General features: G+C 40.0%; 2 protein-coding genes and 1 pseudogene across 5 annotated transcripts; 2 read left to right on the top strand and 1 right to left on the bottom strand.

Moving 5' to 3' along the window:
- The first annotated feature begins 17,183 nt into the window (after positions 1–17,183).
- HENMT1 (HEN methyltransferase 1) lies at positions 17,184–26,954 on the top strand. Its single transcript, XM_015075042.3, has 8 exons — positions 17,184–17,560; positions 18,478–18,579; positions 19,835–19,945; positions 22,521–22,636; positions 23,233–23,367; positions 24,381–24,560; positions 25,218–25,416; positions 26,308–26,954. Exons 2-8 carry the CDS (start codon positions 18,556–18,558, stop codon positions 26,731–26,733), a joined length of 1,191 nt encoding a protein of 396 aa, XP_014930528.1. The 5' UTR covers positions 17,184–17,560; positions 18,478–18,555; the 3' UTR covers positions 26,734–26,954.
- Positions 26,955–34,634: 7,680 nt separating this feature from the next.
- Positions 34,635–128,832, bottom strand: EEIG2 (EEIG family member 2). Of its 4 annotated transcripts, XM_053214558.1 has the most exons (14): positions 128,301–128,832; positions 79,656–79,776; positions 68,981–69,010; positions 63,335–63,451; positions 59,115–59,161; positions 50,067–50,170; positions 47,078–47,173; positions 46,748–46,937; positions 46,521–46,648; positions 45,285–45,354; positions 38,596–38,861; positions 38,442–38,510; positions 37,123–37,209; positions 34,635–35,400 (listed from the first exon to the last, which is right to left on the bottom strand). In XM_053214558.1, exons 1-11 carry the CDS (start codon positions 128,435–128,437, stop codon positions 38,819–38,821), a joined length of 1,083 nt encoding a protein of 360 aa, XP_053070533.1. In that variant the 5' UTR covers positions 128,438–128,832; the 3' UTR covers positions 34,635–35,400; positions 37,123–37,209; positions 38,442–38,510; positions 38,596–38,818. The 4 variants fall into 4 exon arrangements, with proteins under 4 accessions (XP_053070533.1, XP_053070531.1, XP_053070532.1 ...); XM_053214556.1 differs by having other exon boundaries at positions 38,442–38,861; XM_053214557.1 differs by having other exon boundaries at positions 37,123–38,510.
- LOC113599216 (glyceraldehyde-3-phosphate dehydrogenase-like) lies at positions 69,620–71,398 on the top strand (annotated as a pseudogene).
- Positions 128,833–144,179: the final 15,347 nt, after the last annotated feature.

Below are 144,179 nucleotides of genomic sequence, written 5' to 3'. Positions count from 1 at the left end.
ATAAAAGTTATCTATAATGAAGTACTAATTGTTGCTTTACTCTTATGGACTTATTTTCTGGAATCTAGCTCTTTTTGATGCTTCTTGTGGCTTTTATGGCCTGAGACATAAAAGTGTGCCTTTTTGAGGTAGAAATTTATCATTTGTAGCTTTGAACGCTTTTTATTTTTATTATATATTTATTTTTTAAAAATATTTTTTTAATGTTTATTTATTTATTTTTGAGAGAGAGAGAGCCCAAGCGGTAAGGGACAGAGAGAGAGAGCGATGGAGACACAGAATCCAAAGCAGGCTCCAGGCTCTGAGCTGCCAGCACAGAGCCTGATGTGGGGCTCAAACTCATGAACCGTGAGATCATGACCTGAGTGGAAGTTGGACGCTCAACTGACTGAGCCACTCAGGCGCCCCTGAATGCTCTTTTTAAATTTGGTAATTTCCCACATAATGATATTCGTCTCAAGATAGAATCCTCACCCATACTGTAAGGGTTAAATTGTAGTGTAGGGCTAACCTGTAGCCTTAAGAAATAACAGCTTTGTTTTAAAACTATAGGTTAAGAGATAACAGCCTTATCCTATCAATCAAGGGATGGATTAGTGTTTGATTGGATTGGGGCAAGGGCATGGCTGAACTGTTTCCACCCCCATCTGGGAACTATTCCTTTGTTCTGTTCCCAGGTGATGATAAGACGATGTGGTCGGCTATAAAAACTCTGTACCCCAGCTGTTCGAGACCACACTCTGGTCCAGAGTGTCGGTCGGTCCAGAGTGTCGGTCCCGATCAGTTGGCCGTGCCTCTTATTGCAATAAACTTTGTTGTGACTGTCCCTGGTGCCCGTAGCATTCTGTTTCAGGAGTCGTGTGGATGCAACAATACCTCCCCAAAAGCTTGCATACCAATACACTGACTGCCGGATACAAACTCTACTCAACTTATCAGATATACCCATACAATTAGTTTCAAAAGTGAGCAATGGAAGAAGGTGGCCCCATGTCTAGGGATTAATCTTCTGACAAGTATGGTAGTAGAGGTGGCAGAGGTTCTGACATCCAGTGTGGAGCCTCAGATGGGCCAACTGGTGTTTTTGGTGGTGGTGTTTTTGGTAAAAAATCCCCTTGGTGGTTGGGTCTTATTCTAGGATGTATACAGTAGTTGCTTTCTCTACTTTTCTGAGAGATTAGGTGAGAATTCAGTATCCTATCATAAATTTCTTGCCACTACGAGCTCTGATTTAATACATTTCTAAGTAAATAAATATCAGAAAACTTTATCTTCATTCCACCCATCCCATCTTTTATCGGATCACCAGTTTGGTGTTAAAAGTCATTTTGGGGGGAGCCTGGGTGGCTTAGTCAGTTAAGCGTCCGACTCTTGGTTTTGGCTCAGGTCACGATGTCACATTTTGTGGGTTTCAGCCCCGCATCAGGCTCCATGCTGACAGCGTGGAGCCTGCTTGGGATTCTCTCTCTCCCTCTTTGCCCCTCTCCCACTTGGTCTGTCTCTCTCAAAAATAAATAAACTTTAAAAAAAGTCATTTTTGTTTTAAAAATATCTTAGGGGTGCCTGTGTGGCTCAGTCAGTTGAGCATCTGACTTCAGCTCAGGTCATGATCTCATGATCATGGTGGGTTGGTGGGTTCTAGCTCTGAGTCGGACTTTGCAGTGACAGTGTGAGGCTGCTTTGGATTCTGTCTCCCTCGCTCTCTGCCCCTCCCCCACTCACTCTTGCTTTCTCTCAAAAAGAAATAAACATTAAAAAAATGAATAAAATACCTTAAATTTATACCATTCTTTAGATATTTTAATTCTTCGTTTCTCTCACTTTGATAGATCTTTTTAATTCTCATTCTTCAGATAAGGAACTTGAGGGCCACCAAGTTATCTGTCCTACTTCCTCTCCAACCATGCTTCCCTATAAGAAGTCCTGATCTTCCAAGCCCACAGAGGGAGCCCTATGTCCCCAGTGAGCTTGAACAACCACTCAGCCCTTACATGTGATTGACCCAGGAGTGGAGATTTGACCAAAGTGGACCAAACAGATCTCTCCTGTTGAGAGTGAGGACCACCATGTGCCTGAGGTCTTGCCACACTATATTGAGAGTGGGATCAGAGTAATTGTGATGTACAAGCAACTCCTCTAGACCTGATCCTGGCAGGGCAGATCCAGGTTTTGTGGGTTTATACAATGTGGGGGAAAATATTTTTATTTAACTAATTAATTTATTTACTTTTAAAGTTTATTTATTTTGAGAGAGAGAGAGAGAGAGCCAGCACATGTGTGCACGTGTGAATGGAGGAGGGACAGTGGGAGAGGGAAAGCAAGAATCCCAAGCAGGCTCTGTGCTGTAAGCATGAATCCCATGTGAGGCTTGATCTCATGGACCGTGAAATCATGACCTGAGTGGAAATCAAGAGCAGGATGCTTAACAAACTGAACCACCCAGGCATCCTACATGGTATTTTTAGTATCATACAGAGTATAAGCTGGCTCACAGACATCTGCCTTTCTTGAATATTGTAACTTTCTCTGAGTTACTATCTATGAATGAGAAGCCCCAGATAGTTTATAGCCCTGAAGTTAGAGGTTAACTTGTGGAACATTGATAAGGGGGGATAATCTTTTATTTCCTGCTTGATAACAAGGATACTCCAAAGGTGTTTTGTTTTTTTTTTTTAAGTATGGAGGTTCCTCAGAAGGCTAAAAATAGAACTACCCTATGATCCAGCATTTTGATATTTACCCAAGGGATACAAAAATACAGATTTGAAGGGATACATGCACTGTGCTGTTTATAACAGCATTATCAACAATATCCAAAAAGAGGTCAAATTTTCAATGATGAATGGATAAAGAAGATGTGGTACACACACACACACACACACACACACACTGGAATATCACTTGGCAATCAAAAAGAATGAAATCTTGCCATTTGCAACGACGTGGATAGTGCCAGAGTGTATTATGCTAAGCGAAATAAACCAGTCAGAGAAAGTCAAATACCATATGATTTCTCTCATATGTGGAATTTAAGAAACAAAACAGATGAATATATGGGAAGGGGGAAAAAAGAGGGAAACAAACTACAAGAGACTCTTAATGATAGAAAACAAACTGAGGGTTGATGAAGGGTAGTGGGTGGGGGATGGGCTAGATGGGTCATGGGCATTAAGGAAGGCACTTGGGATGAGCACTGAGTGTTGTATGTAAGTGATGAATCACTGAATTCTACTCTTGAAACCAATATTGCATTGTAGGTTAATAAACTAGAATTTAAATAAAAATGTGAAAAGAAAAAAACCCAAACAAATGTTACATTTTTATGGTTTGGTAGGGTATTACTCACTTTTACATATAGCTTAAAAATCTTATTTTATTTTTTCTTTCCCTATGAACACTATACACCTCTAGTTAGTCAAATCCTTTTTAAGCAGCTCTGTCATTCCATTGGTTCCCTCACTGATGAGTTAAATAAAACTTTGTCCCATGGCCACTATTTATTTGTATGAGAATTATGCTCTTAATAACATGAGAATTATATTTTACACTATGCATGGAAGTGACTGAGGAACAACACATTACATGTATTCCCAAATCAACTTCTTAGTGACCGATCCCCCCAATGCCACACGACCCAAGTGGAATTATGACAAATGGGTGTTAGAGGAAAAAGAGAGCAGTCTTTATCAAATACAATTAAATGCAAAATTTATTTTAAAAAATGACCATGTAACAAGTGGTAGTCCCTCTCAGGACCTTAGAGGGTCTGATTAAGTGAGGGATAAATTGAATGAGATTGTTTCTCCTCTAACTTACTTAACTTCAGCTATTACATATTAAATCACTTTTTCTTCATAATGGCTCCATATTAATTATGTGGTTTAAAAAACTGTATTCCAGGGGTGGCCTGGGTGGCTCAGTTGGTTGAGCGTCTGACTGCAGCTGAGGTTGTGATGTCATGGTTCCTGGGTTCGAGTCCCACATTGGCTCACTGCTGTCAGTGCAGAGCCTGCTTCGGACCCTCTCTCCTTCTCTCTGCCCTTCCTCAGCTCATGCTCTCTTTCTTTCAAAAATAAATAAACATTAGAAAAATTATCTTCCTACTATAACAATCTTCAAACATTCGGTGCAATGCGCTTTGGGAGAATCCTTTTATTAAAAGGCATTCTCTTGAAACTGGACCACTTGCTTACACCAACAAAAATAAATGCAAAATGGATTTAATGTCTAAATGTGAGACAAGAAACCATCAAAATTTAATGTCTAAACGTCTAAATGTGAGACAAGAAACCATCAAAATCCTAGAGGACAACCCAGGCAGAAACGTCTTTTACCTCAGCCAGAGCAACTTCTTACTAGACACGTTGTCAAAGGCAAGGAAAACAAAAGCAAACACTAACTGGGGCGCCTGGGTGGCTCAGTCGGTTGAGCATCCGACTTCGGCTCAGGTCATGATCTCACAGTCTGTGAGTTCGAGCCCCGCATCGGGCTCTGGGCTGATGGCTCATAGCCTGGAGCCTGCTTCCGATTCTGTGTCTCCCTCTCTCTCTGCCCCTTCCCTGCTCATGCTCTGTCTCTCTCTGTCTCAAAACAAACAAACAAACAAACAAACAAACAAAAACATTAAGAAAAAAAAAGCAAACACTAACTAGTAGGACCTCATCAAGATTAAAACTTCTGCACAAGGAAGGAAACAATCAACAAAGCTAAAAGGCAACCAATGGAAAGGGAGAAGATATTTGTGAAAGACATATCTGATAAAGGGTTAGTATCCAAAATCTAGAAAGAATTTATCAAACTGAACACCCAAAAAACAAATAACCCAGTTAAGAAATGGACAGAGACATGAATAGACACTTTTCCAAAGAAGATATACAGATGGCCTACAGACACCTGAAAAGATGCTCAATATCACTCATCATCAGGGAAATACAAATCAAAACCATGATGAGATACCACCTCACACCTGTCAGAATGGCTAAAATTAACAATACAAGAAACAGTAGGTGTTGGGGCCCCTGAGTGGCTCAGTCGGTTAAGCGTTCAACTCTTGGTTTTGGCTCAGGTCATGATTTCACATTTTGTGGGTTTGAGCCCTGAATTGGTCCCCACACTACTGGTGTGGAGCTTGCTTTGGATTCTCTCTCTCTCTCTGCCCCTCCCCATGTCCTGTGTACACTCTCTTTCAAAATAAATAAATAAACTTAAAAAAATTTTTTTTCTTAAAAAAAAAATTAGGTGTTGGTGAGGATGCAGAAAAAGGAGAACCTTCTTCCACTGTTGGTGGAAATGCAAACTGGTGCAGCCACTCTTGAGAATAGCATGGAGATTCCTCAAGAAACGAAAAATAGAACTACCCTATGATCCAGCAATTCCACTATTAGGTATTTACCCAAAGGATATCAAAATACAGATTTGAAGGGATACATGCACCTCAATGTTTATAGCAGTGTTATCAACAATTGCCAAACTATGCAGAGAGCCCAACTGACCATCGATTGATGAATGGATAAAGATATGGTTGTATATATATACAATAGAATATTACTCAGCCATTAAAAAGAGTGAAATCTTGTCATTTGCAACAATGTGGATGGAGCTAGAATGTAATATGCTAAGCGAAACATGTCAATCAGAGAAAGACAAATACCATATGATTTCATTCATATGTGGAATTTAAGAAACAATACAGATGAACATATGGAAAGGTAGGGGGAAGAGAAGAGAGGGAAACAAACCACAAGAGACTCTTTTTTTTTTATTAATTAAATGTTTTTATTTATTTTTGAGAGACAGAGAGAGGGACAGAGACAGAGACAGAGATGGAGTATAAGCAGCGGAGGGTCAGAGAAAGAGGGAGACAGAATCCGAAACAGGCTTCAGGCTCCTGGCTCCAGGCTCCAAGCTATCAGCACAGGGCCTCATGTGGGGCTCAAACTCATGAACCACGAGGTCATGACCTGAGCTGAAGTCAGATGCTTAACCAACTGGGCCACCCAGGTGCCCCAAGAGACTCTTTTTTTAAATTAAAATAAATATTTCATGTTTAGTTTTGAGAGAGAGAAAGATGGAGTGGGAGTGGGGGAGGGACAGAGAGAGAGAGAGAGAGACACAGAAGCTGAAGCAGGCTCCAGGCTACGAGCTGTCAGCACAGAGCCCTATGAGAGGCTTGAAGTCACATACCATAAGACCATGACTTGAGTGGAATTCGGAAGCTTAACAGACTGAGCCACCCAGGTACCCCAAGAGACTTAATGATAAAGAACAAACTGAGGATTGGTAGAGGGAGGTGGATGGGTGATGGGTCTTAAGAAGGGCATTGGTGGGAATGCTAGCTGGTGCAGCCACTCTGGAAAACAGTATGGAGGTTCCCCAAAAAACTAAAAATAGAACTACCCTACGACCCAGCAATTGCACTACTAGGCATTTACCCAAGGGACACAGGTGTGCTGTTTCGAAGGGACACATACACCCCCATGTTTATAGCAGCACTATCAACAATAGCCAAAGTATGGAAAAAGCCCAAATGTCCATCGATGGATGAATGGATAAAGAAGATGTGTGTATACACACACACATACACACACACACACACACACACACACACACACACACACACACACTGGAGTATTACTCACCAATCAAAAAGAATGAAATCTTGCCATTTGCAACTACGTGGATGGAACTGGAGGGTATTATGCTAAGTGAAATTAGAGAAAGACAAAAGTCATATGACTTCACTCATATGAGGACTTTAAGAGACAAAACAGATGAACATAAGGGAAGGGAAACAAAAATAATATAAAAACAGGGAGGGGGACAAAACAGAAGAGATTCATAAATATGGAGAACAAACTGAGGGTTGTTGGAGGGGTTTTGGGAGGGGGGGATGGGCTAAATGGATAAGGGGCAGAAGGAGTCTACTCCTGAAATCACTGTTGCACTATATGCTAACTAATTTGGATGTAAATTAAAAAAAAAAAAGAAGGGCACTGGTTGTGATGAGCGCTAATTGTTGTATATAATTGATGAATCGCTGAATTCTCCCAAAACCAATATTGCACTGCATGTTAACTAAAATTTAAATTAAAAAAAAGGCATTCTTACTCATTTCTTTGTGACTTATTTACTTTCCTTGGAACTCCCTTTTCGCCATTTCACCTTATACAGCCCAGCTGAGAAGCCACTTCTCTGTAGATTTCTCTGACCCACTCCTATCAAAGGCAGAATGAATTGTCCACTCATTTATGATCCCACTAGTTTTTACCTATCTCTCTCATAGTACTTATTTCACCCACTATAATTCATATTTTTGTCTCCAGCCAGGGTCAATGGAAACACTAGGGAGAACTTGTTTAATAATACCAAGAGATATCAGGGAATGCTTCATAGAGAAAGTATCCTCTGCAAATGCATAGCTCCTGAATACTTTCATTCTATAAATATTTTTAAAGTATTTATCATGTACTCCAGGAATATGTGGTTGAAGTAAGATATTATTCCCACCCTTAAAGCACTAGGTAGTGCTTTAGGTAACATCGCTAATCAACACACATTTGTTGAAAAGCCGTATTCAAAACATGAAAAAAGATGAATGGCAATGCGTACCTTATTTTCTTAAGTGGTGAGTAGACTGCTGAATAATTTTAGCTTGTTCCCCCCCCCCAATTTTTAAAAGTAATTCTACACCCAATGACCCTGATTCAAGAGTCATATGCTCTATGGAGTGAGCCAGCTAGGCGCTCTAGCTTGCCCCTGCAACACAGCTTGTATTGGCTAGGTAGATTAGATGACTGTCCTGGCACAATTCTTTCTCATGCAATGTTTTCCTTACCTTGGACAATGTAGATAGCTAAAGATTAATGGTTTCTGACAGTACTGCTTTTGCAGCACCTTACACTTCTTTTAAATCCATTAACTTTTTTTTTTTTAATATCATGGTAAAATGTGTGACAAGGTGTGATTTAATCAGGAGCCATCTAATGTCTGATATGAAGAGGGGCTGACAAATAAACAAAGATCTAATGAAGACACATTTAACTCCTCTGCTATTTTTCCATAACTTTTCCTTTTTGGTGGCTTTTATTTTTATATTTTTTAAAGGTTTATTTATTTTTGAGAAAGAGAGCGCATGCATGCGAGCGGGGCAGGGGCAGAGAGATGGGGGACAGAAGATCTGAAGCATGCCCTGTGCTGACAGCTGTGAGCCTGATGTAGGACTTGAAACCAAGAACTGTGAGATCATGACCTCAGCCGAAGTCGGACACTCAACCAACTGAGCCCTTTCTGGTGGCTTGTAAATGGCTTTTGTACTCAATTGGAACAGGGGAAAAAAACAGACTTTTGGTAACTTAAGGATCTAACCAACAATCATTTTTTTTTTTCCAACAATAATTTCTTGAAGGCCAGCGAAGTGGCCAACACTGTTAAGTGGGGTAACATTTATCAGAGTGGGTCATTAGTAAACATTTACTGAACACAATTTTTCTATTTTTTAATTAAGTTTTTTGTTTTTGTTTTTTTGTTTTTTGAGAGAGAGAGAGGCGGGGGGAGGGAAAGAGAGTGGGAGAGAGAGAATCCCAGGCAGGCTCAGTGCTGTAAGTGCAGAGCCCAACATGGGGTTCGAACTCATGTACTATAAGATCATGACCTGAGCTGAAGTTGGACGATTAACCAATTGAGCCACCCAGGTGCCCCTCTCTCTTCCTTTAAAGAGTTAAAAACTTTAAGGGGTGCCTGGGTGACTCAGTTAGTTAAATGTCCTACTCTTGATTTTGGATCAGCTCATGATCTCATGGTTCATGGTTTGTGAGATCGAGTCCAACATTAGGCTATGTGCAGACAGCATGGAGCCTGCTTGGGATTCTCTCTCTCCCTTTCTGTTTGCCCCTCCTCGGCTCCTGTGTGCATGTCCTCTTTCTCTCAAAATACATAAATAAATATTTAAAACAAATCTTGCAACATGAGCAGGGGAGGGGCAGAGAGAGGGGGACAGAGAATCCCAAGCAGTCTCTGACAGTAGTGAGCATGACCTGGGGCTGGAACTCACCCCAACTGTGAGATCATGACCTGAGTTGAAGTCGGATACTCATCCAACTAAGCCACTCAGATGCCCCAATGCTTGATTTTCAATGCTCTTTTCTCCATAGGTTTTTACATCTACTAAAGTTACCTCCATATTTTTCAATTGATCACACCAGAAACTTGGTAAATATTTTGGGGGGAGGGGTGCGCCACAACTTGTTTATGACAAATATTCCACATCCATGACCTTCCCCAGTCAGAAGTTCTCTGAGATAATGCTGTCTTGGCCAGATCCAGAATGGAATCATCTGACTGGCCTCTCCTAAGAATGGCCCTACAGATAGTATAGATTTTAAAGGGCCCATTGACCTGCCTTTCACCATTTCAGCCTCAGTCATGTTCATCTGGTTGGACACAATGATGTAGTTGCTAGCAGAGTGTTTCTGCAGCTTGTGCAGGCCCAGGAACTTGCCTGCGTCCTTCTGCACATCCAGGTCGCACCTGGGGCTACCACAGCGAGCAGAGGTGCACAAGGCTGGGAAACATCCTTGAGTTTTTCACCCCTTACAATCCACCATATCATTATGAAATTGTTAGTTTCACTGTCAAGGTAGGTTCGGACTCTGTCCACACCATTAGACTTTCCCTGCTGTTACAAAGTCCAGGCCTTTCTTGTACCTCTTCTGACTTACTGAAATGGCCTTCTAAATGGTCAGGATGTTTCCACTCCTAGGGGCCTCCAATTCATTCTCCACAAAACAGCCAGAGGGGTTGCCTCTGGTCCAGTTCCCAGAGCCAGATCCTGAGACGGGAAGATTTATATGCAATTAATCTTCCCCGGGGAGAAGCTGTGAGGGAAATGGGGGAGTAGGACTGGGAGGAAAACAGGCAATATGCAATTTTGGGTCAAGTACTGTGGATAATAGCCTGATACCTCAGGGGAACTCTGGGGTATAAATTATACCCTATAGTTCTAACTTGAGGAAAGGAGCTGATTGATTATTTATTTATTTATTTATTTATTTATTACAGATTGACTCTTTTTCTTAGTTTTTTTTTTTTTTTTTTTTATTAATCTCTATATACTAACACGGGCATCAAACTTATAACCCCACGATTAAGAGTCGTATGCTCTTCTGGCTGAGCTAGCCAGGCACCCTGAGGAAGTCAACTTTTATATATCCACACTGCTTAGTTGTTGGCAAATGCTACCTAGGGGAATGTAAATTCTCAAGATACTTCCAGCTCTGTGTGTGTGGGCAAAGTTGCTCTCAGTCCTCAGGCAGTTAGCTAACATGGCTCATCTGGGTCTGGAGGATTCTCCTCTAAGATAGTTCACCCACATGGCCAGCAAGACAGGTTGATGCTGTCAGCCAAAGGGGCAGGGAGGGGGCAAGTTTTGGCTTCTCTCCCTGTGGGCCTCTCCATGGGGCTGCTTGTTCTTCCTCATAGCATGGCACCTGGATTCCAAGAGACAAGAGGCTGTGAAAGGGCGGGACTACACCGGCCGACTCCATCTTGTTCTGTGTCCTTCACCTTGACCACACCTACTCCCCTTGAGTAACCCCCCCCACCTGCCTGACAGGACTCGGACCCTTCCCCAGCCAATCGGCTGAGGCCATAGCCATTACCTCACCAACTGCCCCTAGGCCCCAATAAAACCTTTGTCCTTTTGAAGCTCTCTCTCCCTGGTATCTCACCTGCGGTGGTGCAGGTAGGGGATTGAGCTCGAGCTAGCTTGAATAAAGTCTCTTTTGCTTTTGCATCGGACTTGGCTCCCTAGTGGTCTTTGGGGATCACGAATTCTGGGCATAACAGTTGAAGCTACCAGTTTCTTAAAAAAAAAAATTGTTTTTTATATTAGAGAGAGAGAGAGAGAGAGAGAGAGGGAGGGTGAGTCGGGGAGGGGAGCAGAGGGAGAGAGACAAAAGAATCTTAATTAAGCAGGCTCCAGACTCAGCATGGAGCCTGATGCGGGGCTCCATCCCATGACCCTGGGAACACGACCTGAGCCAAAATCAAGAGTCAGAAGGTCAACTGACTGAGCCACCCATGCTCTCCAAAGCTTCTAGTCTCTTAATACCTGGGCCCCAAACTGGCATTCTGGTATTATATTCATTGGTAAAAATCATAAAACTTATTCAGACTCAAAAGGAGAAGAACTAGACTCCACTTATCGATAGGAGTGTCAAGGAATTTGGGTATCTTTTTTTTTTTCTTTAAAAAATTTGTGAGGTGCGCCTGGGTGGCTCAGTAGGTTAAGCATCTGACTTTGGCTCAGGTTGTGATCTCACGATTCATGAGTTCAAGACCCTCATTGGGCTCTCTGCCTTCGGCCTGGAGCCTGCTACAGGGGCTTCTGTCCCCCTCTCTCCCTCTGCCCTTCCCCTTCTCCTCTCTCTCTTAATAAGTAAACTTTAAAAAAAATAACAAATTTGAATTTGTGCATCTTAATTCCCCACCCCCATGCAAAAAAGGTGGTTTTATTAAAACACTGGGACAGGACCTGTGGGCAGGGAGAGCTGCCCTTCCATCTTAATCTGTCATAATCTTCCTTCTGGCCACAAGCTGTTTACATTCCTTTTATGTGCAAAATGCGATAATCTTCTCTTCAGACCTCTAAATATTTCAGCCTATTTTGAGTATCAGTTTCAATCTGGCATCCAGGATAACTTTTGGTCACTTATTGCAAGGCGGACTCATAAAAGAGGACTTCAACTACCTCCATTTTGACCTGTGAGTACATTCTAACTAAATTCTTCTCTCCAGCTTATCTCTTAACCCAGGCAAAAGACCCTGTAGGCAAAGCATCCCTTGGTGGGAACCAAAACTACCCCTCAAGGAATAAAGACTGCTGGGAGCCAGCAAGACCCTGAGTGATTGACCCTAACAGAGTGCTTGACCTGACCTTTATTGCCCACCTACTTGTACCACCGACCTTTGTCCCACATTTTCCTTGCAGTAACCTAGAAGTATTTTCAGCACTTTGGAGATGAGAAGTTAGTTAGTCCTCTGTTTTCCCAGTGTTGGCCTCATTGACATGAATTCCTTTCTCGTTTCACCAATGCTTGTCTCTCTGCCTTTGGATTTTGTCAGCAGTGAGTGGCCAAGCCTGGTCTGATTGGAACCCTTGTAGCCCGGTGCTCTTGCACACCCAGTTACACACCAGCAGTTCCTGGACTTTTGTCTTCTTCACTCAAACCAGTACTTGGTCCATAATAGGTACACTCCACACAGTTATTGAATGCGTAATCTTATTTTTCACTTATCAACTGAAAAAATTTCCAAAGGTTAGAGAGTAATATTAAAAAAACGGTTCATGGGTTCGAGCCCACACGGGGCTATCTGCTGTTGGCACAGAGCCTGCTTCAGATCCTCCGTCCCCCTCTCTTTCTGCCCCTCCCTGACTTGCACTCTCTCTCAAATATAAACACTTAAAAAAGATAAAAGCACACACACACTTATGTAGAATTTATTATTGAAACCCTTGTTATAGATGTGAATGCATTCACCCAGAGACCTCCTCATAGTTGGCCAAAGTCCAAGACTTTATTTTATAATAATAATAAATAGCAACAGACAAAAGGCATCAAATCTAATCATTCTTTAACTTATCCAAACACTGTTTACTGAGGGCCTGCTATGTGCCAGGTAGACAGTGCTCTAGCCACTGCAGATACAACAGCTAACAAAACCAAGTCCCTAGTAGCTAACATTCCAGGGGGAGGAAACAGACAATAAGCAAGTGAACAAATACTAGGCTATCAAATGGCAATTAAGTGCTGAGGCAAAAAACAATGCTGGGTAAAGAGAAAGGGAAGAGGGGTGGTGGAGAGAGATCTATTTGGCCTATTTGACTTAAACTCATTCTGAAAGCGTAGAGCATGGTCTGTATCTCAGTGGGACTTAGAATCTGGGGGCAGAAGTTAAGATGAGGTACAGTGAAAAAAGAAGATGACAAAGAGTAAGCCAAGGTATTGGCCACGGGAAGGAACAGATGCAACTGACAGCTTGAAGAAGTCAAGATTTGGTGATTGTCCAAATGTGGGAGGGGTGGAAATGGACAGAGCCAAGGAGGATTTTCAGACTGAGAGTAGGAGACCAGGAAAATGATGAAATAGGCAAATTTGGAGAGGGAGCTGGACATGAGAATTCAAGTTCATAAATGAGCTGGCTAGCAGGTTAAGGCAAAAACTCTAGATCCAGGAATCCTGTACAGGCCATTAACTTAAGTTCTTTAAATATTTTAAAATTGTGGTAAAATATAACACTGAAAATTTTTTTCCCAGTTTATATTGATTCAACAAGTCTGTTATGCTGAAACTTACCATCTTATTTAAAAAATTTTAAACATTTATTTACTTTTGAGAGAGAGAGAGAGGGAGAGACAGAAAGAGAGGGGACACACAAATGGCGGGGCGGGGGGGGGGGGCAGAGAGAAGGAGAGACAGAATCAGAAGCCGGCTCCTCCCTGTGAGTGCTGAGCCCAATGTGATCCTCGAACTCATGAACCATGAGATCATGACTTGAGTGGAAATCAAGTCAGCCACCCAACTGAATGAGCCACCCAGGTGCCCTAAAACTTACCATTTTAAATATATGGTTCAGTGGCATTAAGTATATTGATATTGTTGTGCAACCATCACTTCACCACCCATCTACAGAACTTTCCACCATCCCAAACTGAACTCTGTATCCATTAACCAACAACACTCCATTCCTTCTTCCCCCCAGCCCCTGGCAACCACCATTCTACTTTTCTGTCTTTATGAGTTTGACTACCTTAAGTGTCTTATATAAATGGGCTCATCTTGAAGGGGAGGAAAAATAATGTTCCCTCTATCCTTCTGAGTTTTTGGCTGAGACCCCTGTAATAAAAAACATATTAAGGGGCCCCTGGCTGGCTCAGTTAGTGAAGCATGTAACTCTTGATCTTGGGGTTATGAGTTCGAGCCCCACATAGGGTATAGAGATTACTTAAAAGATAGATTAAGAAGAGAAAAACAGACAAGTTTATTAACATGCATACCTCGTGTATACATGGGAGATACCTGGGAAGAATGAGTAACTCCCAGAGAAAGCCCAAACCAGGCCTTTAAATCCCATCTTCAATAAAGATAAAAGAAAGATGTTGGGGTAGGGGTATTGGGGGAGGCCAGTTATGGGAGGAAAAGCACAGTAAACAAGGGTGATTATTTTTTTTTTTTTTGCATTTTTTTAATGTTTATTTTTTAGACAGAGAGAGAGAGGCAGAGAGAGAGGGAGACACAGAATCCGAAGCAGTCCCTAGGCTCTGAGCTGTCAGCACAGCGCCTGATGCAGGGCTCAAACTCAAGGATCTGAGCCACCCAGGTCCTCCTTAAATGTTTATTTTTGAGAGAGGGAACGGCACAGAGAAAGGAGGACAGAGGATCCCTTTTAAGGGCTTTGCGTTGACAGTAGTGAGTCTGATGTGGGGCTCAAACTCAAGAACCATGAGATCATAACCTGAGCTAAAGTTGAATGCTCAGCCGACTGAGCCACCCAGGCACCCCTTATTGATTGAGCCACTCTCTTAACCCTGAGAATAAGTCAGTTAAGTTAAAGAGTTGTGCCTCATTTCATGAAGTGGTGTTGCAGGTGAGATCCCAAAGTTAGGCCATATGGAACAAGCAATCAGGATTTAATAAGAGGCATTTATTAAAAAAAATTTTTTTTAATTTTTAAAAAACATTTATTTTTGAGAGAGAGAGAGAGACAGAAACAGCACATGATCGGGGGAGGAGCAGATAACGAGGGAGACAGGCTCCAGGCTCTGAGCTGTTAGCACAGATCTCGACGTGGGGCTCTAACTCATGAACTGTGGGATCACGACCTGAGCGGAAGTCAGAGTGCTTAACTGACTGAGCCACCCAGGTCCCCCAGTAAAAGAAAAACAGAAGTTATGGGATAGACTACAAAGTGAGTTTTTGGGTGCAAAGGGGCAGTTAATTGAGAAGATTTCCAGATGCTGGACTTGAAGCATCTTCAGTCAGACTGAGGAGAGGCAGTGGTGACCATAGATTTTCCTGGGATGCAGTGTGAATGTCTCTGGTGATGTCACCAGGTGTTCTAGTGAACTTTCTGGTTTGGCCCATATAACAAGGCACAAAGGTTGTCCATACATGAAGTGTTGTGGTGACTTCCATGGAATTCATATCAAATTAACCAGCTTTGGCTTTCAGGGCTTTTGGAAAAGGACACTTTATGTTATTACTGATTCCAAGTCAGAAGGATGGGAGAAAACTGATAATGTTAGAGAGTCAGATATTGGAGCAAACTAGAAAAATTCAAGATCCAGTCATTTGCAGGTAGATAACAAAACCTCAAAGACAATGAACAGGACTAAAATCTGATATCCATTAAAGTGTGCTACTGAAAATTATTTTTCCTTGTTCCCTTTTGTCCTTTTGTGACTGGCTTATTTCACTTAGCATAATGTCTTAAAGGTTCAACCATATTGTAGTAAGTTAGAATTTCCTTCCTTTTAAGGGCTGAACAATATCTCATTCCATATATATGCGACTTTTGTTTATTGATGGGCATTAGGGTTGTTTCTACCTTTTGCTACTCTAAATACTGCTGTGAATATTGGTGTACAAATATCTGTTCAAGTCTCTGTTTTCAATTCTTTTGTATATACACGTTAATAGGTAAACTGAAGCATATTGACATTTTTAGGAATTTGAAAAGATTAATTCAGATCAGGTAGGTCGTAACCACCGTCAGGAACTAGAGGAAAGACCTGTATAAGGAAGATGCCAAAGCAAAGCAGGGAAATTATTTGACTGGTTACAGCTTAACCAATTACCTTATTTGGGAAAGCCTAGAGATCTGTTTGCCCTTGGACATTCTTAGGTTTCCATGTTTTAACCTTGAGACACTTAAGAGGTTTAGGTTTGCTTATGTAGGGCTGCCAAGGCACTAGAGTCATCTCAGTCTAACGGCCTCCTTGTTTAATTAATTTAAAAATACCCAGAAGTGGAATTCAGTCATTAACTTGTAAGGTTCTGTTTAAAAAATTTTTTTTTAATGTTTATTTATTTTTGAGAGAGAGACAGAGACAGAGTGTGAACAGGGGAGGGGCAGAGACAGAAGGAGACACAGAATCGAAGCAGACTCCAGGCTCCAAGCCATCCAGAGCCCTGCGGCGGGGCGGGGGGGGGGGGGGGGGGGGGGGTGCGGCAGGCAGGCTCGAACTCATGAGCTGTGAGATCATGACCTGTGCAGGAGTCGGCCGCCCAACCGACTGAGCCACCAGGAGCCCCTGTATGGTTCTGTTTAAATTATACATTCTGTAATAAGGAATATGCTCTTCTAATGAAGACAGTCTGTTCACATTGCAGTTTTAACCCCAGGACAATAGGAACCTCTCAAACAGTGAAGCTTGAGTTATATGCTTTTTACTATGAGACTAGACCCCTCAAAACACCAAAAACAAAGATTGTGTAATCTAACCTTGTGATATTCCAAAACCGTTAGCACTGTCCTTTGCATATTGTATGTGTTGTTTGAAAGTACAGTTCTAATATATAATTTATGATATATCAGGGGATTATTAATTCATTGGTAAACACCAGCTTTTGAGTCTTTTAAAATGGAGAAAAAAATTTTTTTTCCCAAAGGCGGCGGCTTCTCATCTCTCCCCTCCGCCTCCTTAAACCCTTCCATCACATACAATAAAGAAATAACCGATTATAAAGTGTCAGGTTAAATGTCTGGCAGGAGAAGGACAGGATACAGTAACTTTTCTAGGAGATCATACAGTTGCATCCCCAGCATGCGTAAATTACCAATTGGAGGTTTGGGGGCTGAAAGAACGTTCTTCTAGGCTTAGATGTTATTGGACCAACTTTACTCAGCCCAGAGGCCTCTCCAGGCCCCTTGGGGATTGTTGTGAGGCTCTGAGAGGCGGCTGAATCGGACACAAGCCGCTGGCTGGCTCGCGCTCCGCCTGGCCGCTCACCTTGCTGCCTTCCGCTGCCGGGGACCGTTTTCTGTTCTTTGCTGCGAACGGGGAGAGCCAGGAACCCAACAGCCGCCGGAGCCCGCCGCCCCGCTCGCGGCCCGCAGACGCGCCTGGGGCGCCGCCGCCTCGACTCAACAGTCTCGGCTCCTGGAGGGCCGGGGCTGGTCGAGGTGCGGGGCGTGGCGGTAACAGTGGTCTCTACAGAGGTTCCGAGGGAAGGCTAGAAAATGGCCTCGGGACATGCGCTACAGCGGCCGTTTAGAGACGCAAAACCAACGCTTTGGAACCTGGAGCCCGGAGAGGAACAGGGCAGGGCGCGGGGCCCGCGAGCGCCACCTACCCTGCAGATTAGGGAGTACCGCGGCAGAGCCGGTGGCGCAGGTGTGGGCGGTGCAGGTGTGGCCCCGGCGGGCAACGCCCCGCGGCGAGGCGGCGCTAGCGGAGGCTCGGGGGCGGGGCCCGAAGTTAAATAAATACAGTGGCGGCGCGGTGGACCCACTCAGTGTTTTCTGCGCTTTGCTTTTCTGCGGTCGAACTCCTTACGTGGAGGTAGGACGTAGTGGGTATCGTGCCCTATGCAGACTTTGGCATTGGGTCGCGTGGGGTTGGGGGTGGCTTGAGATAGGACTTAGTGAATAACTGAAAAGTGAGGTGATTGACATGCTTACGTTTTAGGATGAGAACCAAAATTTAGTTTCAAGTCCATCTAAATTGGATAGATGTTGAAGCGTTTAGTTTATAAATTACTTGGGACATCCCCCCCCGCCCCGCCCCAGTTTTGATTTTGGTCATGTGTGAGCAAGTGCTTGAAAGAAATTCAGGGGAGACGGGTGCCTGGCTGGCTCAGTTGGTGGAGCATGGGACTCTTGATCTTAGGGTCCGGAGTTCAAGCCCCATGTTGGTTGTGGAACCTACCTAAAAATTTTGAAGTTGAGGGCTTTAATGAAATAGTCACAACTGATAGGATTGTTCAGTTTGTATCAACTTTAACAGGAACTGGGAAGAATGGGTGTTACTGCATTTAGCCAGATTTGTCCTAGTGAAAAGTCACTTGGGCTTTCTGTGCTTGTTTCTTACCCGAAACCATACTCAGTAAATTCTGTGGATTAAATGGTAATATGTAAAGAGAAGGGAGGAAGCCTGCTTTCTCCCTTTCCTTGCCTTTTTTTTTTTAAACTTAGATTATTTTTTTAAAAAATATTTATTTTTGAGAGACAGGATGTGAATGGGGGAATGGCAGAGAGAGAGGGAGACACAGAATCTGAAGCAGGCTCCAGGCTCTGAACTGTCAGCACAGAGCCCAATGCCGGTCTTGAACTCAAAAACCACAAGATCATGATCTGAGCTGAAGTCAGACACTTAACTGACTGAGCCACCCAGGCACCCCACGCCCTGTCCTTGTCGATTAATACAGTTCTTTCTTGTCCAGGCTCCTCTTTATGAGAACTAATATTTTGTGTTTATAGAAGAGTCATTGCTGATTCATAGAACTTGAAGGAGAAATCTGCTTTTTGTCTCAACGAAGCTTCAAACTTGGAAACAAAATGGAAAAAAACAGCATGGAAGAGGTAATGCTGCTTTTCTCAACCTACTTGTATGAGTTATCTCCCTGAGAGGTATTGTGAGGTAGTTAGAAGTAAAATCCATCAGATTTAGTCCCTAACATTTCCCAGGGTGTTGGTTGGGATTGAATAAGAATCTACATAGATGAAATTTCACATTGGTGTATCTGAAGTGGAATAATTTCTGGTTGTTAAGTTAAAATCTACATTAGACACATCTTTAAAAAATGTATATTTTTGAGAGCTACTGGGAGAGAGGCAGAGAGAGGGAGACAGAATCCAGAGCAGGTTCCTGTCAGCGCAGAGCCCGATGAATTGAGGCATTTTTTTGTCTGAAGAAATTTGATTTTGGCCACGTGTAAGCAAGTGATTGAAAGCAATTTGGGGGTGCCTGGCTGGCTTAGTCGGTAGAACATGCCACCCTTGATCTCAGGACTGTGAGTTCAAACCGCACATTGGGCTCTGCTGGGTGTGAAGCCTACTTCAAAAATGTTTGCATTTATTCTGGATTAATCCAGATATTATGATTAATCATTCCTCATGTTAAAGAAATTCTGGCACTTGTAGAAGTGATTAATACAACTCAATGAAAAAGGAAGGCTTTTCAAGGACTGAAATAAACATGACAGTAGGTAGGGGAGGTGGATTTGGGTTTAACTCCTATATTCAACAGTTGGTGATTTATAGCCTATGGGATTTATAGTCTATGAAGACCACAAGGGTGTCAGGGTCTTGCTAAGATTTAACAGGAATCGGGATTAAGGCAGCCCAGGGGGATCAGATTACAAAAGTGGTGGTGAGGAATTTGATCTGATAAGAGTTTAATAAGCTATTTAGGGTAGGGAATTTTTGTCTCAATTGACTTAGTAAAAACTGGGCTAATAAGCAAAGACTAGTCAAGGCCTAGTTAGAAGAGGTTTTAAGGAGCCTGACTTCAGTTGGGTCAAGAAGTCTTTGTCAGTCTCCTGTCTCCAGTCTTGGCAGTTCACTCCGCTATAGGTCCCTTGTGGCTAGGAGACTTTATTGTTATTAAATGAATTCATTAGGAATTTTGCTTTCGGCAGACTTAATTCTAGGAAAGCACAAAGCCAGATTCTCAAAAAATAGGAGAAGGCTTAGATGAACTGGAGAGGAAATGCAGTATCACATAGTGGTTGAAAGGCCAAGCTATTACAAAGTGACTGGGGAAATTAAGCTGTTTTTTCCTCGTGGAGTTCCTGAAGTTGGGCATGATTGAGAACACTTTTTTTTTTGTTTAAAGTTTCAGCGCAGCACTGTTCCACGCAAGAACGTGATCGAGTTCAGACCTCCGTTATACAAACAAAGATACTTCTTTGTTAAAGATATAGTCAATCAATATAAACCAAAGAAGGTAGGTATTTTTCCTTTATTTTAAAATAAAAGTTTATCTATTTTGGGATGCCTGAGTGGCTTAGTCATTTGGGTATCTGACTCTTGATTTCAGCTTGGGTCATGATCTCATGGTTTGTGAGTTCAAGCCCCACATCAGGTTCTGTGCTGACTTGTGGAGCCTGCTTGGAATTCTTTCTCTCCCTCTCTTTGCTCCTCCCCTGCTCGCCTTCTATCTCTCTCTCAAAATAAACATTAAAAAATCTATTTTGAAAAGAGTGTGAGTGGGGGAAGGGCAGAGAATCCCAAGCACACTTTGTGCTGGAAGATCATGACTTGAGCCACCTAGGCACCCTAGTATTTCTCTTTTCAAACACTGAAGAGGGTCTTTATGAAATGTGTAGTCAAAAAAATAGGAAAAAACTTAAGGATTTAGCAAGTGTGTTTAGAATATTCAAAGATTTGTTACAAGGGAAGGTAAGGGATTAGGGCAATAGGGAGAACCCTTGACTGTAAAATTAACCGGTATCCCAGTAGTTGGGAAAAAAGGTTTTTGTATAAAAACTGGGTGTGGGGAAGCGGGATAAGAGGGTGGGTACAATTTAATTCCCCTGAGGCTATCCTGTTTTCTAGGAGGGAATCCTTGAGTAGAGGCTGCCTTCAAGTTAAGGCGTGTGTGGGAAGAAAAGCTTTAGCTAGTTGGGCTAACAAGAAATTGGGTATACTATAGAAGCACAGTTTAAAGCTGCTAAGACTGTAATTTGCTCTCTCGGATTAGGTTTTTTTTTTTTAATTTTTTTTTTTTTTAACGTTTATTTTTGAGACAGAGACAGAGCATGAACGGGGGAGGGGCAGAGAGAGAGGGAGACACAGAATCAGAAGCAGGCTCCAGGCTCTGAGCCATCAGCCCAGAGCCCAACGCGGGGCTCGAACTCACGGACTGCGAGATCGTGACCCGGGCTGAAGTCAGACGCTTAACCGACTGAGCCACCCAGGTGCCCCTGGGATTAGGTTTTTTAAGTGCTTGCTATGTAACCCTTCTCCCCCATAGGTGTGCCTGCTTCAGAAAAGAAAATTACTGATTGTGGCCAGGGCACAACATTGTGGTTTACCTAAAACATTGAAGGAAATGATTTTGCAGTCAAACACATTTGAGGACTGAGTATAGGTTGAATATGCCTTATTTTTTAAAGTTTATATTGAGAGAGGTGCCTGGAGGCTCCATAGGATAAGCATCTGACTCTTGATTTCAGCTCAGGTCATGATCTCACAAGGTTCCTGAGTTTGAGCCCCACACCAGGCTCTGTGCTGACGGCATAGAGCCTGCTTGGGATGCTCTCTCCCTCTTTATGCAGATCCCCTGCTCACATGCTCTCTCACCCTCAAGCGTTAGAAAAAAAGTATTTTGAGAGTGAGAAGGGGGAGGGGCAGGAGAGGGAGAGAGAGCCTGAGTGGGGTAGAGGCTGAGAGAGGGAGAGAATCCCAAGCAGTCTCTCCATTGTCAGCACAGAGCCTGCCACCCAGGCTCCCCTAAATGTGCCTTTATTACTGAAGTATAGTTGTATTCCCCCCTTTCCAGAGGAGAATTAGTGGCTTTTTGTTTGTTTTTTTAAAATATTTTTAACTTAATTTTTGAGAGAGTCCTGGAGAGCGGGAGAGGCCCAGGAGACAGGATCCAAAGCAGGCTCTATGCAGTGAGCACAGAGCCTGATGCTGGGCTCAAGAATTCAACTGTGACTGAGCCACCCAGGCACCCCCTTAGTGGTTTTTTTGAAAGCATCCTGGTAACTGCTATAATGGAGAGTTTATGTAATCTTCGTTTTCTAATGGGATGAATTTTGAGGTAAACTTCAGTCTGTTTTTTAAACCCTTTGGAAACCTTTTTGTGCATTTTAAGATATATGGAATCTTTCCTGTCTGAGTATCCAGAAATAGTTCAAATCCCCAGATATCCCGTTTAGACTGGATTAGAGCCAATTAGCTACACTAGAAGCTGATTTGGGGTATCTTTGGTATTGGGTACCTTTAAATGTCATTAAATTTTTATCTTAATTTCCTTTTCCTAAAGTGGCAATCAGAAATTTAGGTGATACAGCTGTGGTAAATGAAGACTTTAGGGCATGATTAAAAAATCCATTTAAGAGTACATAACATTCACAATAAGGGGAATAGGTTAACAAGACTGTGGATAAATTATAAAGCACTGGTAAAGATCAGGCTCTGTCCTGATGTTTGGTAGGCACCCTTTTTTTGTGTTAATTATGAAGCTCAGAGGTATAAAGTTTGTATAGGGTACCTGCTTGCCATGTGTGGGGTGCCTGCTTGCCATGTGTGGTGTCCCTGTGCCAGGCCCCTAGGATGCTCTTGGTACTCAACCTGAATTAGAATTTACTTGTAACAATCCACAAATCTGCCTCACCGCCAACCCATCTAATATCTCAGATTAATTTCCTTTTTGTGTACCTTTTTTCTACCAAAAAAGATCTTGGCGTAGTGGTTTATTATATTGTAATTTATTTCTAATACCCAGTTTCCTAAAGAGGCTTTGGTCATATTTGACTTCTGGCTATGTCTTCAATGTTCTATTTCATCTGTAGGTTGCAGACTTGGGGTGTGGTAACGCCACACTCTTATGCATGCTGAAATTCCATAGTTGTGTTCAAGAACTTGTTGGAGTAGATCTCCTCATGGATCGTCTATTAGATTGGAACAGGTAATTCAAGTGGCAAAATCTTAAATTTCTTTCTTTTTTTAAAAAGTTTATTTTATTTTGAGAGAGTGGGAGTTGGGGAGGGGGAGAGGGGGAGAGGGTCCCCGGCAGGCTCTGAACTGTGTGGAGTCCCACATGGAGCTTGGACTCACAAACTGAGATCATGACCTGAGCCGAAACCAAGGGTGGGACGCTTTACCCAGCCTCCCATGTGCCCCTAAATCTAATTTCTTTAATGCTGGACCCCAAGGCAACTCATTACAGAGGATTTAAGTTGCCCCAGGTCTTTTAATTTAATTCAAGGCAGAGCAGCTCTCTGGTCTCTCTCTTGTACACATTTTTTCAGGAATGTTTTTCCTCTACAGAACAAAAATTTGAAATCACTGATCCAAAGGGAGTGGGAAGACCAAAAATATTGAGCAACAGCAATATTCAAAATCTTGTTCTCATTGGCCAATTTTGAGAGGAAGTTACCCCTATGCTTAATACATCAAGTCATGGAAAACTGATATAGGGAGATAATCATCAAAAGATCAGATTTATAGCTGGTGAGATATTCTAAATTAGAGTGTTCAAATGTTCCTTCTATATTTTTGCAGTGATAAGTTGTCTCCGTCAATAGGGGATCATTTAGGTCCTAGGGACCTAGATTTGAGTATTGTCTTGTATCGTGGCTCTGCTGTAGAGAAAGACTCCCGCTTGCTTGGATTTGACTTGATAACATGTATTGAATTGTAAGTATTCTTACTGTGTTGAAGTTATTAGAAAAATGTGAATTAATCTCCGTAAATTAGTGTCCTAACTAGATTTAAGTCCTCTTAATTCAGATTTGTAAAGTATATGCTTGACAGTTTGGACTGGCTTTTTACTAGCATGTTTTAGGGCTTTAATTCAGAAATTTCAAATTTACAGGTAAGCTGCAAGCAGTGCCAGGATCACCCTTTATGCAGATTCACCTATCAATTTTCTCCCCTACCCTTTTCTGAATTATTTAAGGGTAGGTTTTACCCATCATAGCCTTTTGCCCCAAATTCAGAATGTATTTAAAAGCAGGGGTGTTAAATAATGAGTCCCCCTCACCTCACTTTTAATAAGAATACTCATGTTTTGGCTCTTGGTGATTATGCCTTCCTGGAATACTGTAGAACGGTATTTGGGTCCTTCTCCGGGCTTCCATTCACAGAGGCCCAACGTCCATTTGTCTCTCCCCAGTGATGCTAATTTTGATAACTCCCCCAGTCAAGGTATATGTTCCTACTGGCTGCCTGTATTGGCAGTTGATCTTGTCCTTGGGTGTGGGTAGACAACTCTACTGGGATCTGCTGCTGAAGCCCACAACTTATTTAAGACATTCTGGTTATGGCCCTGCAGGGCTCCTGGGGAGCTTGCCAGTCTCCCCTTGCATGCTTGAATCCATTATTCATTGTTGGTGCTGCAGACTTCACATGTAGTCTCTGGCACTTGGCTATTCATCCCGGTGTCTGGGTTTGCCTGTTTTCTCATTACACGTTCACTGTCCTGGTTGGTCTACCACAGAAGTGGTTGTATTTGCATCCTGCCAGGGAGCGGGCAACATGGCTGATGGGCAGAGTGAGAATATATGAATAGTTGATTTTTAGGTCATGTAAGTACTATTATATATTCAGAGAGGGGATAAATCAGTGTAGAGATAGAAAGTGTTTGCTAAATCAACTAGGAAAATAATTGCAAGAGAACTTCATTCTGTCCTTCCCGTTAACCATTTCAGAATAGAACATTTGGATTCAGAAGATCTGGCCAAGTTTCCCGAAGTCGTATTTGGGTACTTTTCTCCAGGCATGGTTGTCATCAGCACACCAAACTCAGATTTCAATCCCCTGTTTCCAGCATCGACCTTTAGAAATTCAGATCACAAGTTTGAGTGGAACCAAACGCAGTTTCAACACTGGTGATTTCATAAAGTGCTTCTTTGTTTTTTTGGGGGGCGGGGGACCCCACAGGAGTTTAAAGTACTATGAAGTCAATCTTGACCCCTATACATTACTGAAATTATTTTATCATAATAAAATTCCCAGGATGCAGCTTAGCAATTAATAAGACCCTAAAGGACCAGCATATTTCGGCAAAATAAATGGGGGAGTTTATTTTTTATGTCCCACAGGCAAGCGTGGAAAAATGGGGTGCACCAGGTGCTTTTTTATATGAGAACATTAGGAGTATCTGTGTGGAGGAAACAGAACAGGGTGTGGGGAGGTGAAGATGTGCTTCATGCCCTCATGTGCAGGGGTGTTTCCTCCCAGGAGCTTGAAGGGTGGTCATGTTTCCGGCATAACTGCAAACCCTAACAGGTGTTGGGACTGTAGTCATCATGGTCTTATTTACTCCTAAATTCTCCGTAACTTTCCCTTTCTGTCATTGTGATCACTTGGAAAGTGACACTCATTATCCTAAAGCCCCTCAGAAGTAAGCAAAACCTGTGATTTGGCACTATCTGGTGCTGTAAGAAATTGCAACAAAAGTATTTTAGTTGTATTTACGCTCTATTCTAGTGGAGATTCTTTAACAGAACCTCTAAGTTTCAGAAGATGGTTTCTTGTGATTTCAGGGCTTCAAATGTGGCAAAACTCTATAGTTACACTGTAGAGTTTACTGGTGTGGGTGCTCCACCACCATGGGCTAAGCATGTTGGATACTGTACCCAGATAGGGATCTTCAAGAAAAAGCAACCGGATCCTGGCAGCTGGATCCTGGCAAAACCAACTGGATCCCGCATTTCAGAGCCAGAGGAACATGTTTATCAAGTTGTGAGTATTCTTTGTGAGGTAGCTACCGGGGCAAAAAGCACATAGATTAGGATGGTTAATTATAGTGGGTACAGAGTCCCCACTGTAGAGATAAGTGTAAATGACCTTATTTTGAGATTGACCCTAGGAAGATCCTTCATGCTCACAAATGGTGTCAGTTGGTCTACTGCAGTCCCGGAGACCACCTGGCCTTTTGCCATATCTCAATGCGCACCACAGAGAAAGATCTGGAATCCTAGAAAGCTTCCAAGCGGTTGGGCCAGCTACACCCCCCCCCCCCCCCCCATTGTAATCTGTCAGGATCAGCAGCAGGAAAGAGGAATGCCAGCAGACTTCCTCCACAGCGTGGCTCAGGAAATGACTGTTGGCAGATGAGCCTCTAAGCTTAAGCTTCTTAGACCCTTTTGGTTGGGTTCAGGAGGAATGGTGAAGAATAAACAACACATTTCCCTTTTTTTTAATTTTTAAAAATTTTTTTTAACGTTTATTTATTTTTGAGACAGAGAGAGACAGAGCATGAACAGGGGAGGGTCAGAGAGAGGGAGACACAGAATCCGAAACAGGCTCCAGGCTCCGAGCTGTCAGCACAGAGCCCGACGCGGGGCTCGAACTCACAGATTGTGAGATCATGACCTGAGCCGAAGTCAGCCGCTCAACCGACTGAGCCACCCAGGCGCCCCAACACATTTCCCTTTTAACAATTTTTCTTTGCCTTTTTCCCTCTAATATCAAGTACAGGAACATTGGGTTAGTGTGAATTTGTGAATAGTGTGACTTGGTGGTGGCTTTTGTGACTTTGATCTTGATAATTAGAATTTTTAAAAGCAGATCAGATAATGTCTGTCAGTAGTTTGATTCCCATTATACTGTGGCATTTTGATTTGCCTTCAGGTTTTTACAGCCTCATTCCCGAGTTTACAGCAAAAACACTTCCTCCTGTTTGTATTGTGTACGGAGGTGTTAAAAGAAGTCGAAGCCATAAGACAGAAGTATGTCTGGATTATGAAGAGAAAGGAATCCAGTGAACCTGAGTCAGAAGAAGACACTGACAGTGGCTTGGTCAGACGGCCCGGATTATTCCTCACCGATGCCCAAGTAGCCCAAATAGAGAAGTCCCCCAAACCCTACTCTGTGGGAAAGAGGTTTTATGTACCCCTGAAAAGACTTATTGGTTATCCGAAGGTGAACCGCTTGGTTGCTGATGTGTCCACGCTGAGAACACTCCTTGCTGAAGGAATTCCAATGCGACTGAACAGAGCTCATACTTCAGTGCAGATCGACTTGGACCCTTACGATTACCCTCACGATTACCGTTAGTGAGCGGGAGCTATCTTTATGTCCTAAAATTCATGATTTTAAGGATAGTTAGGCTCATTTAGAAAATTATAGTCATACATAGGTAGCTTAATTTTGATATTAACCTCGTTACGTGTTTTTTTAAATGCTTTTTTGGGTGGATGGTGTAAGTTCACAGTGTGAGTGTTCAGGTTTTTTTGTTAGACCCATGTTGATGTGACATTAAAATTTTTAAAAATAAATTGAGTTATCAATGTTTAAAGCTTTTCCCAGGGAATAAGAATAACTTTAAAATCTTCTTAGGATTCCCTACCTCCTTTGGCCTAAATTCTGACCTGTAATACTTAGATAAAACACAAGACGGGGTGGGGAGGGGAGTGGGTGTTTGAAGGGAAGAGAAGCCTCAGAAGCCCTGTCCAGTTTTAGAGCATCATCCTCTTCGGGTAGTTTTCTGGTTAGAATTGGGGTAGTGGTCTCCATTGGGAGAGAAATAGAGTTTCACACAATGGGGAGAACTGGTCTAAATGAGACACTACTTTCTGAAGTATAGGGAGGGGTGTAGGGTGTAAGTTGCCCACACAGGGCAGCTCTACCACCAAAGGGACTTAATTCATCCACCTTCCTGTTCTGATGCCCCTTGGGGATGTTTTAGCTTCCACTTGCATATTCCAAGTGGGGAGAAAAAGGAAAAGGGGCAAAGAGCATGTGCCAGCTTTTGGGTAAAGTTCTACACTGTTAGGCTCTTGTTGAGCGGATTGAAGTCCTCCTTACCACCTGGGAAAGCTGGGAGGTGTAGTCTGATATTCTGGGAGGGCGTATGCCCACGTGACACTCCTGTGAAGGGACAAGGACAGAAAGGACATTGTGGCAACTCTGCCACAACGGGCATATCTTCAACTAACCTGGGAGAGACTGGCTGTGCAGTGTTGGTGCTGGGAATGGCATGCTGGGGCAGATTTTTCAAGGCTTTTTGAAGGGTTAATAAGTAGATGGAAAGTAGATTTGGTGAAGGCAGGGAGGGAAAGAAGGGATTCTGGAAGAGAATCCGATCACTGTAACCACTCCTATTTTTTTAAAATTAAAACACTTAAAAAAAAAATTATTCGGAGAGAGAATCCCAAGGAGGCTCCATACCACGGGTCTTGAACTCACAGTACTGTGAAATGGTGACCCAAGCCGAAATTGGGTCAGATGCCCAACTGAGCCCCCTCCCCAGGCATCTGGTGATCACCGTAACCACTGTTAACCAGTTGTTCTTAAATATAGACTGCTCCATCAGTCCCCTTTTTTTCTTACTGATTTTTCCCTCTTGAATGCATAGTACCAATAGATTTACCTTTGCTGCCCTCCCCTACCCACACAAAGGCCCTGTCTGTCCTCCCCTTTCTAGGCCTCTGCCTGACTTTCACCCTAGGGTTTCCTTCTCATCTGTGTTAGAGCCAACATCTTAACCCCAAGGCCAATGCTTTATCCTGTTGTCCTCCAGGCTAATTGATCACTGTTCAAGCTTCATCACCTGAAAACTCAGGGCTGCTATGGGTGATGGAGCTACAGTCTTCCCAGGGCTCCCCCATGTCTTGGTAACAGCAGCACCTACATTCTTCATGAAATTGGTCTTTACCTTCTATTTTGATAGAGGCCTTTCTCTGCACATGGAAAGCTTCTGTTAATGCTCTAAGCCAGGGGTCAGCAGATGTTCTTGCAGGGACAGCAAATCTTTGCAACTACTGAGCTCTCCGGGAGTTGAAGTGCAATAGCAGCCAGACATAACATGCAAACAAGTGCATGTGGTGTTCCACTGAAATACTTACTAAAAAGGCAGCTGCTTGATGTTGCCAATAGTTTGCAGTTTTTTGTTTTTGTTTTTTAAAACAAAGCTATCTACTCCAACCTTCTGCAGCACAGAAATGAGATCTTTCTAAAGGGACAAAACCAAGTAGAGACCTGCTTTCGTACTGCTGTAAAAGCAGCCAAAGTCAGGTTTGCTAAGGGAATTTTTGGCCCACTTGTGTGTATGCCGGGAGCAACGAACTACTTCACAGAGTTCTTGTAAGCACTAAGAAGACTGCGCCTGGCCCAGAGAAATGTTCCTTTATAAGGCAGCTGTGTTAATCTTAGGGATGTTAGGTAACTTCAGTATCTGTTCAGTAATAAGGCTCATTCTTGTATCTGGCTAGTCAGTTCTCACATCAATGCATGTTGCATGTCTAGAAGGTGAACAGTCCTTCTTTAAGGTTCTTTCTGAGACAACCATCAAATACCTGACTAAAAAACAGTGGTGGGGCACCTGGGTGGCTCAGGTCAGTTGAGCATCTGACTTCGGCTCAGGCCATGAGCTCATGTCCATCCGTGGTTTGAGCCCCACGTCAGGCTCTCTGCTGTCAGTGCAGAGCCAGCTTTGGATTCTCTGTCCCCTTCTCCCTGCACCTTCCCCATTCTAGCTCACTCTCAACCATTTTTAAAAAGTGGCAACCCTATTAACTTCTATGTAGAGAATTTGCTCCGTATACAGCATGAGTTGTATATACTTCAGGCCAGATTTGAGAGGACTCACAGGTAATTGAATGTGGGGAGCTGCTCAGATGAGAAGCCTAGTCCTCTCCAACCACTACCTCTGTTACACCTGCTCTCCCTTTACTACCCCATCCTAGGGCATTCCCTCGTTCTTGTAAAACCCACCACCCCGGGGGGCAGGGGCAGTGCTGGATGGCCACCTCCCTTCATCCCTATTCTGTATTTCTGAAAATGGTTTTCTAGGAGCTTCCCAAGAAAAGGGAACATGAAGGCAATTTTAAAATTTTTGTCTAAAAATGTCTCTTTACATAAGAATCATGTCTTGCTATGAATGGCTTTTTTCTCATTTGGTGAGCTGTGTATTAGCTGCCACCCCCCTCCCCTTTTTTAAGTTTATTGTGGGGGAGGGGCAGAGAGAGAGAGAGAAAGAGAGAGAATCCCAAGTAGGGTGTGCACCATCAGCCTGGAGCCCAACTTGGGGCTCTGATCTCATGAACCATGAGATCTTGTCAGACTCATAACTAACTGAGCCACCCAGGTGCCCCCCCCTTATGTAAATGGTAATAACTATTTTTTTGATGCAGCTTCCTTTATCATTAGCAATGTATTTTATAAATTCATTAAAAAGCATGAATACACATAGATGGTACAAAACATGAACAGTAATGCAAGTTCATGCTAAAAAAATCTAGACTATTAGGACAAAAAAAATGTCAATAGTTTGCATACCCATTTCACTCCCTAGGGACAACTATCAAAAGTTCTTAGGTTTCTTCAATTAACTGAGAATACACACAGATTCCAGTGTTGCAAGAACCAGTGACTTTTTTTGTGGGAATGGTTGTTCCTTTTTCTAGGAAAACCCTTTGAATGGACCCCAGGGTTTTGTAAATATAGAGGCCTCGAACATTTCAGATGACTTTCCTCCAAGGAATTTCACTGCACTGAATGACAATAAAAAATGTGGTTCTGCTGGAGACCATTTTATCTGCAGATCTTTTTCTTAAGAGGGAGAGTTGTCAAGACCACAGTTCACCTCCCAGAGTAGGTGTGAAATGGGTTACAAAGTATTAGAACACCCTGGCCCTTGATCTGAGTGAAAGTTTGTCTCCAATTTTTCTTTTCATGGTTTAAAAGTGTAAGTTCTCGCGGCACTCTGTCTTCAAGTTCGGTTTCCATGCAGTTGTCTTCAAGTTCGGTTTCCATGCAGTTGAGATATAAAAGTGCGCTGACAGCTCCTTGAGGCTCAGCTCACATGCTGCCCCCCGCTGCTCCCCACCCTCCTCTGTTCTCTCACTTCCAGTCTCAGGTACATCATATCCTGCACTTGAGCTCTCTTTGAAGTACTTCTGTCAGCCCCTTGGGCTCTCAGTTCTGTTGCTGATTGTCAAGGAATAAATTCCTAGAGTTGTTTTTGTTGTTGTTATGTTTTTTTTTTTTTTGAGAGAGAGAGAGAGGGAGGGAGGGAGAGAAAGAAGTGGGCTCACCCGATGCTGGACCTGAGCTTACCCAATTTGAGACTTGAACTCATGAACTGTGAGATCATGACCTGAGCAAAGTCAGATGCCTAACCTACTGAGCCACCCAGGTACCCCTATCAAGGAATAATTCCAAATGTAATTTCCTCAGCTAGATGACAACAAAAGCACCTTGTTACATGGGTCCTGTGCATTTAGCTGCTGACAGATCAGGGAGGAGCATGGTGCAAGGTACGATGTTCAAGGATGCCAGATGTTAACTATGACTGACATCCTTTATTAACTATAGGACACATATCTTTGGGGATATCCCAAAAGAGGGAACACTTATGGGTATTGTTGATCTAGCAAAACAAGCTGGTAGGAGTCAGAAGTCTAAGTCTGTATGGTAAATGTTAGTTTCACCTCTTGTGCAACTAGTTTTTGAAGACTGTATGAAGCATGCAATATACTTTTTTAAATTTTTAAAAATTTATATTTTAATTTACATCCAAGTTAGTTAGCATGTAGTGCAACAATGATTTCAGGAGTAGATTCCTTAATGCCCCTCACCCATTTAGCCCATCCCCCCTCCCACAACCCCTCCAGCAACCCTCAGTTTGTTCTCCATTTTTATGAGTCTCTTTTGTTTTGTCCCCCTCCCTGTTTTTATATTATTTTTGTTTCCCTTCCCTCATGTTCATCTGTTTTGTCTCTTAAAGTTCTCATAAGAGTGAAGTCATATGATTTTTGTCTTTCTCTGACTAATTTCACTTAGCATAATACCCTCCAGTTCCATCCACGTAGTTGCAGATGGCAAGATTTCATTCTTTTTGATTGCTGAATAATACTCCATTGTATATATATCCACGTCTTCTTTATCCATTCATCCTCTGATGGACATTGGGGCTCTTTCCATACTTTGGCTATTGTTGATAGTGCTGCTATAAACACTGGGGTGCATGTGTCCCTTCGAAACAGCACACCTGTATCCCGTGGATAAATGCCTAGTACTGCAACTGCTGGGTCGTAGGGTAGTTCCATTTTTAGTTTTTTGAGGAACCTCCATACTGTTTTCCAAAGTGACTGCTCCAGCTTGCATTCCCAAGTTAACACACCTTTTATACATATTTTGAAAGTTACTTGTCAGTGCTCTATGCCCATTTGTTGGGTTCCCCTGTGCCTGTGAAACTGTGCATACTCCTGCATCACTGCAGTTCTCTCTGGACCCTAGCTGGAAGCAGTCAGATTAGGGTCTGATCCTTTTATTGGCTTTTCCAGAAACACTGCATTCCTACTTCCACACCTTGGCTTCGATCCAATCAGAAATTTTGCTTTTGTTGGATAGGCTGTTATTCCACTATCTTTGTCTGGCCTCATCCCTCTGGAAGCCATTTATCATGCTATGCTGACCATCCACTCCTTTTTGGTAGGAATCCTCATGAACTGAGCTGACAGAATCTTTTAATTCCAAACTGAAGGAAAGTAATTTTACCTAATTTAAGCAAAGTCTGTAATGCTTATTTTTTTGCAAGTATATCACATTATGTAAAATTCGTACTGAAAAGTGGCAGCTGCCTGGCTCAGTTGTTTGATCTCAGGGGTTGTAAGTTTAAGCCCCACGTTGAATGGAGAGAATACTTAAAAATTAGTAGTGGGGGCGCCTGGTGGCTCAGTTGGTTAAACATTCGACTTCAGCTTGGGTCATGATCACTTGGTTCATGAATTCAAGCCCCATGTTGGGCTCTGTGCTGACAGACAGCCTGGAGCCTGCTTCGGATTCTGTGTTTCCCTCTTTCTCTCCCCTTCCCCTGCTTGCGCTCTTTCTCAAAAAATAAACATTAAAAAAAAGTTAGTAGTGGGGCGCCTGGGTGGCTTGGTCGGTTAAGCGTCCGACTTCGGCTCAGGTCATGATCTCACAGTTTGTGGGTTCGAGCCCCACGTTGGGCTCTGTGCTGACAGCTCGGAGCCTGGAGCCTGCTTCAGATTCTGTGTCTCCCTCTCTCTCTGCCCCTCCCCTGTTCATGCTCTGTCTCTCTCTGTATCAAAAATAAATAAACGTTAAAAAAATTTTTAAAAAGTTAGTACTGAAAAAATTTAGTGTAGTTTTTCTTTGTCTTAATTCCATGTTGTATTGGGAAAGAAGGGCAGACACAGGGTCACTTTGGGAGAGTTGAACTGAATCACTGAATTTAAATACCACAAGGTGGCACACTTTTCCCATTTAAAAGTAACTGCACTCAGGAACTCCCCAATATAAATAAGCTATAAAATAACTTGAAGTTTTTTGCAATGCTACTTGGAAATCACTGCTAAATGGTTTAAAGATGTAGTGGTGAAGTCAGTTTAAGAAATGGTTAAAGAGAGGGGTGCCTGGGTGGCTCCATTCTGTGCTGACAGCTCAGAGTCTAAAGCCTGCTTTGGATTCTTTGTCTCCCTCTCTCTCTGGCCCTCCCCTGCTCATGCTCTGTCTCTCTCTCTCTCTCTCTCTCAAAAATAAACAAATATTTTAAAAAATTTAAAAAAATGGTTAAGGAGAACTAGGAGTTAAAAGTACATAGGAATGGGGTCTAAAGTAATTCATGCAGGAAGGTCTCTAACATTTCCTTGTCTGGTGGGCCCATATGGAGATGTCATTGATTTGAGGAATGTCCATAGTTAAATCTTTTATTTTTCCTGAATTTTTGTTACATTTTGTGTAATGTGGGATGGATTAACTCCACTAATGATTTCCTATCATGCAAATGTAAAATATTTCATTTCCTTACATGTGTCCACACCAGGTATGTGAGATGTAGGTACAGGAAGGAAGGAGTAAAATGTAATGAGGCGGAATGAGGGAGATAAAAACACTGGTGTTGAGGAAAGGTGGGATAAGTCATAAGCAGGCTGGGCCTGGGAACTCCATGCTTCAGGTGTGGGCAAAGTAGTATGAGGGCAGAGCAGAGGGCCCTGCCAGGTTCTGCTGTGATCTGGCACAAAGTTATCCCCATCCCACTTAGGCCAGCCAGCAGGATCTTTCTCCTTAATGCACATTACCTCCCATAACCTGCACTGTCCAGGAAAGCCATGGCAATCTGCAGAGAGAGAGACAGACAGACAGAGAGAGAGAGAGAGAGAGAGAGAGACAGAGAGAGAGAGAGAGAGAGAGAGAGAGAGAGAGAGAGAGAACGCACACATGCACACAGGGGAGGGGCAAAGTGAGAGGGAGGGAATCCCAAGCAGGCTCCACTCTGTCAAAGCAGAGCCCCAGGTGGGGCTCAGTCTCATGAACTGAACCGTGAGATCATGACCTGAACAGAAACCAAGAGTTGGATGCTTAACCCACTGAGCCACCCAGGCGTTCCTGAACCATTGCTCTTTATTTAAATTGCTATTGTAATTTGAATGACAGCAAAGGGAATGTCATGGCATTGTTTTTCATCTGTGAGGACCTAGTCAAAGGGAGGAACAGTCTGTACAGTGGTGACACTGAGTATCATTTAAGTGAGGGTCTTAACCTAATAGTGGCACATTTATTGACCATCTATGTGTCTCACACTAGAATTAAGCTCTGTACGTAGGGGCTGCACAAAGGCAAATTTTGGCTTGATAATAGTGCTTATTGTGACATGTTCTTCACACTTCATGGGCTCTTGCTCACAACACAGAAGAGTTAGTGGTAGTATTATCTCCATCCTAGATTAGAAAACAGGTTCAGAAGGGGGCTTGGATTCAGTCTCAGGTCGGTCTTACTCTAGAGCCCATGTTCACACCACTGCAGGGTGAACCTCAGAGTTCAAAGGAGGGTCTTTCACCAGAAGATTCAAGTCTGTGCTATACCATCTGCTAATAAATGAGGGGAACCTCTCAGGAAAAAGTTACACTGTTTTACTTCTGTTTCTTTACCTTGGCAAGGATCTGATGGATTTCTGGCAGAATCTTAACTGACATTTTAAAGTATAAACACTGTAAAGTTTAAGATGATTTTTATTGAAGATTCACCTTAACATTATTACAAATACAATAAAAGGGTTTTTTTTTTTTGGTAAAAAAATTTCCTGGAATTATAGTTGTACAGTAAAACAAAGAAATACATAAATATGAAGGTCATTTTCCAAGTATTAGAACAATACTAATGGAATCACTTCCATAACAATTTTTTTTCAGTAAATATTTACATGATCACCCACAAGTATACCAACTTCCAGAATAAGACATATTTCCAAAAAACAATCAAACAATATATCCGAAGTCTTTCTCTGCATGGGATTTGGTCAATGAATATCAGCAAGAGAATTTTGTTTTATATATATATATATATATATATATATATATATATATATATATGTGATGAACATAAACATTTGTAAATGCAGACTATACTGTCTGTGTAAATAAAAAATTTTGCCAGCTTTGTCATATAGGGAGTAGCTAGAGACCACTCACATGATTAAAATATACTGTGTATATATTATCTTAACGAAAAATCACATATAAGGTAATAATAAGGCCTTTGCTTCCAGAGTAGTCTTAAAATAAGGTTAACAGGCTTAATTTCATCCTTTATATTTTTAGAGTTCATATTCTTAAAAATCTTGGCTATTAAAATTATGCATAGTACCTAAGCCAACACAGAAAGTGGCATAACAATTTCAGTTACAGTACTTGACTATATTCACATGACGTGCCATCTAAGAATTGACCAAGTATAATTTCTGAACTGTCCCAGTTTGACCTGTTAAAACAAAATGCAACCCCATCATATGAGCCCAGTTTCTTTCAAGCATATTATAAAAGTCTTAGGAAGCCTAACAGTTCAGAGTACTTAAATGAAGTATTTTTTTAATTTTTAATTTTTTTAAATGAAGTATTTAATACTGTCAGCTTGAGCTTGCATAGTGGTCTAGTTGGCATGGAAATCTCAGTCTAAAATTACTTCTGGATGTTTTATGTTTTGGTTGGTGGTTCATTGAGGATTTGTTTTCTTTCTAGAAACAAATGGGCTAAGGTGGTGGATCTTGATGGCTCACAGTTTTCATGAAAAGCAAAACAAAACAGAAGAATCTAGTTTGGATAACATTACTCTCATGGTATTTCCTGGAATGGGATGATGGACTTCAGGATTTTTGGTCAAGACTTTCTCAGATTTTAAGTACTAATCCATATCGGTTGCTTGTATATGAAAGCCTTCAACACCACAAAGGGGAGTCAACCATCAGAATGCAAACTGATGGCCCAGGGCTGCTCTGCCTGCCCCCTTCACATCCGCTCTGGTTTCAGTTACCAGCTCAAGTCATGGGAAGTGGGCTCCTGACCAGCTTCTGTACTTCCCCCAAACAAGGTATTTAAGATTTCTGTATCTAACCACAAATATATAGCTTTAATATGCCATTATGTTTCTCTAGGATAGGATTAGAAAGACAAGGTTATATATCTGCAAATTCTCTAAGACTGGGTGATTTGAAATTTGATTTTAATATTAAAAATTAATTTATTAAAATCTATTTTTTCAAATCCAATTTTCTAAACTCCAAATGGAACCAAAAGTGCACTTGGTATTTAAAAGGCAATTTTTTTTTCAGTAGTTTCTAAGAAAAACCAGAAAAGTAAGGCAGACACTTAAGTGAACTTTAACAAATATTTTCAGAGGACTGTAATGAAATGTGATTGCAAAGTATCCCAATGCAACACAAACTAATATGAATCCAGACTTGCGCTGATTTTTCCCTAATCAATTTTTCTATTTATTAAAATGATTTCTGGGGTGCCTGGGTGGCTCATTCAGTTAAGTGTCGGACTCTTGATTTCGGCTCAGGTCATCGTCTCACAGTTTGTGAGTTAGAGCCCCTATGAGTTTGAGCCCCTGCATCTGGCTGTGTGCTGACAGTGCAGAGCCTGCTTGGGATTCTCTTTCTCTCCCTTTCTTTCTGCCCCTCCCCTACTTGCGCAGTACATGTGTGTGCGCGAGTGCACACACTCTCTCTCAAAAATAAACGTTAAAAAATAAAATGATTTTCTACTACATAAATCAAGATGTATCTGGTGGCTGCTAAAATTATAAAGCCATGATATTTATACATTTCAAGATTTCCACATTTTGTTTTTAAAAAATAATTCTGTATCATTTTAAATACTGGGAGTCAGTCTTGTATAAAGGTATCAGGCTGAGCGCAGGCAAGATGGACAATGCCTGGATTACAGCATGTTTTACATATCTGAAGAATGTCTTCCCTGAACCTTGCTTACAATCTATAGTTCTTATTTTCAAAACTGCAAAATTATTTGCATTAGTGCCAATGAAAAATATAGTCTAGAAATAATATTTTGAAAATAGAAAAATATGTTTTTAATACATCATAAATATCTCCAACACTACCTTCTTATCTCTGTTAAATACTTTGACACCCCCCCCACCCCCACAACACCCCCATAATATATAATGGACGGATCAACTCACTTGTTAATCACAGAGAGCAAGCAAGTCTTTACCACTTCAGCTAACATTTTCCTTGGTTAGACTAAAATGTTCAGGTCACCTTTTTTCCTTTCAAAACAAAACAAAAGTATTAGTAACGACTCAGAAAACCTTATCTTTCAACATTCAAAATATTCTAAAATGGAATTTAATCTTTTAAAAAATATCTAGGTGCAACAGTAGTACTGGATTAATTTGGAATACCTAATCCTTGAATTGTTAAAAAACCGAAAACTGTAACATGAACTACTCAAATTTTTCTAAACCTTTAAATTTGGGTATTGAAATATTTTAATATATTTTCCCTTTACTTTGCCAAAACAAAAATACCTAGAGCAAAATTATTCAAACATACCACATTTTTTTGGACATGGTTTTGAAAGTAAGGACTGGGAATTACTGGTTCTAAAGAATCTACATTTTTCTTCAGTGACTGAATGATTCCAAGAAAATTAAAACTTGTCATGTAAGACCAGAAAAACTCTTCCCACCTGATAAAAAGATGATCTATCTTTCGAACTTGTTAAACTGGATCCAGATCAGATAATACTTGAAAAGCTGCATTGGATTATGTTATATCTTATTGTCTCAAAACAACAACTGTTATAGTAAAGGAAAAAACATACTATCCCATCGTGGGGAGTTAAAATAGAAAATCACGAATCTATGTCAGTAATGTCAAGCAGCTGTCCCCTGTCTTATCTGCCACCTCCTTGGAACAATTTTCAGTTTCAGATAAGTCTGAACTTACACAGAAAAGGCTGCTTGGCTTTTGATGCTAAGGTTTTTCTCCTGTTCTGAATTTTGACTCCTGAAACCAGCAGATACTATTCAGTGAATAATAGAACAGCTCTTAAGGTGCCTCATGGGAGCCTACCATATTGAATATTAAGCTTAGCTTGAATCTCATATATAGTGCTAGCGGGAGTTGTGCAGCTCATCTAACATTAATAAGTAACAATGCATGCTGCATAATAATGGCGTTACACTCATTCACACATCTCAGACTTAAACACGCTTATTCCACTTGTGACGGATACGTTTAGAATTAAGCATTCTCCACGCTTTGACTGTAGTATAGCATTTCCCCGAAGGATGAACACCCAAACTTTCTATCAATTATTTAACCAAGAAGAGTTAATAAACCTAGTACAATACCATAGGTAGTATATAATATTATGGAAGATATCCTTAAGAGATTGTAACTATCTTGACAGAATTTATAGGGTTCAAGACATTCACTTACTATCTCCCAAACATTAAAATTAAATAATTAGAGCCCAAACCTGTTGAGCACCTACCTCTACTACAGGTTTTACGCTTCAGGACTGAGCTATACTCAGACGTATAATGTTGTTTTCCCCACCTGGCTGTTTCAAAAGAAAGAGCAGGCTTTCATTATCATGTGCAGTGACCACAGAAGCTGTGTGCCTCTAAACACACGTGGCACAGCACCTGGATACTACTGTTCTGATGTTCCCTTTTGGTGGGTGGGACAGGATGGTGGCACACACTTTCACAGAAGGAATCAGTGTTGGCTTTCCTCTTGATAGAGGAACGTGCTTCATGTTTCAAATATGTTCATTTTCTCATAAATGCTTGAATGAAGTGCCTTGACAGCTTGATTGCCCATGTCTCAAACCCCCAGGGAAGAAGCTTCAGTTCACCAGCTTGACTTCTAGCGTTTGATCACAACTTGTTCATAAGCTCCAGACCCCACCCTACGACCAGAGGAAGAAAAAAAAACCCTTCAAAATCTTGAACTGTAATGTTTGAAATTGTTCTAATTAACCTTGCACTCAAAGAGTTAGGTGCATTAGGCATTTTCTACTAGATTTGATTTCCACAAGGTTTAAAGATATCACGGATAGAAAACACTTGAAATATTAAATGTTTAGGATTAGTACACTGGATTAGTCTAGACACACTTATTCCTACAATAATCTAGTACTGTTCCTAAATCTTGACCTGTGGCAAGAAAACTTTTCTTTAAACATGTTTATACATAAATCCTAAAATCAGTCTTATCCTAGGGCATATACTGACTGGCAATTTACCCAGGCCCTGCAGAGTTATGGGTGATAGTTTTTAGTTGCAATTATAGTGTGATGTCTTTTTTGTTTGTTTTATTTATTTATTTTGTGAGAGACAACACAAGTTTGGGAGGGGCAGAGAGAGAGAGAGAGAGGGAGAGGGAGAGAAAGAATCCCAAGCAGGCTCTACACTGTCAGTGCAGAGCCCCATGTGGGGCTTGAACCCATGAACTGTGAGATCATGACCTGAGCTGACGCTTGGACGCGCAACTGAGCCACTCAGGCACCCCTACAGTGTGAGGTCTTAATGCATCTTCCTGGATGTGAGAATTTTTTTAGTCAACATGCCAATGTTTTTATATGTAGTCAGTAATGTAAATTATACCCGTGTAATACAGATTTGAAGTGAAGTGATCTTGAAGAGAGGTTTATTTCTTCACTAGCTTGGTTTGGCAGGCTGCTGGTTGTCCCTCTGAATCTATCATCTCCTTCTTCGCAGTTTCAGCTGGCAACAGGCTGTCCAGGCTGCTCAGCTAGAGGCCACATTTCCTAAATGCCTTGTTGATAGGTGTTGCCATGTGACTGTTTCAAGCCATGGAACATGAATGGGGATGTGTCAACTTTGTCTCACTTGCTTAAAGAGCAATTGCTTGCCTTGGACTGGTAGCAATCCAAGTTTGACAACAGGTAGGGAGGATGGTGAAGGGCAAAATGGAGGGCACTTGCATCCATGAATCACCTTTTACGGCAAAACTCTCTGTCCTAACAGCCTGGCCACTGTATTTTCGTTATACGTATTTGTGATAGCAGCTTTGCCGCAAAGCTGCTCTGCCTTGATATTCCAGGTGCTAACTGACCTCTATCAATAAAGTATGGAGAATACTAAAAATTTAAAATTAGCAAACTCTGTGAATAAAACAGGTGTTTAAATGAAGTAATGGCCTCATCAACAGAAGGTTTGTTACTGCTGATGTACCCAGAACCTTGGCCCTATGTTATAATGGAACACACATGTTCCCTCTATTGTTTCTTCATCTGGGAGGATACAGGTTTTCTACAAGTCTGTAAAAGCACAGTGTCTTTTTGATGGTAGCTGGATTTATTTTTAGATGAGGATTTTCGACCCCTCGAGCAATCAGGCGGGGAGCTGAGTGGTGGTGTCGCATGGAGGGGAGAGTATTACTGCTTTCAGTTTTCACCAGTACCTATCTCCTCATGTGTCAGGATGCCAGGGGCCACACGACCTGACATTTCACTCTGAGAATTCCAGAGACCAGTAAGACCAAAAGCAAACAACATGGTTGGTCTCTTCCCATAATGAAATTTTAAGAGGAAATCCTAAAAAAGTGGGAGTAATGCAGTGGTTACCAGGCCACTGTGTACTGACTTGGAATTCTCAGTTGACTGCTTAGAGGCTCCTGTTCTTACAGATTCATTCTGCAGAAGAAACAGGAACATCCTTAACGGAACACCAGTGAACACCCATTCACAATTACAGATATTGGAATTTGAAGGAGTCTTGGTGAGCCCCACTGCACCCTGGCTGTTAGATGCCCTAAAACTGTTCTACTCTGGCAATAATGTAGTAATAGGAACCAGACTTTCCCTCCTGTTGTAAATAGCTATAATATTTTATAGAACATATAAAACAACAGTTCATATACTGGACAACAAGCAGCACAGGACTGGTCCTGAGAGAAGGGAAATCAATGAAGAAAAGTCTAAGACAGTTTCCTTCAGGGTCCTCCCGGCCTTCACTGCAGGAAGACAGAACCCAAACATAGCCAGGTGGTATGTATGTATGTATGTATTTATTTATTTATTACTTTCTAAGCAGGCTCCATGCTCAGTGTAGAGCCCAATGTGGAGCTTGAACTCACAACCCTGAGGTCAAGATCTGAGCTGAGATAGAGAGTCGGATGCTTAACCAACTAAGCCATCCAGGTGCCCCAGCCAGGTGGTCTTTCTGAGTGTGGGAGTCACAGGTCAGAGCACAGGGGGGCTGTGGGCTGGAATTTGTGGGTTAGGATAACAGAAGGAGGGGTAGGGGAAAATAACGGCTGGAGAATTTCCAAATTTGATGACAACTGTAAACCCACAGACCCAAGAAGCTCAATGAACCCCAAACGGAATAAACACAAAGAAAAACCAAGGCACATCATAACCAAATTGCTAAGAACCAGTGATAAAATCTTAAAAAAGTAGCCAGAGATGAAAAAAAAATCACATAGAAGAATAAAAACCAAAATGAAAGCAGACTTTTTTGTCAGAAACTATTGTCTCAAAGGCAAGCAAGGAGCAGCCTGTGCAAGCACTCCCAGGCCGGTTGGGCTGTGTCCACTAGACTTTAAGTGTATGACTGGGGATACTGCTCCCCCAAGTCTCTACTACTCTGCTCTGTTCTCTTCATTTTCATGGGTTCACTTTCTTAACCACATATGGTTCTTGTGCCTCTTCAGTGCCTGAGTAAATGACTCTAGTTTCATCTTGTGCTGCCAGTTTCTCTCTCAGAATAGATCTAATGCTAACACATTAGTTTCTCTGAGACACACCAGCTAGTTATGGAGAGTCTACGTGCACAGGTATTGTGCTGGACACTGCAAATAGCTCGATCTCAATAATCCTGTGAGAGAGACCTTTAATTAGTGTATATGGAGTACTGCATGCCAGATTATGTTTTAGTCACTTACATGTCTTACCTCACTTAATTTAGGCCTTGTAACTCTTATGAGGTGGGTTCTGTTATTGTCACTATTTCGTAGGTGAGGAGACAGGCAGAGAGAAGTGAAGTAACTTATCAAAGATGCACGGCTGATACGCAGGAGGGCTTGGGACTGAACCCATGAAGCCCAACTCCAGAGCCTGTGTTGTTAACCCCAGTGATAATGGTTGTCTTTTTGGTGGTAAGTAAGAGATGTAACTTGTCAGGATCATAGCTAAACTAAGCTAAGCTGGGTCATGATGGTTAAGCCAGGAATGAAATCCATGTCAGACTGCATGGCCCATTCTCTTCACCACGATACACTGTCTCTAACATTCCTCAGGTTTTCAGTGGCATGTAACATTAATCATCTACTTCAACCCCTAATTATCATTTTAGGCTTTCATGCATGAGGTGATGGTTATTCTTTTTTTTTTAAATGTAGATTAAAAAATTTTTTTTAAAAATTTACATCCAAATTAGTTAGCATATAGGGCAACAGTGATTTCAGGAGTAGATTCCTTAATGCCCCTTACCCACTTAGCCCATCCCCCCTCCCACAACCTCTCCAGTAACCTTCTGTTTCTTCTCCGTGTTTCAGAGTCTCTTATGTTTTGTTCCCCTCCCTGTTTTTATATTTTTTTTGTTTCCCTTCCTTTATGTTAGGTGATGATTATTCTAACATTCATTTGGAAAAGGAGTGGGAGCCAGAATTCTAAATGCCTTCAGAGCCTAGGTTCTAGATTATTTCTCAAATAGAAAATTAACCTTCTTTCCTCTTAATAACTACAATATAAACAGCTAGCATATACTGAGAGCCTTCTGTGTATTAAGCACTACGCTAAGTATTTTACATAAATTATCTAATTTAATCAGTAAAATCCTATCAACTAGGCATTATTGGTCACTCCCATTTTTCAGGTGAGGAGAGTAAGGCTGACAGAGGTTAATAGTATCAGTGAAGTCAATAGGGGAGGGACTCTGACTTGGACCCTGAGCAGTCTGAAATGAGAGTACAGATAGCTGTTGCTTTTGAACATTCACTATTTTGGTTCCTTTTGGTTGGAACTTCTATTGTTTGCTGTTCCTGTACCTAAATTAATAAACACTAGAGCTTACTGAGTATATTAGGTCATTTGCTCTTTACAACAATCCCATGATTATCTCTGCTTTTCAATGGAGGTAACTAAAGTTCCATTGAAGTTAAATGATTTACTGAGGCCCCAAGTGGTCTGGCTCAGATAGGAACTCAAGTCTCTTTAACTCAAAACACATGGTCTCTCTACCATATAATATGTATTACTGTCTTCATAAATGTCATTTTCTACCTGTTCCTTGCTACTAGTCTCTCCTTGTTCCAACCTCCCCACCCCCATCAAATTATGGCCACTTAGTTTTCTAACATGCCAGTATCATAGATCATTTTCCTGCCAAAGAATGACCAAACTGTGCACATGACAGAAAATGATACATTCTTTGTTATGGCAACAGAGGCTGTTTATAACCTGGCTTTGAGATTCCTACCAACTTCATGTCCCACAGGCAGCCTTCACATGCCCCCTCCTCAGAGTGCCTGTTCACTGGCAACTCCCAAAGTGGGTTATATTATTCATAAGCCAGTAAGGTATGGCAGTTAGGTACAACGAATGTGCTCTGGGCTCAAAGAAACAGGAGTCTGATTCTTGGTTTTATCAGTTATTAGTTTTAAGGCCTTGGGCAAATTATTTAACCTCTTTGTTTTGTCTTTTTAAAGACTAATAATAGTACATCATGAGTACTGAAAGAGATAATGTAAGAACTGAATGAAGCATATATATGTGCCTAGCACATATGAGTAAATGCTCAGTGTTATTAATAATTATTATATATTTACTATTATATAATTAGATATTATAACCGTTATGCCTATACATTCATTCTCTTTGAATCTACTACCAGGAATATCTGTCTTCCTCACATCCACCTGTTAACCCCCCACACTTACTTTTAATTCTTCCCAACTCTCTCTTCAGGTGTCAAATTTCTAGTAAGTTTTCTCTGAGTGAGGTCCCATCTCTGTTCTCTCAGAGTCTCCTCTACTTCTCTATATTATAGTGCTTATTACACTACTATAAATTTTAGTTTGTCTATCTCACCTGCTAGAAAGAGTCAGATAATAAATATTTTAGGCTTGGTGAGCCATTATGGTCTCTATTATACTATTCAATTCTGCTGCTGTAGCATCAAGGCAGCCATAGATAATACATAAACAAGAGTTGCTATATTCTAAAAAAAATATTTTTTACAAAAACAGGTAGTGGGCCAATTTGGCTCACAGGCTGTAATTTCCCAACCCCATATGCTAGACACATAGGCTAGCTGAGGGTGAACTTGGTCTTTCTATCTTGCATCCTTACCCACGACTTGGCCCAATAAATAGCTACTGAATTTAATGAGTGGATAACTCAGTGAGAGTTAATGAAAACTATAAATTGCATTTACATCCTCTATAAACCCTAGTTCAAATTAACTACTTCCTCATGGCCTCTTTATATGTCTCTCTCTTACCTACCTATCACAACTGATTGCAGTTAGTTGCTGATGTAGGTTCTCTGCTATATCCTTTGTAACTTTTGGACTCTGCAACGTGCTGGACATGGAGGAGGAACTCAATAAAAGCAGTATTGGTGGAACAAATGAATTAGAAATTCCTTCAGGTTTTGAGCATTAGAGAACAAAATAACTGTCTTAGACACAGGGGCTCCCCAGTACAACTGTGATTTATTCTGGAACTCTAAATAAATATTACATGGAAATACTGAGTATAAGGGATGCACATAAGGTCAGGGGTCAGAATTCCTTAACTGTCCCAAGCCATCTGTGCTCAGTACTATTTGCTGCAGTACTGGAAATCAGAAGTAAGTCTGGCAGGTGCCTTTTCTTCATCTGAATCTGAATAACTACCAGAATGATGCTTGGTATTCTCAACTTCTCTTAGTATGTATGTTAGACTCTTGTAGGGTGGAGAAAGGGGAGTACAAAAAAGGTTAGTACCAAGTGTATGCTGGTGAGTGGTCATGTAACTGCTCATAACAGACAAGATGACTGACTGAAATGTAATTTTGCTTTGCTCTTTTTAAAATATCAGACTAAGAACTCTTTTCTAAACATCCTTTTTCATTGCATCTTGCCCAATGCTCTTCTGGTCCTCTACTAATATGTTCTAAAAACACATTTAAGAAAACCAACAGATAAAACTTACTAAATATAATTTCAAACATACTCAAGATAAGGAAAGCTAAGAGCTGTAATTCTTCTCATGGATGCATTATATGTATTTTCTAGCCTCAGTCTAATACTAACTTTGTAACTTTCACCTTCTACTCAAGAACATATTCTTTATTTAATACGATGCTATCTGGACCACGTACCTATTTGGAAGATGATGGCTGCCGAAGGTCGTACTTCCCCCGGGACCCACAAATAACCTCAGTCCTTCTTCTGCAATTCACATTAAAATATTTGTTATAGGCACATGTATTACATTATTGTCAAATTATATTCCTATATTAAATTCATAATTTACATTTAAGTTTTATTAAATACATTTTTATTTTTTATTTTTAGATTTTATTTTTAAGTAATTTCTACACCCAAAATGGGGCTTGAGCTCACAACTCAGAGAGCAAGAATTGCACACTGTACTGACTGAACCAGCCCCAAGAAATAAACTTTTAGAAAGCTACACATATATTTTAAAAACAGGCAATTTAAAAGATATGCTTTTTTTTTTTTTTTTTTTTTTTTTAAGTAGGCTCCATGTCCAATGTGGGGCTTAAACTCACAACCCTGAGATCAAGAGTCACATGCTGTACTGAGTCAGCCAGGCGCCCCTAAAAGATATCCTAATAGTTATTTCTCATTAACTTCCCTAAAGTTGTTTTTCTTTAAAACTGAGTAAAAAAGATTTCTCTTCCTACAAATTTCCATAAGTAAGGTTTAATTACTTCTCTTTACAACCAGTTACATAATGAAACTAAGTCCATTGCTAACTGCTCTCTATTCATGCCGGCGTGAATAATTACACCTTTCAAATTGGTGGCATGTAAATTTCGCCTCAGTGAAAATGCTGAGGAGGGAATAAAGGATTCTGTGATTCACTATCATCTCAAGATCACTATCCAACCCTGCAAATTACACAGTTGTTGTGTCCAGTTATGATAAAGCAGATACAGACATCTGCTGTAAGGTACATAAACACGGTAGACGTTGATGCATACACAATAAAAGGCTTCTTTAAAATTGGATGTTTTTAGGGGCATCTGAGGGGGGGGTTAAGTCAGTTCAGCATCTTTTTTTTTTTTTTTAATTTTTTTTAATGTATATTTATTTTTGAGAGAGAGACAGAACGCGAGTGGGTTGGGGCAGAGAGAGAGGGAGACACAGAAGCAGAAGCAGGCTCCAGGCTCTGAGCTGTCAGCACAGAGCCTGACATGGGGCTCGAACGCACGAGCTGTGAGATCGTGACCTGAGCCGAAGTTGGACGCTCAACCGACTGAGCCACCCAGGCGCCCCAGCATCTGACTACTGATCTCAGTTCAGGTCTTGATCTCAGGGTGATGAGTTCAAGCCCCACGCTGGGCATGCAGCCTACTTAATCCACACACCTTCTGCACTGGAATCTAGGCTGAAGTCTTGACTCTGCAGTATTTTCTCTACAATATCATCTGCATCCACTCTGGTGTCATCAACTCGCTTCAGCTGAGATTCTACAGAATCTTGCTTCACTGGGCATCTTTGAAAATAATTAAAAAAATTTTTCCCTTGTTTTTATTATGTTACGAGAACAAAGTTGTTTTCTTCCTCTCCATTTAAACAGAGACTGGAAAAATACCTGTTGAACGGTTCTGAAGCGGTATCTTCTTTGCCAGCTGTATCAAGATTTGGTTCAACTATTTTTTGCTCAATTTCATCACAGGGCTCTAGAATACTTTCAATTCCTGTTGATGTGCTTCCCACTGAGGTATTTCTCCTGTGGCAGAGGTCAGAGAAGCTAGATGACCGGGAGTGGCACGAGCTATACCCTGTTAGAGAAAAATTGCTTTGGGTAAAATACTAACACCAAACACACTGCACATAAACGTTCTCCCACATCCTGGCAGTTACAAGTAATACTTTAGAACAATAAATATCTAAGGAATTCAACTTCACTGTTAGCCTCTACCTGATACTTTTGACTGCTGGCTTGCATAGCTTGATGTTCTAGAATGTCCACAGGCACCAAGTTCATCTGGAACAGAGGCACTCTTTGCTGAAAGATCTGCAATAAGTCATAACATGATGTTACCATTACTGCCAAGAGGTCAATGGTCAATTTGTATTCTTGTCTGCAGATTTTATTAACTGCTAAGTTCATTATCAAGAAAAATTAGTTGCGAAGTGAAAAGAGACCCTTTTAAATTGGTACAAGGTAAACAATTGCATTGTAGTGAAATTTAAAAAACTTAAATACCATGGTTTATTGAAGAAATATAGTTTTGGGTGCCTGGGAGGCTCAGATGGTTAAGTATCTGACTCTGGACTTTGGCTCAGGTCATGATGTCATGGTTCATAGGACTGAGCCCTGTATTGGGCTCTGTGCTGACAGTGCAGAGCCTGCTTGGGATTCTCGCTCTCACTGCTCCCTCTCAATATAAATAAACTTAAAAAAATATTTTTTTCATAAGATTTAACAGCACTCTTAAATAAAACCATTTCAGGGTGCCTGGGTGGCTCAGTGGGTTAAGTGTCCGGCTGTCATGATCTCACAGTGCGTTTGAGCCCCACCTTGGGCTTTGTGCTGACACATCAGAGCCTGCTTGGGATTCTCTCTCTCTCTCTCTCTCTCTCTCTCTCTCTCTCTCTCTCTCTCTCAATAAATAAATAAATAAATGTAAAAACAAAAAGTATTTCAGTTTTTATGTTCAGTATTTCTCTAATAAAAATGAGTCAGATGTATTCTTATAAATACTCACAAAATTGTGTGCTTTTCGAGAAAATCCTGCTCTCGAAAATCCATCACAGCAGTAAACTAAAGAGCACGTTGTTACTTTAATATTAGTGTTGCTAGTGTTAGGCTATAATTTGGGCAAATGTCTGTGGTTTAAATCAACACAGCATGCAATGTAGCAGTGAGAATAAAAGTTCTTAAGAATTGATTATAGTATTCAGTTTCCAAGTAAATGTACAAAAAAACAGTGTCAAAGCCATTTCTAGCAGTTCCCTGATAATGTGCATATTCCAGATGCCAATTATGTATTTCCAGAACCAGGTTTCACAGAATGCAAAACTGTGGCCATTTTCATTAGCATGAACTATTCGAAAACTAGAACTGCTTTTCACTTAGAGGCAAAAGGAAACCAACTGAGTAACACAGCAATTACAGCAGCAGTTCTATAAATGATACTGGATGTTGCTGGACCAAGCAATGCTGCCAAATGAGTAAGCTACTGGAGCAAAGGTTTCTCACTTCTGGGCAGGCTATAAGATACAAACTCCAAACCAGCATCCCTAGTCCACTTTATAGTGGTCCTAAATGCAAAGCTGATCTATACAAAGATCTAAACCCAAAGAGGTGGTTCATATCAAGAATTATATAGGACCAGGGTGCTTGGATGGCTCAGTTGGTTGAGGTCTGACTTCGGCTTAGGTCATCATCCCACTGTTCTGTGCTGACAGCTCAGAGCCTGGAGCCTGCTTTGGATTCTGTCTCCCTCTTTGTCTGTCCCTCCCCCACTTGTACTCTGTCTCAAAAATAAACAAACATTACAAACATAAAAAAATAAAATCTTAAAAAAATGATATAGGACTGTTTTTTTTCTTATTAAAATATTTTTTTAATGTTTATTTTTGAGAGAAAAAGTGAGACAGCATGCACAGGGGAAGGGCAGAGAGAGAGGGAGACACAGAATCCAAAGCAGGCTCCAGGCTCTAAGCTGTCAGCACAGAGCCCAGTGTGAGGCTCGAACGCACAAACTGTGAGATCATGACCTGAGCTGAGGTTGGATGTTTAACCGACTGAGGCACCCAGGCGCCCCTAGGACTAATTTGTTAATCGCATCACTACACCTTTCTTTTCATTCTTTCAAATAATAACCCTGCTCACATCACATGAGAGAAGAAAGAAAGCTCCTAACTCCTTTTTCTTCAGGCAACTGAACATTTTAGGCTTTTAACTATTGGAGCAGATCTGAGTGTGGCTGGGAGTTTGCCTGGGGAGGTGGCTCTCAAGGTGTGGCCCGGGGCCCGGCAGCATCAGTGTCACCTTGGAACCCACGAATGCAATTTTCAGGCTCCAACCCTGATCTACCCAATCAAAAACCTCTGGCTGCAGTGTCAGCAACCTATGGTTTAACAAGCCCACCAGGGGACTCTGATGGACACTCATGTTTGGGACCACCAACAAAGGAGAGTGTTCGGTGGGGGAGAAGCAACACCTGACAGGTGGCTGGCAGAAGTTGCTAGGTACACTCCTGTAGTGTCCCGTTCCATCTGTGGGGAGAAGTACACCAAGGGGGTGTGTGTCAATACAACACTGAGTTGTTAATCTACCAGAGCCTGACATTTCAGACAAAACAAAGCACTGGCTCACCCCAAAATTGCATAATTAAAACTCTGCTGATAAATTCTTGGCCCATTTCAAGCCATGTACCCACAGAATTTTTTATTTTTCTTTCCAAGATCTTATTAAAAAATTTTTTTTAATGTTTATTTATTTTTGAGACAGAGAGACAGCATGAACGGGGGAGGGTCAGAGAGAGGGAGACACAGAATCTGAAACAGGCTCCAGGCTCTGAGCTGTCAGCACAGAGCCTGACGCGGGGCTTGAACTCGCGGACCGCGAGATCATGACCTGAGCCGAAGTTGGCCGCTTAACCGATTGGGCCACCCAGGCGCCCCTCCAAGATCTTATTTAAATTCCAGTTATTTAACATACAGTATAGTATTGGTTTCAGGAGTAGAATTTAGTGATTCATCACTTACATATAACACCCAGTGCTCATCACAAGTGCCCTACTTAGTGCCCACCATGCTTCAGCCCATCCCTCTACTCACCTACCCACCTCCTTTACCCACAGAATTTGAAATCTGGGTGGGACTTTGGGAATCTTTCATGATGTCAAGTGGTGCCATTTCTCACATATTAAAAAAAACAGTAAGCTACACACCCATACCTGCTATTCCAAGATGGATTTTGAGAGTCTCTCCACCTTTTCTATCTTCTTCCAGAGATTCAGATTCACCAGCAATTGGTAGAGACATTGATGTAGAAGGAGGCCTGTAAATAAGTATTTCAAAGGATCAGAACTTGATTAATGGATGGGTGAATCAGAAAGCTTGAGATAGTGTTAAAGAATGGTTGTGGAGTCAGCGCACCACTTTAGTAAGGTGCCTGCTTAACGGTACCTCTTTGAGGGTGAACGTCATAAAAATCAACACATACTGTATGAGCTGCCTCAAAACTGGAATACACTTCATGGGGAAAACAAAAGATTTTTACTCAACAAAAAATGTGAGACCAGAAAGGGGATTGCCTCCACAGAGTCTGGAAAAGAGGAGCTCTGGTTGTGTGTCCCCGGCACCATCTGTGGAGGATGCTTCAACTGTCAACTCTCAGACAAGGCAGGGAGGTTACCTGAGGCAGAGAAGGTGGTATCAAGACCCTTTGTATCTGAGGTCGGAGGGGAATATGTCATGCCTTCCACTCCAGGGCCTGAGCTCTCTTGTTGGCCTACTAACTTCTTAAATGTACCCACGGTTTTAACTTCTACCTTCTCTGTCAACGGCTCACTTACCCTAGGGGGAATCTGTAAAGAGCCCCAGTTGTTTAGATTGTTTTTTGGGCTGGATTCTCTAGGGGCAGGTGATGGATATCTTTTCATTGGCTAATTCAAGGCTCCTATCTCCATGTGGAAGATGTGTAGCAGGTTGGGGCAAATCTGAGTTCTAACAGGAATTTTTTTTTTTTTTAATAAAACATCCCTAACTTTTGAGGTTGACAGTCTAGAGGAAAACCACATCTTCCTGGAGACTATCCCTTGGTGACCTGAGGTAAAATAGGGAGGTGGCTGAAGGGATAGTGGGTGAAGCTGACCAACTACGTGGCAATTCCTTTTTTGTTTTTGTTATTTTGTATTTACTGAAATTCAAAACATACTAGCAAAGTACCTCTAAAATAAAGATTGCTAAAATAAACTAGAAAAGTATTTCCAAAATACAGATGACCAAAAATTAGTTAGCCTGAGTATATTAGTTATGTTGTTGCTGGAACACATTACCACAAACCCAGAGACTTAACATAAATTCATTATCTTACAGTTTCTGTTAGAGGTCTGACATAGGTTCCACTGGACCAAAATCAAGGTGTTGGCAGGACCACATTCCTTCCTGGAGGCTTTAGGGGAGAACCTGTTTCCTTGCCTTTTCCAGCCTCCAGAGACTGCCTGCACTCTTTGGCTCAGGCTCCTTCCTCCATCTTCAAAGCCAGAAAGGCTGCATCTCTCTCTGACTGTTCTGTATTTCGCATTTCCCTCTAACCCTGACATGCTGCCAATTACCTTTTCTCTTGGATTATACCTCTTCCCTTTAAGGACCCTTGGGATTATAGTGGGTCCACGTGGAGAACCCAGAATAATTTCCCTATTTTGAAGTTAGATTACTACTTTAATTCCACCTGCCACCTCATTCTCCTTGGCCATTTAGCTCAACATATTCACACGTTCTAAGGATTAGATGTAGACATCTTTGGTGGTGCTGGGGACATTAGTCTACACACATTAATATACTACAGTTTAATATTTTCATGACAGTTCAGTAATTGTCATTCAGTTGCCCTAATACAGACTTTATCTTTTTTATCTATGTAAAACATTAAACTGGCCAAATGCAATAGTAACAAAAAAAATGTAATGCAATATAAAACCCATTGTACAACAGTATAAGTAGTGGTTATTTGTATACATATGTTCATATATGTATATATAAAACTATACATGTGTACACATGTGTATGTGTATATATTGTGTGTGTACATATATTGTGTGGTAATTCTTAAATTCTTAATATATTATGTCAGTAGAATCCTCTGGCTATTTAGGTCCTTGAAGATACAGACATTTAAGACCGTCATTAAACCTATTTCGAGATTCTTTCTTTCTTTTTTCTTTTTGTGTTTATTTATTTTGAGAGAGAGAGAGAGAGAGAGAGAGAGAGAGAGAGAGAGAGAATGAATGAATGAATGAATGAATGAATGTGGGGAGGGGCAGAGAAGGAATCCCAAGCAGGGACATAAGACTTGATCTCACAAACCATGAGATCACAACCTGAGCCAAAATCAGGAGTCGGATGCTCAACTGACTCAGCCACCCTGGTGCCCTGAAACCTATTTATAAATTATTTTTATCATAAGGTCTCCTAAATTCCAAAATTGCATATCCTGTTGGGATATTTTCAAGTATTTGTCTTGCAAGTATATTGAAGTCAATATATGCCCAGCTAAGGCCATCTTCTCTTCCTAAATCTGCTTTCTTCTTGTATTCTCCAACTCTGTGAATGTCATCGTAGTCCACAAAGTCACTGAAACTACAGTCCTAGATACTGCCTCTGGGTCCTTCCTACTCACATTTCTCCATACCCAAACAGTTTCCAAATCCCACAGATTCTCCCATGTTCTTCCTATTTGTCATCTTTTCTCTGCCTCCAGTAATTACTTTAGTTTGGTCTTTGTACCTTAAGACCACAAGAGTCTCCTAGCTAGGAGCTTGTTATGAACATGTTATTCTCTGATTAAAAGCATGTCAATAGCTCCTTTCAGATAAAGCACAAACTCTTTATAAGGCCCTTTGTAGTCTGGCCTAGACCTACTTCTTCAGTTACCAAAGGCTGTATTTTTAAATAGTGTGAAATAATAGTGGCCTAAAAAGCCCTGCATTCAATATTCCATAAGAAAAAGTAACATGCAAAACAAATACACTTACAAAGAATGGAGTCTACAGTCCCAGTCATTAATCACTGATGGTGACTCATGCCTGCCTGTCCTATTTTTTTAATGCCAAGTCCTTTGTTCTTCCTTTCACAGGTGGCCTGATTCCAGTGTCTCCATCCCTCTACCTCTTAGACCTGTTTTCCAACTTTCAGTGCTCCCAGCCTGTGGCCTCTTCCCTTTCTCCCTGTCTCCCTCTGGCTCCACTCTTTCCTGTTCAGCCTGACTTCAGGGCCACAATACTTTTAGCAATACCTTCAGTTTGGCATCCCTTGTTCTGAGGTCTCAAAACACTTGAAGAACCCCAACCCTTGATAATTTGAGCCTTCTTCACTAACTTAGTTAACTGGGGTAACTAAGCATTACAGAGAAAATTCAATAGTTTTGAATTATTGAATCAGTCCATGGGGACTGATATTAATTATGGTCCAAAATTTATAGTGGGGCCTTGGCAGCTCTCCTAAGTCTCCCTACACAACTCAGTCATGTTGAATAATCACTGTGCTTAACGTGTGTCAGTTTTTATTCTATTACCCCTTTTTGTTCTGAAAATGTTTTTGTATCCCTTATAAGAACTTGTTTAATATAGCTCAATTACAGAACGAAGAGATGAGATTTTATTTTAATGTCACAGCAACGTTAAGAGTATGTGAAAAATGACCTGAAGTGACAATATTACGTACTTGATATTCATGCCCTGTAACAATGCCATAAACTCATGCAAGACGTTTTCTATTCCTGGAATGTCCTACCCACCTCCTCTGCTTGATAATTTCCTATTCATCCTCTAAAAATTAGCTCAGTATCACCCCCTCAGTGAACACTTTCCTGCATTTCAAGAAAAAGTAGTTAGGGACTCTACCATCCATGCCTCAGTAGCATCATATGTTCTGTGTCTGTCTCCCACAGAAGGAGTAAATTTTTCAGAACAGGGGCTGGCCTTACTTAAGTTTGGTAAATGTTAGCACATGGCAGACAATCAATGCACACGTACAGAATAAATGAGTGAATCCTGGGACCCTGGACAAATTAGTTCCTTAACCTCAGAGCCTCAGGGTCCTCACTTAAAAAATATAGATACTGTATCAGAGTTGTTTCAACATTTAAATTGGAAGACAGTAATATTTACTAAATAATTTTGACAAATAGTACTCTCCTTCCTTCTAGAATATGAATGCTCCAGAACCCTAGCTATTCAAGAGGATTATCATCCCTAGATCTACTTTACCACCATATTGTCAGATGTCAGTGTAGCATGTATTTTTTCTCTCAAAATATCCTTTTTCTCTTAAAATTCTTAAAAAAATTTTTTTTTAATCTGTGTTTATTTTTGAGAGATAGAGACAGAGTGCGAGCGGGGGAGGAACAGAGAGAGAGGGAGACCAGAATCTGAAGCTGGTTCCAGGCTCTGAGCTGTCAGAAGACAGACCAACATAGGGCTTGAACTCACATTCATGAGATCATGACCTAAGCTGAAGTCGGATGCCCAACCGACTGAGCCACCCAGGAGCCCCTCTCTTAAAATTCTTAAAAAGATTTTTATTTTTGTAAGTAATCTCACCCAGCGTGGGGCTCGAACTCACAATCCTGAGATCAAGAGCTGCATGTTCCACCAATTGAGCCAGCCAGGGGCCCCTATCCTTTTTCTTTATTAGCACTAGTGGTTGGCTTTTTTTTTTTTTTTAGCCAGTTTCATTCTTTTACAAGAGTCAGATATTTGATGATTTGCAGAGAACTACAAAACAGAGTCCAGGGCAGGTAGGTAGAGGGTAACTTACCAGCTGTCTTATTCATAAATACAGGCCTTATGGTATGAAATTTATCTTTCAGAAAATGATACAGATTATGGTACAGATCCTATGCTCATAAAATGTCAAAACTAGGGGCGCCTGGGTGGCTCAGTAGGTTAAGCGGCCGACTTCGGCTTAGGTCATGATCTCGCGGTCCGTGAGCCCCGCGTCGGGCTCTGTGCTGACAGCTCAGAGCCTGGAGCCTGTTTCAGATTCTGTGTCTCCCTCTCTCTGACCCTCCCCCGTTCATGCTTTGTCTCTGTCTCAAAAATAAATAAACATTAAAAAAAAAAAAAGTCAAAACTAGAATTTAAAGCTGAGAATGCTGAAGATCTGCTGTATTCTTGTTAGTTTCTCTAGGTTTAAAAAAAAATTTTTTTTTTAAAAATGTGGGGCTCGAACTCATGGACCATGAGATCATGACCTGAGCTGAAGTCGGCCACTTAACCGACTGAGCCACCCAGGCGCCCCGAGGTTTTTAAAAACTTTATATCCTGAAAAATTCAAAGACAGACAAAAGCAGAAAGAATACTAGGATGAACCTCTCCAGCAGTTACTTACATCTATGTCTTAGAAATATTCAGTCATGTGACTCAGTTGTTTTTGCCTTAGTTTCCCCATCTGTAAAATGAGAACTTGGATTTTATAATACTTTTAAACTGGCTTGATGAAGCTCCTCCCTTAGAGACTTTAGGGGTAGTAAAGTACTATATCTTTTTTCAATAGAAAAAGCTTATATATTGAGATTTATAATATATTTGAACACAAAGATTTTGTGGCTAAATATTCTGAAAAAAAATCACTGGACTGGACAAATTCCAACACTCTTTTCAGCTCTAAAGTATTGTGATTTTACATATTTGAGATATACTGAAATACAATATAATAAAAACAATTTACTTTTATCTTAAAAAAAGTTGTTTTTTTTTAATGTTTGTTTATTTTTGGGAGACAGAGAGACAAAGCGGGGGAGGGGCAGAGAGAGAGGGAGATACAGAATCGGAAGCAGGTTCTAGGTTCTGAGCTGTCAGTACAGAGCCTGATGTGGGACCGGAACCCACGAAGTACGGGAACATGACCTAGGCCGAAGTCGGATGCTCAACCAACTGAGCCACCCAGGTCCCCCCCACCCCCTGCTTTTTTTCTGTTTTAGAGAAAAAGTGCGAGCAGGGGAGAGGGGCAGAGGGAGAGACAGAATCTTATTTATTTTAGAGACAGCATGCATGCAAGCGAGTGGGGGAAAGGGGCAGCAGGAGAGAATCCTAATCCATGCTGAGCGTGGAGCCCAATGTGGGGCTCGATTCCATGATCCTGGGATCATGACCTGAGTTGAAATCAAGAGTTGGATGCTCAACTGACTGAGCCACTCAGGTGCCCTCCAAATAATTTACTTTTTACATCAGTAGTTTAAACACTTTTCTGTTTTTTTAAAGTTTATTTATTTATTTTGAGAGAGAGGGAGAGAGCATGTGTGCACACATGTGCATAGGGGAGGGGCAGAGACAGAGAGGGAAGAGAGAATCCCAAGCAGAGCCCAACTCTGGGCTCGATATTATAAACTGTGAGATCAGTACCTGAGCTGAAAAACCAAGAGTCGGATGCTCAACCAACTGAGATACCCAGGCGCCCCTCACCATTTTTCTATTCAGTCCATACTCAGTATGCATAAGTGCATGGATGGGTCAGAGTTGCTCCTTTTCCACTGACAGTTGTACAATTTCAGATATTCAGAGAAAAGAGAAAATAACTATTGGGAGTTTGGTTCTCCTGAGAAATATTTTTATGTATCTTGGGATTAGGTGAAGTCTGTTTATTCTAATGAGTTATAAACATCTTTCCTATAAATATAAATTCTAGACTCTCAGAATTATATTCCCAGAGATAATACAGAACATAAGGTGATATTTTTGAGCTCTTCAGTATTTGAGTTGCACAAGTGGAGAGATAAAATGGTAGAGAAAGGGCCAGAAAGGGAATATTCTTAAGTTCACGAGAAGGAATGATGAATTCCTTTCCTTCCACTTTGTTTTGCTGCTCATTTTCTCATTTTGCCTTAAACTGATTCCACTAGAAAAACACTGTTACCTAAGAAGCCAAATGTAGCATAGCAAAAATTGTTTAGTCTCAACAGAGCAGGATATAAAGAAAGAAGCCAGGAAATTACGGTTCAAGAGATGACAACACAGGAAAGGTAAGTTATAGTAAAATGCATAGTTTAATCAATTGATTTTTTATTAAATATGTATTTTCAACTTTACAAAACACTGTAAATAGGGAACTATATGGATGTTACTATTAAAAACATGGAAGTTGGTGCACAGGGAAAAATTAAGGTTTTCTTTCCTTTACTAAATATATTTTTCTCAGATATTCAAGTGATATATAATTAATTTTCTTTTGTAATTGAGTGTCTTCAGTATTGCTAACAAGCAAGCCTCTCCCCATTCAGCTCACTCTCCCACACTCTGACAGGACTCTTCCACATCTTTCCTCTTTCCTCAAACCCATCGCCATCTTTCCCGTCCGCACTCTTCAATGATCATCTCATTTCCTATTTCACTAGTAAATAAGGAGAAAATTGAAAATAACTTCTATATGCTTCCATTTCTCATATAACTGCATCTAAAGCCATATTCTCTGCATTCATTGCTCTTGACAATCCAAGGACACCGTCTAGCAACTGTCCTTTTTCTCTTCTGTGTCCCCTCTCTCCCTACCGAACCATTCAGATCTGTACAAATACTATCTCCCATCTTAAAAAAACAAACAAACAAACAAACAAACAAGTAAACCCAAAGACCTGCTCTTGACCCTGTATCCTCTTTTTATTTGTAACTTGATTTTCTGTTCCTTTTTTTGCAGCAAAATTGTTTATGCTGTCTCCAATTTTTCTCTTCTCAAGCCCTCTTTAACCCACTCCAGAAAGATTACAGGCTCCCAGCAATCTATCAAAATGCTTGTCAAAGGCACTGGTGGTTTCTAGACAGCAAATCCAAAGGTCAGTTTCCAGTCCTCATCTTCCGTGAGCTACTTCCACAGTGTGGGACACAGCCAATTACCCTTTCCTTTTTGAAACACGTCCCACACTTGGTTTTTCAGGACAGTCTTCCCCTTTGGTTCATTCCTTTTCTTTCACAGGTTGTTCCTTTGCTGATTCTTCCCCATCTCCCCAACCTCCAACACTGGAGTGTCCCACCCTTCAGTCTGTGGTTCTTTTCTTTATTTATAGTCACTCCCTTTAGGTCATTTAACCAAATTGCATGGCTTTAACTGCTCTGTATGTGCTGATGACGTCATGATTTCCAAAATTATGTCTTCAGCTCAGGCCTCCCCACTGAACTGTTAGTGTTATGTCCAACTGCCCACATGATGTGCCTGGCTGGATGTTAAATAGGGATCTCAAATCCTATTTGACATGCCTAACATCCAAGCTCCCAACCCCCAACCTGTTTTTCTTAGAGGCTCTGCTATTTCAGTAAGTGGAAAAACCATTTCTCTAGTTACTCAGGCCCTAAACCTTGGACTACTGAAACGGCCTCCTAACCCTTTACCTATTTCTGCCATTCCTCCTGTCGTTGCTTCCCCAAATTGTCTACTCTCTACCTAGCAGCCATAAATCTGATAATTTTATTCCCTTGCTCTAAACCCTCCAGGAGCTTATTGTCTCACTCAGGTTATAAGTGGCTGACGAGACTCTTCATCACCTGATCCTATCTCCAATCCCCCTACTCCTCATTCTCTCTGTTCTAGACATACTGGTCTCCTGGCAGTTCCTGGGACATGACAAACACACTCCTCCCTCAAGACCTTTGTCCCTGTTCCTCTAACTCAAATGCTCTTTCCCCAAATGTCTGCATGGCGTGCTTTCCACCTCCTTTAGGTCTCTGCTCAAATATCAGCTTTGCCAGGGAGGACTTTCTTGACTATACTCTAAAACAGCAACGTTTCTCCCCACCGTGCCTTCCTACCCTGCATTATTTTTCTCCAAAACCCTCATTGCTCTTTTTAAATTATACGTGTATTTATTAGCTCGTTATCTGTTTTCCTCTTAGAATACATGCTCCCAGAGGTCAGGGACTTGGTCAATTTTTTTTCACTGCTGTTTCTCTAGTGTCTAGAATAGGGCCTAGCACATGGTAAGGCACTTAAGAGGTATCTGTTGAAGAAATGAGTAAGTCTGCGGGGGTCAAATTAAAACATTTAATTTGTATAGTTTCACCCAAAACTTGAAGATGATAAAAGACCTATAGCTTAAATAATTTTAGACTGTGGGGAGCTTGTTTGGTAAAAGGTAATAGTAACTTCTATGTGGGTCAGGTCAGTCTCCTAGAAAAAGAACAGTCCCTTCCCTAGTAAATATTATGAAATATGAATGCAAAAATTTAAACAAACAAAAAGAAACCACTTTTATCCTTTCAGATAAATAATTCATTTACAAAGCTTCAACTTACGTTTTAAAACATGGGTCTCCAGACATCAGCTGCATACTGATCAAAACCTGAATATTAGGAAAAGAAATGTGATTATAAAAGTTTCCTTGAGAGGAGAAGCCACATTCTGCTAATCTATGCATCCACCACAGAATCTAGGCCAATATTTTCTGTTTAGAAAGTATTAAATAAAATGATAGCTTAATTGGGTTACATCCAGTATTAAATTGCTGCTTTATACAGACACAGATTTAAAACCACTTTTTAACATTCAAAACTCTGTAACTGCAAAAATCAGAGTGGAAAAGATGGAAACAAAAAGCAAGTGCTGCCCTCATAACAGTTCTGTGGGTGTGTGCTGTGCTGGTCTAGTTTATCTGTCTTTCTTCCCCAATTCCTGTGGTGCCCAAGTGTCTGGAATGTTTCCCTCCAACTTGCCATGTTGTTGCCTCATGGGCTGCCTGAAGTGGCTTGCAAGAGCACAATGCTTCTGGCCCGTGTTCCAGCTTTAGATCAGAATTTAAACCTTTGCTAATGCTTTCTGAAATGCTGCTGTTCTCTAGTTGTGACTGTCTTTTAAGACTCAACCACAGCGGGCGGGGGGGGGGGGGGAGGAGGAGGCGCCTGGATGGCTCAGTTGGTTAAGTGTTGGACTCTTAATTTCAGCTCAGGTCATGATCTTGTGGTTGTGGTGAGATGGAGCCCCGAGTCAGTCTCTGTGCAGAGTGTGGAGCCTGATTGGGATTCATTCATTCTCTCTCTCTCTCCCTCTGCTCCTCCCCCGGACTCACTGGAGCTCTTTTTCAAAATAAATAAATAAACATTAAAAAAAAAAAAAAGACTCAGCCATAGGACCTTGTTTCCTTCTTCTGGGAGTAATAATGATAACGGTAGTAATAACAACATTAACAGCAATCATGATTTGAGAATTAATTATGTGCCAGGCATAAGCTGTGTTTTATAATGCAAGATTTCACTGGATCTTCAACACTCCTATGAGAGATGGATACTTTCATTTTAAGTTCAGGAGATATATTAGTATTTTCAAGATCAGGTAGCTAATAAAGGGCAGAGCTGAGATCTGAAGCTAGGACTGCACAATACTAAAACCCACGGTCTTTACGAAGAGGAGGAGATATAGTGGCTGACATGTATCCTAATATAACCAACCTCATTTCTTTCTTATTTCTTCACCCCAGGGCCTCCACTGCTGTTCTTTTCCCCTTTGAGCACTACACTTACTAAATGTGTGCGTCTGGGCCTGCTGCGCTGGTAGCCTTATCCCCTCCACCACAGTCTGGTTTCTAACTCCGTCAAAACAGCACTCTTGAGTATCTTTAATGTCTGAGGAGGGAGGGAGATGGCACATGCAGCTCTTAAGAAATTGTGTGGGGAAGCAGAACAGAGAGAGTAGGATAGTGGTTGGAGGAGGTGAGAAGCGGTTTTTGTTTTAAACACAGCAGATACTAGAGCTGTTTCTCCGTATGTTAATGAGGATGATTCACTAGAGATAGAGAACATCAGGAGAAGGGATAGTCCAAGTGGCACCGCTCTGGATTAGGCAAGCTCTGGATTCTTCAACCCAAGGGAAGCGATTGACTTCTGACAGGGAGAGGGGCATTTCCTTCATTGTAACCAGGGCAAAAAGGATAACAGGGCTGGACAGACAGGAAGAATCATAAATTCGGCAATGGGAATATGAGGGAATTTGATTTAATGGCTTCTGTTTTCTCAATAAAGGATAAAGAAAGACCATCAGTTGAGAGTAAGAGTGGTGCATAGAGATCCAAGGAGAAAGAAGGTATACAATAGAGTCTCTAGAAAAATGGGAAAGGATGCTTTCAAAGGAAGTACAGTTGCTTGATGTCAGGGAGCAAGACTGAAGGAATGGCAGCTGGATGGTTGTATGATGTTCCCGCCCCCCCCCCCCCCCGCCCCCAGCAACATTCGGCAACTAGGATGCAAGTCCAGAGAGGACAGTTGAGTCTGACTGGGGTCGGGGATTACTCAGGGGAGAGCAATGAGGGAGACAGGGGCAAAGGAGCGAGGAATATTTTTGAGCATAGGATAATCAGGGATTCCAGAATCGAAGCTGGATAAAGAGGGAAGTGGAAACAAGTGGAGGCTGGTAGACAGTGAGAGCGGTCAGGTTAAGGATAGCCAAGTGAACAGTAGACCAAGAGGACTGGAAACATAACAGATGGGGGCAGGGGATACTTGGAACTAAAATTCTGGAGGTGGTGGAATTTCTAGAGGTAAGACTAGACTGTGACCATGGGGTGTGGAATGGAGGTGAAGAAAAGGAAAAGGTTCCTGGAGAAGGGTAGTTTGAGGAAAGGAGAGGTCCCAGGTACATGAAAGATTAGCTAGAGGGAGAGAATGTACAGAAAAGACAGTCTGCAGGGACAGATCACCCACCAGATGGTGGAGCCATCAAAAAATGATGACAGAAGGGATGGAAAGAAAAACTGTGAGCCAGGAGCTAAGTCATCATAAGTAGGAGAGAGAAGGTAACTAGGTGACCAGGAGATGACAGCTCAGGCAGGGAGACAGTGTGTGTGATACAGAGTGGTATGATCTATAAAAGAGTAACTTCTTTGTAGGGCCAAGTGGGAGAAATGGTGTGAAAGGATCAATGGAGAGCCAAAAGGAAACTACTCCAGGAGCTGGCCCTAAGGAATAGCAGGGGATGGAATTTAAAATTAGAAGGTTATTTCAATTCCCAGAACACGTGGGTGGCTCAATCGGTTAAGTGTGGGACTCGATTTTGGCTCAGGTCACGATCTCACGGTTCAGTTCGTGAGATCAAACCCCATGTTGGGCTCCACACTGGGTGTGGAGCCTGCTTAAGATTCTCTCTCTTGGGGTGCCTGGGTGGCTCAGTAGGTTAAGAGCCTGACTCTTGATTTTGGCTTAGGTCATGATCTCATGATTTGTGAGATCAAGTCTTGCTTCAGGCTCTGTGCTGAAAGTGTGGAGTCTGCTTGGGATTCTCTCTCTCCCTCTCTCTGCCCTTCCCCTGCTCATGCTCTCTCTCTCCCTCTATAGATAAATAAACATTAAAAAAAAAAAAAAGATTCTCTCTTTTCCTCTGCTTCTCCCCTGCTTGAGTGCATGCGTGTACACGTGCCTTCCATCTCTTTCTTAAAAAAAAAAAAAAAAAAAGTCATTTCAGTTCCTAATGAAAACACTATTCAGAGAAGGATTATCTTTCTTCTTACACTGCAAATATGAAGAAACTTAGCGGCTTGTTCAGCTTGTTTGGGATCAGTCTAAGAAGGAATAGGGAAGCCTGTTTCTTCGGAGTCTGATGCTTAGACAGCATGAAAAGACCACTGACTACATAATGGTAGAGATGCATTCTGGTCTCTGCTCTGCTACTGATGACTGATGACTTTAGTGAGACACTTAACCTTCTAAGTCTCAGCTTCTTCATCTATAAAATGGAGAGAATCTATCCCCATCTGAAGAACACTGTTTACCTTACATGGGTATATGCAAGTACTTTGAAATTTTTTTCAGTTATATTTATTGAAAACAAAGTTTGAAAAGTGTAGGTATAGGGTAATTCTTTGCTCCACTAACTTCCGACCATACAGTTTTTACTAGGAATTATTTTCCTTTCTTATCATTAGATAACTTACCATCAAGGGGTAAACTAACTAAAATACAGCAAAAGGTCTGTCCGGTGAGGCTTAGTAGGTACAAGACACTTTTCAAACATATTCTGAACTGGTCTCATTTAATACTCCCACCAACCGTATGTGTTCTCTGTGGCCACCACACTATGGGGCTGCTGATGCTACTTGGAAACAACATCACAGATGCCCAAAGTGAGTTCCACCTGTCACTTTACTAGTTACCAGAGAACCCAGTGACTTCTATGTGCCCACCATAGCTGCTTGGGAAGTCACTTTTCGGGAGTGATACATGTTTTAAGGTATTCATTCATCATGCTCCTTACTGTCAATGAGCCTGATGCTGTAGCAGTTGTATGTACTATTCCCTGAATGTTCACAGCCTCAGAAACACCTTAGGATCATGAAGGTGAACATTTGTTACTTTTTGCTGCTTCTGTGATATGGGTAGCCTTTTTCCCTTGAAGGTGAGTATTTTAGTGTGGTGTGGTCAGCTTATGATCTCAGTACTGATTCCCATCTTGTCCTTGACTGTGTATACCTATGCTTATTCAAAGGCAGAGATTCTCATTTGTTGACATGTAAATCTCAAAACATGCTTACTTTAAGAATGGAATTATCCTGTCTTGTATTTTTGGTATCATAGCCTTCCAGTAAACAGCGACGAGTGGTATTTCCTGATCCAGCAAACTCTGCCAGGTTTAGATCTGCAAAGCCCAGCTATGAAAAGAAAGGGAATTATATTAATAGAATATCTACTAGGCTTCTTTCATATTCTCCTTAAAATAAACATTCAACCCATGCTCTAGACAAGTTTTCTCAAACAACGGTCATTTGCAAGTGTGGCCATCTTAACAATACCTGCCCCATTATTTGCTTAATGTGTATCTTAAGATTGGCTCACCTTTTTGTTAAAATATATCACCTTTTCAATTCTTAAGCAATATGATCTCTGAAATCACAGACTTGATGCACTAAATATATATTTTTTCCTGTACACACTGAAATATATAACTGTTGAAGTAAAAATAATGTTTATCAAACAATTAAAATCATTCCAAGTAGCAGCAGTACTCCTCCAACACTGTGGGAAACGGCAGCAGACCAATCATGCATGATCATCTGCATATTCATATAGAAAACTGGTCAGACTTTCTTCTCCCCATTCTGGTTCTGGCTCCTTTCCCAGTTAATCACTGGTGACTGCAGATAGTGGCAGGTTATTAAATTCTTACTTTAAGTGCAAGAAGTAGAATGATTTAAATGTATCAGACATTTTCTTTGGTATAAGCCCCTTCTCCTTCACCACCTTTCACATTGCCTTGCTGATCTCTCTTTACCTTTCTTTTCCCCTTCCCCAAAGCTGCACCCCACAACAACGCTCTATGCTGCTATCCAGAAGTTCAGCTGAAAGCTGTTCCTCCCTCTCATTATGACCCAGGTTCTTCTCCATTTTCTGAAGTTACCAATGATTGTCCTGCACTCTTCCCTCTGATGTTGTTCAACTTCTATTTCCCGTTTCCAAGCAGTAAAGAAATATGCCCCACCCCCCCCCCTTTTTTTTTTTTTTACAAACTAAGTCTGTTCTACATGACTAAATGTATATGGAATCTTTTATTAAAAACAACAAAAAATGTTTTGAATTTGTAATTAAGCACATCTCCCTGAATACCTAATGAAGAGTATAAGCCATTTCAAGCACTGCTATGATTTTAAGCTGCCTGTTTTAAGATTTAAAAACACATACTGGATGCATATGAATGGCATTCAAGATGAAGATTTTAACTACAGGCTGGAGCATTAATTTAGTAGCTTTTACTAATTTTTTTTAAATGTTTATTTTTGAGAGTGAGACAAAGAGAGCATGAGCTGAGAAGGGGCAGAGAGAGAGGAAGACCCAGATTTCGAAGCAGGCTCCAGGTTCTGAGCTGTCAGCACAGAGCCCAATAAGGGGCTCAAACCCATGAACCGTGAAATCATGACCTGAGCCACAGTCGGACGCTTAGCCGACTGAGCCACCCAGGTGCCCCTAGTAGCTTTTAACTGGTACAGAAAGAATGAAGAGTAAGAACTTTGAGACCAATTAAAGGGCCACAATTTCCCAATGCAGTAAGTCAGAACACATCAGGCCACAGGTGACATCTACTTAATTTTCACGTGGCTACTCCGGCCTTAGGGGAGTACCTTTTAGGGGTTCAGAAGAATAGCCTGGATGCATCCAGGGCAAAGCCACATCCAAATGAGCATGTGAAGATTCACGTGACTATTTGTTTGCACATCATCCAAAGGCTCTATTTCATACATTATCCTTTTTCTTTAAACCTCCAGCACCTCCTTTCCATCCAAACTCTGCTGATGCCTTACTTTTTAATTCACTCAGAAGATAAAAGCAATCAAAAAAGTGCTTAACTTCCACAAGCTCTTACTGCCAGCCACATCTACTCACCTGCCTGCAGCTAGGCCTGCTTATTTTAAGTGAACTGGCTGTGCTCCGATCTGAGGCCACCCACTGTCCTCCGGCCTACTCAAGTTCACTGCTTCAGGAATTCCTCCCTCTCTTCTGCATTCTCAAGTTTCCCTTCTCTACTGAACCATTCCCATTCCACCACGTGGACCCGCTGGAGTTTTTGCCATCTGAATGAACAAAATAAAACCTCATCTCACATCTCTGTCCAGTCTGCTGGACTATTTTTCTGCTCCCTTTTATAGCAAAGCTCCTTGAAAGAGTCGTCTATGTTGACTGTCTCTGGTCCCTTCATCCTTGGCCACTACCTTGTCAGCTTCACTTCCCTGCTTTCTTATTTATTTGTATTTATCTTATTTATTTCTTATTTCTTCTGGACACAATGTCCTTTTACTTGCAAATGCCAAGTCCACCTCAAGGCCTTTAACACTAACTGTTCTTTTGCCTGAAACATTCTTAGATCTTGTAGCTTTCTTCCTCACTCCATTCAGGTCTACGTTCAAATGTCATCTAAGGGGCTTTCCATGACCATTCTAAATGCCTTGCCTCCTTCCTCCCTCTCTAACCCTGTAGTTGTCTCTCTTTACCCCTTACCTGCCTTGTTCTTCTCTTTAGTAGTTGTTACCATATCACATACATACATATTTCATATTTATTTTGTTTACTGTCCATCCCCTCCAACCTTCCATGAGAATATAAGCTCCATAAAGGCAGTAATTTGGGTCTGTTTTGTTTACTGCTATATCCACAGTACTCAGAATAGTGTCAAGAACAATGCCTGCCATATGGTAGGAGTTAATACATATCTGTTGAACAAATACCAGCCCACTGGCCCACTATTCACTATTAGAATGCTGGTATTATAGTGTCACTATGCATAATTCAAGTAAAAAAAAAGGTATCTGGTCTGTCATCACTAAGAAAGCATATTAAAAGGTGGGGTATGTCAACGTGATATTTTAGGCTGCAGGTCAACACTTACTGAGCACCTTTTATGTGCTAGGCCCTGTTGGGGACCCCACAAAACAGTGATGAACAGGACAGATAAGGACTGTCTTGAAAGAGCTTACATTCTAGTGAGGCACAAGATAGTCCACATTTCCTTAGGATTGTCTCTGGCTTCACTGAGATAACTGTCTCATTAAAATGGCAAGTGTACATAGACACTAGCTACATCTGTGGTAGATATTACTTCATTTGGCAAACAATTTTGAGCATCTACATTTCAGGTAACACCAGGCATCAGGAATGTAAATCACTCCTATCCTCAAGGAGCTCATGGTTTAGTGAGGGAAGAAAGAAAGAAAACAAATTCTTATAAAAAGTGTAAGTGCTGTGACAGAGGAAGGCACAATTACAAGACAGAAAGGAAAAGAGAATTTCTCAGGGGAAAGGACAACTAAACTGAGTGTTTAATGTTCTAAGTGGTGACAGGACAAGGGAAGGGGGAAGCACATACATGGCAGGGAAAACATCAAGTCACAAGGCAAAGAGGCTAAAAGAGCATGGCACACTCCAGGAATTTTCTGAGCGCAGTATGTCTGAAGCATAAGAATAAGTAAGTGAGTGGGGCACCTTAGTGGCTCAGTTGGATAAGTGTCCGACTCTTGATCTTGGCTCAGGTCATGATCCCAGGTTCATGGGATTGAACCCAGTGTCAGGCTCTGTGCTGATGGCATGGAGCTTGCTTGGGATTCTTTCTTTCTCTCTGCCCCTCCCCCTTCCCTGCTCACACCCACATACCCTCTCTCTCTCTCTCTCAAAATAAATAAACTTAAAAAAAAGAAACTCTGGAAAATAATTTTTAAAAAAAGGAGTATATGCATGTACAGACAGATGATTTGTAAACCAAGATGGATCTAAATGTTGGGTTGAAGACTTTTCATTTCGTTTTCCCTTCCAGGCAATAGATAGCTGTTGAAGAATTAAAAGGGTGAGAATGATTGGGTTTGAATTTCAGAATGATCACTCTGGCAGTAATGTAGAGGATGGATAGAGGGAAACATCAGAGGCAGAGAACAAAAGATAGGAGGCCAGTGCAGGTTTTAAATAAGAAATAATGAAGGTATAACCTAAGGCACTGGCCTTGGGAGTGGAAAAAAAAGGGATGGTTTTTAAATTAGAAGGGGGAAGTCACAGGATTTGTCAATCACAGCAGATCCTTTTTTTTTGCTTACCCACCATTATTCAATGTTCTGATATTCCTTGTTAGCAGAACCCTGATTTTATTCAAGTGTCCACTCTTAGCTCATCTATGTGGAAAAGAAAAGTAACCCAATCCCTAGCTCATTGTTAAACTGTGAGACTAATCACAAGCTAGCCATGGCAATCCATTCCTATTGTCCATGACTGGTTTAGGAGTGGGGATATCATCTAGTTGTGGCTAATGAAAGCTATGGGGGAAATTCTCTGAGGTCCAACTAGGAAAAGTTTTCTCACTCAAAGCCATACATAAAGAAACAGCTGGATTTTGTCATATGTGAACGTGTGGACTAAAACTCGAGCTACCTGGTGACCATGAGAACAGCTAGCCAAGGACAAAGTCATCACACAGAGAATGGAAGAATGAAAAGAGAAAAGTAACATGGGTTCTTGATGATGTTCTTCACTTAGTGGATTAACTAATCCTGAAGCAGCTCTATCTCCTATCTCAACTGTATTTCATACCTACTTGTTTTGTGACATTCAAATCTCTAGGTGAGAAGGGTATTCTGTTGCTTATAGCAAAGAGCATCCTGACACTGCAACCAAGGAGTTTTAAGGAGTTAGGCAGATTTGATGGCTGAAGCTAGTGCCCCATCCTTGGCTCTGATGACTGAACTGATGGAGATACCATCAGAGACTGAAAATAAAAGAGGAGTATGTGGGTTTCTGGTAGTATTACTAATTACTAACTCCTTCTCTTCAGCAAAGAGGTGAGCACACTCATTAGTAATTCCATTTACGTAGTGAAAGTATAAAGGAGATTAGTGAACATGTATATAGAGTGCTAAGAGAGCACAGAGGAGAGGTCCTAAAACCCTGGAGGTGGGGGAGGTGGGATTGGGAATACTTTCCAGGACAGACTGAATTAATAGATCCTATTGCTTAATGGAAACCAGAGATCATCTTCTAGTAGGGAAGCTGAAATGTAAGAATAACATCCCATAATCAGCATTTAGAAAGAGTATGTCTATAATTTATTGTTGGGTCCAGTTGTTCAATCTCCAAGTTGCTTTATCTATCTATCTATCTATCTATCTATCTATCTATCTATCTATCTGAGAGATCATGAGCTGGGGAGAGGGGCAGATGGAGAGTGAATCCCAAGCAGGCTCCACACTAAGCGTGGGTCTCAGTCCCACAAACCTGGGATCATGACCTGAACCGAAATCAAGAGTCAGATGTTCCACCAACTAAGCAATCCAGGTGTGCCTCCAATTTTTATTTCAATTTGAAATCTATATTTAAAAACAGCCAACTTGAACAGCAATAAGAAGAGAAAACCATTTGAGGGGCACCTGGGTGACTCAGTCGGTTAAATGTCCAACTCTTGGTAGTGGCTCAGGTCATGATCTTGCAGTTGTGATCTCATGGTCATGAGATTGGGCCCCATGTTGGGCTGTGTGTTGAGTGTGGAGCCTGCTTGGGATTCTCTCTTTCCCTCTCTCTCTGCCCCTACTCTGCTCGTGTGTGCATGCTCTGTGAAAATAAACATTAAAAAAAGAAGAGCAAACCATTTGATTTTTAAGCTTATAAACAGCAAGAGTCATAAGTTCTAAAAGAGTTAAAAAACATCCACTTACCTTTGCATAAGCTTTTCCACCTTTTAATTCCTGTCAAAGATAAAAAACACTATAAGGATATCATATGATTGAAGATATAAAATTAAATATATGTCAAATAATCCTGAAGTAGATATTTACATATTTACATGCTGGAAAATATTGATAGTAAATTTCTGATGACCTTGAATTCAACTATTTGGATGACCATCCCACCCCACCCCCCAAATTACCAGAATTTTATTTTAGAATTTAACTTAAATCTGAAAGAGACAAATGGTAAGAAGACAAACTAATATTTAATCTACCCTGAAGAAGAAATCACTAAAGTGTCATAGACACACTGTAAGAAATTGAATCACCAAAGAAAAGTGAAATTAGTTATCAAAAAAATTACTTGGTAAGCACATTAGTAACACTGTAGATTTTCATAAGATTTGAAGCCCCCACCCCAGAGATAACCATTATTACCAATTTTTAGGAACAGTCCAAAAGATGTTATGTATTCTCCTTTTATTCAAATATACCATACTACACACACTGTTCTAGACCTTACACACACACACACACACCCCATAACATAAATATTGTTCCATGTTCGTATAGAAGCCCTCTTAACTAATGTGACCAAGACTGGCAAAAGTGGAAAGTAACAAAAACCTAATATATAGATACCTTAACATTTTAATTTCAATTTGAAATCTATAACTACACTAATTTGCCAAATCTCTGGATTTAGGACACCACGCATATGTGTGAATTAAATGTAAAACACTTAGAACAAAGCACTTATACTCTGTATCGTGTTTGCCATTACATGAGGGTGAACCCTCGATATACGAGGGTCAAACTCTCCTCTCCCGACCTACTTTTAAAAATGTGTTTGTTGAATGGAGTTATCTCATCTTTCTTGCATAAATGAGATATAATGCATTATATACCATTTCCATCTTTTTATTATTGAAGTATAGTTGACATACAACATTATATTAGTTTTAGGCACACAACACAGTGACTTGACGATTCTAAACATCACACAATGCTCACAATGGTAAGTGTCATCACCATCTGTCACCATACAGCACTATTATAATATTAGTAACTATATTCCCTTATGCTGTACTTTTCATGTCTGTGACTTATTTTATAATTGGAAGTTTGTACTTCTTAACCACTGATTTCTGCCATCCCTTCATACCCCTCCCTCTGGCAAGCAGGAGTTTGTTCTCTGTAGTTATGAGTCTGTTTCTGGGTTTTGATCATTTGTTTTGTGTTTTAGATTCCACCTATAAATGAAATCATACGGTATTTGTCTTTCTCTGACATTTCACTTAGCATAACAATACCCTTTAGGTCCACCCACGTTGTTCTGAATAGCAAGATTTCATTCTTTTTTATACCATTTCCATCCTTGAGGTGGTAAATTTAGTTTCTCTGCTCCTCCCCTTTCAATGGACAGCTGCGTCTTTTGGTGCAGTACCAGCCGCGTCCCTGAGACACGATGGTGAAGGTCAGAGGAAACAGATTTAGCCATACTGGGCACCTGGATATCAGGGCTGCCTTTAACTCCAGCAAAGTGGATATTGTCACCATCAATGACCCCTTCACTGACCTCAATTACATGATCTACATGTTCCATTATGAGGCCACCCATGGCACATTCAATGGCACAGTCAAATCTGAGAACAGGAAACTTTTCATCAATGGAAAGCCCATCTCCATCTTCCAGGAGTGAGATCCCACCACCAACAAATGGGTTGATGCTGGTGGTGGGTATGTTGTGGAGTCTTCTGGGGTCTTAATCACCATGGAGAAGGCTGGGGCCAAAAGGGTCATCATCTCTGCCCCCTTTGCAGATGCCCATATGTTTGTGATGGGCATGAACCGTGAGAAGTATGACAACTCCCTCAGGATTGTCAGCAGTGAGTCCTGGACCACTAACTGCTTGGCCTCTCTGGCTAAGGTCATCCCTGACAACTTTGGCATCACGGATGGCCACTCATGATTCTGTGCCATCACTGCCACCCAGAAGACCATGGACAGTCCCCCTTAAAAGCTGTGGTGTGGTGGCCAAAAGGCTGCCCATAACATCATCTGTTCTTCTACTGGCACTGCCAAAGCTGTAGGAAAGGTCACCTCTGAACTGAATGGGAAGCTCACTTGCATGGCCTTCTGTATCCCCACTCCTAACATGTCAGCTGTGGATCTGACCTGCCATCTGGAGAAAGCTACCAAATATGATGAATCAAGAAGGTGGTGAAGCAGGCATCAGAGGGCCCCCTCAAGGGCATCTTGGGCTACACTGAGGACCAGGTTGTCTCCTGTGACTTTAACAGTGACACCCCACTCTTCCACCTTTAATGCTGGGGCTGGCATTGCTCTCAATGACCAGTCTTTCAAGCTCATTTCCTGGTATGGCAAATGAATTTGGCTACAGCAACTGGGTGGTGGACCTTATGGCCTTCAAGGAGTTAAGAGCCCCCTGAACCAGCAGCCCCGGAAAGAGAAAGAGAGAGATCTTCAGCTGCTGGGGAGTCCTTGCCCCAACTCACTCCCTCACCTGACACTGAGAATTTCCCAACCTCTACAGTTTCCACCCTAGACCTCCTGAAGAAGGGGGAACTTGTGGAGCCCTACCTTGTCATGTACCACCAATAAAGTATACCATAGGGCTGCTGGGTGGTTCAGTTGGTTAAGCATCTGACTTTGGCTTAGGTCAGGATCTCACAGTTTGTGAGACTGAGCCTTGCGTTGGGCTCTGTGCTGACAGCTGAGAGCCTTGGAACCTGCTTCGGATTCTGTGTCTTCCTGTCTCTCTGCCCCTCCATTGCTCATGCTCTGTCTCTCAAAAAATGAATAAATTAAAAAAAAATTTTTTTTAAGTATACCATATTCAGCCCCCCCCCCCAAAGTGGTGAATTTAAATAATATGAGAAGCAATCTATGGTAAACTCTATTATCATGAATATTTGCTGCCCTTCCCCTTTCCTGTCCTATTGATGTCAGGCATGGCCATTCCCCTAGATCTACCCCTATTATGAATTCTCAAATTATTCTTCTTTCTTAGGTTATTGTGATATCCCTTAATAGCACCTTGCACTAAATAAAACTTTACCTAGATGATCCCTGTCTCTTCTAGCTAATTCTTTGCTCCCCTCTACAGCCAAACTCCTCAAAAGACTTCTCAATTTGCTGTATCCCACTTAAATTCAATCTATTTCAAATATGTTTTTGTCCTCATCTTCCTTCTGCAATTGCTCTTAATGTTATCAATGATACTCATTTTTGTAAAAGCCAAAGGCTCTGTCTTCATCTTACTTAACCCCTCAACAGCATCTGACAAGATTGGCCTCTCCACTTCCTTTTCTAGAACGTCATTTTTTTTCTCTAACCTTCTGCGGTGCTGCAATGGCCTGGTTTTACTCCTACCTCAATGGCTGCTTCTTCTCACTCTCCTTTGCTGGACCTACTCCTGTTTTAACCTCTGTAGAAAAAATGCTAGTTGTACTCCAATTATCCATTTCCCTGCTCTCCAAAGTAATAGAAACCTGCATTTTTAGATGGGTGTCTGGTTACCCAAAATAATGACAACATTTTCTACCTTCCTTTTGTGCTGTGGCAGTATGATTAAGATCTGGCCAAAAGGATGTAATATGTGATATATAGGAATTCTTGCTTCTCTTCTGCTAACAGTAATTTATACTTCCTCTGAGTGTTAGACTGATCTAGGATTTGGTTCAGGGTCTCTTGTCTTCTGTCTATATTATCCCCCTGGGTGAGCCCATTCAGGTCTGTTGCTTTAAATAAAAACCATATGCTGGTAACTCTCATGTCTCTGTCTTTATTCTGACTTCTCCTGAGTACCAGATCAGTATCTTCAATTTTTTATTTTTTAAAGTTTACTTATTTTGAGAGAGAGAGCAAGTAAGCATGCATGAACTAGGAAGGGGCGGGGGGGGGGGTGGTGGTGGAGAGAATACCAAGCAGGTTCCATGCTGTCAGCACAGAGCCTGATGCAGGGCTCAATCCCATGAATGATGAGATCATGACCTGAGCTGAAATCAAGAGTTGGACACTCAACTGACTGAGCCACCTAGGTACCCAGACCAGTACCTTTAAATGAGTACTGGACATCCTTGCTTGGAATCTCATAGACACCTCCAATTTAACACGGCCAAAACAGGCCTGCTGATCTCTGCTTATTGGTCCCCCAAATTATTTCACTGTGAGCCTTTACCGTTTTAATAAATAGCACCATTACCTATCTATATGCTCAAAGGTCTAAGTTATCCTCAATTCTTTCCCCCTCATTTACCACATCCAATCCATTAGTGGAGGGGTCTACCTTGCAGAATCCATCCTGAATCATACCATCTCTGTATGGTATGCCATAGCAATAATGCCATACCAATGCAAGCATTGCTCACCTGAACCATCCCCACTACCTGTGTGGTCTATCTGCAATGCATCCTCCACACAACAGAAAAGTCATCTTAGAAGATCATATATCTCTCCGTACTAAAATCCTCAAATGGATTCCAGTTATAATTAGAATGAAATCCAAACTCATTACCTAATCTACTGCCTCCAACCTCACTGACAAGAGCTTTCCCTCTCCGTGTTACCATCTTCCAGCCTAGCTGGTCTTCTGACATTTAAACATGCCCAGATTTGTTGTTTATCCTAAATGGGGTTCACAGTACTTTTGAATCTGTGGCCTGATATTTTTCATCAGTTTTAGAAGATTCTCCACCACAACTTCTTTCCTCTCTTTCTAGGGCTCCAATTATATATATATTAGACATTTATACTGTTTCCCATGTCTCATATTCTTTTCTGTATTTTCTACTCTTTTTTTGCTCTGTGATTTTGTCTATATATCTTTTGTCTTATTTTCCAGTTTTACCAAACCTCTTTTCACTTCTGATAAACCTGCTGTTAAATCCATCTGTTGAGATTTATTTTCATCTATTTAGCTTTAAATTTTAGTTATTTTTCAGTTCTAGAATTCAATTTGCTTCTTTATGGTTTCTAGTTCTCTAATAAAATTCCCCATATCATTCACTCATCATAGTTACTGTAAAAGTTTGTCTCTGATCCTCCCAAGACCTGTATCTTCCATGGATCTGTTTATTTAAATTTTATTTTTATCTGTTTTTATTATCTATTTTCCTTTTGATTTTGGTCATGCAATCACATCTCTTGGTATGCTTGATAAGTCTTGTGCATGATCACTTGAAGAAGTAATGTGAGGTTTGGAGTAATGTTATTTTCCTTCAGAGAAGATACACATTTGCTTCTGGCAAGTTCTTATAAGGCAGATCACCTTCATCCAAGCAGGGATTAAGATGATTAGAAGCTGAGTTTCATTCTTTTTACAGGCTGATCCACTACACACCTTCTAGGTTGAAACTCATAGAGAATCCCAATGAAAAGCTCAGGGTATTTACCAAGGCCCTTCATGATAATGGGTCCTGGACTCCAGTTTTTGTCCCTTTAGTCCTGTAAAATTGCTGTGATCTCAGCTAGCTTCTTAGCCACTAGATCGCTGCTTTCAGCTCAGCTTATTAACCACTGCTTACAACTTAAATGGTCTGAGGGAAAAAGCAATGCCAAATGTCAGGCTCATCTCTGTATGCTTCCCTTGTCTATGATTCTAAGCTTCTTAAGGCATTACTGCCATGGCAGCTTCTGATACCTTCAAGAAGCTGTTTTTTACATTCTGCCTCGTTTTTCTGGTTGTTCTCAGAGGGACAGGAGGGCTTTAATAAGCTGGTCCATTAATTTCAGAAGCGTAAGTCTCCAGTCTTATTATAATCTTAGGGCCTGTTACAGATCGCATTGTGCGTTTCTCCCCCACACCCCTAAAATATTTGGAAGTTCTAACCCTCAATACCTTGGAATGTGATATTATTTGGAAATACACAGTATTCTGTGTAATCTAGTTAAAATGAGGTCCTAATCCAGTAAGACTGGTGCCCTTATAAAAAAAAAAAAAGAGAGAGATTTGAATGTAGATATAGATACAGAGGAAAGATGATGTGGAGACACAAAGGGAGAAAGCAGCCACGTAACTGGAGTGATGCATCTACAAGCCAAGGAATGCCTGAGGCTACCAAAAGGTAGGAGAAAGACATGGAACAGTTTCTTTCCTGGAGGCTTTAGAGCAAGGCCCTACTGATTTTCACTTCTGACCTCCAGAACTATGAGATGGTACATCTGTGTTGTTTTAAGGTACCCAATTTGTGGTATTTTGATATAGCAACTCTAGGAAACTAACACAGGGCCTCTTTACTTGAAGGTATGGGATGGTTACTTTCATGTGACAACTTGCTGGGTCATGGGGTGCCCAGATATATGGTTAAACACTATTTCTGGCTATGTCTATGAGTGTTTCTGGATGAGATTAACATTTTAATCAGCCAACTGAAGAAAGCAATCTGCTTTCCTTAGTGTGGGTGGGCACCATCCAATCTGTTGAGGGCTTGAATAGAAGAAACAGGAAGAGGAAGGTTATAGTCTTTCTCTCTCTCTCTACCTGTCTGAATTGGGACACTGGTCTTCTCCTGCCCTCAGACTAGGACTTAACACCATTAGCACTCCTGGTTCTCAGGCTTTGACTTGAACTCACACCACTGGTTCCATGGTTCTGAGGGCTTTGGACTCAGACTGGAACTATGCCACCAACATTCTAGGGTCTCCAGCTTGCAGATGGCATATTGTGGGAGTTCTCAGCCTCCATAACTGTGTAAGCCAATTCCTTATAATAAATCTTTATCTATATACCTATATCTTGACTCTATTGATTCTGTTTCTCTGGAGAACCTTGACTAATACAAGGCTCTACTCCTCTATTTTTTAAAAAACATGTTTATTTATTTTGAGAGAGAGAGAGAGAGAGAGAGAGAGAGCGCGCATTAGCAAGGGATGGGCAGAGAGAGAGAGAGAGAGAGAGAGAGAGAGAGAGAGAATCCAAAGCAGACTCCATGCTGTCAGCACAGAGCCCAACGCTGGGTTTGATCCCATGAACCATGGGCTCGTGACCTGAGCTGAAATTAAGAGTTGGATGCTTAACTGACTGAGCTACCCAGTGCCCCCCAGGTCCTACTCCTTTAGACTGGTCTTTCCCTAAATCTTTACAAAGGTACCTCCTCTTCAAATGTTACCTTTCAGAGAAGTCTGCTGACCCTTTGCCTAATTTTCTAAAATGATCTTCTCTGAGTTATTCTCTATTATCTTATTGTATTTTATATACAACACTTATCACTATCTCAAACAGTCTTAGTTGGTTACATGTTTACTCTGTCTTTCCTACCACTCTTCCCCCCAGCTCCAACCAGAAAGTAGAGTCCTTGAGGGCAGGAACTCATTCCAGCTCACTACGGTCCTTTAAGTGCCTAGAATAGTACCTGACACTTTGTAGGAACTCACATATTTGTTGACAGGTGATGGATGGCTTCCCTGTGTCCTAGGCAGCAGAGAGCATTATCAACCTTTTGGGTTGTTGTTAAATTTATAGGTAAAAAAGGATGCTTTATTTGTAGCTTTACTATATGAGTGAGATTGAGTAATTTTTTATATGTTTGAAAGCTATTTATATTTTCCTTTTTTGTGAAATATACTTTCCTCCTCTTGCCTGTTTTTCTAAAGGATTATTGATCTTTTCTTTTTGATTTACTTGAAGGAACTCTTTCCGTACCAAGGAAATTAGTCCTCTGACATGGTTTGGACGTTTTCCCCTAATTTATGACTTTGCTTAAGGTATTTTTAAAATGTTTACTTATTTGAGAGAGAGAAAGGGAAAGAGAGCACATGAGCAGGGGAGGGGCAGAGAGAGAGGGAGAGAGAGAATCCCAGGCAGGCCTTGCATTGCCAGCATGGAGCCTGGCTAGGGGCTTGATCCCACGAACTGTGAGATCATGACCTGAGCCAAAACTAAAAGTTGGACACTTAACTGACTGAACCATCCAGGTGCCCCCTACTTAAGTATGTATGTATGTATGTATTTTTTTTTAATGTTTATTTATTTTTGAAGGAGAGAGACAGAGTGTGAGTGGGGGTGGGTCAGAGAGAGAAGGAGACACAGAATATTTTTTTAAAATTTTTTTAATGTTTATTTATTTCTGAGACAGAGAGAGGCACAGCATGAGTGGGAGAGGGGCAGAGAGAGAGAGGGAGACACAGAATCAGAAGCAGGCTCCAGGCTCTGAGCTGTCAGCACAGAGCTCGATGCGGGCCTCGAACTCACAAACCGTGAGATCATGACCTGAGCACCAGTAGCTCAACCGACTGAGCCACCCAGGTGCCCCAGGAGACACAGAATCGGAAGCAGGCTCCAGGCTCTGAGCTGTCAGCACAGAGCCCAACATGGGGCTCTAACCCACAAACAGCAGGATCATGACCTGAGCCAAAGTCGGATACTCAACCGACTGAGCCACCCAGACGCCCCTAAGTTTTTTTCCCCCCCCTTAAGGTATTTTTTTGCAATGCAGAAAATGTTCATATAGATGAGTTTACTAATTTTTCTTTATGGGTTCTTACTTTAATTCTCATGTGGCTTCTTCTCTTTTTTTCACTGGATGAAAGACGAGACTGGAGTGATTCCCTTGGATCTAAAAATGGGCACCATGTGGTGAAGATGGCAGAGCTACTCTAGTAGTCCTGGACCCCTTGGCTATTACCCAAGACAGACATACATCTCTATCTTGTCTAAGTTATTGTGTAGTTGGCTTTCTGCTTCAGCAGCTTAACATACGTACCGCGATACACTAAACATCATTAAAAAAATATTTGAGAGCGAGTGCATGCCAGTGGAAGAGGGGCAGAGAAAGAGGAAGAGACAGAACCCCAAGCGGGCTTCATGCTCAGCGCAGAGCCCAACACCCTGCTCGAACCCATGAGTGGTGAGATCATGACCTGAGCCAAAATCAAGAGTCAGACACTTAACCGACTGAGCCACTCAGGCACCCCTACACCAAACCATCATAATCTGAGGAACTGATTTCAGATGAACAAATCTTACCTCAAATTACCGCCCCCCCCCCCAAAAAAAGTGTTTTGGTAATAGACTTTAAGTTTTTAATTAGCAGTTATGCTTTACTCTAAACTGGTTATATGTTTTCTTTTTATTAAAATTGAAAGATTAACTGGTCACCTTTCAAAAATCATGACTAGAACCCATTTAGTAAAGGTTTCAATATAAGAGCCACAGCAATAATTAAAGTAGAAAGAGAAGATGGTAGGATGCTTAATTACATCTTGGTTAACCCCTGTAACTTCTAGACAAAGAAATTATCATACCCTTAATTTGCATGAGGAAAATGATTTTTAGTAAGTCAGGAAAACTGCCTAAGGTCTCACAGTGAGTAAGTGGCATATCTGGGATTCAAACCCAGATCACTATGATGACACACATCCTGTCACTGAACTATACTTCCTTTAGGGAAGCCTCTGTGCAATTATTGTGCTCCAAGTCACACTGTTTAGAGATCTGTTTTCAGTAAAGGCTTAAAATCTACAAATGTATACATGTATTTTTGTTATATCATAAATGAGTAGATTAAGCAATATAAGAATTTAAAACATAGCCACACAAAACATAGTGCTACCAGTTCATTCAAAAAGCAGAATAAGGTTAAAAGTACAACTTTTTATTTGATAAAGGAGGACACAAGACTGGGGTGGAAAAGAACAAGGCAAGGGACTCTTGCTTTTCATTCCAAGGCCTTCTCTAATTTTTGAACATGTATATGTATTATTTTGGTAATTTAAACAATTTATATAAAGTGGAACATAAAGGTTATTATTTTTTAATGTTTACTTATTTTTGAAAAAGAGATAGCGCTTGCGTGTGAACAGGGGAGGGGCAGAGAAAAAGAGGAAGACACAGAATCTGAAGCAGGTTCCAGGCTCTGAGCTGTCAGCACAGAGCCTGACACGGGGCTCAAACTCACAGACTGTGAGGTCATGACCTGAGCCGAAGTCAGACGCTTAACTGACTGAGCCACCCAGGTACCCCATAAAGGTTATGTTTTAAAGCCAGCAGTTTAATTCATCCATAGTGGTGACAAATGGATTCCCTCTTTTCACCCCAAAAAAGTAGGATCACATGTTTTTATATATATTAGGTTGAACCATCTGAGATTATCATCTTTGTAGATTATTTGTAACATGTCTCAACCTAATATGTGGAAAGGAAATGATGTAAAAATTAAAACATGGCCTTGGAATTAGAAAGATGTGTGTTTGAGTCCTCAGTTTGCCATTTACTAGCTGTATGAATTTGGGCAATTGACAGCCTTTCTGAGCCTCAGTTTTCCTGAAAGTGGAAAAAAATGACACCCATTTTCAGGGTTATTCTTAGACATAATATATGTAAAGTCCCTAAAAACAATGCCTAACAGAGAGAAATTCAATGAATGGGAATATAAATATATATATAGCCACCCCCTGCAAATATTCAAATAGGGTTAACACTTAAATGTATAATGATGGTGAGATAAATTTCCTGTATAATAATTTATAACTTCAGATTTTAAAAATCGTATTTGTCACACTAATTTAAATTACTGCTGCAAGTGTGAAGTGAAATTACATAGAGCAGTTCCAACAATAAAGTAGAGCTGAATAAAGTAGAGCTGACTATGGAACTAATTATGGTTTCTGAAAGGGGAGACGTAATAGGCTATTTTTATACCTTCCTCACAGATACTCTGTAGATACAAGGATCCAGGATGCCTGTGGTGGCACTTGCACTCATTTTGCACATAAATGAGAACTTCTTTCTCCAGTGAACACAGTTTGCCTGCACCACTTCCCTGAGGGAACAAAAAAAAAAACAAAAAACACACAAGAAATTACAATTGATGACAGATTAAAAAAAGCACACACACTCTTTCACTCAGGTCTGTAATGCAGAAGTGGTAACGTAAAAGACCGTATTTGGAAACATGAAGAAAACAAATCTTAACAATGTGATCTGAAAATCTCTAGTTTTAATTATCCACAGAAACTTACAAGTGAAATTACTTATCAATTTAATCAATATAAATTGAAACTTCACTACTCATTCATTCAGCACATAATACATCCTATTTTAGGTGTGCTGGCCATGTGCTAGGTGTTTGAAATATGAAGATGAGAATGACCACATTCCTAACCTTGGAGGGCTTATAGTTGACAGTACGAGAGACAAAAATATAAACAAATAGTTATTCTGAAATAAACTGCTGTTACAGTTTTACTCCTGTAAAGGAATGTGTTGCGCTTCAAGGAACTTGGTTGTTCCTGTCACTGAGATCATTAACATATCAGGAATCAGAGGCAATATTAAAAAAAGAAAAATCCCTGTATTTTACTTAAAAAAATTACATAAAAACTTTTACAGATTTCAAGTTGAGGGCATGTATTAACCTCTGTTCCCTCCAAAACATTCTATGTTAATTTTTAAGGCATCACGTAGCAAGGACAAAGAGAATCAGAAAGGAGACAAAAATAAACGACCAGGGATGAGGAAGTGATAGTGATTTAGCAAATCCAAGAAAGCTGAACATTAAGCTAGTTACTAGTGAAGCCAAGAGCAGGTATCTTAGGCTTGTGATGAAGTAGAATGAAGGAGAGACAAATGGCAGAAGAACTGACTGAAAGGTGTTTTAGAAAGAGACCCTCAGATCTTCCTGACTCCTACAGAAGACAGATTTATTTTCCTGATGAGGTAAAACAGGGAGATCTCTGTACTACCTGACTTAAGGGCAGGTATTGAAAATGGCACCACAACATGATCATACTGAGTGGGGGTTGGTGGGGGGGTACACAGGATGAAAGATAACTTACTGAATGCTGAGACTTCCAACCTTTGTCCCCTAACCTGGCTCCTCAGAATATATTCTTTTTTTTTTTTTTTTCAACGTTTATTTTTTTTATTTTTGGGACAGAGAGAGACAGAGCATGAACGGGGGAGGGGCAGAGAGAGAGGGAGACACAGAATCGGAAACAGGCTCCAGGCTCTGAGCCATCAGCCCAGAGCCTGACGCGGGGCTCAAACTCACGGACCGCGAGATCGTGACCTGGCTGAAGTCGGACGCTTAACCGACTGCGCCACCCAGGCGCCCCTTAGAATATATTCTTTATAGGAAGAACAATCTCTGGGGAATTACAACCAGCCCCAAAGAAAAGCTCTAATGAGATGTATGTTGACGGTGACAAAATTGCTCTGCCTGCTCAATCTACAGTAAATACCTGAGTCAATGAACACTTTCCACATGTACAAAGCTGCTGAGCAACTTTTGCTGCCTCATAGTTAAATATGAGCAACCACTTGAGGCAAGTCTCTTAATGTGAACAAACTGAGACCAAAATGAATAGAAAAAGGCAACCAAATCTATGCTGGAAGAAGAAAAAAGAGTCTCAGAGAGACAGAAACTGCATCTACCATAAAAGAATAGGATGCTATAAAGCAGGGTATATAGAGAGCTAAAAAGTACTCATGGAAATCAAAACTATTGTGCTTAATATTCTATTTGTCATTCCATATCCACTCTACTCTTCTCTGTGGCCCAGGAGCCTGGTCTTTAGGGACTACATCAACCAGGCTCACTTGCACTCTGTCACTGAATGTAGTGAAGGGACAAACACCAGGATAGAGGGTAGGAGAGAGAAGGTGGCATGTTTATTCCACTGGCTCTTTCCCTGTCAGACCATGTGGGAAATGGGTAAATGATTAGGGATTGCAGTTTTCCACAGTATGTCCACAGAAGTTAGACTCTAAACTATATGCATTTATAACTTTGTTAAAATAAAAACCAAATCAACAAATTAAGAAACACTGTCAATCGAGTGCCTGGGTGGTTCAGTTGTTTAAGTGTCTGACTCTTGATTTTGTCTCTGGCCATGATCTCACAGTTCATGAGTTGGAGCCCCACATCAGGCTTCACGTTGACAGTACGGAGCCTGCTTGGGATTCTCTCTCTCCATCTCTCTCTGCCTCTCTCTCTGTCCCTCCCCCACTTGTGCACAAGCGCACTCTCTCTCTCAAAATAAACAAACTTAAAAAAACCCACAGTGTCAAGTACTAGAAAATCTGAAAATGAGAACAAGAGTATGTAACACTGCAAGCTATTTTTCCCCTAACTGCCTAAAAAAAACAAAACTGAAGGTATCTTAAGGTGTTATTCAGACAGTTATTCTAGAAATTATGTCATATGTACAAAAAGTCCATTAATACTAACTGCAAAACTCTATAAAACTTTGTTTATGTTCTACTTTTCATTTGTTTATGAAGTAACAATAATTCCTCAACAATACTAATTACAGAAACACATCTTTAGATTTTTATCTAGTTTAAAACAGCTTATAAGGCAGCAGACTTTACATACCAAATAGTATATACTATCAGTTACACAAATGGGCAGTTTTAGCCTGAGTAATAAAAATAAAGGAAGTCAGGGCACCTGGGTGGCTCAGTCAGTTAAGTGTCTGACTTTGGTGTTGGCTGAGGTCATGATCTCATGGTTTGTGAGTTCGATCCCCACATTGGACTCTGTGCTGGCAGTATGGAGTCTGCTTGAGAGGGAGTCTCTCTCCTCTCTCTCTGCCCCTCCTACACACACTTGCTCACTCTCTCTCTCAAAATAAATAAATAAATAATAAATAAAAGAAGTCAAGGGAACTCTGTAAGTGTATGTCTTAAAAAACAAACAAACAGGAAGGGAATATTTACAAGAAATACAGATCTAGTTTATCTAGAGATTAGAGGAAGGCCACATGAAGTCTTGTGGGTCTGGGGAGAGATTAAAAAACAGCAGAGCATCATAAATTTGGGCAGATAACTGAAGTTATGGTGTAGAACAGAGATGGAGAATATGTTTTCATAAAATATGTGACATTGAATCTTAAAGGAAAAAATACACCTCCATAACCCTCTGTTCCCACCTACTTACTACCACTCTTTCCCTTCAGGTCCAAGCTCCTTGAAGATGATACTAATGACGATGATGACAACAATGACAACATTTATGAGTGCTTGTTACACACCAGGCATTGTTGCAAATACCTCACATGTATTAAGTCATTTAATCCTCAAAACAACTTATGAGGAAGGTACCATAAGGTCCATTTTACAGATAAAAGAATGAGGATAAGGGGTAATTAAATGATTGTCCAAGGTCACTCAGCTAAAAAGGGTTGGAACTAGAATTTGAAGAACTGCCTATAGTGTAGACATTTTCCATTTCATCATTTCTCAGTTACTTTTCAATCTCCCTTAAGAAGGCCTCTATCCTCCAGAACTCTACTGAAACTGCTTACTAGTGAGCAGCTAGTTGCTAAATCTAATTGGCTCTTGTTTTTAGCATAGTAGTTGACTCCTCTTATACATTCTTGAAATACTCTAGTCCCTTTCTATTTCTGTGACTATTTCTTTTCATTTTCTACTTCTGCCTCCTTAAAATATTGATGTTCACTAAGGTTCTACATTCTTAGCTTTCTTTTCTTTTCACTCTTATGGCCTTAATTACTATGTGTATACTAAGAACATACAAACCTAAAGTCTTTGCCTTTAGTCCTTGGATTCATATATCTACCTACTCACTGGCAATTTCCACCTAGTACTTCTAGTCTCTAGGTAACGCTTTAGGCCTTTGACCTTTGTCCAACAGGATGGTTGTCCATCAGTATGACTAGTTAAACTAGTAAAATGGTTTGCCCAGGTGCATATGTGACAGAGACTGACAGTTGCTTATTCAATATGCAGTCTCTTCTCTTCCTTAAAAACAGAAACTTGATTTTATTTAGAATGGCAATGTGTCCATTTAAAAGACTGCACCTTCCCATTTCTCTTACAGCTAGAGATGTGCTTATTACAAGCCAATAAGATATAACTGAAGGTTATCTGATATGACTTCTGTAAAGGCACAGGAAAGGTAATTGCTTTGTGTCTTTTTACGCCTCTTTCCTTCCTCTGCCTGGAAAATGTCATGATGATGGTAAGAATGTCAATAGCCATATTGGGCCACAAGGCTACCTGAAGGAAAAGCCATGTGACAGTGGTACACAGAGACAAAGGAAAATGGGTCCAAATAATCATGTACCCTGGATGGTCTCCCTTCAAGGTTCTTAAGTTTTATTATTTAAAGTGCTTACTTTGGACTTTGTTATATACGGCTAACTAAATCCTAACTAATAGAGCCTATGACCAATCATGTCCAAATAACAGAATCTGCAGAGTTCAAATGTCACACATTGTGGTAGGTGCTCAGGAATCCCAGAGTCCTGTTCTCTTCATTTAATGTTTACTTATTTATTTAGAGAGAACAAGTAGGGGAGGGGCAGAGAGAGAGGGAGGGAGAGAGAATCCCAAGCAGGATCCAGCTATCAACACAGAGCTTGAGGTGGGCTTGATTCCATGAACTGTAATCAGAGATCAAGAGCTAGACACTTAACTGACTGAGCCACCCAGACACCCTTGCCCCTCATTTAAAATTACTCTGGGGGCACCTGGGTGGCTAGTCGGTTAAGCATCTGACTCTTGCTTTTGGCTCAGGTCATGATCTTGTGGCTTTGTGGGTTTGAGCCCCACACTGGGCTCTGCATTGGCAGCACAGAGCCTGCTTGAGATTTTTTCTCTTTCCCTCTCTCCCTGCCCCTCCTGCACTTGCACTGTTTGTCTCTCTCAAAGTAAACTTAAAAAAAAAAACTCTTAAAAAAATAAAATTATTCTGTAGAGACAGTGGAAAATGAGGTACCCAGACTATATCCTCTCAAAAACAATGGAAACTAATATAATTGGTTTCATTTCTCCAAAGGAAACTAATTAATAAAGCTCCAGTAACCAAATCTGAAGAAATGGAGACCCACAGACTGCTTGACAAAGAATTCAAAATAATCATCTTAAAGCAGTTCAATGAGCTGCAAGGCAACACTGACAGACAATGAAAACAAAATCAGGAAAGTAATACATGAACAAAAGGAGAAGTTCAATGAAGAGAAACTATAAAGAAGAAAAAGTCTGGAGCTGAAGCACGTAAGGTCTGAACTGAAAAATTCAACAGTGAGCTTCAATAGTATATTTGATCAAGCAAAAGAAAGAATCAGTGAGCTTGAAAACAGGTCCATTGAAATTACCTATTTGGAGGAACAAAAAGAAAAGAACAAGAAAGTGAAGAGAACCTCTGAGACTTACAGGAAAGCATCAAAAGAACCAACATAAGCATTACGGGAGTTCTAGAAGGAGAAGAGAAAGACAAAGGGGCAGAAAACTTATTTAAAGAAATAATGAGGGCGCCTGGGTGGCTCAGTCGGTTGGGCATCCCACTTCAGCTCAGGTCATGCTCTCACAGTCTGTGAGTTCAAGCCCTGCGTCGGGCTCTGTGCTGACAGCTCAGAGCCTGGAGCCTGCTTTGGATTCTGTGTCTCCCTCTCTCTCTGCCCCTCCTCCACTCACACTCTGTCTCTCTCTCTCTCAAACATAAACATTAAAAAGAATTTTAAAAAATAAATAATGGCTGAAAATTCCCTAAATCTGGGTAAATAAATATCCAGATTCATGAAGCCTAAAAGACCTCAAATAGGTTGAACATGAAGAGTTCTACAGCAAGACACATGACAAATTATCAAAAGTTAAAGACAGAGAGAATTTTGGAGGCAGCAAGAAAAAAGCAACCTGTCATATACAAGGGAACCCCCATAAAACAAAGGAGGATTTCTCAGCAGAAACTTTGCAGGTCAGGAAAGAGTGAGATGATATCGTCAAAGGACTGAAATACAAAACTGCCGACCAAGAATACTATACCTGGAAAAACTGTCCTTTAAAAATGAAAGAGAAATAAAGACCTTCTTATATAAAACTGAGTAAGTTTGTCACCATTAGACTTGCCTTACAACAAGTGCAAAACAGTTTTTCAAATTGAAATGAAATGACACTAAACAACAACAAGAAACTATATGGAAGTATAAATCTCACTGGTAAAGGTAAATATCAACAAATTCAGAATATAATATTGTAATAATGGTGCATAAGTCACTTTTAATACGAGTATAAAAGTTAAATGATGAAAAATATTAAGAATAACTACAACCACAAAAATTTGTTAATAGGTACATACGGTAAAAAAAAGTAAATTCTGACATCAATAACAAAATCTGTTGGGGGGACATAGAAGTGTCAAGTTTTGGTAGGCAATTGAACTTAAAGAACAGACTGTTATGAGAAGTTTTATGCAAGCCTCATGGTAACCACAAAGAAAAAAAGCTACAGCAAATACAAAAAAGATAAAGAATCAAAGTATATCACTACCAAAAAATCAGCAAGTCATATAGGAAGACAGCAAGAGAGAAGAGAACCATAAAAACAGAAAACAATGAACAAAATGGCCATATTAAGTCTTTACTTATTAATAATTACTTTAAATGTAAGTGAACTAAACTCCCCAAAAGGTACAGAATGGCTGCATAGGTAATACAAAAACAAAACCCCAAACAAGACCCAACTGTATGCTGGCTATAAGAGACTCACTTTAGATTTAAGTACACACATGGACTGAAAGTGAAAAGGTAGAGAAAGATATCCTATGCAAATGGTAGCCAAAAGACAGCAGAGGTGGCTATATTTATATCAGACAAAATAGACTTTAAGTCAAAAACAAAGACGAGGTCATTATTTAATGATAACAGAGTCAATTCAGCAGAAGATATAACAATTATAAATGTAAATGCACCCAACATCAAAGCACCTCAATATATAAGGTAAATATTGACAGATCTGAAGGGAAAAATAGACAACAATATAATAATAGTAGGAGATTTCAATACTCCACTCTATACGGGGACCTATAATAAACAGATCATCCAGACAGAAAATCAGTAAGGAAACAGCAGAACTGAACAACACCATAGACCAAATGGACCTTAAAGACATATACAGAACTTTTTACCCATCAGCAGAAGAATATATTTTTTTTCCTCAAGCGTACATGGAACATTCTTTAGAGCGGATTACATGTTAGGTCACAAAATAAGTAACCACATTTTAAGAAGATCTAAATAATTACAAATATCTTTTCCAGGGGCGTCTAGGTGGCTCAGTCAGTTAAGCATCCAACTTCAGCTCAGGACATGATCTTGCAGTCTGTGCGTTTGAGCCCCACATTGAGCTCTGTGCTGACAGCTCAGAGCCTGGAGCCTGCTTCGGATTCTGTGTCTCCCTCTCTCTCTGCCCCTCACTCACTTGCACTCTGTCTCTCAAAAATAAATAACCATTAAAAAAAATCTTTTCCAACCATAAGGAATGAAACTAGAAATCAGTAACAATAAGATGGGAAAATTCATTAATACATGAAAATTAAACATAGACACTTTTCCAAAGAAAACATGCAGATGGCTAACACACACATGAAAAGATGCTCAACATCACTCATCATCAGAGAAATACAAATCAAAACCACAATGAGATACTACCTCACACCTGTCAGAATGGCTAAAGTTAAAATTCAGGAGACAACAGATGTTGGCAAGGATGACAAAGGGGAACGCTTTTGCACTGCTGGTGTGAATGCACACTTGCGTAGTCACTCTGGAAAATAGTATGGAGGTTCTTCAAAAGATTAAAAATAGAATTACCCTACTACCCAGCAATTGCAATACTAGGTATTTATTCAAAGGATGCAAAAATGCTGACTCAAAGGGACACATGCACCCCAATGTTTATAGCAGTGCTAGCAACAATAGCCAAATTATGGAAAGAGCCTAAATGTCCATTGACAGATGAATTGATAAAGAAGATGTGGTATATATATACACAATGGAATACTACGTGGTGATCAAAAAGAATGAAATTTTGCCATGTATAACAACGTGTGTGAAACTAGAGTGTGTTATGCTAAGTAAAATAAGTCAGTCAGAGAAAGACAAATATCATATTATTTCACTCATATGTGGAATTTAACAAACAAAACAGATGAAGGACACTTGGGTGGCTCAGTCAGTTAAGCATCCAACTCTTGATTTCTGCTCAGGTCATGATCTCACAATCATGGAATCAAGCCCCACACTGGGTTCTGTGCTGGGTGTGGGGCTTGCTTGGGATTCTCTCTCTCTCTCTGCCCCTCCCCTAATCACACTCTCTCTCTCAAAATTAACAAACAAACAAAAATAAAACAAAACAAAACAGATGAACACATGGGGAAGGGAAGGAAAAATAAAAACAGAGAGGGAGGCAAACCATAAAAGATTCTTTAAAAATTTTTTTTAATGTTTATTTATTTTTGAGATACACACACAGCACATGAGTGGGGGAGAGGCAGAGAGAGAGAGGGAGACACAGAATGTGAGGCAGGTTCCAGGCTCTGAGTTGTTAGCACAGAGCCTGATGTGGGGCTTGAACTCATGAACCGTGAGATCAAGACCTGAGCTGAAGTCAGACACTTAACCAACTGAGCCACCCAGGCGCCCAAACCATAAAATATTCTTAAATACAGAGAACAAACTGAGGGTTGCTGGAGAGAAGGTGGGTGGGGGAATGGGCTAAATGGGTGACGGGCATTAAGGAGGGCATTTGTTGGGATGAGCACTGGGTGTTATATGTAAATGATGAATCACTGGGTTCTACTTGTGAAACCAATACTACACTATATGTTAACCAACTTGAATTTAAATAAATAAACTAAAAGAAAAAAAAGGTGGGAAAATTAATTCATACATGAAAACTAAACAATGACCCTGAGTCAAAGAGGAAATTGAAAGAGAATTTAAAAACAATCTCAAGACAAATGTAAACTAAAACACAACATACCATAACTTATGGATTGTAGCAATCCATGCAGTACTAATAGGGAGGTTTATAGCAATAAATACTTTAAGAAAGAAGAAAGATCTTAAACAACCTAACTTTACACCTCCAAACGAGAAAAAGAACAAGCTAAGCCCAAAGTTAGTAGAAAGGAGAAAATAATAAAGATAAATATAACATAAATCAAACATAAATCAAATAAAGAACAGAAAAAATCAACAAAAGAGGTGACTTTTTGAAAAAAGTAAACAAAATCAAAGAACCCATAGCTAGACTAAGAAAAAAAAAAAGAAAAGTCAAATAAAATCAGAAACGAAAAAGGAGACATTACAACAGATATTTCAGAAATAAAAAGAAACAAGGGACTATAATGAACAATTATATGCTAACAAGCTGGGTAACCTAGAAATCAATAAAGTCCTAAAAGCATACAATTTACTAAACCTGAATCAAGAAGAAACAGAAAACTTGAACAGACCAATAATAAATAAGGAGATTGAATCATGAATCAAAAACTTTTGAACACAACAACAAAAAGACCAGGACCAGACAGCTTCTTGGGTGAATTCTACCAAACTTTCAAAGGAGAATTAATACAATCCTTCTTAAACTCTTCCAAAAAAATAGAAGAGAGATCACTTTGAAATTCATTTTGAAGCCAGCATCACTCTGATACCAAAGCCAAAGACACCACAAAAAGAGAAAGCTAAAGGCCAATATCCCTGATGAATACAGATGCAAAAATTCCCAATAAAATACTAGCAAACTGAATTAACAACACATTACAAGGATCAATCTATGCAAATCACTGTGATAAACAACAGCAAAAGAGTGAAAGATGAAAAACCACATGATCATGTGAGTAGATGCAGAGAAACCATCACAAAATTCAACATCCACTCATGATAAAGACTTTCAACAAAATCAGTAGAGTAGGAACTTACCTCAATAAAGACCATATAAAGGGATGCCTGGGAGGTTCAGTCATTTAAGTGTCTGGCTTTGGCTCAGGTCATGATCTCATGATTCGAGGGTTTGAGCCCCAAGCGCAGAGCCTGGAGCCTGCTTCAGATCTGTGTCTTCCTCTCTCTCTGCCCTCCCCCACTCAGGCTCTGTCTCCCACTCTTTCTCTCTCTCAAAAATAAACATTAAGAAAAAAAAAAAAGACCATATATGAAAAGCCCACAGCTAACATCGTAATCAATGAGGAAAAACTGAAAGCTCTTACTCTCAGATCTAGTAGGATACAAGGATGCCCTCTCTCACCACTTCTATTCAATGTAGTACTGGAAATCCTAGCCAGAGCAACTAGTGAAGAAAAGAAATAAAAGGCATCCAAATCAGAAAGAAAGAAGTAACATCAGCTCTATTTGCAGATGACATGATCATGTATAAAGAATACCCTAAAGACTCAAGAAAAAAACTGTTAGAAGAAATAAACAGATTTAGTAAATTTGCAGGATACAAAATCTAAATAAGAAAAAAAAAAATCTGTGGTGTTTCTATACACAAACAGCAAACTACCTGAAAAGGAAATTAAGGAAATAATCCTATTCACAATAGCAACAAAAAGAATAAAATATCCAGAAATAAATTTAACCAAAGTGGTAAAAGACTTGTACACTGAAAATTATAAAACACTGATGAAGAAAATTAATGAAGACACAAATAAATAGAAAGACATCCTGTGTTCCTAGATGAGAAGAATTAATATTGTTAAAAGGTCCATTCTACCCAAAGTGATTTACAGATTCAACGTATCCTATTCAAGAATCTCAATGGGATTCTTTACTGAAGTAGAAAAAAACAACCCTAAAATTCCTATGTAACCATAAAAGACCCCCAAATAGCCAAAGCAATCTTGAACAAGAACAAGGCTGGAGGTATCAAACTTCCTGATTTCAAAATGTATTATAAAGCCACAGCAATCAACAGTATGGTATTATGAAAATAAAACAAAACAAAACTAGAAATATAGACCAGTGGAACAAAATAGACATCCCAGGAATAAATCCACCCACTAACACTCAACTGATCTTTGACAAGGGTGTCAAGGAAACACAATGGAAAAAGGCCAGTAATATTGGGAAAACTGATTATTCACATTAGAAGAATGAAATTGGAACGTTATCTCACACCGTATACAAAAATCAACTGAAAATGGATTCTTAGGTCTTTAACATAAGACACGAAATAGTAAAACTATCAGAATAAAAAGCAGAGAAAAAGCCTTAGATCTTTTTTTTAAATGTTTATTTTTGACAGAGACAGAGCGCACGCGCGCGCGCACACACACCCATGGGGGAGGGGAAGAAAGAGGGAGATACAGAATCTGAAGCAGGCTCCAGGCTCCAAGCTGTCAGCACAGAGCCAGATGCAGGGCTTGAACCCATGGAGCACGAGATCATGACCTGAGCCGAAGTCAGATGGCCAAATGAGCCACCTAAGCGCCCCAAGCCTTTTTCCTTTTTTTTTAATTAAAAAAATTTTTAAAAATATTTATTTAAAAATTTTTTTTAATGTTTATTTATTTTTGAGAGACAGAGACAGAGACAGAGACAGAGCACGAGTGGGGGAAGGGCAGAGAGAGAGAGAGACACACACACAGAATCCTAAGCAGGCTCTAAGCTGTCAGCACAGAGCTCGATGTGGGGCCCGAACTCACGAACTGTAAGATCATGACCTGAGCCGAAGTTGGCCGTTTAACCGACTGAGCCACCCAGGTGCCCCAAAAATATTTATTTATTTTTGAGAGAGAGAGAGAGAGAGAAAGAGAGAGAGAGAGCGAGCACAAGAGGGGTAGGGGCATAGAGAGAAGGAGACAGAATCTGAAGCAGGCTCCAGGCTCTGAGCTGTCAGCACAGAAACTGAGGCTGGGCTCGAACCCACGAACCATGAGATCATGACCTGAGCCGAAGTTGGATGCTCAAAACTGACTGAACCACCCAGGTGCCCCCCAAGTTTTTTTTTTTTTTTAAATGTTTATTTACTTTTGAGAGAGAGGGAGAGCGAGTGGGGAAGGGGCAGAGAGAGAGGGAGACAGAATCTGAAGCAGGCTGGGAGCTGTCAGTGCACACAGCCCAACATGGGGCTTGAACCCATGAACTGTGCCACCCAGGCACCCCGAGAAAAAGCATTTTGACATTGGTCTGGGCTGAGTTTTGGGGTATGACACCAAAAGCACAGGCAACAAAAGCAAAAATAGACAAGTGTGATTGCATCAAGCTAAAAAGTTTCTGCAGAGCAAAGGAAATATCAATAGAATGAAAAGGAAACTTATGGAATGGAGAAAATATTTTCCAACCATGTATCTGATAAGAGGTTAATATCTAAAATATATCAGAAACTCCAACTCAGTGGCAAAAATAAACACACACCCATACAGCACAATTAATAAACGAGCAAAAGATGTGAATAGACATTTCTTTTTTTTTAATGTTTATTTATTTTTGAGAGAGAGAGTCAGAGTATGAGCAGGGGAAGGGCAGAGAGAGAGGGAGACATAGAATCTAAAGCAGGCTAGGAGCCTTAAGGTTTTTTTTTAATGTTTATTTATTTTTGACAGGGGTTGGGGGGTGAGGGGGAGGGACAAAGAGAGAGGGAGACACAGAATCTGCAGCAGGCACCAGGCTCCAAGCTGTCAGCACAGAGCCTGATGCGGGGCTTGAACTCATGAACTGCGGGATCACGACCTGAGCCGAAGCCAGATGCTTAACCAACTCAGCCACCCAGGCGCCCCCTGAATAGACATTTCTTAAGTGAAGATATGATATATGAGAAGGTGCTTGTAATCACTAATCATCAGGGAAATGCAAATCAAAACCACAATTAGATATCACCTCATGTCTGTTAGAGTGGCTATTATCTAAAAGACAAAAAATAAGTGTTGGTGAGAATGTGGAGAAAAAAGACTCCTCCTACATGGTTGATGGGAATATAAGTTGGTATAGCAATTATGAAAAATGGTATGGAGTTTCCTTAAAAATTAAATATAGAATTACCATCAGATCCAGCAATCCCACTTCTGGGTATATATATCCAAAGGAAATGAAATTGGCATCTTGAGATATCTATGCTTCCATGTTCATTGCAGCACTGTTCACAATAGCTTAGGCATGGAAACAACCTAAGTGTCTGTTGAGGTATGAATAAAGAAAATGTCACACACACACACACACACACACACACACACACACACCTACACACCCATGCACAAATATTCAGCCATAAAAAAGAAGTAAATGTAGTCACATAGGGGAGGGTAGAGGACATGTTGCTAAATGAAATAAGTCAGACATAGACAAATACTACCTGACCTCACTTATATATGTAATCTAAAATAGTGGAACTCATAGGAACTCAGAATAGGATGGTGGTATCCAGGAGTTGGAAAGTGGGGAAATGGGGACGATGTTGGTCAAAGTGTACAAAATTCAGTTAGGCAAGATGAATAAGTTCTGGAGATCTAATGTACAACATGGTGACCACAGTTAACAATGCTGTATTGCATACTTCAAATTTGCTAAACGAGTACATCTTAAATGTTCTCACCAGAAAAAAACAGGCACTTATGTGAGGTGATGGATATGCTAATTAGCTTGTTTGTGGTGGTCATTTTATAATGTATACATAAATCAAAACATCAAGTTGTACCTCTTAAGCATATGTAATTAATTTGTCAATTACATTTCAATAAAGATAAAAATTAAAATTATGGATGAAATGCTTTTATATTTTTACACATATTGTACATATTTTTCATTACCCATGTAGCCTTACCCAATGAAGCCACAAACAAGCTCAGATCCACAATCCACTTGCTGGGAATTAAGGCACTATCCAGACATGTGAATACTGTCTCCCAAGTAGTAGACTGATATATATGTTAGGACTCTGGAATAGGTTCTTATGTGAAAGTAAGAAAGTTTAGTGAGCTAAGAGATCAGGTTTGCACAAATGAGGGCTATGAAAAGTGTGCCAGATCATTAATTAACTCATAATGTCACACAATAAAGAATCCTTATTGGAGGAGAAATCCAGAAAGCTGAAGACAGAAAATAAGAACCCAGCCTAACTATACTCTTGACAATACACTGCCAACCACAGTAAACGCTCGATAAGTATTGACTAAATGAGTAAATGTCATGAATCAGTCACAAATAAACACACAATTACTTCACAGTTATTCTTAAACCAACCCCTTTCCTGAATCTAGCATAACTACCCTAATTCAGTCCCTCAACAGCTCTTTCTTGAAATATGGCAACAGCCTCCTACATGGTCCTTACTCAAATCTACCTTCCTCATTGCTACCAGAGAGCTCCTTCTAAAACACAAATTTGATAATGTCATTCCTGTTTAAAATCCTTCACCGCTTTGCCGTATCTTAGAGGATCAGCTCCAATCTCCTTAACATGGCCATGAGGAGGTCCTTGCTTATCTTTAGTCTCTTGACCCTTTCTGTCTCCTACTACTTATTGTTCCCCATTTGCTTCACACTATTTCTCATTTGTATGCCTTGTTCATGTTTCCTTTCCTTTGTATGCCATCCACTCTCCCTTTCAACTCTGACATTTACCAGTTTAATTCTTACTCACGCAGTCATTACCTGCTCTAGGAATCCCTCCCCAACTCAGCCTTCAGGTGAAAGCTCGGTGTCATGTATGGCGTGGTTTGCCCTAGTTCCCTGTATACCTCAGGGAACCACTGGGTGTCCTAGAGGACTGACACCCAGGGGAGGAGTGGGCAAGAACTGGCAGAGTTGGCTTTCTCCATCATTCCATTCAGTCCTCATCTCCCAGGACATGGTCCTTTCCTTTCCTTTTTTCTCTGCCTTGTTTCTGGCAGATGCTCCCATGATTACATATATTTCAAATGAACCAATATTTTAAATTAATTTTAAAAATTTGTAAGCTTAAAAAACAGCTGTCTTTGCCCTTTCTTAATAGGAATTCATGTAGAAATAGATATGACAACTTAATTAATCTTTTTTGATTTTATAACATCAGAGTAATAGCCCTGGAGTATTAAACAATTTCTCTAAATTAAAAAAAAATTGTGTGCCCAAGACAATTATTCAGAATTTTTTTGTGATAATCTTCAGTGTGTATACACACATATGAATATACATGCACATACACACAGCTGCCAGAAAGCTGTCCAAACTATACAAACAAAAAATTAGTGGCAAAGCTAGTTCGTGACAGTTTGTTATACTGATGGGTTACCATGGAAACAAACTCAGACTACTTGGCAACTGAGACAAAAGTCACATTAGTAATGTTTTCCGTTATGTGAGTCATTAACTTCCTATGAGTTTTATATGGTTGCTTACCCACTTTCAAGAAACAAAGAAAGAGAATAGGATTTGTGTTGAAACTGTGGAGAGTCAAGTATTTCCAAGATAAATGATAAAGTTGCTGATTGTGAAATACACAAGGACTTAAAAGAAGATAAATGTTGCTATGGACATTGTTTATGCTTCAATAGTCAAAAAAAATCTAAAAATTCTTTTAAAAATTAACATAAAATAAAGTGAACAGTATGGATCCTTGTGACTTTGTTACTGTACCAGCAAACTGCATTACTTAATATTCTAAGAATAACTTGCATATGTATACTCTACACTTATATTTAAAATTATGCCATGTCCTGATAATTCGAAGTATTTTTAACTTTTTAGAAGCAGTGATAAAAAAAAAAAACTGCTATGAGGAATGCAAGCTGTTTTTCCAGACAACGTTATTGCCGGGAGGTTAAGAGCTTGTATCCAGAGCCAGTCTGCTTGGGTTCAAATCCTGCCTCTGCTACTTGCCAGGTGTCACACTGGACATTAACCTCTCTGCATTTTCCTTAACCTCTCTGCATTTTCCATTTTCTCCTCCATGAAACAGGGGTGGTAACAATTCCCACACCTCAAGGGAATTTTTGGAAACTCAGTGAATGTGAATTATTACACACAGTGTTTGAACAATGCCTGGCTTATAGTGGATCTCGATAATAAATATTAGAAGTTGTTATTATTAAGGATTTAAGTAGTACGTTCGTTCATTCATTCATTCATTCATTCATTCATTTATTCATTCTGATGGTAGTGTTAGACAGTGAGGGAAATGATGATCCAGTTTGGACATTCTGAGGTTGAGGAGCCTGAGAGTCCCTCATTTGGAAATGTTCAGTAGGTGGGTAGATATAGAGACCTAGAACTCCAAAAAGAGGACAGAGCTGAAAACACAAATGTTAAGTCGTCAGCATGTGAATGGTCATTGAAATCATGGGAATGGATAAGGTCATTGAAGGAGAGTGGGTAGAGTAGGAAAGGAAGAGAACGGAGGCTGGAACTCTAGGGAACACAGATACATAAGGTATAGGAGTAGAAGGGGGCAGGTAAAGGAAACCATAGGGTAAATGGAGAAGCAAAGGAAATCATGTCACTGAAACCAAGAGAAAGATTTTTAATAAGGAACTGCTCAAGAATATCCAATGTGGCAGACAGTTCAGGTAACAGTATGATGAAAAAGAAGCAACAATGAAGTCACTGATAACACTGGAGAGTGTGGTTTCAGTGCAAAGGTGAGGGTGAAAGGCAGAAAACTATAGGAAGTAGAGACCGTAGTAATAAAGTAGAGAGATGAGGGTGGGGGTAGAAAGAAGATTTCAGTTAGCATGTAAGAGACTTAGGCAAACATGTTTTAGTACTGATAGGAAAGAACTAGTAAAGAGAAAAGGTCAAAGATTTGAAGGTGTATGAATGACACCACCAGGGAGGAACCATCCCTGAAAATGTCACAGGGGATGGGAACCAGGCAATAACTGGAGGAACTGGCCCTTGACGAAAGAAGGGGCTCCTCTTTCATCATGAGGAGGGAAAAAGAAAAGAACAAGCTCTAATGCAGGCAGGTTTGTCAGCAGATCACTGTTCACTTCCCAGAACTGTTCTGATGAGAAATTTCATATAAACACGCACACTACTACTTGGCATATAGTAGGTCACCAGATAAATGTTTGTTGAATACTTGTTTATTAATAATCTGCTGAATACATGAAAACAAATCTTTGTAGCCTCATACAAGAAAGACTGTGACTTAGCAGTGACTTAGCAGATATCCTAACGAGCAATGTCATTAAAAAAAAAAAAAGTATGCAGGGCACCTTGGTGGCTCAGTTGGTTGAGTGTCTGACTTTGGCTCAGGTCACAATCTCATGGTTCATGAGTTTGAGCCCTGCATCGGGCTTGTTGCTGTCAGTGCAGAGCCCACTTAGGATCCTCTGTTCTCTCCTTCTCTCTGCCCCTGCCCAGCTCATGCTCTCACTCTCAAAAATAAATAAACATGAAAAAAAAAAGTATGCAGTGGGGCACCTGAGGGGCTCAGTCAGTTAAGTGTCTGACTTCGACTCAGGTCATGATCTCATGGTTCATGGGCTCGAGCCCCACTTTGGGCTCTGTGCTGACAGCCCAGAGCCTGGAGCTGCTTTGGATTCTGTGTCTCCCTCCCTCTCTGCCCCTCCCTCAAAAAATAAACATATAAAAATATTTTAAAAAGTATGCAAAATTATGCCAATTTTATACTATAATAATTGGGTAGTTGTTTTTATGAGTAGAATACAAATTTTATGTTCACTTAAAGAGACATATTTTTTAAGTTCCCTCATATCTAGTTACAGATTCTTTCTACATACTTTTGATCACATTTAATAGAAACAATCAGAGTAATATAAAAAAGGAGGACCAGCACCCAGTTCACCTGCCAGTGAACATATAGTTTTTCTATTCACAACTTTTCAGCTTAACAGCCAAAGAAAAGTAGGATAATGGAAAGAACAAAGGACAGAGAACAAACATGTTTTCTTTTCTTTTCTTTTTTTTTTTTTTAACAAAGATGTTTTCTGTTATAAACTAGGTAAGTGACTAGTCATTTAACCTGATGGGGCCTCAACTTCTTCAGTTAGAAACAAGTGTTAAACTAGAAGCTAAAATTTCATGATTCCATGTATCAAAATATTTTTGACAAGAATATTTTATCATCCAAGAAAATTAATAATATATTTTGCTGTAAATATAGACATTCTACATAGCATTGCTTCCCTACTTTCTAGAAAGGACAGTACAGATGAAAACACAATAAAAAATGAAATAAGAGAAAAAACCCATGCCAATCTAAGGAAAGACTTTATACTACAAATTTAAGAATACACAGGATAATCTAGGAAAATTTAATGAAAACTACACAAAACTTCCCAATTTTAATAAGGTAAAATCCTTCATGAGTATATGTACTTAAATCAGGTTATGTGAGGGGTGCCTGGGTGGCTCAGTCGGTTAAGTGTCCAACTTTTGGTTTCTTTTTTTTTTTTTTAATTTTTTTTTTCAACGTTTATTTATTTTTGGGACAGAGAGAGACAGAGCATGAACGGGGGAGGGGCAGAGAGAGAGGGAGACACAGAATCGGAAACAGGCTCCAGGCTCTGAGCCATCAGCCCAGAGCCCGACGTGAGGCTCGAACTCAGGGACTGCGAGATCGTGACCTGGCTGAAGTCGGACGCTTAACCGACTGCGCCACCCAGGCGCCCCCAACTTTTGGTTTCAACTCAGGTCATGATCTCGCAGTTTCTTGAGTTCAAGCCCGGCATCGGGCTCTGTGTTGACAGCTCAGAGCCTGCTTGGGATTCTCTCCCTCTCCCTCTCTCTGACCCTCCCCCACTCATGCTGTCTCTTTCTCTTTCTCAAAATAACTAAATAAACTTAAAAAATTTTTACATATCAGGTTATGTGCATAGGAATGAAAGTATGTTCTCCACAACTCTTAAAAGCAAAGGGTCAAGGGATTGATTTCTCAGAACTCATAAGCAGATGTGAATTGTGGAATCTATACCTAGCCCAAACTATGCATTGTGTACGAAGGAAGAAGAAGGATACTCTGTCAGACATGCAAGGATTAAAAAACCCCAAAACAATAACAACAAAGCAAAGCAAAAAAAGCTATCACCCAGGTACCCTTTCTAAATACGACACTTGAAGAGTTGTGTAAGAATAAGAAAAATGAATTAAAAGTTAGATTATAAGAATCAAAAAAAGGCAAGAAAACAAGTCAGTAAGTTACCTGTTCTTTCAAAAGTACTTTACTTTTGAACAAAAGGACTTTTTTGTTCTTTCTGAGTAGTCTAAAAACATGTTTAACAGCTGTAAACAGCTTCTTCCATCACGTAGTCAATTAGCCAGTTTCTAGATCAAGAAATGTATGGCTCCATTTTGTCTATAAATACCAAATTCTTCAACTACATATTCATCCCTCCATGGCTGCCCTTAAACTCTCAAATTTGATCCCCTATGATTTACCTTCACTGACTCTTCACTAAACTGAATATCTGTTATTCTCTAGGCGGGCTCCTTGTCTCTGCCTTCATGCTGCTCTTTCCCTTTGGGTGCCTCCCCAGTGCGCGCTGTCCTTTGCCTACCATCCAACCTCAGGCACACAGTCTAATGGAAAGGGAGCAAAGTTCAGACTCAGAAGATCTGGGCTCAAGTCTAATTTGAACATTGAAAGATGTGGAACAATTTACTTTCCTCTATATCCCAAGTTTCCCCCTTTTATGAAATGTTTTGTAATTAGCTACAAATTGGTAAACATATGTTGCCTAAATCTATAAAATGGTATAAAAGCTTACTTCACAGGGTAGTTTGAAAAATTATACACACACACACACACACACACGCACACACACACCACTGTGTAAATAACAAAATGTTATGAATCCAGAATTCACTCAAAAGCTTTTTCTTTTTCTTTTAGAGAGAGAGAGAGCACATGCAATGGAGGAGAGGGGCAGAAGGAGAGAGAATCTCAAGCAGGCTCCACGCTCAGCACGGAGCCCAGTGCAGAGCTTGATCCCACAGCCCTGGGATGACCTGAGGCAAAATCAAGAGTCGGACGCTCAGGCGCCCCAAAAGCTTTTTCTATAATACACTTCCCGAGTCCCTGAGTAAAATTATTCTCTTGTTTTGATAAATTCCTGGGACAGTTTATTTTTAAAATTTATTTCATTTTATTTTTAAAATATTTTTGACAGAGAGAGAGACAGAGAGAACATGTTGGCATGCATACAAATGGGGGAGGGGCAGAGAAAAGGAGAGAGAGAATCCCAAGCAGGCTTTATGCTGCCAGCGCAGAGCTGGACATGGGGCTCGAACTCACAAACTGTAGGATCATGAACTGAGCCAAAATCAAGAGTCAGACGCTTAACCAACTGAGCCACCAACACGCCCATCCTGGGACATTGTACAAGTGTGTGTGGAGCTACCTTGCAAATGAAAGATACTGAGAACAAGGAAAATGGGACTTCAGTGAAGTTTTGCTGCATGTTATGAGAGTACTCCCCCTTTGGTATTTTCACAAGCACAATTATTGAAAGGGAACTCTATAGTATGAGAGGAGGTTTTCTGATACAGTGATATTAAGTAGTGAATTCAAAAGAACATGCACAGGCCATGAGGACTGATTTGGAGATACAGATAAGGAAAAGAAGAATGCAGAATGCTTACATTCTTGAGATCGGGAGTGAAATGAGCCAGTGACACAGTTGGAATGTGACAAAATAGCAGGAAAACTATAAAGGCTCTACTCTGGCTGTCTTGGTAATTCTTAAAATAATGATAATGATACAATAGTGAGGAAAAACTCATGCAAAATAAGTAAATTAAAATCAAAGTCACAGCAGGACAGTCTAGTGAGTGGTTTTTGTTTTTTTTATTGGAGTGCTACTTTGAAGGGAGGTCTGGGTACTAGACAGAAGAGGGAAGAGATCTGGGTAGTGCTGAAAAGATAAGGTTACAGGGGTTGTGCAGAAAAGGCCTATCCTGGGTATGTGGGTTGGGATATTTCTCTTTTTTTTTTTTTTTAATTTTTTTAATGTTTATTTATTTTTTAGAGAGAGAGTGTGAGCAGGGGAGGGGTGCAGAGAGAGGGAAACACACAATCTGAAGCAAGCTTTGGGCCCAGAGTGCCCAATGTGGGGCTGGAATTCACGAATTGTGAGATCATGACCTCAGCTGAAGTTGGATGCTTAACCGACTGAACCACCCAGGCGCTCCAAGGGTTGGGATATTTCTTAAGTGGCAGAGACCCACTGTGGTATCTCCTGCTGACTGTGAGAACAGTCAGTGTAAGCTTTGTGCTTAGGCATCACACTGCATTGCCTGACACATCTGATACCATTCCTCACATAGAAGGAAACTCCAGGGGGAGCAGAGCAGGTGAGTTAAGAAAACTGCAATGAATACTTAAAATAGCTTCTCAACTTTTTTTTTTTTGTATGTTGGTTTTATATAGATGACCTTAGTAAAAATAACTGTCAGATTCATTTTGGCTTACTATCACAGTTGGCACTAACGTACAGTCTCTCAAATGAGGAAATGGCAAGTGTTGATATGGCAGTTACTACCGAATTCCTGGTAGCTTCAGGAAGGCTTATACTTTATTAGTATAATGAAAGAGTTTACAGTTCTCAGTTGTATATAATTACAAATGTTTATCATCTGTATTACTAATTTAATGATTGAATTAACTTTTCCATGAATAGAAATGCATTAATAGATATTATAAAGGTAATTTATGGCTGCTTATAAAATGTTCTTTATTAATTTAGACTACAAGCAAAAGTTTGGAACCAATTATTTTCTTTTGCAGGAACTATAAACAATCTTTCGAACTATGTTCCTGGGGTTGTTATTTCTGTAACTGTCTTTGCCTCGGAAACAGAGAAAATAGTGATGTCTACAGAACACTCCAAGGAAGATATTCTTTTGAGCTTTCTGAAGTCATTCCTTGGAAGAAATGACCAAAATGTAGAGACCTTTAAGATGGTACACAGAGGTGATACTTAAACAAAACAAAACAAAACAAAAAGCTTTACGGGACCCTGAAATGGCCTCAAAATGTTAACAACTTAATGTTTAGACACCAGCACTAGAGAATTCTCAGGAATTGCTACTGAAATGTGGTTGCAGTCTGTGAACAAGGAAATAAATAAAATTTTAACTAGACAGAAAATGTCACCAAATGAGTTTATTCCAATGCTATGCTAATGATGACTCACTAAAATGAAATGAAGCAAACATGTAACGTCCAAAATCAATACTCTGGGTACTTCCTCATTTCATTAAGATAAAATAAGACTTGGGTGTAAGCTAGTATCTAAGTCACAATGTTTGAAAATAGCATTTGACTAGGAAAAGCCTGAGAATTTCTTCTGAAACCAATGTCAGGGCAGGAAATTCTTTTTTCTTTGAGATTACGGAAAGGTGTTCAATCATGGGTTTGTTTAAAATATCTGTATGCCTATTTCCTCTTACATTGTTTCTTCAGGTCTCTATCCTAAACATAAATACGTAAAACTGTTGTTTTTTTCCTGTGTTTCCCCCCTTTACCAAATTCCACTTTTCTCCTTCTCTTCATTAACAAACTTCCCCAAAGAACAATTACACTCAATGCTTCTGCTGCTTTACCACCTGTTCACTCCTTAACCCCTTGAAACCTGGTTTCTGCTCCTATGATCCCAATGAAACTACTCTCTGAAGTTCACCAGTGGACAAGAACATGCAAAAGAATGAAACTAGACCACTATCTAACACCATACACAAAAATTAACTCAAATTGGATTAAAGACTTGAACATAAGACCTGAAAACATAAACCTCCCAGAAGAAAACATAAGTGGTAAGCTCCTTGACATAGGTTTTGACAACGATTTTTGGGGCTTGACACCAAAAGCAAAAACAACAAAAGCAAAAATAAGCAAGTGGGACTACATCAAACCAAGAAACTTCTGCACAGCAAAGGAAACCATCAACCTACTGAAAAGGAGAAATATTTGCAACTTATATATCTAATAAGGGGTCGATATCCAAAATATATAAAGAACCCATACAACTCAATAGCAAAAAAATCTGATTAAAAAAATGGGCAGAGGAAATGAGTAGAGATTTTTCCAAAGAAGACATACAGATTGCTAACAGGTATAGGAAAACGTATTCAACATCAGTAATCATCAGGACAATGCAAATCAAAGCCACAATATCACTTCACATCTGTAAGAAAAGATAGAATCAAAAAGACAAGAAATAACAAGTACTGGTAAGGATGTGGAAAAAAGGGGGAACCCTCATACACTGTTGGGAATGTAAATTGGTGCAGCCACTATGGAAAACAGTATGGAGGACCCTCAAAAAATTAAAAATAAAACTACCATATGATCCAGCAATTTCATTGTTGGGTATTTATCAAAAATACAACAAAACACAACAAAATAAAACCAAATGAAAACACTAACTTCACTATTAACGTACTGCTCCTTAAAATGGTTTTTAATTATAAACACAATTCAAAAAGTTATTAGAATCAAAATGTCTGACATTCTACCACCCCATTTACCCCTACTGGATAAATCCTACTAATCGTTCAAAGTGTAGCTCACATACCACCTTTTCTAAGGAGTCTTTCCTATTTTCTCAGTCAGGATTGACAGCTCTGTTCCCCCTCTGAACTGCCAATTTGTACATATACTGTAGACTTGGTCACTCTGCCATATATTGCATTTAACAATATATGTGTCAGTATCTCTCATGAAACTGCAGGTTTCTTGATGATGAAAATTGTTTTATACCTATGTTTACAGTAATTATTACTATGCTATTATATATTATATTAATATATATTATTTTAATATATTTATAATATTATTATTATGAAGGATATACCATTTGAGATAATGAAAAAGACTCATGCAAAAGACAAAAATAAATGTCATATATAGTAATTTCACATAACAAATTTATTAAGGTAATACATTTAATAAAAGATAAACCTGAAATAATATTATCAATAAATGCTATTTGTTGGTGAATGACAAATATCTTAAGACTTATGGCACAAGCAAAAATAGCTTATATACCCCGCTTTGTGCTCACTCTCTCTCTCTCAAATACATAAACATTAAAAAAAAATCAGTGACTGATACTGTTAAAAAAAATAGCTTACATAAGCACAAATACAAGTAGGAAAAAGAGGGATCTGCCTAAAATTGTTATACAAAAATTAATTACTACATAAACTGATACATCTTAGTTTTATTAAATCATACTGTTTGTAGAATGACTGAATGGACTCATCAATGCTATTTCAGAAAATTCATGGCAAAATATTCCTTTTTTATGAAGTTTTAAAAGGAGAAAACTTCCTTCTTGATACTAATCAACTTTACTTAAATATACTAATATGTAAACAATTGGCTTGACCTAATAAAAATTGGGGGAGGGGGACTGAAATACTTATTTAGAAACTGTGGTAAAATACACATAGCAGAAAACTTACTATCTTAACCATTTTTAACTGTACAGTTCAGGAGTCTTAAATACATTCATATTGTACCAAATCTTTAAGAAGTCTTTCCATCCTGTAAAAGTGAAACTTTGTACCCATTAAATAACTTTCCATTCCTCTTTCTCCCCAGGTCCTGGCAACAACCATTCTCCTTCCTGTCTCTATGAATTTGACTACCCTAGGTAACTCACATAAGTGGAATTTACACACACACACACACACACACACGCACAGTGAATGGTAGGTGAACATATTATTTGTGGTAATTCAGACTATAGAATACAGCTATCAAGCTGTGAAGACATGGAAGAAACTTAAATGCGTTATTACTGAGTGAAAGAAGCCAATCTGAATAAGGTAAGCTACTGTATAATTCCAACTATATGACATTCTGGAAAAGGCAATCTATGGAGCCTGGGATTAGGGAAAAGAAGGGATAAATAGGTAATTCAGAAGATTCTTAGGGCACTGAAACTATTCTGTATGATACTATGAAGACGGATACATGTCAGAACACATCTGTCACAAAAAGCCCATGGGACACCAAGAGTGAACCTGAATGACAACCATGGACTTTCGGTGATAATGATGTGTGAATGTAGGTTCATCAGTTGTAACAAATGTACCCTCTGGTGGGTGATGCTGATAGTCCAGGAAGCTGTGCATGTGTGGGGCAAGGGGTACATGGGAACTCTCAATTTTTCCCGGAACATAATAATGCTCTAAAAGTTAAGTCTGTAAACAAACAAACAAACCAAAAACAAAGAAGGTGAGCAGAGTGACCTCAGAAGAATCAGAAGTGGGAGGTTAAAGTGAAGAATAAAATTCATGAAAGCCAAGATAGTCAAGTTTCAAGAAAGAGGTAAATTTACCAGATAATTTTGAATAGAGCACAAACAAAGGAATAAGAAAATATTGACTAGATGTGGTAGAGATGGCTGATGATGTCAGTAAGGACAGTCTCCACTGAGTGGTGGGGTGGAAATCAGAGTATAGGGCTGAGCAGGGAGGAGGAACACTTAAGAGGCAGCAAATGTGGATTATTGTTTCATGAAGTTTGGATCAGAATTGTGCAGAGGGAGAGGGAAGTTAGATGCAGGTGGCGTCAAAGATACTCAAAAAAATGAGCACTGAACAGAAGGAAGAACATTTATCCTCTGAAACACGGTGACAAGGTTAGTAGGGTGAAGATCACGTCTGTAGGTAGGGGACTGAGAGACACAATCAAGGAGAAGGCCTCCTAGGAAGTGGAAGGAAAGATGCATGTGACCTTGTTTTTGTACTCCAAGAAGTGAAGTAGTAGAGACAGCTGGAGCAAATGTCTTGTATTACCTGGGCCTTAGAACGCTAAATTATTTCATGTCCATATTGGAAGTCTTCAGGCCATTCATTTCTCTATATACCTCTCATCCCTGTAATTCACAGGAAAAGACTATGACGCAGATCCTAGTCACCCAGCCTGCCTGAATCCCCAGCTGGCTCTTTCCCACTGTTCTATCCCTCCTCGCTCTGATTCATTCTCCTGTTGCTGCTCTCCTTCTCAACTCGTTTGACCATGTTGCCTGAAACCCTGGTTCCGGAGGGGTAAGTAAACTGATAGAGCCTGAACCTCTTCATATAAGAACACTCTGCTCACTGCCTAACTGAAACCAACTATCTCAGGGGGACACTACTTGTACTGAAGCCCTGTGGAATAGGTGATGTTTATTCTCCACCCCTATCTTCTACAGAAGGCGGCACTAGAATTTCCCTAACTCCTCAATGTCATTTGTAGGCTGTAGTTCTACTTCCAAGTTTGAGGCACACAATGTCAGGCTATAGTATCAGCCTACACTCTTCTTCTCCTAGTTAATGTCACAGTGAAGCATGTCTTTTTTGATCTTTCCCTCTTCACCCCCACACCTGCAATCATTGTCACTATTTAACACCATGCACATGACCTAACACCCTACACCCAGAGTTCTTTGCCCTATGCCTATCCTTACATCACTTTAGTAACACCTGCACCCTGGACCTTGCCAACCCTCCTGACTGCTCTAGAAGGAAGGAACCTCAAGCTTCCATACCCCACTCTCTGAGCACATCTCTTATTCCACCAAATCTGTCACAGCCTCATTCCTTCCATACATACAATCATCCAGGCCTGCATCTTCTAACCATTTTGTTTTCCTGATTTATCTTTCTGGCCTGGTTTCTCTCCTTATGAAGTGCAGATCCCATGAATGACTGCTTAAATTCCTTTCTCACCAACACTCTTAATTCCCTTGCCTCCTTGGTCTTTCCACATACCTAACAAACATCTAAACCTGAATCAAACCTTCTAACCATTTCTTCCTATCTCACTATCTCAAACCTATGAGCACTGCTGAAGAAAAATGCATTAACATGTACATTGCCATCACTAAAATTCATGTTTTAAATTCCACTTGGGCCTTTTGGATTTGTCTTTGGTCAGCTTCCTCTCCCATCACTTACAAAAGCTTTTCTGATCTTTTATGTTATCCTCATGTTCCTTATTCATCCTTTCTCAGTTGCTACTGAGAAAGCTAAGGCTGTCAGATGAGAATTCTCTTAAATGCCAGCCTTAAGCCAACCTACTAACTTGGCATAAATCACACACTCCTCTGCTTTTGGCTCCATAGACCCTACAGTATCAAAGTTAAGTCCAAAATCCTTATAGAGACCACTCTCTCTCCCTTTATTTATGTGTCAGCAGTAATACACAATTATAGTAGTGCCCCCATGACTGGGGGGGGGGGGTATGTTCCAAGACTCCCAGTGGATGCCTGAAACCATGGATGGTACTGAACTCTATGCGAATGTTTTTTCCTATCTATACATACGTACCTGTGATAAAGTCTAATTTATAAATTAAGCACTGTAAGATTACAGATTAGCAACAATAAGTAACGATAAAACAGAACAGCTACAATATACAGTAACAAAAGTTATGTGAATGTGGTCTCTCCCTCAAAATATCTTACTGTACTGTACTTACCCTTCCTCTTATGAGGATATGAGATGATAAAAGGTCTGTGATGAGTGAGGTGAATAATGTAGGCACTGTGACACAGCCTTAGGCTACTGCTGACCTTCTGACCATTCATTAGGAGGATCATCTGCTTCCTGACCACAGTTGACCTCTGGTAACTGAAGCCTCAGAAACCGAAACCACAAATAAGGGAGGGGAATACCACACACAGGTATCCCTCACTTTCTGAAAGTTTGTGTCACTCCACTTCACGTTTAGGAAAGACCTACATTAGCGCCCAGTTTAGCTAACTGAAAGAAATCTGAAGAGGATTTCTGCTTTTATGAGAAAAGTTGTTACCACACGAAAGGAGATCTTTCCTAAATGTGAAGTGGTGTAACGTGAACGTTTGGAAAGGGGCGGGGGTTACTCTCTCCTTCAAAGAGTTCACAATCTTTTGGATAGTGTGATAAACCCGTCTTCACAGTGTTCCCTGCACATACCATGCTGCTGTTCCTTGCCATTGTGTATATACACTGCTCCTTCAGCTAGACTTTTTTCAAAATCTTGCTAAGGAATTCTCTTCCATGACACTTTCCCTGCTCTACTCTCCTCCCCCAAACAGTTAAACACTTCTTTCTACTTTTTCCTTTATTTATTATTACTACCGTAAATTTTATACTATGTGGAAATTTTTCATAAAGGCAATTAAAAGAACAAGTTTGGGGTAGAAACAAGAACTATAGGAATTGAGTGTGAGGTAAAACTGGAGTGGGACAGTGAGGTAAGATTTCATTCATTCAACAGACAACCACCATTAATTAAGGACACAGTATGTGTAGTAAACATTGCAGGAAAGCAGTGGGTGGACTGTAGGTTGGGACAGGTATGGTCATAAAGGTGATGAGACATTTGACTTAGCTCTTGAAGAATGGTTGGAATGTGAATCAACTGAAAGAATGGTGAAGAGGTGGGCAAAGGAGAGAGTACCAAGGAGACAGAAACCCACAGACATTTGGCTAATATAAGCTGAACAGTCTTGGCTAAAATGGGAGACTTGCGAAGAGCAGTATCAGGAAATACTGATAAAAAATCAGAAATCAGAAAGCCCTGTCACACAATCCTGGAGTTAGAAAGGGCTGTGAGAACCATCTAGGTCACCAATCCTTCTAATGAAGGACAATATCCCTGACAAATGGACCAGAGACTGAGGTAGCCTATTTACTACTATATTCTTCTAAATGTTAGAGATTACTTTTCTAATATCATACTGGATAGAGACATGCCTTCTTTAACACGTCTCCATTGGTCCTATGTTCTGTCCTCTGATGCACCCAGCATAAGTCTATTCCCTCTTTATGAGATAGTCTTTCAAATGTTTCTCATTTAAGTGATTTGTGACCTTGAACAAATTATGTTGCTTTTTCTGAGGATCAACTTTCTCATTTCTAAAAAAGTGGTGTGACAGAGGCTAGCTGTACCCTGATATCTGTCCTCCCTTTTCTTTACCATAATTGAATCTTTTTCTGAGTACACGGACACCCAAGAAAGACTATATTTCTCAACCTTTCTTGGGGCTAGGTGTGGCTTTCTGCTTAAGTTCTGGTCAATGGGCTATTTGCAACAGGGACCTCCTCTTCCCCTTTCCTTTTTCCTAGTGGCTAGAATTCGGATGTGGGGTGAACCAACTTAGACCCTGTGGATGAGAACAATACCCTGGGTATGACAGAGTAACAAGATAAAGTCAGGGCCCCTGACAACTTGACAGAGCAGAGCCACCACATCAGCTTGGAATTTATATGAGAGAAAAACAAACATCTATATGTTTTAAACCACTTATTATTTTTCAATATACATGTTATAGCATCTAATGTATATCCAAACCCAATAGGAGGCAGCATCTCTATAAAAGGGATTTTACCAGAATTAAATAAAATTAAGAATGTAAAATACACACACACATACACAGACTCACATACACACTTTTTTTGTTTTAGTATTTGAAGACTATCATTTTCTCTCGAGTCTCACCCTAGTCCCCCACTGTTAACATAATTCAAGATTCCTCAGAATCTTAACAAATTTCTTTGGATCTCACATAGTATCCCTCAAAGGCTGACACCCCAAACTGAACACTAATTTTTTATAAGCCATGTACATAGGACAGCATATACTTCCCTAAATGACTTCCCTATATATTTAATTTGGGGGTCTCTGTGTATTTGTCATCCTTAGCAAAGATATGACAGATGCTTTCTCTAAATATCTGCATTCTCTTGATAAATATTTATAAACTGTTTACTGTGCAAGACTTAGAGATGCAACAGTGAATATCAACTTACTGGTTAAAATGATATTAATAATGTTGTTATAAGGCACAACTATCCAGTAATGAGACTGAATTTTGAGGACTTCTTACTAGAAAACCACACCTTGAAAAAAGAAACATATGTATTAGTACTATGTTTCTTATGTCTGATATACAATACTCTTAGGGCAAATTTAGAGGGGCCAGGTCCAGTGACCTGTTTAGTGGTGTCACATATTGGAACCAGTTTTCTGAGACTAGCATTCAGAAAAAGTCATACTATATATATTTACCTACAATTTTGTTAGAATATAAAAATGAGAAAACATAAAACTTGAAAGGCAGCAAAATTTAGTGATCAAGAGTGTACCCTAGAACCAAACTGCCTCCTAGCTCTATTGCTTATTAACTATAACTTCCAGTGCCTCTTTGCAGTTCTGTTTTCTCAGGTATAAGCAAAAGTAACAACAGTAATAATGTAATAATAGTACCTTCCTACTAGGGGTATTTTGAGGATATAAAGGCTTAGAAAAGTTTCTGGCACATGGGAAAAGCACTAAAAAATGTTAGCTATCATTATTACAATATAGCATTGTAATAATGTGAGATATTCTAATAATGTGAATAGATGACCCCATTTCTGGTCAGGGTATAAAGAATTTTGTGACACATACTCAATGGTGAAAAGCAGAAAGCTTTCCTAAGATCAGCAACAAGACAAGGATGTCCACTTTCACCACTTTTATTCAACATAGTACTGAAAGTCCTAGCCATAGCAATGCGGCAAGAAAAAGAGATAAAAGGCATCTAAATTGGTAAGGAAGAAGTAAAATGTCACCATTTGCAGATGACATGATACTTTACATAGAAAATCCTAAAGATTCCACCAAAAACTACTAGAACTGATAAATGAATTCACTGAAGTTGCAGGATATAAAATCAATACACAGAAATCTGTTGCATTTTTATACACTGATAATGAACCAGAAAAGAAATTAAGAAAACAATCACATTTACAACTGTACCCAACAAAATAAAGTACCTAGTAATAAACTTAACTAAAGACTTGTACTTTAAAAGACTTGTACTTTAAAAATTATAAAACACAGATGGAAGAATTTGAAAATGACACAAATGGAAAGATATTCCATGCTCATCGATCAGGAGAAAAAACATTGTTAAAATGTCCCAGCTATACAAAGCAATCTACAGATTTAATGCAATCCCTACCAAAATACCAACAACATTTTTCACAGAACTAGAAAAAATAATCCTAAAATTTGTATGGAACCACAAAATACTGTGAGTAGCCAAAGTAATCCGGAAAGGAAGAACAAAACTGGAGGAATCACAATCCCAGATATCAAGATATACTATAAAGCAGTAGTAATCAAAACAGTATGGTATTGGCACAAAAACAGACAAATCAATGGAACAGAATAGAGGACCCAAAAGTAAACCCATGATTAATTAATTAATGTCAACTAATCTTTGACAGAGACAAGAACATGCAATGGGAAAAAGGTAGACTCTTCAACTAATGGTGTTGGGAAAACTGGACAGCTACATGCAAAAGAATGAAATTGAACTACTTCCTTACATCATACACAAAAATAAACTCAAAATGGATTAAAAACCCAAATGTGAGACCTGAAACCATAAAACTCCTAGAAGAGAGCACAGGCAGTAATTTTCCTGACATCGATTGTAGCAACATTTTTCTAGACATGTCTCCTAAGGCAAAGGAAACAAAACCAAAAATAAACTATTGGCATTACATCAAAATAAAACTTCTTCACAGCAAAGGAAAAAAAATCAACCAAACAAAAGACAGTGTACTGAATGGAAGAAGATATTTGCAAATGATGTATCTGATAAGGGGCTAGTATCCAGAATGTATAAATAAATTATACAACTCAATACCCCTTCCCCAAATAATCCAATAAAAATAGGCAGAGGACATGAAAAGACATTTTTCCAAAGAAGACACACAGATGGCCAAGAGACACATGAAAAGATGCTCAGTATCACTTATCAGGGAAATGCAAATCAAAATCACAATGAGAGATCACCTCACACCTGTCAGAATGGCTAAAATAAAAAAACACAAGAAACAAATATTGGTAAGGATATGGATAAAAAGGAACCCTAGTGTTTGCATTGCTGGTGAGAATGCAAACTGGTACAGCCACTACAGAAAACAACATAGAGGTTCCTCAAAAAATTAAAAATAGAACTATGTCCAGTTATTGCACTACTGGGTATTTACCCAAAGAATATGAGAACACTAATTCAAAAAGATACATGCACCATTAGGTTTACTGCAGCATTATTTACAATAGCCAAATTACAGAAGCAGCTCAAGGGTCCACTGATTGACAAAAGAAGACGTGGGGGATAAAGATGTGATGAAATGCATAAAGAAGATGGAATATTATTCAGCTATAAAAAAGAATGAAATCATGGATGGTTCTAGAGAGTATAATGTGAAATAAGGGAAATAGGTTAGTGAATGACTGGAGGAATACTATATGATTTAATTATGTGGAATTTAAGAAACAAAACAAAGAAAAAAAAAAACAGTCTTAACTATAGAGAACATACTGGTGGTTACTAGAGGGGAGGTGGTGGGGGGGACAAGTGAAACAGGTGAAGGGGATGAAGAGTACACTTATAATGAGCACTGAGCTGCATATAGAATGGATGAATCACTATATTGAACACATAAAACTAACACTGTATGTTAATTGTACTGGAATTTAAAAATAAATTAATTAAAAAAAAGACCCTCTGTGATGGGGGGGGGTTGTCCAAGATGTCAGCATAGGAAGATCCCAAACTCACCTCTTCCCACAGAAACATCACATCTATAGCTACATATGGATCATTTCTGATAAAGATCTGAAAACAAGATGAAGTACTCTCCACAACAAAGGAAAAGAGGACCACATCAAGATGGGTAGGAGAGGCAGAGACACAGTCTCACAAAAAAACCCACCCCTGGTGTGGTGACACATAAGAGAGAGGGATCTCACCAGATAGGCACTCTTCTGGAGGTGTCAGGGGTTGGTACTCCACAATGGGCTCTGCAGCCCCTGGAATATGAACCATGAAGACAAGACCCAAAATGTCTGGCTTGTAAAACCAACAGGACTGATGTCTGGGGGTCCCAAAGTGCTGTAGGATACTATGACTCCCCTCTTGGAGAGCTCATGTACATCCTTACTCACCCTGAGACCCAGTGAAAAACAGCAGTTTGAAAAGAACTGACGTTTTGTGTGAAGGAGATTCATTTGCTGATCTGGGGGCACTGGGTGGAGGAACGGAGGCTAGTTTAGATGCTTCCTAGATATGAAGGCACTGGCAGAAACCACTGTGGCACTCTTCACATAGACTACTAGCACAAGTGGGTGACCTTAGATATAGAACTGCTTTGCTAGGATGGGTTGGGTAAGCAGTCATGCTTACCTCTCACCTGCTTAGACCAGAGAGCACATACAGTTGTGGAGTTCTCCCACTCCGTAGCTACAGTATGCCAGCACCGGCTGTTCCAACCCCCCGCCCCCCAGCTGGGGCTGGAAAGTGCAAGTAGTTGGGGCATCCTCCTACTCCCAAGCCTAAATCCTGTGTATGTGCATGGACCAGGCACTCACTCACTTGCTACACTGCTGAATCATATGAATACATGAGGTTAAGACATTTTCCTGTTGCTTTTCCAACACTGGGGTGCATGTCCTACCCCCTAGATTTTCCAGCTCCTTTACTAAAGCCAGGGGGCACGTGCAATCCATATAGGGGATGTCTGTTGATTATCTGACACCGCTGGTCAAGAGGACTGGTGTTCCAGAGCTCCATGGGACTGTAACAGTCCAAAAGACAGCTCTTGGTAGGCCATCATGACCTGGGGACTACAAAGACAGCAGACTGAAACACAACTCTAGTCTTCCTGTGAAAAAGGCCTATTTACTTAGCCTGGAGCTTCAGCTCAAGGCATAGGCTTCAGGTTTCCCATACATCTAGAGGCTAACGAGGCCTATCGGAATATAAGCAGGAAAATACCATCCTTGTGCATGCCACTCACCTTGCTACGGCTCAACGAGCCTTCCCAGATTTTTGCAACTGTTGCCCAGGGAATACCTCAAGATCTCCTGGTCTGGAGGCTAATATAGATTATGACTGTGGCTCCATAAGATTGTATATATTTTCAAACTTTAAAAGTTCCTGCCTGAGGGTCTGGCTTCCAGTCTGAAACTAGATGCTAAATGAGATTCCTCCCCTTGGATCACTAACAGGTATTGGCACAACCTCAACATGGGAATATCAAGAATAATAAATCAGGTGGCTTAGACAATCACAAAGGTTTGAGAGATAGTCAAGAGTTAGGGCAAAGTTGAATGACAAGGATTATCACCTACACAAGGCCATTCCTTCAAGACAGAGAGGGAGCTGTGTCACCTAATACACATAAACAGGGAGTCAAGTAAAATAAGGAGTCAAAGAAACACGTTCCAAATAAAAAAACAAGGCAAAACCTCAGAAAAAGGCCTAAATGATACAGGGATAAGTAATGTACCTGATAAAAAAATTCAGAGTAATCGTCATAAAGACACTCACCAAACTCAGAAGAATGAACACAGTGAGAACTTCAACAAAGAGATAGAAAATATATTTAAAAAGTACCAAACAGAAGTCACAGAGGTGGAGAATACAACAGCTGAACTGAAAAATATACAAGAGGAATTCAACAGTAGACTTGGTGAAGTAGAACTATTGATCAGTGAGGAGGAAGATAAAGCAATGAAACTCACCCAAACAGAAGAGCAAACAGAAATAAGAATTTAAAAAATAAAGATAATTTAAGGAACATCTAGGACAACATCAAGTGGAATAACATTTGCATTTCTGGGGTCTTATAGAGAGAAGAAAGAGAGTAAGGGGCAGAAAACTTACCTGAAGAAATATGGCTGAAAAATTCCCTAACCTAGGAAAGGAAACTGATGTCCAGGTCCAGGGTGCCCAGACAGTTCCAAATAAAATGAACCCAAAGATGCTACCAAGACACATTATGATTAAAATGTCAAAAGTTAAAGAGAGAATCTTAAAAGCAGGAAGAGAAAAACAAATTGTTATGTACAAAGGAAACCCCATGAGGCTATCAGCAGAAACTCTGCAGGTCAAAAGGGAGTAGCATAAAGTATCAAAGTGCTGAAAGGAAAAAACTTCAAACCAAGAATACTCTACCCAGCAAGGTTATCATTTAGATTTGAAGGAGAGAGAAAGAGTTTTCCAGACAAGCAAAAGCTATAGAAGTCCATCTCTATTAAAATGGCCTTATAAGAAATATTAAAGAGACTTCTTTAAGCTGAAAAGAAATGGCATTAATTAATAACAAGAAAACATATGAAAGTAAAAATCTCACTGGAAAAGGTAAATATATAGTAAAGGTAGTGGACTAATAACTTATAAGGCTACTAAAAGGCTAAAAGACAAAAGTAGTAAAATTAAAAACTATAATAATTAGCTAAGGGATACATAAAACAAAAAGATGTAAAAAGTGACACCAAAAGCATAAAATGTGTCAGGGGAGAATAAAAAATGTAGAGTTTTGGAATGTGTTCAAATTTAAGTTGCTTTCAACTTAAAGTAGACTGCTATATACATAGGATGATATATGTGAGCCTCATGGTAACCACAAAGCAAGAACTTATAGCAAATACACAAAAGAAAAGGAGGAAGGAATCTAAACACAACACTAAAGAAAGTCATCAAGCCACAAGGGAAAAGAGAAAGAACAAGAAAGGAAGAGAGGAACTACAAAAACAACCAGAAAACACTTAACAAAATTGCAACAAGTACATATCTACCAATAATTGCTTTAAATGTAAATTGGACTAAGTTGTCCAATCAAGAGATGTAGATTAGATGAATGGATTAAGAAACAAGACACATCTATATACCACCTACAAGAGACTCACTTTAGAAGGGCACACACAGGGGCGCCTGGGTGGCGCAGTCGGTTAAGCGTCCGACTTCAGCCAGGTCACGATCTTGCGGTCTGTGAGTTCGAGCCCCGCGTCAGGCTCTGGGCTGATGGCTCGGAGCCTGGAGCCTGTTTCCGATTCTGTGTCTCCCTCTCTCTCTGCCCCTCCCCCGTTCATGCTCTGTCTCTCTCTGTCCCAAAAATAAATAAAAACGTTGAAAAAAAAAATTAGAAGGGCACACACAGACTGAAAGCGAAGGGATGAAAAAAGATGTTCCATGCAAATGAAAACAAAAAGAAAGCTGGTGTAGTTATACTCATATTGGACAAAATAGACTTCAGAATCGTCTGTTTAAAGCAAAAATGATTAAGATCACAAACCAGCAAAAAGATACAACATTTATAAATATAAATACACCCAACATAAAAGCACCAAAATATCTAAAGCAAATATTAAAAGACCTAAAGGGCCAATTGATAGCAACATAATAATAATATGGAATTTTAACACCCCAATTACATCAATGGATAGATTACCTACGTAGAAAACCATAAGGAAATATTAGCTTTAAATGACATGTTAGACCAGATGGGCTTAATAGATATATACAGAATATTCCATCCAAAAGCATCTGAATACACATTCTTCTCAAGTACCTAGGAAACATTCTCCAGGATCAAATCACATTCTAGGCCACATAACAAATCTCAATAAAGTCAAGAGGACTGAAATAATATCACTCATCTTTCCTGACCACAATGGTATAAAACTAGAAATCACAAGAAGAAAACTGGAACAACTACAGGTACATGGAGATTAAACAACATATTACTGAACAACTACTAAGTCACTGAAGAAATCAAAGGAGAAATAACAAAAGACTAATGAAAGCAGAAATATAACATACCAAAATCTGTGTGATACAGTAAAAGAGGTTCTAAGAGACAAATTTCATAGCAATACCTCAAGAAATAAGAGAAATATCAAATAAACACTTTAACTTTACACCTAAAGAAACAAGACAAAGAAGAACACATGAAGCCCAAAGTTAGGAGAAAGAAGGAAATAACAAAGATCAGAGTGGATAAATAAAAGAGAGACTTAAAAAGACAAATGGTCAATGAAACTAAGAGCTGGTTCTTTGAAAAGGTAAATAAAATTGACAAACCTTTAGCTAGATTCCCCAAGAGAAAAAAGAAAGATGGCTCAAATAAATTCAGAAATTAAAAGGGAGAAGTTACAACTTCTTAGAAATATGAAGGATCACAAGAGGATACTAAGAACAATTATATGACAACAAATTGGACAGTGCAGAAGAAATGGATAAATTCCTAGAAGTTTACAATCTTCCAAGACTGAATCATGAATAGAAACTCTGAACATACTGATTACTACTAAAGAGATCAAATCAATAATCAAAAATCTCTCAACAAACAGAAGTCCAGGACCAGATGGTTTCACTGGTGAATTCTACCAAAAATTCAAAGATTGAATACCTATCTTTCCCAGACTCTTTAAACACTATTTTTTAAAAGTTTATTTATTTTTGGAGAAGGGCGGGGGGAGAGCACGCAAGCAGGGGAAGGGCAGAGAGAGGGAGAGAGAGAATCCCAAGCAGGCTTCTTGCTATCAGCAAGGAACCCAATGCGGGGCTTGATCCCATGAACCATGAGATCATGACCTGAGCTGAAATCAAGAGTGGGATGCTTAACCAACTGAGCCACTCAGGCGCCCCCTTCCCAAACTCTTAAAAACAAAACAAACAAAAAACACTGAAGAGGGAAAGCTCCTAAACTCATTTTATGAGGCCAGTACTACCCTGATATCAAAATGACATAATGATACTGCACACAAAAATAGAATTACAGGCCAATATTCCTGATGATCATAGCTGCACTATACTCACAAAATACTAGCAAACTGAATTCAACAATACATTAAACGGATCATATACCAAGATCAAATAAATGGGATTTATTTCAGGGATGCATGGATGGTTAAATACCTGTAAATCAATCAACATTATGTACCACATTAACAAAATAAAAGATAAAAAGCATACAATCATCTCAATAAATGCAGAAAAAGCATTTGACAAAATGCAACATTCACTCAAGATAAAAACTCTCAACAAATTGGGTATAAAGGGAAAGTACCTCAACATAATAAAGACCATAACTGACAAAATCACAGCTGTCATACTAAACAGTGAAAATCTAAAAGCTTTTCCTTTAGGATCAGGAACAAGACAAGGATGCCCACTATCCCTACTTTTATTCAACACAGCATTGGAAGGCTTAGCCACAAAAATTATGCAAGAAAATGAAATAAAAGGCATATAATTTGGAAATGAAGTGAAATTGTCACATTTGCAGATGACACTATTTGCAGATGACATGATACTACATATAGAAAGCATTAAAGATTGTACCAAAAGACAGTACTAATAAACGAATTCAGTAAAGCTGCAGGATGCAAATTAATACACAAAAATCTGTTGCATTTCCATACACCAACAACAAAGTAGCAGAAAGAGAAATCAAGAGAATAATCCCATTTACAATTCTATAAAAAAGAATAAAATGGGGGCGCCTAGCTAGCTCAGTTAGTTGAGTGTACAACTCTTGATTTCAGCTCAGGTCATGATCCCAGGGTTGTGGGATGGAGCCCCACGCTGGACTCCATGCTGAGCGTGGGGCTTTCTTGGGATTCTCCTTCTCTCTCCCTCTCTGCTGCCCCCATCCCCCTTTATGCTCTCTCTCACTCGCTCTCTCTCTCTCTCTCTCTCAAAAAAATAAATAAATTTTAGGAAAAAGAGTAAGTTACCTAGAAATAAATTTAACCAAGAAGCAAGAGACCTAAAAACTGAAAAGTATAAGACACTGATGAAAGAAACTGAAGATGACATAAAAAAGTGTAAAGATATTCTAGGCTCATGGACTAGATTAATATTGTTTAAATGAAAAAAAATTTTTTACATTTATTTTATTATTTTTGAGAGAGTGAGACAGAGTGCAAGTGGGGAGGAACAGAGAGAGTAGGAGACACAGAATCTGAAGCAGCCTCCAGGCTCTGAGCAAGCAGTCAGCACACAGCCTGATGCGGGGCTCAAATCCACGAACTGTGAGATCATGACCTGAGCTGAAGTTGGATGCTTAACTGAGCCACCCAGGCACCTCTGGATTAATACTGTTTAAATGTCCATACTACTCAAAGCAATCTACAGATTCAATGTAATCCCTATTAAATCCCAAATACATTTTTCACAGAACTGAAACCAATAATTCTAAAATTTGTATGGAACCACAAAAGATCCTGAATAGCAAAAATAACATTGACAAAGAAGAACAAAGCCAAAGGTATCACACTACTTGATTTCAAACTATACTACAAAGCTGTGGTAATCAGAACACTATGACACTGACATAAAACTGACACACAGATGAGTGAAAAAGAATAGAGAGCCCAGAAATAAACCCATGCATATATATTCAATTAATTTAGAACAAAGGAGGACTACCTAGATGGTTCAGTCAGTTAAGCGTCTTGACTTTGGCTCAGGTCATGATCTCCCGGTTTGTGAGTTCAAGCCCCATATTGGGCTCTGCGCTGACAGTGCAGAGCCTGCTTGGGATTCTCTCTTCCTCTCTCTCTGTCCCTCCCTCAAATGCACTCTCTAAATAAATAAATAAAAAATATTAGGACAAAGGAGGCAAGAATATACAATGGGGAAAGGACAGTCACTTCAATAAATGGTGTTTGGAAAACTGGACAGCCACCTGCAAAAAAATGAACTGAACCACTATCTTATACCATACATAAAAATCAACTCAAAATGGACTAAAGACTTGAATGTTAAACCTGAAATCATAAAACTCCTAGAAGAAAACATAAGTGGTAAACTTCTTTACATTGGTCCAAGTGATGTTTTTTGATCTGACTCCAAAAGCAAAAGAAACAAAGCAAAAATAAACAAATGGGACAATCTTAACTAAAAAGCTTCTGCACAGCAAAGGAAACCAACAAAATGAAAATGCAACCTACTGAATGGGAATAGATATTTTCAAGTCATATATCCAATAAGGAGATTAATATCCCATATATAAAGGATTCATACAACTCAATAATAAATAGACAAACAATCAAATTAAAAATAGACAGAGAGGGGTGCCTGGGTGGCACAGTTGATTAAGTGTTCGACTTTAGCTCAGGTCATGATCTCACGGTTCATGATTTCAAGCCCCATATCAGGCTCTCTGCTGTTAGCAGAGCTGGCTTAGATCCTCTGTTCCTCTCTCTCTCTCTCTCTGCCCTTCCCTGTGCTCTCTCTCAAAAATAAATAAACATTAAAATTTTTTTAAAGATTAAAAAAATAGGCACATATTTCATTTTATTCATGGCTGAGTAATATTCCTGTGTGTGTGTGTGTGTGTGTGTGTAGACACACATCTTTTTTTATCCATTCATCAGTCAATGGACACTTGGGCTGTTTCCATAATTTGGCTATTATAGACAATGCTGCTATAAACATCAGGGTGCATGTACCCCTTTGAATTGGTATTTTTGTATTCCTTGGGTAAATACCTGATAGTTCAACTGCTGGATCGTAGGGTAGTTCTGTTTTTAATTTTTTGAGGAACCTCCATACTGTTTCCACAATGGCCATACCTGTTTGCATTCCCACCAACAGTGCAAGAAGGTTCCCCATTCACCACATCCTCACCACCACCTGTTGTTTCTTGTGTTGTTGATTTTAGCCATTCTTATAGGTGTGTGGTGATATCTTATTGTAGTTTTGATTTGTATATCCCTGATGATGAGTGATGTTGAGCATCTTTTCATGTGTCTGTTAGCCATCTGCATGTCTTCTTTGGAGAAATGTCTGTTCATGTCTTCTGCCCATTTTTAAATTGGATTATTTGTCTTTAGGGGGTTGAGTTTCATAAGTTCTTTATATATTCTGGACACTAGCCCTTCATTAGATATGTCATTTGCATATATCTTCTCCCATTCTGTAGGCTGCCTTTTAGTCTTGCTGATTGTTTCCTTTGCTGTGCAGAAGCTTTTTATCTTGATCAAGTCCCAATAGTTTATTTTTGCTTTTGTTTCCTTTGCTTCAAGAGACATATCTACAATGAAATCTTGTCATTTGTGAGGACATGGATGGAGCTAGGGAGAATTGTGCTAAGCAAAATAAGTCAGAGAAAGACAAATTACCATATGATTTCACTCATATGTGTAATTTAAGAAACAAAATGAATGAGCAAAGAGAAAAAGAAAAGAGAGGCAAACCAAGAACAGACTCTTAATACAGAGAACCAACTGATGGTTACCAGAGGGAAGGTGGGTGGGGGGATGTGTTTAATAGGTGATGGGGATTAAGAAGCACACTTGTTTGATAAGCACCAAGTGTTGTATGGAAGTGCAGAATCACTTTGTTGTATACCTGAAACCAATAATACACTCTATGTTATCTAACTGGAATTCAAATAAAAACTAAAAAAAAAAATAGGCAGAGGATTTAAATAGATGTTTTTCTAAAGAAGACATACAGATAGCTAACAGGCACATGAAAAGATGCTCAACATCACGAATCATCAGGGAAATGCAAATCAAAACCACAACGAAATACGTTACACCTTTAAGAATAACTATTATCAAAAAGACAAGAAATAACAAGTATTAAGGAGGATGTGAAGAAAAGGGAACCCTACTGGTGGGAACGTAAATTGGTGCGGCCACTATGGAAATCAGTATGGAGATTCCTCAAAAAATTAAAAATAGAGCTACCATATGATCCAGCAATTTCACTACTGGCTATCTATCTGAAGAAAAAAATATTAATTCAAAAAGATATACTCACCCTATGTTCACTACAGCATTATTACTATTGCCAAGATAATAGAAACATGTGTCTATTGATGTGTCCATTGATGGCTGAATGGATAAAGATATGGTATACATATATAATGGAATATTATTCAGTCATAAAGAAGAATGATTTCTTGCCATTTTGTGGCAATGGCACAATGGATGGATCTTGTATTATAATAAAAGAAATAAATCTGACAAAGAAAGACAAATACTGTATGATTTAACTTACATATTGAAACTAAAAAACAAAACAAGGGGCACCTGGGTGGGTTAGTTGGTTGCGCATCCAACTTCAGCTCAGGTCATGATCTCATGGTTCGTGGGGTCCAGCCTTGTGTTGGGCTCTATGCTGACAGCTCAGAGCCTGGAACCTGCTTCAGATTCTATGTATCCCTCTCTCTCTGCCCCTCCCCTGCTCACGCTCTGTCTCTGTCTCTCAAAAATAAATGAAAATGGTAAAAAAAAATTTTTTTTAAATAAAACCCAGACTCATAGATATAGGGAACAGACTGGTGGTTGTTAGAGAGAAAGGGTTGGGAGGATGCAAAATGAGTGAAAGGTATTCAGAAGTACAAACTTCCAGTTATAAAATAAATAAATCATGGGGATGTAGTATACAGCATGGGAAATATAGTCAATAATAGAGTAATAACTTTGTAAGGTGACAAATGGTAATTAGACTTATTGTGGTGACCACTTTGCAATGTATACAAATGTCAAATCCCTATGTGGTACACCTGAAACTAATATGATATATATGTGAATTATATATGAAAAAATAGAATTCTGTGCCACATGGCCAAACAGCATTTCTAATACTGGTTATTTTTCATATTTGCTAATCATTAGTATTTTTTACCTTAAAAAGTCAACTTAATGTACTGAAGGGCAAGTTGATAATTCATCAAGGGCATTAGAAATCTGCATTCCCTTTGATTCAGTAATTCCATTTCTAAGTATTAGTCCTAAAAAATAATGATGGATGTGCACAAAATTTGGTTTTAATGATGCTCACTGTAGTGTGTTCATAAAAGTATTAATTAAAAAGATAGCAGAGAGGGGCACCTGGGTGGCTCAGTTGGTTAAGCATCTGACTCTTGGTTTCAGCTCAGGTAATGATCTCACGGTTTGTGGTTTTGAGCCCCATAAGGGGCTCTGTGCTAATGGTGCGGAGCCTGCCTGGGATTTTCTCTCTGCGCCCCTCACCCCCCCAAGCCCCGCCCCACTCCTGGGCACTCTCTCAAGATAAATAAATAAACTTAAAAAAAAAAAGGTAGCATAGAATAAAGACTATTTCAAAAGAGGCATGGTTCAATTAACCATGGAGATCCATACAATGGAATGAATGATATACAACCTATTAAAAAATATTTTGTAATTGAATATGTAATGATATGGGAAGATACATTAAGGGAAAAACATATTAAGTACATTATGATACTATTTTGGATTTTAAAAAAGTATGTGATGTGATGTGATCTGTGGGTGTGTATCAATAAAGACTCCCATGTTATATACCAAATTATAATAGTGATACTTTCTAGTTGGTCCTTTATATGCAACTTTTGTTCTTTCTTTTTGCTTTTCTATTTCCTAAATTTTTAAAAAAAAATTTTAAATGTTTATTTTTTTAGAGGGAGATAGAATCCAAAGCAGGTTCTGCACTGTCGTTGCAAAACCCCATGTGGGGCTTGAATCCACAAACCCAACCATGAGATCACGACCTGAGCTGAAGTAGGACATTCAACCTACTGAGCCACCCAGGCACCCGTCTATTTTCTAAATTTTTCATAAGAATCTCTCACTTTTGCAATATGGAAAAAAATTACTAAAAATAAGTACACAATGCACAGTGAACTAAAATCTTGAAAACATGAAGACATACTCTGGCCAAAGAGAAGAAATCCCTTCAGCTTGTTTACAGAGTAAAAGATCCAACACACAGATGTGCTCATTAGCTTCCCAGACACTCCCTGAATTCACATGGTTTTTGCCACAGGCTCATGTGAAACTTAGAGAAGTATTTAGCGATGAGCACAGAAAAAGCTGAACAAAATATGGCAAACTTGGGAATCCTAAAAATGCAGGAAAATTTTCTTCTTATTCCTTTATTAAAGGAAATGAAGTTTCAGAAATGAAACTTGTTCTCACAGTCTTAAGAAACCTCAAGAGATTTAAATGCTTTTACAAAGGAAGCATGCTCTTAAAAGATTTAAATAATGTAATTTTCTGTCTTTTTGAAAGGTTCAAAAATATTTTATTAGGCAATAATTGGGTTTCAGTTTATTAGATTACTGTAATCATACAAAGTGTTATCTGAATGTTTTATTTATTATGATATGTAAAATCTGACAATTTTAATAACATTTATCACAAATAAACACATTCTGGTCTTTATATTATTTCTAACCCCTTCACTAAGCACACTTTCCCAGGAGAAACTGGATCCTTCTAAAATTAATTTTCACTACTAATCTTTAAAAAGGCAAAACAGTGTAAGGAAATTCTAGATGAAAAGTTTAGTAAGCAGCCTTATTTGCAATAGAACAGAACCTAAGAAATCTACAATAAATTTCTCTAAGTGCTTATCAGGCTCACTGTCACCTCAATGTTGTGTGTTAAACATAAAACCTACCTCTTCATATCTTCCCCCCACAGTATTCTATCAACAAATACACCTCAAATACACCACGATATACCTCAACAAAACAAAATGAAACAAAGATTCTTCTGGACTTCTTTGTCATGTCATAAGGGCATCTGTCATAGCATTATCATTTTATCAGTTACTTATATAGAACAACCTCCAAGTTCAGGTTCTTATTAGCTCCTTCCTGGGTTATTTTAACAGACTCCTACTTTGTCTCCCCACTTCTAGTCTATCCCCACTTGAATCTGACAAACATCAGCCCGCTAGCCATCTTCAATACCATTTTAATCACATTACACCTTAGTGCAAGAATCTCAAATTGACTTTTATCCAATGAGCAGTGGAAAGCAAACTCTTTGTAATGGTTTCAAAGTCTTTATCTTTGCTTCTGTTCGGTGTGAACTCTCTGCAATCAAGCTGATCTGTCACCAGCTCCTACTGATAACCTGCTCAAGCTGCCCTCTCACCCTCACTTCCTTGTCAATGCAAATTCATCCTCCTGGCATGCTCAGCTGAAAAGCCAATATGGTTTTCAGTAACCATTTCAGCTGCAAATAAATCCTCTACCTACAGAATTTCAACAACACTCATATACTGTCTCACCCATTGATTAGCCACTAAATCATACTGTCTCCTACTGGTGAGCAATTATACATCTATGATCTAATTTCATTAAGTAGAGCTAATTCATTTATGGGCATTTTTATTTGTTGTCCTTCTCAGAGCCCCTGATACACAGTTAGAAACCTGGTAAATGCTCAATTAATATTTGGTGAGCAATGAATGATCTGCATCTTTAATTTCTGTATAAAGCTAAATATATTTATAATTTGATATGTACCTCTAAGGCTTTTCTCTAAAAAAATGAATTATTATTTTATGTACATTCATGCATCAGGGGTCTCCAAGAATATCCCTAGGTTGAGTGATCCACTGGGAAGACTCATAAGACTCAGCATATAGTCATGCTCATTTCTAAGATTTATTATAGTGAAAGGACACAAAGCAGAATCAGTAAAGGGAAAAGGTTCATGGACCAAAGTCCTTGGAAACCATGGGCAAGTTTCTAAGTCTTCCCAGTGGAGTCACCCAGAACACAGTTTCTCTGGCATCAAACTGGGGCAACACCTGTCATCTACCAAGGAAGCTCATTTGGTGACTGGTCATATAGCCACCCTTCCCCCGGCACAGACCAAAATTCCAGACTCCTAGAAAGTATTCAGCATAAATCACATTGTTTGTAGTCTAGGCACAGTGAGACACTCTAAAGTTTTACATCAGTGTAGGGAACTGATGACCATTCAAGTTCCCTGATGCCAGCAAAAACATTGTAAGCAGGTCTTTTTAAGAAATTAGTCTCGGGCCTGCTATGTTAACCCTTTTCTATGAAGTTAATTTCATATATTTTTAAAAAATGTTTATTTATTTTTGAGAGAGTGAGACAGAGCGTGAACAGGGGAGGGCCAGAGAGAGGGAGACACAGAATTGGAAGCAGACTTCAGGCTCTGAGCTGTCAGCACAGAGCCCAATCAGGGCTCGAACTCAGGAACTATGAATCATGACCTGAGCTGAAGTTGGATGCCCAACCGACTGAGCCACCCAGGTGCCCCAATTTCATATTTTTTATGCGAGAAATGTTATAGTGTTAGCCATATTTGATTTATAGGAGGCACATAAAGTTATTTAAAAAAATTAAATTCTAGCATTTAATTACAGATGCAATGCCTAGCCTGGTACCCAATAATTAAAAATTAGGTAATTTAAAAATAATTCACATCCTTTAGATATTTCAGGTTTTTTTCTCCCCTTGTAGAATAAGGTACATTTTTCAATTTTTTTTAATGTTTATTTATTTTTGAGAGAGACAGAGCGTGAGTGGGGGAAGGGCAGAGAGATAGAGGGAGACACAGAATCTGAAGCAGGCTCCAGGCTCTGAGCTGTCAGCACAGAGCCTGATGCGGGGCTTGAACTCACAGACCGTGAAATCATGACCTGAGCCGAAGTCCGACACTTAACTATTTGAGCCACCCAGGCGCCCCTAAGGTATCGTTTTCAAACCAACACTTTTGTAATTGTCAGGATAAAGGAGTTAAGTATCAACATCTAAAGGAAGCAAACCCTCTCAGACAAGCTCCTCGCCTCCTCTTTAAATGTCAACTGGGTGCTAGAGCACTGTGATATCTGTTTTTGGTACATCAACTTACTAAATCCTCACAACAACCCCATATGCCAGTGATGGTTTCTATTTTGTAGATGCAATCTTTGAGAGGCTGAGTAACCTACCCAGGTTTACCACGGTGGAGTCAGGATTTAGGCTCAGATCTGCCTTATCCTAAATCCTTGCTCTTAGCTTTACACAAACTACCTCTCCCTAACAAGGCACAGGCTCCTTATGAATCATTTCCCTCCAAACTAAAGGGGTTTTTATTTGGCCACATAGAGCACTATTCTCAACCCTACTGATTTTCATTAAGGTCACATTTTTGTTGGAAGAGAAGGGGGTAAATTTAACCCAGGATACTCTGCTTTTTCCTTTCCAACTCTTGCAAATTAGAAATCAAATTATACCCCTTGCTTGTTAAAACCATTAGGAAGCTCCCTACTCAGCACAGCACACTTTTCTCCTTCATCTGGCATCAATCTGAAATCAGACAGACCCATATCAAGATCTTGGCATTTCACTTACCACATGTGGATGCCTTGGGAAAGTTAACCCGAGTCTCGGTTTATTCATTCATAAAATGTGAATCCCTACCTCACAGGTTTTCTGTGAGAATGAAATAAGGTAATAAGCTTAAAGGACCCAATTTACATGTATTCGCTGAATAAATGATTACCTGCAACACTGAAATAACGGATTTGTCAGTAGCAAGCCAAATCAATAATCTGAGGGAGGAAAGAGTTAAGAGAGAAGTAGTACCCTGACCACCAGGTGTCATCACTGGCCCAGAAGAGCTGGTCTAACAGCCATTAGTGGGGCATGTGACCCTGCAGCAAACAGGGTAAGATCAGGATAAGACAGTCATTTGTACCTACAGGACATTCAAGAATTGGCTTTGGTTTTTCAACACTTTAGGAGCTGGTACAATAGTTGGTGCACCATTTTAAGTTACACTGTTCTCCTACCAGTGTGTTAAAATGATTGCAGTGTAATTAATTAGCTGAATAGCCACAAAAGATTTGTCATCACAGTTTAATTTTTAAAAGTATCCTTGGCTAACTGTTTTTTTAATTCTGAGAGTCAATAATGTTTTATAAATCCTTGGCTTTGGCCAACTAGACATTACATTTTCTGGCTTCTACAGGCTTCAGTGTTGCCACTGTAGACAATCTTCTGGCCCCCATTTCACAACCTATTTATCTTATTCTCTTTACATTAATAGGGATGACAGATCAAAAGAAAGCAGAATATTTTTTGGGGTAAAAATAAAGTTCATGAACAGTAAATTTAGGCAAAATAAGTATTAATTGTTAATCTCTTTTCTTGATCTCAGGAACTTAAAAGTTCATTTTTAAAAATTATGTAAATTTCCTATTTTCTTAAAGAACACTTACCTTAGGGTAAATCTGTCAACCTACCCAATAGACCTTAAATTACTTAAGGAACACTATCACCCTTGACTTCAGTCCGCAATCTGCCAACGACTCTCCCTGAGAGTGCCTTGGGGTTCATTTCAAAATGAGCGCAGGTCTGGGCTCTCCTTCTGGTTCCAAGTCCTTTACACTGAGAGCCACTAGTGGCCACCTCAAGGCTGGTAATTCAGTGAGTGTTGAGCGCGTAACTGGAGACGCAGCTCTCCGATGAGGCACAGACTGTTGTCTCATCTGCCAGGGAACACTTGACTGAAGTCAAGACAAGCCTGATCAGGCCTACCCTGGCCACATCCTGGGCTTCTGAGTACACCCTCCCCCCCCCCGCCCCCCCCCCCCCCCCCACTAAGAAACAAAAGAAAAGGAGTTAATGCTAAGCACAGGTTTCTGTTCAGAGCGAGGGCTCTTGGAACGCAAGCGGTTTGGGTTATTTTTGTTTCTGTTTCAATAACAGTTCAATTTCCACTTTGCATTTCACAAATACGTAAATGTCTTAAGAGAAACCAGAAGCATTCTCTCCCTTCTGGTCACTGCACCCATTCCTAGAGAATTTAGGAGGGAAGAGTAGATACCAGGAACCATCTGGAATCAGGAGAGCAGGAGCCAAGCCCAGCTGGGATGGACCCATTTGCGAAGCACTTTGTGCAGATCAATAAACTCCTGACTGATTTCAGACTGGGTCCCTAGAGGACGAGGAGCTCACGAGGCTGGCTTTCCCCCTGAAGTAAACGGGCCAAGGAAAGACAAGCTGCCCATGAAACAAACCCCTTCGGGGCAGGCGGAACAGCTCGGGAGGCGCCGAGGGCGAGTTACCTGGGGGACTCCGCGGTGAAGCTGCCGCCGTCCAGCAGCCGCATCTTGCAGAAGAGGACCCCATTGACGAAGGGCACCGAGGAGAGCTCCTCGAGCTCAAAGTCCACCTTAAACTTAAACTTCTTCTTCTTCATCATCGTGAGAGCCAGACGCCGGCGAGCGGGATGAGGGGGCGGCCCCAAGGGGCGCGCGGGCCGGCGCCGCCGCCTCAGCTCGCCGGAGACCCGGGTCCGCGCAGCCCCAGGGCCAGGGCCAGGGCCGCGAGCTGCGCGCGGGGGCGCGGCCGGGGGGCGCCGCGGGCCGGCTGGAGCCGGGGCAGGGGCCGCCGCCGCCTCCGCCGCCGCCTCTCGCGGCAGCCCGGGCCGGAGCGCGGCGGCGCGGACCCCGCCCGCCCGCGAGGAGCGGTCGTGCTGCAGCTCGCCTGGGCGGTGGGCGCCTTTTCGGTGTGCAGCTCGCCGCCGCCGCCGCGCGTCTGAGAGCCCAGAGAGGCGAAGACTTGAAGACTGCCGTTGCCGCCGCCGCCTCAGCGCCAACCGGGCCAAAGGCGCCCCCAGCGGCGGCGGCCAGCAGCGCACCGCGGGCGGAAGCGGGAGGGCGGGCGAGGAAATTCGGGGCGGGCGGGCGCTTCGCCGGGAAATTGACCCACGACGGCAGTTAGAGCGTCACGCCTCTCTGGGGTTAAAAAAAGACAAAACCCAACCAAAATGGAGCTTCCTTCTACAGCTTCCCCCCAGCCTTCTTTCAGTTTTTGCTTCGCCTCCTTTCTCCCTTCCCCCTCCAGTGATTTTTTTCCACCCCTCTTGAGTTTGAGAGTCATGGGTTAATAGGGTTAATCAGAATCTCCACGACGTTACTTTCGTCAAATTGAAATCCTATAACTAAGATTTCCTTTACGTACTCTGAAGTCAAGAGGCTTCTAATATTAGGACGAGGTAGGAAAAAGGAAAGGGATTAAAATGTGTGGAGGGCCTACCAAGTGCCCAGGCACTCAACTGCTGTGGACACATTTTCTCCTTTATGTGTATGTATGTATGTATGTATGTGAAGTTATTTATTTATTTTTGAGAGAGAGAGAGAGAGAGAGAGAACACAAGGGGGGTGGGGGGACGGGTGGAGGAAGAGGGAGACACACAGAATCAGAAGCAGGCTCCAGGCTCCAAGCTGTCAGCACAGCCAGACATGGGGCTGGAACTCAGGAACTGTTAGATCATGACGTTAGGGGAAGTCAGACGCTCAACCAACTGAGCCACCCAGCTGCCCTGTCTTATTTATACTTTAATTCCTATCCCTAGAATAAAAGACTATAGGAAGGGTTAAAAGAATACCTTCCCTTTTAAATTGTGGCTGTTGATAACAAAGAACTGAAAAGCCTGAAAATAAAGCCTCCTTAGATGCATAGCAATTACCTTCTTTCCATAGGCATGCATATGTTATTACAATATATTTGCCTACTTGGATTCATAAAGTTAGTGTTTTCGAACTGAATTGTCCTTTCAACTCAAATATTCCCTCCCACTAATCTCTGAAAGCTGTAATTGAAGAGCTTCTCATTCTCAGTTCACTCTTTTATTCATGCATTCATTTATATAAAATAGTTTTTAATTTCCTAAAATGTCAGTCATTGGCTAGACCCAGTGATCAAAAAAACCAAAAACCTGCCCTCAAGAATTTTACAACTTAGTGAGAGACATATATAAAGCAGTCATTAAAAACTAAATCTAGCATCAAGTTGTGTTTGTTCAGAATGAAGAAGCAATTTGTCTAGAACTCAGAAGAGGAAACAATTAAGTGAAGTTGACACTTTCTGGATAAGATGAATAGGATTTTCCCGTGTTCAGGGTGGAAGAAATAGAAGACCCAGAGGCAGAGTACAGGAGTTTGGGGCTGGGGGTTTGGTAGTGGATAAAGTTGGCTGCCCAACAGGACAGGGAGGAAAGGCAGTGGGAAGAGTTAAGGGGACTTTGGGGTATGTAATTTGGACAATTAGATGCATGTTAATTCCATTGGTTGAGTTTTGGAAGCAGGAGGAGGGCAGGCTGGGAATGGAAGAGATAATGAGTCTTTATTTGAATTGCCTGTGAGATATACAGGGTGAGGAGGGCGGCCTTAGCTCAGGTGAAAGGCTAAGATTGAAAACATGTGGAATTTAGAGTATTTTCTCTGACGGCTGAAGCCCCAGAGGTGGATAAAAATGAGTTACTTTGAACAACATTTCATGGGTAGATGGGAGAAGAGGAGCCTATGAAGGTGCCTGAGACAGTCAAAGAAAGAGGAGATCAAGAGAGATGACCTGAAAACCAAGAGTTTTAATCATTTGAAATTTATAGTTATTAAGACCTTTGTGCCAGGCACTATGCTCAGTACTAGAGATAGGAATGAACAAGACAAACAGGGGCTTATAAATGAATGGAGGGTAGCATAGATACGCAAACAGAACATTGAGAGAGAGAGAGAGAACATGTGCGCACGCACCATGGTCCCTGGAGAACAGAGGAGGGAGTTTCCAGAAAGCCTGCAGAGCGTTCCTGGAGGATTTAGACTAAAAAGAATCTATTTGAAGGTCTAGGAGGTCATTGGTACCATTGGCAAGAGAACTCCCCTTAAAAGGTGGTGGCCAATTAAGATTCAAATGGTCCGGGAAGTAAATTAAAGGTAGTAATGAGAACTGGGTGACTAAAATTTTTTTATGATTTTTGTCAGTGAATGAGAAAGGACAGTAGGTAGAGGAGGAGGCTTCAGGCTTTTTCAATAACATTTGGGTACTATCTAAGATTTGTTGAGAGCCTGTTATATACCAAGCACCTTAATAGGCCCTAGAGATCTGAGTTGCTGTCCCAGTTTTATATGCTACAGTCTACCAGAGGACACAGGTAAGTCCCCAGGCAGTTGCAGTACGATGTAACTTCGAGTTCTATCTATATGTGCTGGTAAATAGAGGTTTCCTTGGGAACACATAATAACCTCTAACTCTTATGGAAGAGTTTCTGGGGTAAGTGACATTTACGCTGATGTCTGAATGATGAGAGTGGGGGGTAGGGAGCAGTTTCCAGGAAGAAGGTACTGCATGTGCAAAGGCTCAGAGGAAGAGAGACCATGTTGCAAGAGGAACTGAAAGTAGTTTAGTCTGGCCACAACTTAGAGTGGGGTGTGGTGACAAGGATATAATAGCCAGCCTTAGATGTTTTAACACAGAGGAATGATATATTTTGATTTGCATTTTATAAAGACCTTCAGCTGGAGGAGGGAGAGAATTAGTAGCACTCTCTTTTTGATCCATGGTGTGATTATTAAACACCTTTTATGAATCAAAGTCCAGGCAAGAAACAGATATCACACACAAAATTTTTACATGAGGAAAGTTTAATAAAAGGACTCTTTACTGAGGGCAGGGTAAGAGACCCACAGTTTGGTGGGGAGTTGAAATGAGGGGGGATAAATATCCTGACCTCTCTCACTTCCTGCCTCTGAGCTCCTGCTGGTACCTCCCATGATCCCAAGGCAGAGGGCAAAGGAACCTGGAAGATGCAGTTCATAGAGGATGGCCTTCTGGAACCCAGAGTAAGGCACAGAGGGGTAGAGAGAAGTTAAAGGTAAGGAGACAGAAAGCTACCAGCCCATACCTGATTCAGTCAGGTTCACTATCAGGACCTGAAACCACTCTACATATTTCAAAAAAAAAAACTATATCAGGCAATTCAGTGCTTCAAACCCTTGAAAGGGCTGGAGGAATGGAAGTCAACAGACTATTGAATTCAAGGTCACATCATTTATAGTAAACATTACTAGTGTTCACTAATATCTGATTCTCCTTTGTTGCCTGGGCCTATGGAAGATTACCTTTCCTGATCCTCTTGCAATTAGGTGGGGCCACGTGACTAGCTCTAGCCAATCAAACGTGAGAAGTAATGTGTCAGTTCAAGAATGAGGCAGTGAAAAGCCTTTGAAAAGTTTTCTAGACGTTCTCTTCCTTGCCACAATAGTCATAGAGGAAATATTGGGTTAAAATGTAGTAGCCACAAGATCGAAGCAGCCCAGACCACTGAGTCAGCACATGAAGAACAACTAACCACACCCATAGTAAAGTTCTGCCCCCCCAGTTTTGTTGAGATATAATTGACATATAACATTAGATTAGTCCAAGATGTACAATATAATGATGTGATATAGGTATATATTATGAAGTGATTACCTTAAGTTTAGTTAATATCAATCACCTCACATAGTTACAAATTTGTTTTCTTGTGATGAGAACTTCAAGATCTACTCTCTTAGCAACTTTCAAATACACATTACAGTATTAACTACAGTCACTATGGTATATATTACATCTCAGAACTTATTTATCTTATAACTTTGACCCCCTACACCTGTTTTGCCTTCCCTTCTCCCCACACTTCTGGCAGTCTGTTCTCTGTGTCTATGAATTTGGTTTTTCTGCTGTTGTTGTTTGTTTTTTAGATTCCATATATAAGTGAGATCTTGCAGCATTTGTCTTCCTGTGTCTGACTTATTTCACTTAGCATAGTGTCCTCAAGGTCCATCCATATTGTTCCAAGTGGCAGGGTGTCTTTCTTTTTTATGGCTAAATAAGACATCATTGTATAAACATACCACATTTTTTTTATATTTTCAGCTATTGATGGACACATTTATTTCCATGAGTTGGTTATTATAAATAATTATTATGAACATGGGAGGGCAGATATATATTTTAATGTTTATCTATTGAGAGAGAGAGAGAGAGAGAGAGAGAGAAGGAGAGACAGAGCACATGCCAGCAAGGATGGGACAAAGAGGTAGTGAGAGAGAATCCCAACCAGGCTCTACCCTGTCAGCATGCAGCCTGACATGAGGCTCCATCTCATGAAATGTGAGATTTTGACCTGAACCAAAATCAAGAGATGGTTAACTGACTGAGCCACCCAGGCACCCCAGGAGTGCAGATATTTTGGGGGGACTGTGATTTTTGTTTCCTTCAGATATATACCCAGAAATGGGATTTCTGGATCATATAGTAGCTCAACATTTAATTTTTTGAGGCACCTCCATACTGTTTTCCATAGTGGCAGCACCAATTTTCATTTCACCAACAAGTGAACAGGTGTTTCCTCTTCTTCACATCCTTCCAAGCACTTGTTATTTCCGATGTTTTTGATAATAGCCATTCTAACAGGTGTGAGGTGATATCTCATTGTGGTTTGGTTTGTATTTCCCTGATCATTAGTAACGTTGAGCATTTATGTACTCATTAGTCATCTGTATGTCTTCTCTGGAAAAAATGTCTATTCATTTCCTCTGCCCATTTTTTAATTGGATTTTTTGGGGGTTCTTTTGCTATGAGTTGTATGATTCTTTTTTTTTTTAATTTTTTATTTATTTTATTTTATTTTTTTTAACGTTTATTTGTTTTTGAGACAGAGAGAGACAAAGCATGAATGGGGGAGGGTCAGAGAGAGGGAGACACAGAATCTGAAACAGGCTCCAGGCTCTGAGCTGTCAGCGCAGAGCCAGATGCGGGGCTCGAACTCATGGACCGCGAGATCATGACCTGAGCCCAAGTTGGCCGCTTAACCGACTGAGCCACCCAGGCGCCCCTGTATGATTCTTTATATGTTGCTTTTTTCATTTTGTCGATGGTCTCCTTTGCTGTGCATGCAGTAAACTTTTTTTTTTTTTTTTTTTTGTCACTGAGAAAGAAAATTTGTGGCATTAAGCCACTGTGATTTTGGGGATTGCTTGTTACTACAGCATGTTACTAGCCTATTCTGACTATAGGCTATATCTCGTACACTATACAATGTAGCTGGGCTGGGAAGCTGACAATGGGACCCTGTTTCTGCTGCCACCACCACCATGAAGCCCATGTGAAGAGGCTGGGTGCTGTAAACACATTGTCACATCTTGCTTGTACATGGCTACTGCAGCAGGAACATTTCGCTTCATTTTACTTGCACCTGTTATTTTTTTTCCCCCATAAGTGCATCTATTTGGCAGACCTTATTTGTACCTAGAATTTGGGTAGCAAGGGAGTCTGAGAAATATAATTTTTAGCTTTCCAAGTTCTTCAAATAGAGTGATAGACTGGAAGTTGAGGCAGCAGATCTAAGTATTTACCCTACAGCCTATAATAAAGTTCCCAAAGGCAGGGATGGTTTGTAATCACCTTTGTATCTCTTGTATCTCACCCAGTATCTGACATTAGTGGGTATTCAATAGTGTTTCTTGAAATGATCTGAATTTATGGGCCAATCCTAAGTGTTTTACCTCTCAGGTAAAACAATAAAGATGCTCTCGACATGAGCTGAGACTACTTGTGTCAGAGATTTGGTAGTTCTTATGGTCCCCTCTACCATGAGAAGAAAGTATTAAAGGTCTTCAACCAAAAGGAGTGGGCAAAAGAAAAAGTAACCATAGCAAACAATTAGAGAATAACTATATAAGTTAAAGTTAGAGTAAGCCACAACTTAAAAACAAAAAACAAAAAACTCAAAACAACAGTGGCTTAAATATGACAGAAGTTTATTTCTCTCTTAATTAAGGTCAGGAGGTAAAGAGTCCAAAACTTGAATGAGAGCTCTATGATTACCAGGGACCCAAACTCTGTTTCTCCATCATCCTTAACATGTGCTTTTCATCCTGTGGTCTAAGATGGTTGCTTAAGCTTTAGCGCCATTTGTCCATTCCAGCCAGCAAGAAGCTCGAAGGAACAAAGATATGTTCCTTCCTTCAAGAATACTTCCTGAAAGATGCACACTCCACTTTTGCTTCAATTCTAACGTCCAGTGCAATGTGAACAGAAATAATGGCACCAATTCCAGGCCTGGCTCACAGAAACCTCCTACACATAGTCCTCCCTCTCTTCTGGCATCTGCTGGTTGGAATTTGGTGTAAAGGGAAAAATTTGAAGTTACTTGCTGAAGATCATAGAGCCTCCATACGCCCGGGGCCCTAGGTGACTGTGTGGCAAAGGGTTATTCTTTTGTTCCTCCAACCCTGACCAGGAACACTTATACTGAACTGTTATGGGAGCAAGAAACAGATTTTACTGTGACTTTTTGAGGTATGTTTTCCTCAACAGCTAGCATTACCTTAATACAGAAATTGTTACAGAAGTAGAGTGCAAATCTAAAATTAGGCAGGCAGTAGACAACAAGAAAACTATTATTAGGAGCTTGAAAATGGAAACCCATGACAACACATTGGGTAAAAAAAGTTCCGTGCAGTATTTGAGAAGGCTAATAAGGTGACTACAAAGTCCATAGCTCTAGAAGAGGTTGGAAAATGAAATGTTAGTAGGTTAAGTTTAATGCTGCATTTAGCAAGATATTAGAAAAATGAGGGGTGCCCGGGTTACTCAATCGGTTGAGCGTCCAACTCTTAATTTCAGTTTGCGTCATAATCCCAGGGTTGTAGGATTGAGGCCTGAGTTGGGTTCTGTGCTGAGTGTGGAGCCTGCTTGAGATTCTCTCTCACTCTTTCCCTCTGCCCCTCTCCCCCACTCACACACTCTCTCTCTCTTTCTCTAGAATAAAAAAGATGGAAAAAATAGCAAGATGAGATGAGCTCATGCAATAATAAGCAGATTTGCAAGCATAAATGAAAAGGAATATAGAAAGTACAGAAATTTGGAGCCTCAAGGGATTGGAAAAACTGCTCTGTACTTCAAAGTATAGGAAATAGGATTGAAAAAGCTTTTGAGCAACAAAGGTCCATTAAAATTCAGCCCTGCAGCAAAGATTAGATTTAGGGTGTGGCCTTCATATTTAAATCTGATAGCCCTTTGGGGAAGAAGAGAAGCATAGGGGTGAAAAAGCAAAGAAATAAATTAGGTTGAGAATTATTTCTAGGAAAGAACTTTAGTGTTACTGGCAAATGGAACTGACTGGATGCAAATAAATCAGAAGTCTTTCAGTTTTTGAGGGAATATATTGCTAAAGAAACCATTTGCCTATATTAAAAGCTGTACTTTTTACAAGGAATTCACGTTTCTCCACACCTCTTTCACATGCGGGCTTAGAGGAAAAGCTTTCAGAGGGTAGAGCCAGTGACCACAGAGAACAATAAACAAGAGGGGTCATTGCAGAATGTAGAAGCAAGGAACCTCTTCTCACTTCAGGGTCATCATGATGCCTCCATGCAGAATTTCATCTTTGCAGTGCGTCAGTCTTTCCCTTTCTCCTCTTTTCCACCTGGAAGTATTTGCTGCAATACATTTGCTTCATAATTATATATTGGATGTGATTGGGGAAGATAACTTATTAGATTATATAGGTCACAATGAGCTTCTCACCCTTGGCACTATTTACACATTGAACCAGACAGTTCTGTGTTGTGTGGGGCTGTCCTGTGCATTATACAATGTTTGGCAGCATCCCTGGCCTCTACTCCCTAGATGACCCTCCTTCCTAGTTGTGACAGTAAAAAATGTCTCCACACCTCCCGCATGCGATTCTTTTACTCTTTCCCCATCTAACGTCTGCATGTTGATGCCAAGCTGGCCTTGGAAGCCAGGTGCTAAAGATGAGAAAGCCTCCATCAGCCTAGGTCTTTCTCATTTTTTAATTTTTTTAAGATTTTATATTTTTAAGTAATGTCTACACCCAATGTGGGGCTCAAACTCACAACCCCAAGATCAAGAGTCAAACACTCTACTGACTGAGCCAGCCAGGCTCCCCAGCCCAGGTCTTTCTATCAGCAACTTATAGCAGAGCCCCTCACTCACTCTCCCAAACCCTTGACCAGAATACTGGTTTGTGAGGTGACTGAGAAATTAGCATTTAATTTTGTGTGTGATTTTTATTTTTTTATGAAATTATTTTTAAGTTTATTTATTTATTTTGAGAGAGAGAGAGACAGAGAGAGACAGGGAGAGAATCCCAAGCAGGCTCCACACTGTTAATGCAGAACCCAATGCAAGGCTTGATCTCACAAACCACTGTGAGATTGTGACCTGAGCCAAAGCAAGAGTCAGACGCTCAACTGACTGAGCCACCCAGGTGCCCCCCGATTTTATGTTGAATGTAATTTAGGAAACCTTATAATTACAATCATTTAAATTAACATTGGGAGTCCATAACGTATTTTTCCCCTGTACATTGTTCATTTCATGGGAAATACTGCTATATTGAGTTTGGAAAAAGCATATATTCTAAAAGTGTTAATTCAAATACTTGCCTTAATTTTCCATTGCCTGAAACCAAACTAGAGTTATTCAGGAATGATTGTAGGAGAATGAAATAGAAGTTTGAATAAAACATTCCTAGCCAAGCAAAAGCTTTTTAATTTCACATCAAAGGAAACATGGCAGTAAAAACACTCCTTCTTTCTTGGGTCCTGTGGTTAAATAGGGATATTACTGATACCTAAATACTGATATTTAGGTGTCTTAAATATCAGTTTGCCTGATAGAAGAATAAAAGCTTTCAAAGAAAGAACTAGGTTACTTTCTGAGGTGTCTCCAGTAATTTGAAAACTTGATTTCTTTCATCACTAATTCTTTTTACCTTTTTTCAAATTTCTGTTGAAAGATGGCAAATTGCCTTTGCAGCTCTTAAAAAAACAAACACTGGATTGTACACTTTTCTATCAGAAACCACCATGTTTAGTTAACAACTCTTTCCAGTCAGGGAATAATTACAGTGGATTACAGTGGGTTCTTTAGCTGTTCAAGTGTGATAACCTAAGAAACCTAAGAAACCCTAGGCTGAAACATTTTCTGGGATCCTTAAACCCTGATTTGGTCCTTTCTTCTCTTGCCTCCTTCATGGTCTAATATTAAGGTAGCTATGGGAATGATCACTTCTTCATTTCTTTATAATTATTCATGTCAGGCAGAACTAGATTTCTCTTTCTAGAGAATAGTAAATAATAAATTCATAAGCAAATACATTATGGAAATCATAGAAAATATGGCTATTTCTCTAAAAGCATTTTAGAAATTACAGATGCTCTCAAAAAAAAAAAAAAGCTGAGAAAATCTTTTAAGAATTCACACCAGGGGTGCCTGGGTGGCTCAGTCAGGTGAGTGTTTGAGTTCGGCTTAGGTCATGATCTCAGTGTTTGTGAGTTGGAGCCCCACGTCAGGCTCTGTGCTGACAGCTCGGAGCCTGGAGCCTGCTTCACATTCTGTGTCTCTCTCTCTCTCTCTGCTCCTCCCCTGTTCATGTGCTGTCTCTCTCTCAAAAATAAATAAAGATTAAAAAAATTAAAAAAAAAAAAAGAATTCACACCAAATCAATCTTGGGTCCCAAATCTGAATAAACCTGATTAAGTTGTTGACTTTGATCCAAATATTCTTTTTTCAATTAGTAAACCAAAGAGGAATCTTTAAAGAAACCAAACTAAAAAAGCAACCATTAAACCAGAACCTATTCTATGCATTTTCTAATTAAATTGGCAGAAGGCCAGAATACTATTTTGTTTAGCTAGGCAGCTGGAAAGCATTTTTAAAAATAGCATTATTTTCTACTTTTACACCAGAAGTACAGAACTTCTACTTACATTTTTTATCTGTCATATATTTCCTGTTTCTAAAATATGTACATTGATCAATTACAATACAAAAATAAAATATCCTCTATGGCAATCCTAAGACAAATACCATGCCTGTCATAATATCACCAGCTCTAAGTTATGGCTACATACAATTGGAGCTCTGAAATGAGTTATGTTAAATTAGTTATGATTTAACAATGATGAACATTGATTTAGAAGTTCCAAGTTTTAATCCTAGTTCTGCTTTTGAGGTTTGATTTGGAGCAAGTGACACTTTCCCTGAGCTCATTTTGTTCGCAAAATGAGGAAAATAGTCTAGACCAGCACTGTCCAATAGAACTTTCCACACTGATGGAAATAGTCTCTACTCTGTTCAGTATGGTAGATGTTAGCCGCATGTGGTTATCAAACACATCAGATGTGGCTGGTTTGACTAAAGAATTAAATTTTAAATTATATTTAATTCTAATTAACTTAAATAGGCACATGTGGTTAATGGCTACCATGTTGCACAGCAGTGTTCTAGTCTCACTCTCACTCAGAAAACATTTGAGTGCCTTTACTTTGCCAAGCATCAGGCTTCCCTGGGGGTCATCATAGTATCTTTACATTCAAGGAGTTAACATGGGGAAAAGCGAGATAAATACTTGCTAATACATGTGCCTCAGTAAACATATGCAAAAAGCATAGAAGAGAAAGCAATTACCAGAAGGCAAATCATCTCTAACATCCTCTCCCGTTCTAAAATTATATAAATGAAACTCAAGAAATATTTACTGAGCACCTATTTTCTGTCCAGCTCATTCTTGGCTTGATTTCTGAGTATGGCATTATCACTCAGAGATAGTAGCTAATGAATACTATCAAAACTCTTATTTTGTAGATTAATTCACTCAATATTTAGTATTTCTTTATGTACCAAGCACTTTGCTAGACATCTGTGAAAAAAATGAATTCGATGATGTTTTAAAGGTGATCTCAAATCACCTCTCAGATCATAGTTTGAATTGATAGTGTTTCACTTGATCTTAGCCAAAAGGCCGAGAAGCAATGAATTGATAGTGTTTCAAATGTTATTTCAACTACTTAGAGATAGGTCAGCAGCATTGATTAGTGTTAATAACAAAAAAGGTGGAAATGAAAGGATTAGGCATGTTTGTCTATTAAAAAGTACTCATAAGTTTTGCAGTAGAATATAGTGGAATAAATAATTTGAGGACATATTCCTTAGAAAAGAGTATTTTACTTTGTTATATAAATATAAGTACTCATTCCTTATCATAATGTTCTTTCTTCTTTTTTACTGCTGTCTAGCTATATTATCAAGTCCAGTATTTTTATTTTTATTTTTTTAAGTTTTATTTAATTTTGAGAGAGAGAGAGAAATCATGAGTGGGGTAGGAGCAGAGAGAGAGGGGGACAGAGGATCTGAAGTGGGCTCTTTTGATGACAACAGAGAGCCTAATGCAGGGCTCGAACTCATGAACAATGAGGTCATGATCTGAGCCGAAGTTGGATGCCTAACTGACTGGGCCACCCAGGTGCCCTAAGTCCAATATTTTTTTATGCATTAGATTATGTCTTCTTTGATATAAAATGTTTACTTGCCTTAAATCCCTATTATTTTGTATTCAATTAAAGAATACAAAAGCATATAAGAGTTGAAACTTCTAGAAAAGTTGAGGATGGGGGGAAAAAAACAGAAGAAAGTTGAGAAAGACGTATTTACATAACTACCAGAATACTTCAGGGGAGGAAGCAATTACTTCCAGATGAGACATTAAGAGAAGGTTTTGTGGAGGATGTGGCATTGAGCTAGACCTTGAGCCTTGAAGGAAGCGTAGGTTCTGCCAATGTAGAGAAGGAAGGAAAGGTCACTTCCGTCTTGAGCCAGGGCAGAGAGGCAGGAAACATGAAGTTAGGGAGCAAAAGAGTCTGAGTTGAAACAAAGGAAAAAATAGCTATGAAAAGAAGTAGAGGAAAACCAGGTTTGGAAACATAGATTGTGGCCAGAACCTGGTTTTAAATGTTAGGCTGGGTAGTTTCGACCTTATTTTGTAGATTGTGAGGCATTTGAGCAAGGGAATGAAAAATCAGAGATGTTCATTAGGAACAGTGCTCTGACAGTATTTAAGATAAGTTAGTCTAGGGAGAGGCTAATGCAGGGGCCAGTCAGAAGGCTAGTTATTACAAGAGTGCAGAAATAGGCTCTGAATTGGGACACTAGCAGGAGAATTAGAGACAGAGGACGCATGAGAGGTTACTGTAAAAGTAGCATCCATAGGTCCTGGCAACCTATTGCATATAGTGATGGAATAAGGGGAACAAGTAAAAAAAAAAATGACTTCAATATTATGAGTCTCCATGACGAAAAGGGTGGTGGTACTTCAAGCTAATTTAAGGAATGCAGGAGGAGAAATGGGTTAAGGTTGATATGCAAAATACGCTCTTGTAAGGAAGAAATATGTTCATATTCTATGCTGGAAATATATATATTCAATTGAAGATTGAACTGATATCAGTGATGAAAGTATGAAATGCATTGGGGGACATCTTAAATTTTGCACTGTGATAATGAGTGTCCACGTTACTTGTACTCAGTGTTGTCCCCTTCATTACTTAAGTATATTTATGTTCTCAGACTGATAGATTGGAGAACCGCCTCTTGTAACCTTAGCCTGACCTTCTTGGTTAGCCAAGTGTCTGAGGTATATAGATTTTTTTTAACTGCATTCAAAATCTTTAACCAAGGAGATTCTTAAAATAGCACCGATCTTTAACAACAGCAACAACAACAGAAGTGCCCATCCATGGATGGACTTGATTTAAGCTTTTAGCTTACATGGTCTTTGAACACTTAAACTCAGGCTTTCTAGATTAAATCTGGTGTGGTTAATGTAGTTCAAATAAACAGCCTAGAGACAGGTTACTGTCGTTATCATGACTAACGCAATCAAATATAATTTCCCAGTTGGAAAGCATAATTTTCATTTGTATGATCTGAGAGAGAATATTCAGGTTTCTGTAGAATTGGTCAAGATAAAAAAATATTTTTTAAGGGTTTAGTGATTATTTTACTAGAGTACTTTCTAACTAGGTAGATAGGGATGAATCTGTTAAAGTGAGCCCATTTATAACACAAAACGTTCTAAGTAGGACCTTACTTAGAAAACCTGTGGTTTTTAATTTTCAATATGAAAAGAATTACAGTAGGAATGTACAATAAAGCTACTATTTATTCTGATACCTTTAATGCCATATTTAACTTTACTCATTTTAAGTTCTCCTTTGACTCTTAAGAGCTATCTTTATAAAATGCTATTGTTGTTGTTGTTGTTTGAGGGAGAGGAGGGCCAAGACTTAAGGTATGTTGAGATACCCTGTATCATTTCCTCTCTTTGGCATGCTTCAGAATCCCAGCTAAGAAAAGATGGGTGGTTGCTTTGTGGGAACAAGAAGATTGCCACATGCTTGGCAGGTCAGTTTGGCCAAAGGAGGCTGTAGCATAATCTCATCCTGATGGTTTTACTATGAAGCAAGAAAAAAAAAAAACAAAATAATAATGTGGATGATAAAAAACACTAAAAGAAAAAAAATTTTTCCAGTGACATGTAGGAAAGAAAACTGAGATAAATTCATAAACTAATTTAAAAGCAAGTTTTATTGAAATTATCCAGTGGTTTGTCAATTTTTGGCTTTATTTTCAGTGTAGGCTTGATTGCTTAGCACGTATTTTAGTTAATCAAATATATTCATTTATGGAAACCTTTTCTGGGGCCTTGTACTAGTGTGATAAACGTGAGCTAGAACAAGGGTGATGTTGCTGTCTCCCAGATAGAAGTTGTTAGTAAAAGGAGGACACAGTGCTTATGTGGTACAAAAGGGATAATAGCACAAGGAAAGGGTTCCCATCTGTCTTTGTTGATTAGAGTGACATTTGGTATTGAAGGATACAGATGTGCTTTGACTTAACACTGTAGACATGTTCCTGAAAAGTTGTGTATAAACTGATTCTTTTGTTGTTGTTGATCAAATCTGAACGTCTATGCCTTATTTCTGGAATTCCTTTATTTTCGTTTCTGATTGATCTTTAATTGGCAGAGGTTTCTAAGACTTTAATTCTAAATTTCTCTGCTATTTCTTACCTCTCATTTAGTTAAGCCCTGCTTTGTCAATCTGAACACATGTTTATTGGTTATTACTTTTATTTTTATTTTTTATTTTTTAAAGTTTATTTGTTTTGAGAGAAAGAGAGAAAGAGAGAGAGAGAGAGCAAGTAGGAAAGGGGTAGAGAGAGGGAAAGATGGAATCTCAAGCAGGCTCCACACTGTCAGTGCAGAGCCGAATGTGGGGCTCGAACTCACGAACCCTGAGATCACGACCTGAGCCGAGATCAAGAGTCCAAAGCTTAGGCTGAGCCACCCAGGGGCCCCTATTGGTTATGATTTTTAAATTCCTTTGTAAGTGAAAAATGTCTGTTTCTTCTACCATATTAATTTAAACTTTGCAAATCTGTATTTCTGTTATTCCATATATTTGCTGGTATTATTATTCCATAATAACAGGAATAATATCAGCATTCATTGAGCACTTACTATGTTGTAGGCATTGTTTTAGTCGAAGCACCTTCATGTATTCATTTGTTCAAATCTCACCATTCAGTGAGGTAGATATCATTCTTTCCTTTTACAGGTAAAGGAACTGAAGCATGTAGAGATTAAGTCACTCTCTCAAGGTTACACAATCAGTGTAGAACCCCCCTATATCTGGGTTTCCTAAATGAGGTCCACAACTGTAATTGAGTCAAATTTAGAAGGCTTTATATCTGGGAGTGGTCTTTTTCTACCTCTATTCCAGTAGCTAGAACTTAGTTATATGGCTGCACTAACTGCAGGGGCGGCTGGGAAATGTAGTCCAATTGTGTACCTAGGAGGAAAATGGAAACGCTTTGGTAAATAGTTAAGCAGTTTCTGCCATATGACTACAAACTAGTAAACATAAGATTACATAACTTGTGATAAATTCTATAAAATAAAATAGCATGTATGAGTGAGAATAATGGAGTGGAGGTGGGGAGCTATTTCAGGAAATTTCTTTGTAATAATAAGATAATATTTAAATTGAGACCTGAGAAATGAGAAGAAAAAGAGCGGTACAAGAAAGAACATTCTAGGCATGTATGAAGGCTCTGAGGTCAGAAGGAGCTTAGATAACCTAAGGAGTTGCAAGACCAGCACGGCTGAGCCCAGGAAAGAGTCGCACAAGACAAAGCTGGAGATGTAGGCAAGGGCCACATCATGCAGCACTCCATAGAACATATTAAAGAGTTCCCATTTGGGGCGCCTGTGTGGCCTGTTGGGTTGAGCATCCAACCTTGTCTCAGTT

The sequence above is a fragment of the Acinonyx jubatus genome, chromosome C1 (assembly GCF_027475565.1).
Source record: "Acinonyx jubatus isolate Ajub_Pintada_27869175 chromosome C1, VMU_Ajub_asm_v1.0, whole genome shotgun sequence".
Classification (NCBI taxonomy): domain Eukaryota; kingdom Metazoa; phylum Chordata; class Mammalia; order Carnivora; family Felidae; genus Acinonyx; species Acinonyx jubatus.
This window is presented reverse-complemented; position numbering and strand designations above follow the sequence as displayed.

Bases quoted from the DNA above. Each gene is read 5' to 3' on its own strand.
- EEIG2 (XM_027058452.2), bottom strand. From the start codon at position 128,437: ATGATGAAGAAGAAGAAGTTTAAGTTTAAGGTGGACTTTGAGCTCGAG. The intron at 69,011-79,655 runs GTATAAAAATAG...TATCTTTGACAG, and splicing joins ACAGAGTATCTGTGAGGAAG to GAATTAAAAGGTGGAAAAGC. The intron at 63,452-68,980 runs GTAAGTGGATGT...TTCTTTTCATAG, and splicing joins GTGGAAAAGCTTATGCAAAG to CTGGGCTTTGCAGATCTAAA.
- HENMT1 (XM_015075042.3), top strand. From the start codon at position 18,556: ATGGAAAAAAACAGCATGGAAGAG. The intron at 19,946-22,520 runs GTAGGTATTTTT...TTTCATCTGTAG, and splicing joins ATCAATATAAACCAAAGAAG to GTTGCAGACTTGGGGTGTGG. The intron at 22,637-23,232 runs GTAATTCAAGTG...ATATTTTTGCAG, and splicing joins CGTCTATTAGATTGGAACAG to TGATAAGTTGTCTCCGTCAA.